The following is a 144179-nucleotide window of genomic DNA, read 5'->3' on the forward strand; positions in this document are numbered from 1 at the left end:
TACCCCTTACTCTACTTACCGCCCCCCTACTTAACACTCTCCCTGGCTTGGGGAGGGTTGTCCAGAATTGGGTCCCCCATTACATGCTGTGCATTATTGTAAGAGAGAATTTTCAAACATTTTTTTGTCCTGGTCCAAACGGAAGCTGGCAGTGGGCATGCCCCCAATCTACTGTTCATCCCCCCTGCTACCCACGGCACTATCCACCTTTTCATCTGCCTTTCCGCCTCCACCCAACTCAATCCATCCTCTCTCCCTACTCCTGACATATACACAGGACCCACGGGGGGGTCGTCGACCATCTTCACCCACCTCAGAGCTCTGGTCACCATCGCCGACATGCATGTCATCTGCACCCCATGATAATAATAATAATAATAATGATGATAATAATAATAATGCTGTCATGGAAACTGTCTGCATGTCAAATGCCAGTCTGAACTATTCATACACACACACACACAAACAACAGACCCTCAGACCCTGTTCCCATTTCAGTACAGAAATGACAGAACTGCACCTGCATGCTAAGACACTACATCTCTCACACTTCCACACACCCAGACACATGGCTTCACCCAGACAACTGTATACACGCTGTATACGTATGTGCAGTATGTGTGACTCCAGGGCTCCAATCTCCAATAAAGTGCGAGGCGGAGAGGCCCTTCCGTACAATCTATTTTTGATCATTAAGTATGAGAAAGTTGATGTTGATCATAACGGCATGATGAGCATATGCACTGGGACTTAGCCCAGCACAGCACAGCACAGCCCAGGCCCAATTCAATCACTGGTCCAAATACTGTAGGATCCAGGGGGTCCTGGACATATGGTCCACATATGAATCAGGGGCCGCACCACAGACTCCAGGGGCCCCACACTGCTCCACAAAGACTCCAGGGGGCCACACTACGTTCTTTACTCTACATAGGCCGCCTGCAGGGGGGTCTCATCGAAGTCCTCAGCCAACCGGACCTGGCACTAAACTGTTGTAGTGTTGATTCATTGTCTACTACTCAATGTTGAAGACTGAATTGAAGATGTTTACATACACATACGTACTCTCACATTCACACACATGTACGCACGCACACAGACATATACACACACAAACACATTTGTGTGCTCTTGGTCAAAGACGATGCCTGACCGATGTCTTGTTTTTCCTCTCCCTGCTCTTTCATGCCCTGTAGCAGAGCTGTCTCCTGGCCTGCAGGCTGAACGCTTTTTATACTTAACCCGAATTGTTTCTAAAATATAAATATGTACTATTATTATTATTATTACCTTATTGCTATTAGAGTTATAATTATCATGATTATTATTATTATTATGATTATTATTATTGTCTTTCTTAATATTGGTAGACATTTTATCTTTGTGCTTTCTCAAGGAACAAATGAGTGAAGCTCCTGTAGGCTGTAGTTAGCTAGATTAGAATGGAACCCTTGCTAGTCCAACATCACACATCACCACAGGACTTACAATACCATGGCGTAATGTATCTTGCCCTACATGTCTATCATCTTTGGTAGGTAGTTAGACTGAGTAGAACCTTTGGCAGTCTAACCACTGACATGTACAAGGAAGCTGACAGGGGTAGGGCAAAGTGGTCAATTTTCCCAGGTTTAGGTAGAGAGGGGGGCCAGTATTTATTGAGCGGGGGCCCTTTCAGAAGACTATATACATAGACATGGATACACAACATGTCCAATGAGTCTAACAGTGATACCACAGGATTAGGGGTCAGAGTTCAAATGTATTTCAAAGGCCCGAGGTAGAGAGGGGGACTGCTGTTGCAATGCATGCAGTGTTTAAACCACGAAGCTCCTCTCTGCACCTCTCCTCTCAACTCTGACACACACACACACATTTTCTTTCAGCATCTTTTTTTTGCCTTTTTCAAACTTTGTCAATTTTGATGAAATATTGACAATTGGTATGTTTTTTGTATAAACAATTCTTGTTTAATAATTCTTTTCTTCCATTTTTTGTTTACTTTGGAGACGTAAAGCATTCTATTGAAGCTCGGTGGCATGGTGGCACTGGGCACTGATCGGCAGAGGGCACGGCACAGCCTTTTTGCTCCGCGGTCTAGATGAATGGCTTCTGTTATTCTGCCTTACAAATTAAAGATACTATATACAGCTTCCCTCTGTCTGATGCCTCACTGTCTTTGCCCTGCATGTGTGATGTGTGTGTGTGTGTGTGTGTGTGTGTGTGTGTGTGTGTGTGTGTGTGTGTGTGTGTGTGTGTGTGTGTGTATGTGTGTGTGTGTGTGTGTGTGTGTGTGTGTGTGTGTGTGTGTGTGTGTGTGTGTGTGTGTGTGTGCGCGCGCGTGAAAGTGTGTGAGGTGTGACGGTATCTTACTTTCAGGGCTCTAAATTAACACCAGCTAACTGGCCAAATGCTGGTGAAATTTCAGTTTGGCTGGTAGAAAAGACCAACTTACTAGCCACTTTGACCCATTGGTTATTGTGTGTTTGGCTAGTAAGATCAACATCTATTAGCCATTTTGGCTATAAATTGTGCTCATTTTTATGTATATCATACTTGGTTCATGTGTGTCTGATTACATACTTGTTTGTGTGTGTGTGTGTGTGTGCGTGCGTGCATACGTGCGTGCGTGTATGTCTGTGTGTCTGTGTGTGCGTGTGTGCAAATGTGTTACTGTATGTGTCAGAGGGATTTCACAGCCTGGAAAGTTCAAATATTTTCAAGACCAAACAGATGCTAGTGCATGATTGATTCACTTGACTTCTCTTCCAGATAATCTCTCTCCAAAGAAGCACCCAAGAGACTGACAGGTCTGACTAACCAACTGATTCTCTCCCTCACAATGTACAGTAGTAAATGCAAATAAGTTCCCCGTCATTTTGTGATTGTCAGTGATAAAAAAATAAAACTAAAAACTGGTGGTTAAATGACTGTGCTGGGCTCCTGCACATACTGTTTATTGTCAATGGCTAAGAGACGTGTGATGATTGGAGATTGTGGTCTTGTCAAACAATTAAAAATGAATCCATGCAAAGCAGGTTCAACCAGAAATAATCAGGGAATATGAGTTGATAATTCAATCAAGCCACAGCAGGTCATAATAACAGCATCAGAGCGAGGTCACTGTGCAAACTTGCTAGGTAAAGCAAACAATTCATAGCTTCCCCAAACTTCCCACCAGACTGATCTGACCATTCTGAAATACATGATTCAACAGCATATTTTTCGTGTAACACCAACATCTTATTTGTGACCTAAAATGAACATTCAACATATTTCACACCAACATCAAACATTACATCTTCCACCCAACACCAACATCGGACATTGGTTTTGTCCTACTCAGCAGTCATATCAGAGGGGATTATGTTCTGAGGTTTCATTGCAGAACCGACACGCTGGCTTGTTCTAAGGGAAAGGGTCTAGGGGAGGGAAAAGGCTAAATTAAGATGACTAAGTGAAGATGACTACCTCTTGCATCAGAATCCAAAGGTTTCGGCTGAAAAGCTCCTTCCTTTGACATGTTGTGTGTGTGTGTGTGTGTGTGTGTGTGTGTGTGTGTGTGTGTGTGTGTGTGTGTGTGTGTGTGTGTGTGTGTGTGTGTGTGTGTGTGTGTGTGTGTGTGTGTGTGTGTGTGCAAAAGACTGGAGCCAGACCTGGAAGTTCAGAGGAAGTGAAAGCCTTTGCTTGCTCTCCCCGACGTAATAATACTCCATGACGATGAAAAGGAGGATCTGATACGCCATGACACAACACTCTACGCATATAGTTCACAGGGTGGGAATATTCTGCATATAGAATAGTAGAGGTGAGATAGAGTAGAGATTTCTTGACTCTGAAGAATGTTAAGTTTTCCAGCACCATATAGTACATCAGATGCTTACAGTATGGGAAGTAACTGCCGTAATTACATTTACTCAAGTAGCCTATTGTAAATTACTCATTTACACTGGAACCTGGCCTGAGTAGTGAGCAAAACATATTGGACTGAGAGACAAAATAGCATGCAAAATAATAAAAACAATGTGAAAGATTATGCAGGATTGCACACAGCATTTCCACTATTATACTTGTCTCACCTATCTTGGATCAATGTGTTGTGGTAATGGCTTGTGCCAAGCAAGAGATTATGGAGGTTATGGAGGACAATATTCAAGAAAAATCAGTTCTTGAGAGGAAAGCTAAATAAAAGTTAAGTAGGCCTAACTACTGTAAGCTATTACTGAAACTACATTTCAAGTGAAGGTACTTTTACTTTTACTTGAGTAGGATTTAGGCAAAGTAACAATACTTTTACTTGAGTACATTTTTTCTGTACTCTTTCCACCTCTGAGGTCATATCAGACATATATGTAGATGTTCATTTGGTAATGATAAATGAACACATCAAAAACACACTGTGCAAGTTCATGTCATGCTAATGACAGAGTGGTCTTGTTGCTCATTCCTCTTACATGATTAAGTCTATAGGCTACGTGCCTTTGAGCACATTTTGAGGAGGCAAGCGGTGCTAATATTGAATTTATTCAAATAGTATCCAAAGCTACTGTACTCCTGGCCCTGACCCTAACTTTTCACACCATTGGTCCGACAGCCCATTAGTCCAATACTGTAAGTCAGATAATAAGCCATAGAGGAGCATAAAAAGAAACCCATTGGTCCCATCCCATAAGTCGAAGGCACGAATAGAACAGACACGATTTGAACGATTCCAGCGACGGAAGTAACTAACTTCATATTGAGTCGCTGCCAACAAGAGACAAAAGTGATTTTTATTTTATTTATTTGACCTTTATTTCACCAGGAAGGTCCCATTGAGGTAGAAACCTCTTCTTCCAGGGAGTCCTGGCCAAGACGGCATTAAGACAGTGGAGGCACATGTATATTATGACATAAAAAAAACAGATTTTTTTTTTTTTTTTTTTAAAGCACACGTGAGGATAAAAGACATATCAGACATAGGGGCAAACAAAATAGACACTGGACAAGACTAACAAGTAAGAACATCAAGCACTAAACAGTAAGAACTAACAAACTAATAAAATCTGACATAAAAACACACACACACACAAAACCTCTGTAAAACTGAGTTTAAAAGCAGTGACACTCCTCTATTAAAATTGTTTTTAAAAGATTTTTAAAACTCTCTACAGAGGGCACAGATGCCAAGTTTAATGTGTTTTGGAGGTTATTCCAAACATGGGGGGCATATGAACTAAAAGAAGTCTTACCTAATTCAGTACGCACTGTAGGAATATTTAAAATAATTTTATTTCCTGACCTAGTGCCATAGGAACTGGTTTGGCGTGACACCAGACAATTGATATATGATGGGAGTTTACCCACCAATGCCTTCACAATAAAAATGAGGAAATGGCTTTTCCTCCTAAGTGATAGTGAAGTCCATGTTACCATTTCATACAATGCGCAGTGATGTGTTTTCATGTTTGCGTTTGTAATAAAACGTAGTGCCGCATGGTAAACTACATCTAGCTTCTTTAGAAGAGAGGTGGACGCATGCATGTATAATATGTCACCATAATCTAAGATGGGTAAAAAATGTACGCTGGACCAATCTTAGTCCTAGCAGCAAAAGGAAAACATTTTTTCAAACGAAAGAGGAAACCCAGTTTTGGTCTAAGCTTTTTAAGAAGATGGTCAATATGTGATTCAAAGTTCAACTTTTCATCAGCCAATCCCTAAGTACTTGTATGTTTTAACCCTTTCTAGCAAGGGTACCATCAGTAGTGGACACGTCAACATTAGATAATGATGAGCGGGTACGCGTGAAAACCATGTACTTTGTTTTCTTTGCATTTAGGACCAAACGCAGACTTAGCAAAGACGTCTGCAAAACACTAAAAGCAGTTTGAAGAGTCTCAACTGCAGTATTTACAGAAGGGGGCAGATGTATACAGAACAGTGTCGTCAGCATACAGATGCACCTTTGCTGAATCAAGACCAACACAGAGGTCATTTATATTAAATAGTAAACAAAATAGGCCCCAAAATTGACCCTTGAGGCACACCCATTTTGACCCCTACCAGAGCAGAATTACTATTGTCAACAGCTACACATTGGGTTCTCCCAGATAAAATAATTCAAAAACCACTTCCGTGTCATGTCACTAAAACCAATATGTTGTAGTCGTTGCAGCAGAAGGTCATGATTTACACAGTCAAATGCCTTAGAAAGATCAACAAAAAGAGCTGCACAGGACCTCTTGTTATCTAGGGCAGAGATTATGTCATTGGAACTAAAGTAGTGGCGGTGATAGTGCTGTGATATTGTCTGAATCCTGATTGTGTAGATGATAAATTTCATTTGCAGTCAAATAATGTTTTAACCTGTTCATTCACTAAAGACTCAAATATTTTTAGCAGTTACTGATAATCTAGAAATGGGCCGATAATTGTCAGGCAATGAGGGGTCACCTCCTTTTAGTAGCGGGAGAACCATTGCTGATTTCCATGACCTTGGAATTTCACCACTTGTGAGGCTAAGATTAAATATTGAGGCTATAGGACTGGCAATCACACTTGCTACTGCCTTCAAAAAAAGGGGCTCAATTTTGTCTGCACCAGTGGATTTTCTTACATCTAATTTTGACAGTGCTTGATACACTTGGAAGGGTGTAATAGCTGCGAAATTAAAACAGGATGAGATTTCTTTTTGAGGCAGAGTAAGGTTACCTGCCACCGGAAGGTGAGATGTAACTTTCTCTGCCGCCATATTAAAATGTTCATTAAATGCATTTATAATATTATCCTTCCCTTTAACCTCACCTTGAGATGTATTTAATACTTCAGGCAGTGTAGGTATTTCAACAGCTCCCTCTGTGGACTTAATCAACTTCCAGAATTTACAGTGATGCAGGCGACTAGAATGAGTGTGCAATGTCATAAGAGGAATATCAGTCATTTAACTCTTCTGAGATATGATTTTTCTGCCCTTTTCAAACTTGTGTAGTATGTTTAGTAAAAAATGCCCCACTCCTGGATGAAATTCTTGCAGTTTTAAAGGCCAACTTTTGATAACTCACTCCTTTTGAAAATCGGACGGTCACCCCAAGTTAAATTCACTTGCAAGGCTCGCCTGGCTGTGTTTCCCGGTGTTTCCCAATTGATATAAATAATGTAGAGAAACGAGTGATCACGAAAGCCTTTCTGTGTTGTGTCACGTCGAAAGAAGGCGTTGCCCACAAAGGTTTATGGCGACCCATTTTTCTAAAAATATTTTGAGTAATTTTTTTCTGCTTGTTTTCAAAACAAGCAACGTCTGGTGGCCCGAAACCTAGCTTAGCTTAGCTACCAGCTGGTTGCTACTCTCAGATACACACACAGCACAAAGCCTCATACATAAAGCATACCCACTCTGGTTGCTCCGTGTCTGCAGCTCGCCTAAGGGTCGCTGTAGAAAGAGCACAGCCCTGAATGGAGCCTGCACGCCTCCATTGGCGCCCCTATAGTGCAGTACCACCCGGGGAAGTGGCAACTCTGTTTCCCATTACAATCTCTCCGAGAACAGGAGGACTGAGCCAATCAGAGACGCATTTCCATGAGAGCAGGAGGAGTGAGACAATCAGATACGCATTTCCACAAGAAACCCGGAACACGCTCTCGTTTCTCCACAAGCCATCTTGCTAGCTTGCAAAAACAGCTTGAAACAAAGCAACCAGAACGTTCTTTAAAACAGGACCAACGCGTAACAGATTCAATAGCAATGGGGAACACAGCAATATTAATGAAATGACGTTGAGAGGCCATCTTTAATACTGGGTTAGCATGGCAGACAGAGAGACGTTTCGCCCTAAGTCTTCTTCGGCGTATTTTCAAACTTGTGTTCATATCACACAACAACTGTTGTAATCTAACAACCACTTGCAGCATTGTTATTGACAAAGGCCTCTAGATTCACACCATTATTCTAACCACCACCATGTACATCATGCTTTTGCTAGCATTTATTTGTTCGTTTTGTTACCATCACAAAGGAGGTGTGTCTATGTTGGCATATATTTGTTTGTTAGTTAGTTTGGTTGTTACACAATGTTAGATCTTTCTGGATAAAATGTGTTCGCCCTCGAGTGCCAGGTTCCCTATGGTCTGGATTGTGTTCACAAGATGACTATTTTCATCTCAGAAAGCCCCTTCATCCAACTCTGACATTTAAACACAACAATAGTGCGCCCGTACACTTCCTTAAACCTCAGCTCAGCCAAAGGCCGAAACACAGAGAGTCGAAAAGAGAAGTGAAAACGAGACATCAGGTGTGACGAGTGAGCAGTGCTGTCCCTGCACATGGGCTGCACATGCCGAGGGATGTTTGTGGGCGGAATTTCAGATGTGTGGGACGCGGTCTCGGGGGTGCCCCTAAAGGTCCTCAAATTATATATAAGGCCCGTAGGTAGTCAGCACAGACAAGCCACCTTTGACACTTACTGACCATCAAACACCGGCTCCTCCATCTGCTCTATCAACGCAGCCTACCTCTAACTCTCTACTCTCTAACTCTACACCTAACACTCCAGAAACATCGCCATGGCTCGCGTCCTGCTGATGACATCACTTGCCATGCTGCTGTGCGCCGTTATGGTCACTGAAGGTAAGATGGGCATCCGATCTAAAGAAAGGTGGGATTCAAGGAAAATTCAAGGTCAAGAGGTTAAGACTGGGATTTTAGGGCAATTCCATGGGCAAAGCAAGCTCTAAAAAGAAAACAGGGGCAACTAGAAGGACTAGAAGGTGTGAGAGGGAACAGCGGACCTGTAGACTAGATTGTTGGAGATCGGGGCAGTACCTGTCAACATGTGCTCTCTGCTTTATCCTATAGGTCTGCGGATGGCTAGTGGGCCAAAAATGTGCTGCTTCAAGTTTGAGAATCGTCCGCTGCCTGCCAAGCGTGTGATTGGTTACAGTCTCACGAGCCCCCTATGCTCCAACCCCGCTGTGGTGTGAGTATACCCATACCTCCTTTTTCCACTGTTTTGATTCTAAGGATTGATGTGAAACTGAGGCGACCAAGGAAGCAAGTGAATGAAATACACAACCTCATTTGAAACAATATTGTCTGCCCTGTCACTGCTGCCTGACTGGTAAACAATGTTAAGAGGCTGGCTGCTTACAGCGCCACTCAGCCAACCCTGTATATTAATCGAATCTTCTTGACGCTGTCCTGTTTGTGTTCCTGTGCCTCTCACATTAGCCTCGAGACAGCGAGACGCCAAGTGTGTGCACAGCCATCCGAGGGCTGGGTGCAGCAGATTATGAAGAGTGTGGACAGCAAGAAACCAGGGCAGCAGACCCCTTTGTAAGACGAGGACCAGGAACAAGGATGTGAGGCCCAAATTATGGAGACAAAATGAATGTACCATTTCACCTTTTTGGCAAAGGAACTAAGCTTTGATTTTTGTTATAACTACACAATAATCATCTTTGAATGATAGCTGTTTAATTCAGGGCCATAAAAACACCCTTGGTTGTTGTTAACAAGCTCATTTATCAATGTCAATGTGTTTTGACTGTATTTGTTTGTATCCTTCACAAGTATAACCCTAAGAAAGTGAGGATCATGAAAATGTGTTCATCAGTTTTCAAAATGTTACTGCAAAAGAACATTATCAGTGGTTTTATAAAGTGAAACGTATTTTCAGTTTGAATGCTTATGTTATTTTCATATAGATGCTAAAAAGCAGCGCATCCTCTCATAGAAGAATAAAAGCTACTCATAGTGTTATTGTTCTGGCAAGTTTGAGCCTACTAAGAAGAGTCAGCTCGACTTTAGACCTGGAAAGACTCCAATGATGTTAAAAAATATCGAATGTAATAAATGTATCTTTTCATTGTCATATTTAACTTTTTTACCGTGTTTTGTCAATTGTAATACAATGAACAAAAAAATTAAATATAGTTTCTAAAAACATACTTGATGGTACTGTATCTAAAAGGCTAAATATTCCTTAAACGTTTTGCACGATTTCATACCTTCCATTTGGGTCTCTACTTCTTCTACAAACAATCCACAGTCATTTTCTACGAGTCAACAGCAAGATTTGGCCATTTCTTGATTTCTTGTGCTCCGATAAGCTATTTGTCTGGATCTTCTAGTATGTTGTCAGAAATGGTCTGGCCTACTGTTAAAATAAATGAGAGTTCATTTCATTTCCAATGTGTTCCAATATGACATCCAAATAAGGGAGAAAGGTATTTTTGTAGGCCTATATTTATCCATGTAAAACTTAAGCATGATGACAAAATGTAAGTTACTTTTCATAGAAAGAATGCTATTTCTGTTTAGGCTGTGTTCAAATAGCAAATTTGATATTAAATATGACTCTGCTTTCATTTTAAATGTAAATGCCGTTTACCCATGGGACATGATGTTCTTATGTCGTTCCCATGCATGAGGAGTTTAGAGCTGTGTAATCCAAGGCTATTTTGTATATGGTCTGATAGGGCGCTTCTCTGCCTATACAATTTGGTTCCCCTTGATGTCTTTTAAAAGACTGGTTCCGCCCATACTGCCTGTGCCGCTGTGTTTAATTTCAGGGACAAGTCAGTCTGGTCAAAGTGCACAGTGCACACATTATAGGATGCTGGCTAGTAGAGTTGACGGTCATCAGCCCAGCTTTTCCTACAGATTCCTTCACTGTGTTCCTACAGAAGACTTTGTTCTTCTAATCCAGGGGTGGGGAACCTTTTTCATTCGAGGGCCCGCTTCAAATTCCTCCAAGGACCGTAAAAATCCTCCAAGAGTCGTACTGTGAACACAAACCAGGATTTCCCTTTGCACTTTAGGCCTGTATTGAAGGCAGCCACCTTTAAAGCAGGACCCATCTCCTCTACAGTAGGTCCCCTGAATATAATTTAATTGTATAGCAAATGTAATTTCTAAGATTCCTTTACAAAATATATTATCTTTCATGTGAAGCTGCATTACATTAAAATTATATCAGGGGGCCGGATAAAACGGCCTCCAGGCCCGCGAGACAGTAGGTTGAAGGTTCCCCGTCCCTGTTCTGACCCCATGTTGCTCCCCAGTGGCTGTGTGATGAACTGCAGTAATGGAGGTCAAAATGGAGCCTAGAGTCATGTTATCTCTTCAATCTCTTCAGGAGGATTGAGGATGGCATGGTCTTTCCAGAGGATGGAGGATGGCATTGTCTTTCAGGAGGATGACACTGTCTTTGACGAAGTAGAGAGGTAGAACAGCCAGTAGAACAGGGGCACCCAGAAGAAGCAGCTTTTAGCTGCTAACTGCAACTGGAACACCTACACACACACACAACAGACAAGCACACACATATGTGCAAAAACCAAAGTGAACATTAACACACACACAAAGTTTTTTTTTGTCCATGCAGACAAGAAATATACACAACAGAACACAACACAAACTGGCATTTTCAAATAACGAAAATATAAGCACCCCTAAAAGGAATCAAATTTTTACCTTCAATAAAAGGTCAACAAACTATGTATGACCATGTACTGGAACATCCACTCATGGTCAGCCAGGTCAGAGATAAGGGTGAAAACCCAATACGGCATACTCTTCTTTTTTCACCTTGGTGCCTCTCTCAGGGTTGATGGAGAAGAAACATATTTATGAAACAGAATAATCTCATATGTATCAAATCTCAAATAATATCAAATGTGTTACGTTTTCATATATTATGATAAGAAAACAAGTTTTACCTTTGGAGTCTCCAGTGTGTAGTGAAGTTCCACAGGGTAAATAATATTAAAGCAGTAACTAGATTGCATTCTCGCAGAAAATGCTGGAAGCGGGCTTGCCTTTTGGGGCAGAGCTGAGTGGTTTTATTTTTGATATCTATACCTAAATTTAAAACAAACTACTATTGTGAAAACAAAGCTAAAAAAATGTGGGAAAAATCCATCCACCCAGTCAGAAGTTATGGGCCAAACAATTCAGCCATCTTGAATTCAGCCATCTTGAAAGTGTTGGAGCTCTGCGTTTTGGGGATATACTAAATAACATACATGCTATTTTAAGTTGGCTAAGAAACACGGTGTATGATATAATTAGAAAATCAACATGGGTCAGAGTGGGATTCGAACTCACAACCTCCATATCTCTAATCCAGCACCTTTGCCACTGAGCCAAGCAGTTGGCTGTCATAAGCATTCCAGCAAGACAATATCACATTTTATACCACGGCAGTCTGGAATCTCCCATTGTGACGCGCTAAATTGGTTGTTGATTAACTGTCTATACAGTAGATGCACACCTGAAGTAGTCCCACTATTAGGTCACTTTTCTGACCGCATAACTCCAGTGTATCAATGCGCCAAGGCACGCACGTTCATAAATTACACACAAAAAGGTTGTGAGCATTACGCCCTGAATTGGCACATGTCGCATCGCACGTCTGGAAACACCAGCAATGTATAGTGGTATATATAATGAATCTGGAGCAAATCTTAGTAGGCCTAATCAAATTTCAAACATGTTTATTTCTCCCAACTGACCAGCACTCTGTCAACTTTGTGACAGAGAGAGAGAGAGAGAGAGAGAGAGAGAGAGAGAGAGAGAGAGATTCCCTGCGCACAGGGACGCCCGTTTCACGTGGGCGTTTACCCAGGAGATGTTTCATGTGGTTGTAGCGTTTATCAGTTGAGAGAGTAGCGTAACTTGTGAAAAGTATGGGATATTTTTGGATAGGCCTAACTATGGGAACGCAGTGGAAAATAAATCAAGGGGAGTTTCCTATGGGAGGAGAGCAGATTGACGAAATGCCTGTTTTGATAAAGTTAATGGCGAGGCATTTAGAATGTCGCCAAGATACGCAGGGTATTTTTTTAAATCTAGTGAGATCTGTAAATTTGTAGGAATCATGTCAACTGTAGCATAGGCCTAATCTTGTGGGCAAGTCAGACGCGCCCATATATCGGATGGGTAGAACATTGAGGCGACTGACTTGACAACCAAATGCGTTAGAATTAACGACTTGCTCTTGACTTGACAACCGAATGCGATAGAACTATCGACGGTGTCTTGGCCATAGCAACCTTCAATTTAGAATTAGTAACGGCAGTTCGCCAGAAAGTTATGAGAAGAACCTTCTTGTGGCGGAAGGAAGTAGTTATACAGAAAACCTTTGTTTTAGCCATTAAAGCATCAAAATAATTCCTCAAATAAATTTCAGACAGTGTGGCAACCGTGGTATAAGCGGGATAATAGACTTCACGGTGTGTGTATAACGGGAAAAATAATGCACACCGAGGTGTAACGGCCACTCCGCTTTGCGTCGTGGCCGCATGACCACCTAGATGTGCATTATTTTTCCTGTTATACGCACACTGTGTCGTCAATTATCCCTTACGTATTGAACAGCTGTACAATAGAATTCTAGAATTGTTAAGAATAGAATCTTGAGAGAATGTGACAGTTGAGATGGAACCCTTTATTGGCAGCACCTGTTCTGATTCTCTGTATGGCAGTTAATATTGTACTCTAAGGCAGAGGGCAGAATCACAACAGTTTCTAATTTTTAGCTCGCTGTTGTTAAAATAGTAAAAAGAATAGGCACATGTCCTTCTCACAGATTGGAGTCATATCGCTGATCTTTCTAACAATGCTTGAATGAAGTTTATAGGTGTGGTGACTTTTTTATTAACCCACATTGCTAATTAAGATTATTAGCTGGGCCAATAAAATAGTCCATAACCCAATTTAATTAATAAGACTTAATCTGGGCTATAATGCCTGTTGCACAAGGATAACCATCTTCTGCTATCTGACTCGTATAAGTTTACCATTTACCAATTAATACCAAGTATTTATATTATTGTTATCACTATTACATACTTAGTTATTATTTAGTTAATTGGACCCAATCAGCCATAAGCATACATTACCCATCTTTGTGCAGGAGAACAGTGAAGGAAGCAGAAGCCAGGAAATCACAGGAGAAGACGAATGCCATTGCCATCAAGAAAGTTACATTTATTGATACATTGCAAATGAGAAGAGCAATTCAGTTAACCCTTAGAATACCATAATGTAGCATAGTGCCTTTAGCATCAGGGCTTTAGCGCCCATCCGCCAAGCGCTTCCCCAGTCGTCCCCAGCTCTTCTCCCGAGCTCACATTTGAGAACAGTATTTAAACCCCACAAGTGTATTACATCTTACAAACATGGTCAGAACATCAGTGGTTCAGTACAAGAATACATTCACAAATATGGTCAGTTCAGCCTCTAACTGACTGAGTCAAATATGGAACTGGTCACTCCATGGGTCTACCCAACTCACTAACTCCAGCAAGTGGCTGTGTGACTCGACACCTCTGTAGCTCAGTTTACGACAGCAGCTGTCTTTGGTGGACCCACAGAATGTCTCTAAAAGTGTATTGCTGGCAGAGAAGCACATTTGAGAGCAAAACCTCTGAAATGAAGATATTCTTCATGTGAAGATATTGTGTTAATTTCCAATAAATAATTGTAAATATTAATGAAGAAATGTTGGCAAAACTACGACATAACGCCCCTTTTGAAATTCAAACCGAATTTTAAACCTTAAAATCATTTTTTCATTAATATTCTGCATGAAACCTTTTGAGCACTAAAATGTACAACAGTCAGTCAATAAAATATGAAACTTCCTTCAAAGTTGACACTCTTGTTAACCCAAACTTTTCCCAAAAGAAAATTATGAATTGCCCCTTTATTGAACATCCCACTGTTTTGCAAACCCATGTGAATATTTTCTCATTTTGAGTGTGTGGCCCGACAGCCTTTAATGAATTTATTCCTGTAAAATCAGAATCAGTATGTACCTCACTAAATGTTGAATGCAACTGTATGCAATTCACTTCAAAACCTGAAATCAGACACTTTCTGAAAATAATAAAATAATCAGCAACTGAAATCAATAAAACAATTAGAAATTAAATCAATGACACAATTAGAAAAGATGAAATCAATGAAATAATCAAATCAGTATGAAATAATGAAATTAATGGAAAAGATGAACTCAGTGAAACAATTAGGTGTGCAGTATACCCCTAACCTGCCTTACTTGTAGAAGTGGTCACTAACTAATGTCCATAATGTCCATGACGCCATCTTGTTGTTGCCATACCAGTCTCTCTCTCTCTCTCTCTTGCCCATCGCTCTGTGTCTCTCCGGAAACCTGTTGAAACAGCAAAATCACTCAGTCCTCGCTACCCTCATGGGCAGCTGTCGTTGCTCCTGTAGATCCATTCTTAGCATGTGTCCATAGCAACCCCTCCAGGTGAGGACCATCCGAGCCTTGGAAACACTCGGGCAAGCCCCTTGCGGAGAAGGTATCGCGAGACACCCCCTACAACTCCAGTACCGTTCAACTCAGTCTTTCAGCAATCTTTCGACGATCTCTGGTACATTTCTTTGGCACCAGTCCGTGGATGCTGGCATCAGCTCCTTGCCTGCATGGCACTGTGGCAATTCCTCAGCGACTCTTTGCACTCCTCCAGCCTTTCTGTAGCTGGCAAGATCCAGTCCTGGCATTCGTGCCCACACCTGCCATCAGGTCCAACTGACCTCAGCTCCTTGAACTCTGTCCATCGAAACTCCTGGAACGTCTCCTGACGCCCCTTTGTCACTTGAAACAACTCAGTCCACTTTCAATCAGAAAGAAACACCGTCAATTAATCCACAAAACAGTCGTTGATCCTCCGGAAACAGCAACAGATCATCTCAGCAGAGACAACCCTTTGATGACCTCAGTCCAACTGTCCATGTTGAACTTTTCCCTCACTTGAGAGACAGCTCAGTCCTTGAGAGAGATTCCCAGAGAGGCAGAGAGATCATCCACTGGCAACCTTCCATGATGATTTTCTCCTCTTCGACCACTCCTCATTATTTCCACCTGTAACTACAAATAAATGTTAGCACACACCCAAATTATTTCACCACTTTCAACAATCAGTGTATACACTTCTCCTAATCCTATATGATGTTGTATGCATGTATGGTGCATTCTAGTGAACTTGTTCATGACCTAAAACACTTCTTTTGGCAAAATAATTTAAATTTCTACACTGTACCCCCCTTCCACAGAGAATAGAATTATTTTCTGTGGAACAGGTCAACTTCTCATATCTGAGAGGTACTTTGTGCCTAATGCAATCTCACGAATGCTTCGCACGCTTACAGTATTAAAACTCCATCGTTAACGTTAACCAAAATAAATAAATAAGTTCCCCAAAATAAAATAAAACCCCAAAAGAAATCATAATAAACTTTTAAGTGAAACCAAGAATGAATTTAAAATATCTGCAAATAAAATCCCAAAAGTGTAGGCCTACTTGTATGTGATCAGCAATGTCAGATATGACTACATGTCAACTAACTTCAGTCTTTATGCTTTACATTTAACTTTGACTTAAGTATATGTGCAAATGTATCAAACTTCATGTCATCAGTCCTAAGTGATAAAATAAACCAATTACCCTTGTGGGCAAAATAACTCAAACCCCCAAAATAAATAAATAAACTGTGAAAAATGAAATTAAATAAAACAAAATGAGAAATAAAAATGAAACTAAAAATGAAAATGAGAATGAAAATGAGTCACTGCACTAAGAAGCATTACTTTAAACTCCTACAGTCTCAAAGTGGTTTCTACTCACGCAACCTTATCTCACTCTCTCTGTCTGACCAGTCACTCCATGCCCCTGCAAGCAGTGTCCTTTTACGACAGGTCGTAAAGCGCCATCTTTAGCTACTGAGAGGGAGAGACACACACTGGTTATAACATGTGTTATTACAAATGCTAAAAAGACTCCACTTAGTAATGCTAAGAGAATAATTACAGCTATCAATAGCAGTGACTCAAAAATAAATCCAAACATCTAAGATGATGTCCCCAACTGAAATTAAACTTTTTAAAGAAATAAAACAAACAAAAATCCCATAAAAGTAAACCAAAAACGTTAAATGTGTTCAGTCTATGTGTTACTGTATTTCTCCATGTTTCTAGTTTTTCAAGTTACCATTTTTCTTAAGATTTTCTAATTTTAAGTTACTTAACAAACAACAGACATTTACACTCACCACAATGGAAGACTCCACACCACCTTGTCTCTTCCATTGCCTTCTTTCAACAAGCACTCACTAGTCTTTCTCTAATAGGCCCACTCACTCACTCAAACTTACCAACACCAGGTGACAAGACAAGACACTCACTTCTCACCCTCAGTCATCATGGCCCAGCACCCTGTAACAAGATTCTAGACTCCTGCCACAAGATGAGAGAAAGATCACAAACACTGAAATGGTCAATCAATAGATGTTTACTTTTCTGAACAACTCTTCATCGACAGAGACAACTCGACTAAGAGTTGACCTGTTTCAGCTTCCTGACCCCATTGAATGATTCTAAACCTCATCCAATGCGATTGCGGCTTCACTCGCCCAAAAATCCATGTCCCTAAGACATCCGACTAAACGATGTGCCGCCAACACCGCTCTCCCGCTTACCAATTTCATTTCTGCGAAACCGTGGCCACGTTTCGTCTTAATACTTCCCCAGTGGCTTCCCACTTCTACGAGTTATATCATTCCACAGTAAAAAATAGAGTCTTTGTTGTTTCATAATATATGTATTATATTACCATAACTCAAAATAAACCTATACAATACCACAAAGTTGCCTACCAAAATACACTCTGTACTGGGGTAGTCAGCGCACGATGTACACAGAATAGCCCAGGACCAAGTGAACTTGCTTTGAGAATTATAACAGCTCATTAGAGTCTTATCTTATACTGTGGAATGGAACCCCTAGCAATCGCCTTCACCGCTTTCACACAGCCAAATTGGTAGGATACCGGCGCGTTCATATCCATCTTTTGTTGTATAGGCTAGCATTACTTCACTTTTTCCACTTTTTTCTATACCCCCAGTTTAGGACACGACAAAAAGAAGTTCAGAGAGGCAAAGACCCAGGACTGGTGGTCATTCCAGATCCAGTATGATGAATGTCTGCACATTTCAAGGGACCTGTCTGTGCAACTGAAAAGGAAAGCTTAGGCTCAACTTAAAATCTATTCTTGTAGTCAACATAACACCACTTCATCAATATTAATTAAACATAGTAATACCATTGTTGACCACAGGAACAGAACACTAAACAGTTGACAGAAGAAATACCCAATCAATCTGCAGATTCAATCATTCAAGATAACACTTAACCCATATGTATGTATGTATGTACTTGTGTATGATACATGTAGCTCAGCTTTCATTTCTTAACTATGACTTGGTACACTTAACCATAGTGGAAATTCAAGTTAAACTTCTCCATAATTAATTTTACCCCGTAAGTTAAAACTCACAAGGAGGAACAAAATTCAACATTACATTTTACACCATTGGCGAAGTGCACATAGTCTCCTCCTTTAAACTTCTGAGCTTTCCATTTTGTATATGTGTGTATTCTATGTATGTACATATGCGTTCTGTGTCATGACTATAGTGTTTGCAACTGCTTGTTACTGTAGTAACCAACTCCAATGTTTGAAAATTAATTTCCATAAACTGATTCTATAATTAATAATGTATTGTATAATAACACTAAACATCCATTCACTCACACATTCAGAAACTCATTCACTAATATTCTATGTCTGTCTAACAACTCTGCCCTTAAAGTGTTAATATGACCCCCTCTCTGCAGAAGAGGCAGCCATCTTTAAATAGCTAGCACACAGCCATTCTGCCTGCAGAATAGACTATAGACGAGCTGGCAACAGCTGTCGTAAAAGGTCGTAAACCTCCCCAGTACACAAATAGACTAGAATATTCTTAACACACACTACCCAACTAAAATTTAGTCAAATAGAGATAAAATTCATACTTACAACTTGCAATGACCCAATGGCACCTTCTCCGTGGCATTCCTTCTGTTCCTTGTTCTTTTGCACAAAGATTCCTTAAGTTGATTTATCTAGAAATAAATCTATTAATTTCCTAATTACCCCATTAAATGTGCACGTGACTATAGCCCATTACATTTCCACGCAGAAATGAATATATGTGTAAAGAGAAGTTGTAATTTGGCAGATTTTCAGTAAATAAGAATTTACACTAAAGTGACTCTAACTGAGCTTTTCACATGTGGGTGTCAAATGCTAGGCCGCAGCTTATAAATAGCTCACCAGCCTTGCCATGCGGCCAATACAGAAGACCTCAAAGAGAGCCAGAATCCACAAATTTAGATCTTAACCTTAACCACAACACTAAACAACAGTAAACAAGTAGTATTTTAACAGTTCTTTTAACCTACACTGCAACTTATAATAAACACCATAAAACTTCATTAGACTTGTGCATGCGTTTCTTCACTGCCCATGCCACAACTTCTTAATTCCTCAACAAATACATCAAATACACAGATATAACTTATCAAAACCATTAATCAAACTATACTTATCTTCCTCATGTTATGTGTCGTGTCAGAAGGCAAATTGCATCTTTAAATGCATTTTCTAGCAGCAGCTGACATGTGCTGTCTGTCCTACTTGCTTCAGCCGCCATCTTGAAATGACCACAAATGGCCCTAGTCACATGGTCAACTGATGTCACTGATCCAGTGGCACCCCACGGGACAGGAAACACCACAGGCCTTGAAAATCTCTGCAATACTGATAAAATCAATTAACCACTTGATAACTCACAAAAATCAGTCAAATCACAATTTAAACTGTATGGTAAACATATGAACTCCACTCACCAATCCAGGAAAGCACTTTACTGAAAACAAACAGATAGATTGCTAGGAACTTTTGAGATAGACCATTAAACAATTTCTGAACAAAATTATTATCCAAAATTATTCAAATTATCTAATAAACTCTCCTGGCAGGCTCGCCAAATATGTGGTGACTTTTTTATTAACCCACATTGCTAATTAAGATTATTAGCTGGGCCAATAAAATAGTCCATAACCCAATTTAATTAATAAGACTTAATCTGGGCTATAATGCCTGTTCACAATGGATAACCATCTTACCCGCTATCTGACTCGTGTAAGTTTACCATTTACCAATTAATACCCAAGTATTTATATTATTGTTATCACTATTACATACTTAGTTATTATTTAGTTAATTGGACCCAATCAGCCATAAGCATACATTACCCATCTTTGTGCAGGAGAACAGTGAAGGAAGCAGAAGCCAGGAAATCACAGGAGAAGACGAATGCCATTGCCATCAAGAAAGTTACATTTATTGATACATTGCAAATGAGAAGAGCAATTCAGTTAACCCTTAGAATACCATAATGTAGCATAGTGCCTTTAGCATCAGGGCTTTAGCGCCCATCCGCCAAGCGCTTCCCCAGTCGTCCCCAGCTCTTCTCCCGAGCTCACATTTGAGAACAGTATTTAAACCCCACAAGTGTATTACATCATGTATCAAACATGGTCAGAACATCAGTGGTTCAGTACAAGAATACATTCACAAATATGGTCAGTTCAGCCTCTAACTGACTAAGTCAAATATGGAACTGGTCACTCCATGGGTCTACCCAACTCACTAACTCCAGCAAGTGGCTGTGTGACTCGACACCTCTGTAGCTCAGTTTACGACAGCAGCTGTCTTTGGTGGACCCACAGAATGTCTCTAAAAGTGTATTGCTGGCAGAGAAGCACATTTGAGAGCAAAACCTCTGAAATGAAGATATTCTTCATGTGAAGATATTGTGTTAATTTCCAATAAATAATTGTAAATATTAATGAAGAAATGTTGGCAAAACTACGACATAGGTTAAACGGTTCAGTCACAAATTGACCTTTTGTGGCAGATGCCCTGACCTCTTCAGAGAGACACTTCTAAAATGAATAGGACACAGCCATTGGGGTTTTTACACACCTGCCATTTAAAAAGTAATGGGAGTTGGGTCATGATCTTTTCAACGTTTGGAGTCATCTTCCAGAGCTCGCTAACAACACGTCAACTAAACTTCTAGGTGAAAGTGTTGATGTTTTATGAACGAAAAAAGTCGCTACACTCTGATCCCTTGTGGCGGAACCCTCATTCACAAGCATTCTACCATTGTTTTGTATGGGGACCAAAACTTGCACAAAATCGACGAAAACAAAAAACGACAAGAGACATGGACACGCTATAGCAGAACATGATCTCATTTTTACAGACCAATACAAGATAAGCAATAACTAAACGCGACTTAGAGATTACTATAAGCGTGGCAAGCCCGCTTAATAACGGCCAAACATTAGCACTGAGGTGAAGGAGGATATGTGGTCATTGACGATGACTTGGTCAATGCTGAGCATGAAGTTTTCAGCAACAAAGCAGGATGACCCTAGTCATAGGCATGGAAAAAACATTTTTTTATTACAGCACGAGTATAGTGAAGTGAGGTATAGTTGCTATGCTCAGGCTCCAAACCGGGCCTGCGGATTACCATTCTGGGGCACCGACGGGGCTAGGCTTGTTGGCATGACAGTAAGAGCACACCCAGAACTTCTAGTTATGGCTTATGGTCAAACCATCACACTGCCTTCACCTTTTGGAAGCAGACTGTAGTGAAGGGGAGAAGAGTTGCCCTCCCGGGACCGGAACCCAGACCTTCTGGGGTAGTAAACTGTGGCTCTAACCGCTACTAATCCAGAAGGTCCGGGTTCGAGTCCCAGCTGGGCAACTCTACTCTGTACTGTATGAAGTGGTGCCCTTCCAGAAGGTGAAAGCAGTATGATGCTGTGACCATCACAAGGTCACATCCTGAATAACATTAACGGTGGGTGTACTGTTGTGGAAGTGATGGAAGTGTGACTTCAAAGCAGCCTGAACACACATGTTTACAAGTTGTATCAACACATTTGAAAACAATTCGTGGCTCATTTCGGTGCAATCTGCAATGCTTTCACAGACCTAACATTTCCTCCACAGATGTCTCAAGAATACATACCGAAATACTCTTCGAGCCATGTGAAATAAAACATTGTGAGAGCCTCAAACTGAAATATTATGCTATTTACAGCTAACACTGACTAACCATCTTCAGTCTATGATGAGCTATGGTAAACAAACAATCAGATTTTAGCTACCTTTTCTCACTAGATAGGTATCATAGCTACAGCTTCAAACAGCAACCAATACAATACCACAGCCTACTTGCAATAAACAACCAACCACGCATATTATAGAAATACTAGTGGTGTCAACAATGATCGATTCGGCGATGCAATACAATGCGGGGCATGGACAATCCAATTCAATGCGGCAAGTTCCAGAATCGATCCGGCATTTTTTTTTAAAGATGGCCTCTCAACGTCATTTGATTAATATTGCTGTGTTCCCCATTGTTATTGAATGTGTTACGCGTTGGTCCTGTTTTAAAAAACGCTCTGGTTGCTTTGTTTCAAGCCGTTTTTGCAAGCCAGCAAGGTGGCTTGTGGAGAAACGAGAGAGTGTTCCGTGTTTCTCGTGGAAATGCGTCTCTGATTGGCTCACTCTTCCTGCTCTCGTGGAAATGCGTCTCTGATTGTCTCAGTCCTCCTGTTCTTGGAGAGAATGTAATGGGAAACAGAGTCGCCACTTCCCCGGGTGGTACTGCACTATAGGGGCGCCAACGGAGGCGAGCAACCAGAGTGGGCTTGCTTTATGGATGAGGCTTTGTGCTGTGTGTGTACCTGAGAGTAGCAACCAGCTGATAGCTAAGCTAAGCTAGATTTCGGGCCACCAGACGTTGCTTGTATTGAAAACAAGCAGAAAAAAATTACTCTACATGTTTTTCGAAAAATGGGTCGACATAAACCTTTGTGGGAGACGCCTTCTTTCGACGTGACGAAACACAGAAAGGCTTTCGTGATTCGCTCGTTTCTCTGCATTATTTATGTCAATTGGGAAACACCGGGAAACACAGCCAGGCGAGGTGACGCACCGCTATGAGAGCCTTGCAAGTGAGTTTAACTTGGGGTGACCGTCCGATCTTCAAAAGGAGTGAGTAAAACTGTGTTTTATCGGAAGTTGGCCTTTAAGTTTCAATTACTTCCGTGGATATTTCGGGAGCAAATGAATGTTAAATTAAATAATCGTACTTCAAAGCATTGCAATACTGATACAGACTGATCCAGACTGATACAGAAAACAGCCAATAAATTGTTGCTCAGTATCTGACTAATTGTATTGCCTCATCATGACTGATTAAACATTTGCTTTGCTTTCAGTAGAAATGTAATGCATTGCAATGCATTGTAGAATTCAGTGACGTGCGGTCAAGTTTATGGCTGGTGAGGCACTGACTTTTCCAATATCACATTTTCAAATATATAATACTACAGCTACAGTATTAGTAAATATTTGCCAAATAGGCCTACCGATAAGTTTCATATGTCATAGCTTTCTTAACATAAGGTAGGCCTACACATAGGCGGCGCTACAGCAAGACTGTTGGGGAAGCTTAAAAAAGGGGGGGGGCGTCATCGGAGAAACTGTTGTGGTAGGAGGGTCCGGGGGCACTGAATCAGTCGCCACGCGAGGCCCTAACCGCGGCTTTTGATATATTATCATGACATTAGATGATGTTGAAACAAAATGATGAACAAATAAAACGGAACATTTCCATGCGCAACTACGGGTCTTCATGCTCGTGCCGTGCGCCAATGGAACTCTCAAACGCGACAGGCACACACACACACACACACACACACACACACACACACACACTGAAGGCAGGAGAGGAAGACAGCTAGTTGCCAGACCATGGACTATTATCTCCCAAAAATGTCTCGAGCAATCAAATCATACACCCGAATGTCCACACCTTTGTTTCTATTGACATTTTCATGCGCTATGTCACTCTACCTCCTTCAGACCGGTATCAAAACTCAATGGTACGCAAAACTAATGACGAGGCAAAATGCGCACACACGGGGGGAGACAGGAGAGAAAAGAAGCCAGCTGATTGACCATAGGTATATTACCATGGCCAAAAATATCATATGGGGCTTTCATATCCAACAGACATATCAGATGTCAGTTTTGCAGCCCAAATAATACAAATATGCTGTACTTTTGAATTTCTAGTTGAAGTAGCTTGTAATGTAGTTCGCTACATTTTACAGATGGAGCTAGCTTAATATTTCTATCGGATGTAGCTTGTCTAGTGGAGCTAAATGTTAGCTTACTAGGTTCTACAAGTAGCTTGCGCAGCCAGACACTGTTCTCGCTGCCTCGCACTGTACACTGTTCACTCCAGTCACACGCAGATGCCCAACAAACACAAGCGAATCTACACACATCACATTACATAGGGTAACTAAACCACCCGGGCAGCCCACCATGAATTCAGGAAAGGTGTGCATTTTTGAAAGTGGTGTTAGCTTGGTGACAGGATAGCACAGGTGCTTTGCTTTGAAGTGACGGCTAGTTAGACGGAAGACAAGTAGACAACATCGATAACAACATTGACAACAACATTGCCACCAAATAGTAAACTTAGTGCTTCGGCGAGCACATCAGGGGGAAAAACGGATTTCCTACCTTATTCTGTCCTGTTAATTCCTGTTACTTGAAGCTCTTAGTTTCGTTATGAAATCCACTTCCATGGTAGCAGTCAAAGTGAACAAGCTAGCCAACACTAATGACACGACTGGACTGACTGTATTATGAACTTCAGATTCGCTATGACGTAACTGCCAGCAAGACTCTCAATGCCAGAACGAGGGTGAGGCCAAGGTGCTGCTCGCCGCACCACTGTATCTTTCAGTGGGCGTTATGCCAAAGCGTTCAGAGTAAAGAAATGATAATCACACATAGAAAATAGTAAAAAAAAAAAACTATCAGGAAAATGAGGGCACACCATACATATTTCTATTAAGTGTATAAAAATGTTTAATACAATATTACCAGGTTGCATACACAGAACGAGCAAAATGGCGCATGCGCACAAGCTTGTTAACGAGGGATTGCGCAATCTGGGGTGAGGCAAACTCGGAGTTGCCCCAAATTCAGCGTATTCGGAGCAATTTGACATGAAATGGGCAAATATTACGATTTTGGCCACGAAAATGATTGAAAATGTTTAAATACTGCACAAATGGTAGTTAGGGTGCAGATATGGTGCGAAAACAATAGCTGTTATAGTTACTATTATTCACATTTACTGCATCTCATTCTCATGTAGGGTTGGTGAGGCACTGCCTCCCCTGCCGTATTGGAGCGCACGTGCCTGGTAGAATTGAATCGGATCGGATCAAATCGCATAGAATCGAATCGAATCGCTACCTCCCGAATCATGAACGAATCAGATCGTGAGGGCACTGCCAGTCCACACCACTAAGAAGTAAGAAATACCCATAGAGGTAGAAAATAACACTAGAGAGGACACAGCAATTTGCGACAGCACTGGGAAATGGCAGCTGGAGCTTCCCAACTTCCGTAGGTAGTGTAGGTAACTTCAGGCAATGCAAGTCAATGGAGAACACGCCCACCCCTGTCAAGAAATTAACTAAAACTGTGTAAATATGAAGTAACACATTAATCAAAGACCAGATTTGAAATGGCAGGCTAAATATCTACTTAAATCATATGAGTCGATAAAATACATTTAAAGGGACAGTTTGGTCAATTTCAACATGTAGTTGTATTGCTCACGCTACCCTTGACTTGTCAGTACCTGGTGATGCCACATTTTTCGGCTCAGCCCTTTCCGAGATATAAGCAATTCTAATGGGGGCAGCGTTTGTTTACATTTTTAAAAAATGAAACATAGGCCAACTCCAAATATTTTCCCAAAAGGTACTGCTGTTTGCTAGTTGTCTGCTGATGTTTTATAACCTTTTGGATGTTTTTGGGAATAAATAAAAATGTTTTTTGAAATGTAAACAAAGAGCTGCCCCCATTACAATGACCACGTTCTCGGAAACGGCTGAAGAAGAAGAAAAAAAAATCTTAGGCACTGGCAAGTCCAGGGTAGTGTGAGCATTACAACTGCATGTTGAAATTGACCAAACTGTCCCTTTAATAATGTAATAAATTTGAGAGCTGCCACAAGAGGGCGCTAAAATGACAGTATGCTAATTAAGCTGCCACCACCTTTAATTATACCCCGGTATGGTCCGGTATGGAACAACCATGCACAAAAGGATTCAAGGAATAACAACTCTTTATTATTAATGCAAGTTCATTAAAATAACTGAGCCCCATAGGCCATCTCCCCTACACAGAGTTTCCCCGCCCCACACAACAAGAAGTCTGAGTAAGCCACACAGGTCAAGTGATGCACTAGGCTACAATACACACAGCATGCTTAGACCCATAACCCAATCCCCACAATAAATAGCTAGATAAATACCATGCAATAAATAGAGGCTATAAGTAAGCTACATTACAACAAAATAATCACGGCAATTCATCACAGCAACTCAGTGGAAAATTCATCACAATTCATCACAGCAAGTCAGGCCTTCAGTAATTCATCACAGCACTATATAGCAATTCATCACGGCAAGTAATTATGAGTCCATTAAAAGCATCAACACGGCACCCTTCAGAATCATCATCAAAACATCTACCACTAATAAGACAGTACACGCGTGAGAAGACAGACTTTCGTTGGTGACCGGGTTACACTTAACAGAGCGATGGCACCCACGCGCTCACACACGCACCAGCAAACACGCACACACAAAATGAAGGAATAAGTTTAAAAGCGGACTTCCCTGTCCGTGGGCAGCGAGACCCCGTTGTCCCGCTGCGGAGCGAGACCTCACTTCATTCAGTCAGTCAGTTGGATCATAAGCGAGCAGTTCATCAAGGTGGCTGTTTAGCCGGGTTTGGAGTGGCCTGGAAGTGAGGCAACCCGCTGGGTCCGTCTACACTATCGTGGTCCTGGCTAGCTAAGCATTTCCCCCCACTATCTTACTCCGGGTCACTAAGTGGTCCCCGGTGTCTTCAGCGCCGGCGGTCCTAAACAACCGCGAACGCCACCAAACGTTCCCCACAATTGGACCCAGCAGCCCCAACTGCTTCTGTCTCTCGGCCTCTCGCGAATGAGCCCCAACACAGCCACGGCTTTCTTGGCACGCCAAGTAATCAGTGTCATTGTCAACAGGTGAGCGGGGCAGTGCGATAATTGGGGAAGCGAGCGCAGCCATGTCCATTACTCGCACCCATTAGTTCACATCACACTACCCCCCCTCCAGAAAAATGGACTCGTCCCCGAGTCCTCACAAAGAAACAACATAGTCTTGGCACCATGCAGGGCGCCTTCTTGCACGCTCCGGCCGGCCCAGGTCACCAGCCGCCGGACTACCTGGAAGTAGTGACCCCCCTGGCGATGTCCCCAGCTCCGGCTGGGGATGCTCTTCGTTTGGAGAACCAGGTTCTCCATCCGTGGAAGGCCAACTGACCTCCCCCCCAGCTGAAGCAACTGGGACGCAGGACCCCCCAGCAGCCAATGCTGCTGACAGGCCGGACTCCTCCCCAGCAACCTCAGGTGTCTCCTGGGCACCAGACTCGGGTGGCAGGATGAAGTCCTCCACAGCAGATGCCTCAGGCGACAGCAGACCCTCTGCAGCAGATGAACCGGATGTCCCACCCGCAGCTGCCCCGTCGGCGGCCACACCATCAGAGACCACAGGAGCAGAAGTCGATCTGGTCCCCCTGGCTGGGTTTCCTGTGGATGCCTCCGACCTCTGGGACCCTCCGACTGCAGATGGGATAACCCTGGGCACAGCTCTGGCAGCCATAGGAGCCCCCGTGCTCCCCACAGCAGGACCCCTCGACCGCCGGAACACCCGACTGGCACCACCCGGTGGCCTCTCACCCCTCCGCCCAAGCTGCAGAGATGACCCTGTTGCCGGCTGGTCATGGACTTGGGCCCCCAGCTGTGGCATTGGTTCTGTAACGGTAGGAGACACACAGGGTTTTAGCAGATTAAAATGCACAACATTACTGGAGACTCCCCCTTCTGGTTGTATTCGATAAAGCACGTCTGATACTCGCTCAATAACTCGGAAAGGTCCCTTGAATCTTTTCTGTAGTTTTGGACTCACCCCCTTCTTTCTGGCTTTATTTCTTACCCACACAAATTCCCCCACTGAGTAAGACTGGTGTTGTGCTTTAAAATCAAAATAAAACTTTTGGTTTTCTGAAGCTCTAGCCTGGTGTTTCTTTACTGCCTCCAACACTGTAGACAAGCTTTCAGTTAACCTTTCCACATAGCCTTTAGCCGAGGGGAACTTTTCATTTACATCAATGTTTAACATTACATCGATTGGTAAAACCATCTCCCTACCAAACAAGACTTTATGGGGGGTAAAACCTGTAGTGGCATTCACGCTACTTCTGTAGGCCATCATCACAAATGGAAGAAGACTATCCCAGTTCTGTTGATTTTCATCCACATAAAAGACTAACATAGACAAAAGTGTACGGTTGAATCTTTCTATCATGCCGTCCGATTGTGGGTGGTATGGTGTGGTTCTGGTCTTACTTATATCCAGCAAATGACACAGTTGCTGGAATAGATTGGACTCGAAACTGCGACCTTGGTCAGAGTGCAAGCTCCTTGGAGTGCCATAGCGAGAGACCCACTCGTTCATTAACACTCTGGCCAACGTCTCTGCTTCCTGGTTGGGGATAGGATAAGCTTCTGTCCATTTTGAGAAATAGTCCCCCACCACCATGATGTACACATTAGAACGCTCCGTTTTAGGCAAGGGACCCAGAATATCTATTGCTATCCTCTCAAAGGGAGCCGAAGTGGCAGAGGTCACCATGGGTGCCCTGGGGGTTGCACCTGACTGCTTCTGAGACCCACATTCTCCACAATCCTGGCACCACTTCTTTACCCTTTGAAACCACCCTGGCCAGTAGAATCTGTCCCTTATTTTCCCTTGTATTTTTTGAACTCCCAAATGAGCACCCGTAGTTTTATCGTGTAACTGCTGTAATACTACTGGTACCAAGGACGCGGGTAACACAAGTTGGGTTCTGGCAGGTAATTTTGGCTTTGCAGGCAACACCCGTACCAACCTCCGTCCCTGTACCTTTAATTGGTCCCAAACCAACCCAAACTTCTTCAGGTCCGGGTAAGTATTCAATGCCACGCGTCTGTCCCCGTTCTGTGCTTTTAGCTTCATCAGCAATTTCAACTCTGGGTCAGCGTGCTGGGCCTCGGTCAAGGCATCATCGTCCAGGGGGTCTGATGTTGGTTCCCCCCGTTCAGGAGGCAATTCCCCCCCTTTTTGATCCACTGCACATATCTGAGATGTACTCCCGGGCAGGTCTCCCTTGTACCCAGGTAATCGAGACAACGCATCAACATTTGTGTGAAGTTTCCCAGGTCTGTGAACAATCTTATATTGGAATGCTGCCAACTGCTCTAGCCACCTGGCCAGTTGTCCCTCTATCCCATGAAAGTTATGGAGCCACCTGAGGGAGTTGTGGTCCGTCCTGAGTAAGAATTCTTTACCGAGCAAGAAATGTTTAAAGTACTTTGTGAAGGCCACTACACCTAAAAGTTCTTTTTTCGTTGTAGCATATTTACGCTCCTGTTTGGTCAGGGCTCGGCTTGCATAGGCTACCACTCGCTCTAAGCCATCTACCTCCTGCGAAAGCACCGCTCCAATACCAGTGTCACTCGCATCTGTATCCAAGATGAAACTTTTCTGGGGATCAGGGTATGCTAGCACGGGCGCAGAGATTAGACAGGTTTTTAACTTGACAAAGGCTTCTTGACACGCCTCATCCCACTGAAACCGCCGGCCTTTTTCCGTCAACTTGTGCAATGGCCTAGCTATCTCTGCAAAACCCTTAACAAAACGTCTGTAATATGACGCTAGTCCGAGGAAGCTACGCACCTCTGTCTGGTTTTTAGGGGTGGGCCAGCCTCGTACGGCTTCCACTTTCTCAGGGTCTGCCATCACCCCTTCCGCTGAAATGACATGCCCTAAATAGTGAACTTTAGTGGAAAAAAAGTTACATTTTGCCGGTTTCACTTTAAGGTGCGCCATCTTGAGTTTTGACAAGACCTGGTCTAAACGCTGAAGGTGTTCTGCAAAGTCCCGCCCAAAGACGATGATGTCATCCAGGTACACTAAACATGTAGTCCATTGCAAGTCAGCTAAAACTAAGTCCATTAGTCGCTGAAAAGTACTAGGACTATTGGTTAGCCCAAATGGTAACACGTTGAACTCAAAAAGCCCCTGTCGGGTGGTAAAAGCCGTTTTAGGACGGTCTTGAGGGTCCACCTCAACCTGCCAGTACCCACTGGCAAGGTCGAGAGTAGAAAACCATTGGGCACTATGCAGACTATCTAGGGCGTCATCAATGCGTGGGAGGGGGTAGGCATCTTTTTTCGTTACCTCATTTAGTTTCCTGTAGTCGACGCAAAAGCGCAAACCACCATCCTTTTTCCTCACCGGTACTACAGGTGCTGCCCAGGGACTGCAGGAGGGTTGGATGATGCCTTTTCCTTGCATTTGCTTGATGTGCTCCGACACCTCTTGTTGCAAGTGAAGAGGTACTCTGCGAGGGGCCATTTTGATGGGCCTTGCTTGCCCGGTGTCAATCTGGTGGTGGGTCAGATGTGTCCTACCCAGGTCTGAATCATCACGGCTGAAAACAGAGACATTGTTATTAAACAGCTCACGGACAGCTTGCAATTGGGTTTTTGTTAGCCCCTTGTTGTCTAGCCCAAATTGGGTCATCAAGGAGTCCGAAGTCCACTGTGCAACCCCTGTCATACACTCTGTTTCAGACTCTTCACCGGTAAGCACATCCACATTCACATCCAGAGTACCCACAGTCGTTCCCTTTCTCAACAAGAGCTCCCCCTCTGTTACATTGAGAACCCTAAGGGGTAGGACACCCTTCTTCACTCTACAGAGAGCCCGTGCTATCAAAATATCTTCTGCCACACCAGTAGCAGGCTCAAGTAACCCCTCTACAGGTTCCTCAAAAACCCCCTCTACACTTCCTGGTAGTATGATTTCACAACAGGGAGGAACAATAACATCTTCCTGCACCACAACCCGTCGCACTTGGTTGTTGAGATTACTATACAGTAGAGGCAGTCGTTTTCCCATAATCTCACAACAGCGTTCCCCCAGATTTATCACTGCCCCAAATTTAAGGAGAAAGTCAGTCCCAAGTAAAACATCATGCAATGGAATGTCTGCAACTAGAAAGTCAATTACTAAGGCGAGTGAATTGATCTGACATGCTGCTGCCCATTTCCCCATGATGCTCATCGGCCCCCCATTTGCTGCCGACACAGTCCCAGTGTAAGGTTCCAGTGTAGATTTACCACCAGTGGCCCTCTGCCAAAACTCCTTGGCTACTACAGAAACCTGGGCCCCGGTGTCCACTAATAGACTACAGTCTACCCCACCCACTTTAGCAGGTAAAAACACCCCCACACCCTGGCTGCCCCGTGACGCACTAATTTGTAGGCCCGCTGAGTAACTTGGGGGAGTGAGTCGTTGGCCTTCACCACTCACTCCTTCGAGTTTCCCGACAGATATGGGCAGTCCTTTCTCCAGTGTCGATTACATCCACATTCCCAGCATACGTCAGAGCGCTCTTTAGGAGCGCGACTAGGTGCTTGAGGTCCCACCCGTGGAGTTCTGACTACAGGGGTAGGCCTATTACCATCTTGAGAAGCTGAGAGTTTGTCGACTGTTACTTTAAGAGACTTAACCTCTTGCCGTAGGCTTTCTACTGTTTGAAGTAACACAGTCATTTGGGGATCAGGGGAGCTACTTGACACTCCGCATATTTTAGCCTTGTTCGCTGTCTGGCCCTGTTCCATGTCTCTTATCAGTTCCAATTCAGAGGCTAAATTTATGGCTGCTTCTAGGGTAGCTGGTTTTGCACTACGGAGTTGTATACGCAATTCCCCCACCCCAACATGTGCCACAAAATGTTCTCTCGCCAGTAAGTCTTGTGTAGCACCCCCTGCAGATGGGTACGCTTTGGAAATCAGACGTCTCAGGGCATTGCCAAACTCACGTGCCGACTCTGTGGCCAACCTCCTCCTCGAAGAGAAACTAGCTCGATTCCAATCCTCACTCTCACAAGGGTCAAAACATTTATTCAAGGCTGTGCGTAAATTTGTGTAACTACTTCTTTCTTCTTCAGTCAATCCACAATAAACATCTCTGGCCCGCCCAGATAACAACAAAGACATGAATTTCAATTTAAGATCATCATTCCAGTTATTAACATCTGCGGCCAATGCAAACTGCTGGGACCAGTCTGACCAATCCCGACCTTGACCTGTAAACGTTTCGGGCATGAACACCGGACGGCCCATCGTGTTACCATGTGAGCCCCCCGCAGTTGCATTACTAGAATCCACACGTGCAGGTCGTTCCATTTTGCAAGATTAAATCCCACCGCTGCCACCAATGTAATAAATTTGTGAGCTGCCACAAGAGGGCGCTAAAATGACAGTATGCTAATTAAGCTGCCACCACCTTTAATTATACCCCGGTATGGTCCGGTATGGAACAACCATGCACAAAAGGATTCAAGGAATAACAACTCTTTATTATTAATGCAAGTTCATTAAAATAACTGAGCCCCATAGGCCATCTCCCCTACACAGGGTTTCCCCGCCCCACACAACAAGAAGTCTGAGTAAGCCATACAGGTCAAGTGATGCACTAGGCTACAATACACACAGCATGCTTAGACCCATAACCCAATCCCCACAATAAATAGCTAGATAAATACCATGCAATAAATAGAGGCTATAAATAAGCTACATTACAACAAAATAATCACGGCAATTCATCACAGCAACTCAGTGGAAAATTCATCACAGCAATTCATCACAGCAAGTCAGGCCTTCAGTAATTCATCACAGCACTATATAGCAATTCATCACGGCAAGTAATTATGAGTCCATTAAAAGCATCAACACGGCACCCTTCAGAATCATCATCAAAACATCTACCACTAATAAGACAGTACACGCGTGAGAAGACAGACTTTCGTTGGTGACCGGGTTACACTTAACAGAGCGATGGCACCCACGCGCTCACACACGCACCAGCAAACACGCACACACAAAATGAAGGAATAAGTTTAAAAGCGGACTTCCCTGTCCGTGGGCAGCGAGACCCCGTTGTCCCGCTGCGGAGCGAGACCTCACTTCATTCAGTCAGTCAGTTGGATCATAAGCGAGCAGTTCATCAAGGTGGCTGTTTAGCCGGGTTTGGAGTGGCCTGGAAGTGAGGCAACCCGCTGGGTCCGTCTACACTATCGTGGTCCTGGCTAGCTAAGCATTTCCCCCCACTATCTTACTCCGGGTCACTAAGTGGTCCCCGGTGTCTTCAGCGCCGGCGGTCCTAAACAACCGCGAACGCCACCAAACGTTCCCCACAATTGGACCCAGCAGCCCCAACTGCTTCTGTCTCTCGGCCTCTCGCGAATGAGCCCCAACACAGCCATGGCTTTCTTGGCACGCCAAGTAATCAGTGTCATTGTCAACAGGTGAGCGGGGCAGTGCGATAATTGGGGAAGCGAGCGCAGCCATGTCCATTACTCGCACCCATTAGTTCACATCACAATAATCAAATAATATCTTTTATGAACATAGTTAGCAACACACTTCAACTATTATTGTGCTTGTATAGTGTGTTGATGGACATTTTCACATGATTAAGCCATTTTTGACAGAGGTGAGCCTCGTTCTCCGTTAATTTCCATTTCTCTGATCTACCTACAGATAATGGCCGCTACAGATTGCCGTAAAAAGGGGTGAGGGGGCCTCTGTAGTGTTATTTTCTACCTCTATGGAAATACCACACTGCATTAGGTTATACTTCACAGTGCATTAGCATTTCTCCAGCTGTAGCAATAGACGACCTTACTGGGGGAAAACATTTTCTGCCTGTAGGTTTGAGCGGTCAGTGAAACAAGTCCTCTCAAGTTTATTTATTTAAGAAAGGGACAGCATATATTGCCAGCATTTAAACAAAAATGCTAAATATACAAGATTGTAGCCAAGAGGCTAATTTCCGTCTTTTGTCCCTTGGCAGGTTTGATGTTCTCTAAAAAAGACAAAGTTAAAACAAAACTAAAAATACACAGTTATTGTACACAGTTGTAAAAAAAGAGTAAAAAATACACACACATTATAAAATATATAATATAAAATACAATTACAAAATACAATACCCAAATAACTTAAACAGCTGCCAGTACTTGGTCCAGGAAGACAGATGCAGAGGCACTCAAGGTTGCAATTTTTTACTTTTTTATTTGGCTACAATGCCTACGCGTTTCGGCCCTTATGGCCTTCTTCAGGACGTATCGGATATCGGATATATGGATACGCCCTGAAGAAGGCCATAAGGGCCGAAACGCGTAGGTATTGTTGCCAAATAAAAAAGTTAAAAAAAATTGCAGCCTTGAGTGCCTCAGCATCTGTCTTCCTGGACCAAGTTTGAGAGCCCCTACACTGATGAGCACCAAGGAAAAAAGGTGAAGACCCAGAAGCACTCCAATTACCTGATTGTGTTAGCTGCCAGTACTAACTACGTAAGATTATGTTGACAGCATTGATAATCCAGAAGCCATAATTTTAACTGTTTACTAAAAGAGTTTACTGTTGGCAGTTCTCTAATTTTACTGGGAATTGTGTTCCAGGTGTGACAAGCTCTGTAAGAGAAAACAGCCTGACTAAAAGCGCTCTTTCTAAATGGGACAGAGCAATCACCCCTGGAACTGGCTTTGGTAGCCCTGTTTATGCTTTTTATGATACATGTCTGTAGAGGAGGAGGGGCCAGGCCATGGAAGATTTTGTAGATTAAAACTGAGTCATTATATTTAACATAGTTACCCCTGTCCAATATATAAACAATACATATGTCCAGACTATAAGTAAGCATTTGAATTAATAGTAATTGAAAATACTTTGGTTTCCAAAAAGCAAAACCTTACCTTAGTCTTGTGTGGAGTGGAGTCTTTTGTGAAGGAGCTAAGCTCCTCCAAGAACGTTGCAGATTGTGGGAAAAAAATGGGACCATGCAACTAGCTGCTTGCAACAGCAACAACAGCTGCTTGCAAGAACATCAACTAGCTGAGAACTAAATCGCTAAGTCGATAAGGGACTGTCCAGACTCGACAGTCGAGTGTTGTCAGGGTTAGAGTTAAGATCCAAACATCTGAATGTAGCTTGTTAATCGTTCAAACCTCTGTTCTATCAAAAAATAATGCATGTTGTTCACCAAATGCTTTTGACAATATTTACTCCATTTCACTTCAATATTTTATTTTCAGTGAACAGTCCAGTTTTTTCTACATACGACACCTGTCAAAAATAAAGTCATGTAGTGTTTTTTGACTTCATAGTAACTTGCCGTATTTAGTACAGAGATAAACCATTTTACATTTTAAGGCCACTGACTGTTGCAATTTGACAGTTTTTTGCCGTAATTTCGACGGGCATTTTTTTCAGTGTGAAGGTACTTGATTGGCTGGGGGATGGGGGGATGGGAGGGGTTGTTGAGCGGGAAGGTGCAATGGTGTGGAAATGCTGAGGCAGGGACAGTGGACTGGATGGGGGAAGGGCAGTGGATTAGGACATGCAATGTTTCTGAGCCTTTGTCTTATCTATCCTTGTATTTTCTTATTTCCCATTATTGATGTTGTCATTTTATGTATTTTTGTACTGCTGCAACCCCCCTGCCTCCGAGACAAATTTCTCCCTGGTGGAGACTAATAAACTAACCTAACCTAACACTGTGCTAAGTCCAACTTGACCGTGAAGGATCTGGGTTGTTCCGCTCTCCCCACCCGACATGTCATCATGCATTGCGTATAGATGACATGCTGATTTAAAAACACTATCGTGTGTGTCCAATACACATTTCCAAGTTAAGGCATGCTCCACAACACCCTGTGACAGGTTAGGGTTAGGTTTAGGGATGGTCTTGGTTTAGGCACAATTTAGCTAGAAATTTGCCTAATGTCGCTGTTCTTGGCAAAAGTAAAGCAGCAGAAACATTGCTTTACTGACAGGTTAGGTTTAGAGATTGGTTTTGGTTAGGGCACAGCAAACCATGTTTGCGTTTAGTTACAGAAATGCGCTGTGGCAAAACAAAATCACGGGAAAACAGAGAGTGCAAGAGTGGAGTGTTGCCGGTTGTGGAAATACTCGTAGGATCTTTTGGCTTTAGAGTCGTTTACTCTTACTTGTTCAAGGCTTATTGGAGTCTTTTGTTGGTTTTGCTCCAATGTGAGGACGGTGATGCGAATCTGTCGTCACAGCATTAGTTGAGCCGGACTGGCCCCCGTTGCAGTAATAGGCGTGGCCAGGTAGTTCATCAGGGCAAGATATGGGTCTCAATGTTTCAGCAGTCTTTTAGCAGTCTGGACTGCTCTCTCGGCTGTCCCGTTGGCCTGGGGATAGTGAGGGCTCAAGGTTGTGTGTGTGAACCCATACTGTTTCGAAAGGTCCGTGAATTCTGCTGATGTGAACTGCAGACCATTGTCGCTGACTAGTTCAAGTGGGACACCCAACCGGCTGAGGATGGCTTTGAAGCGTGTGATGACCTGCTGGCTTGATGTAGAAGGTAAGTGTGACATTTTGATATACATACCTGGAATAGTAGTCCACAACTACTAGATACTGCTTCCTGCGGGATGAATGCGACTGCAGTCAGATCTTGCAACCTCTGTAGTTGCTTATCCCCTTCAACGCTCGCCTGCAGACTGCCTCCGAGGTCACGCGCCCATGAACTGGTTGGTCAACAACTCACTCACGTGTGTATGTAACAGACCGCATTCGGCGGCAGGTCGAAGGCAAGGAAAGGCGACAAAGGTGGGCTCCAACTCGCATTTATTCTGGTGAAACATTAAGTGCAGACAACATCATGCAGCTGCTGTTGTACATTCATATCTCCTGCGAAGTAAACTCTTTCTGGCGATTTGTGATCGTATAGTGAATTGTCAGCACGAGACATGGAGCCATTTTCTTTTACATACATATTATCATGGACAACATTCTACGATAACATTCCCTCATTAAACGGGACATTCCATTACAGTATTCCATTGGTGAGTAAATAAACAGAACGAGAACGACATCGAGTAGCAAAACAAAGCCTACCTGGTGAAACATTAAGTGTAGACAACATCATGCAGCTGCTGTTGTACATTCATATCTGTACACAAAAGGATAGAGATACAGTTAGCTTACTGCCCAAGGATAAGAAAGAATGCGTGGTTCAGACTAGCAGCGAACTGACTAGCAGGTTCATAGCGTGGTCAGAAATTATCACTTCAAAATACCATTTCAATATTAATGCAAAATCATTTGCGATCTCATAATCATGTAGCAGTACTACTCTCAACAACATTTTTAATTGCAAACCTTAGTATGCACACATGTATAATATTGCATTTATGGATAAACACACGGAGCATTATACCACTGAACGTACCTCCAGCGAAGTAAACTCTTTTTGGATGGAGGAAGCATAGTTTGTGTGCAAAGACCTGACCTACTGCAGCTGCAAGAATACACCACCAGGTGGCTGCAACTCGTATGATAAGGAGAACCAAATATTTATAGTGAAATTCATCAACTACATTTCTAACTCTGTTGTACATGAGTCTTGTCTCATGGTGTGTTCCAATACTCGTACTGTCCACCCTTTCCGCACTGTGTTTGGGTACGCAGGGTGTTCCATTTCTAATCGCGACCATAAAGTGTACTGTAAATTACCCGGATAACGCCCCCAAAACGGCCATTTTTCGAAGTGTGGAGTTACTGTACACTTTTCGCACTCAACGGCCGCCATGTTTGTGACGTAGTTGAGTGTCAGATCTGTCAAACGGTTGAATCTCCGTGATAACAGCATAGTTTTGATTCCAAAGACAATCGCCATGTGTATTAGAGGCAGGGGTAACTTTAAAAAGTGTCAGCATAACGAACAGTGCCTTCCTTGATGAATTGCATACTGGCGGTTGGTAAACTCGGATGACACGCGACCAACCGTCATTTCCGTTAAGTGTATCAGACAGAACGGGAATCGGAATGTACTCGCCTCGTGAATCGCGGAGGGTGGAAAGGGTACTTCACTGCACTCAAACAAGGTACACAGTACAGAGGGTGAATAATGGAACACACCATCCCACCCCTAGTTTGCGCAGGTCCCTACTTCAGCTCCTCCTTACTGCCTGTCCCCCCACTCCTCACACGTGGTGCGTTAGTAGACCAAACTGGTGCGAGCTCATCGTCTCGTTCATATTTGTGGCCGACCTTAAATGCGCTGTATTTAATAACACCCACATCGTGACAACAAGTTCTCGCTCATGTGCTTCGTCAACGTTGGTCGACAGCAACAGAAGTCGTATGGGGCTATTGCTGTGCATGCCAACTAATCAGTCCTTTACCTGACCCCAACGCTTCCAGGTGATATAAAGTTCACTCAAGGTCACGTGACATACACGGTTCAAAATATTGACAGCGAACAAAAAGTAGAAAAATGTACTGAGACACATAACCCAATAATCATACATACACAAAGGAAAAAAACAAAAGAAAAGAATCAGAAAAAAATTGATATCAGTGAACGTTTTCCAAAAATGGTCTCTTCTCTCATACAGGCGTATCAGGGCCAGCTACATGCACGTCTGTCTTAGGTCCAGAATTGGTCATGGACCAACAGACACAATGTAGACATCATCTCAACGTCTATAGGACGTGCAATGTTAAGTGGGTAGGCTTGTTGATAGGCTATTAGGCCTACAGTGAGAAACTTCTGGTGATTCACACTAGGTTAGTGAAAATTAGGCCGTTGATAAACAAAATAAATTATTTAAAATATATATTTTATCATTATTTTTTTGTTGTGAAGATTGCGTCTTTGGGCCAGTTCAAATGGTGAGGTGCAGAGAGGTGGAGGGCTGGTCAAAGGGGCATGGCGGGCCGGGCCTTAGTTTGGGGATCCCTGATCTAATGCAATCAATCGAAATGATTACAATCAGGTCATACACAGCACTCCGGCCCATTTGCCTTTGTTTCCCCGTGAAGGTGAGTTGCAATGGCAAGTGGAACCAACGAAACTGTTCCACCTCTATGAAAAATATTTTTAAAAAGACAACATCGAGCGACCTGAACACTGTAGTTTGCCCACTAGTTTGGACCGCTGCTGGGTTTCTGCACTGCCATTGACCTACATTCGGAATAGTGGGGTCGTATTAGGCTCAGTCATTTCAAATTGGTGTTAAAGTTTGGTTTTCACTTCCAAGTTGAAGTTTAGGGTCTATAGAAAAATTTGAGTTCGTAAGTGTCAAACACACAGATAACAAAATGGCCTGCGGGGGGCGCTCTAAAATATATAAACTGCTATAACTTTTGATTACTTAAACCAAATTTAACATATGAGGCATGCATGAATTCAGCATGAAGAGGAGAAACCGGTGAGCTAAGTATTTGGTTACCAGATTAAAGACACACTATGTAATAAACACACTTTTAGCCAATGGACAGCTAAATCCGGGCTTTTTTAAGATAAAGGGTGGAAATGCCCTCAAAGTTGCAATGAAACATAATTTATTGTTACAAGTTATCGTAAATAAAGCCTGGGTTATCACTTAACTTGATTTGTTCAGAATATCCCTGAAGCACACAGATACTTAGGATACCTATACACAAATATGGCTGCATAAAGCGTGATATTTAGCACCCAACTTGCAACTTCGAGTTTATGAATTTAGGATCATGAGTACCAGCTTTTTTTTCAATCAAACCATCATTTTATTCACAATTTAAAAACTTTATATCTGGAAGAAAGTAAATCAATAATGATAATAATAATAATAATAATAATAATAATAATAATAATGATGATGATGAAGATGATAAATACTATGGTGAACATCATTTTTCCTGCATTCAAAAAGCAAACAGAGGACCATAGGGCTAACATTTATTCCAATACTTCACTGTACAATAAGTATGACAGGGAACAGATGCAAGTCAGTGGTCAGTCTTAGAAATTGCATGCACTTGCACAGACGTGTGCACTTCAACCCTGCCTTCATGCACTTGCACCAAGATCTGGCAAGTCTACACACATACTAGTACACATACTAGTACAGCTGCACTTCACCTCTAGTTGGAATACATCTTTGTCAACTGCATCTTTGGTAGTGTAGTCCAAATCTGGGAACTGTTCATTTGTTACCAGATTGGCAGGCATTTCTGGCAAATGCAGATAATAAGAACGGTTTTCATTCCTGTCAACTACGCTGGTAACAAATGGACAGTCCCCAGATGACAGAGATGTCCTCATAACAGCTGATTGTGTCTACCATGTATGAAATAGTCCTATAGTATTATTTAGTATGCTTGCCAAAGGCCTCTGCTTACCCCCAGCAAGCATACTAATGGTTCTCCAACAGTTTATTTAGTATGCTTGCGGGAAAGCATACTAATTGTTCATCGACAGTTTATTATTATTCTACATTTTTTCATTCACCTCGGCCTATGGGAATTGCCATTCATTAGTACGGCGGCTTTGAATCGTTGCAGCGTTCGAGATCGAGACACGGTTCGAGTGCCAAAACGAACGGCTCGAAAGGGGCTCAGGGTGGTGTATTTTTCACTGGCCTACCCCCTTTCATTTGTTCACCAGACTTGTTTTTCCTCAGTTTTCTCTCTGTTTTCCCCCTCATCGAAATAAATGGTAGAATGGTCAAGATGATGATGTCACAAACTGTGGCAGTTAGAGTGAGAAGTGACCTGTCCTGGGGTATTTAACTAGGTATCAACAAGGTAAAGGCATTGTCATAGAGGTATTGGCTCTGAATACAAACTGTGTGAAGATCATAAGCCAACTCTTAAAAATGTTTCAGAGAGAGCAGTTTTAAAATCCCTATGATGTGACCTCATTCACTTAGAAAAAAAATGTGTGAACAGCTCGGCGCATAGACCTGAATATGTACATTTTTTTACTGAACCATTTGGTCTAGAAAAGTGATCTCAGTTTTGACATGAAGAGCAGGATTGTGCCATTTGTGTGTCAATATCATCTACAAACCCCAACTCCGATGAAGTTGGGACGTTTGGTAAACAGTGAATAAAATCTAAATGCTATCATTTTCAAAACATTCAATCTATTCATTAGATGGAGAATAGTAAAAAGACAACATATTAAGTGTTAAAACCGAGAAAAAATATTGTTTTGGGGGACATATGTACTCATTTCTAATTTGATAAATCCAACACGTCTCAAAAGAGTTGGGACGGGGATAAGTGAAATTTAGTAAACATCCAAATAAGATAAAACAACAAAGAAGAACATTTCAAAATGAATTGTACTGACGGACAATATACCTGTCCAGGTATAAGATCATCACAGAGAGGTTGAGTCACTCAGAATTAAAGATGCAAAGGGAATAATTACCATAGTTATTACATACATTTTTGAATTCCCTTTGATTTACCACGATTGAGTGTATATAAGACATATATTTTGTTAATAAAATCATTGTATAGGTTCATGACATCATGAAATATATATTGGCTGTAGTCTCACTCTAATTCCTGGAGTGCTAGAGCTATTGAAAATTGACCATATTAAGAATGCTTAATGCGTGCAAATGATAGGCCTACAAGGGTGTAACATTCTCCTAAGCACCTGAGCTTACTTGAAATAGACCCAGAAGACATGGGAAACTGTCCTTTGCTTACAGAAGTCAGCAGAAGTTGTAGAAGTCCATTCTTTTTGACAATAATAGAGCATGGCACATCCTGTGCTACAGTGAAAATGGACCATCCAACTTGTGTTAGTGCTAGCTTCAAAAGTCAGCCTCCATGAGGCCATACGGGTGCAGTAGTGCATTGGTTAAGATGTTCTCACTCATCTGTAGAGTTAAATACAGTGCTGAATGGTATATATGGGTTTTAAACAGCATGAAAAGCCACTCATGCATTATATTTTGAAGGGAGATCTTCGATTACTGCCACATAGTAAGGTCAAATTGCATTCTCTACTATGTTTTAACAGTTTGGCTCCATCTTAAGGACCAGCAGGTGATAAAATGGTGGGTTTTTGGTCAAGACCTGTCACACTGTAAGCACTACAGAAAGGAAAACATTGCAAAACATGACAAGGAATACACCCACCATTTAAGCTGGTGAAATCATGTCCAAGATAGGAATTAACATTGTTTTTATATAAAATAATCTCATCGGTTAATGTATTTAACTGTTAAGTGTTGTCTTTTGTTTTGTTTTTAGTCTTCCTCGACATTTGCTGCCATTTATTGTCCCCGTCCCAACTCTTTTGAGACGTGTTGGATTTATCAAATTAGAAATGAGTACATATGTCCCCCAAAACAATTTTTTTTCTCGGTTTTAACACTTAATATGTTGTCTTTTCACTATTCTCCATCTAATGAATAGATTGAATGTTTTGAAAATGATAGCATTTTGATTTTATTCACTGTTTACCAAACGTCCCAACTTCATCGGAGTTGGGGTTTGTAACAACTTGCACAACTGTGGGAGATATGACAGCGTAAAAATAAGGCTGCACTATTACCAGAGAGGAAAGAAGAAGAGAGGGGAAAGTTCTATTGGCCTGTATTGTTACCTCACCGACGCCGTCCGCCATTTTGATTTTGGTAGTCAAGGACGCGTCGCCAACGGTTCATTCATTCAGCATCAGTCAAAAACATGGCTAACACCGATCACAATTACGCAAAGGACCCAAATGCCCCAAATACACCAAAATATATAGGCACACAATGTGCTGCTGTAGGGTGTTACAAGTCCACAGGAAGGAACAAGGAGGTGGCATTTCATTCATTTCCCAAAGAAAAAAAAAGGTATAGTTTCGTTTTGATAGCCTAAGCCTGATGTGCAGATGTCAGATGGGCACAATGATATTTGAGCAACATGATGAGAACATTGTGTGTCAAAAGACATAACTTTGTGTGCTTAACTTCTAATGCGAGCACAACATTTAATTTTCTAGGCCTACCGAGTACCTTTTTTCACTTCTGATTTAGAAATGCATACTGTCGATGATCTGCAAGGAAGGCTGTTTTCAATGTCCAGCACCTCCCACCACAGTTTTAGCATAGCATACGTCACCTAGAAACTATTATTTTGCTCGTATATAATACGCCAACGACGTGCCACATCAAGTGCTATATTAACTAATTGTCTTACCTTAAAAGGATGTGTTGGGTAGGCAGATGATGCCACCGTTATGTCGCCGTAAAACAAAGTTGGATAGCCTGCTAGCGCAACAACCCACTGCATGATGAATCGAGGCGCTGAAATGATCTGACAACTGTGCAGTGGGCTTTGTTTATTCGTGTTATGATGATGCCCACATATGCATCTAACATTTTCCTTTCAAAATTTAACTCAATTAACTTTAAAATCGCCAGACTAAACATATCCACGGCAAAGTATCCAGTCCTTGTCCTATTGAAGTGGAGAAACTCACATAGACTTTCCTCTGACGGAAACTCAATTTCAACAAAAAAGCCAGACCCCTATAATTTGTGTTGTATCTCCCCCTAGTGGCAAAATAGAAAACATGAACCAGCGCAAATGTTAACCAAGGATATCTGTGATATTAAAACACACTACTGTTATTTTCTGCAGGTGTGCAGAATGGATTAATAACATCAGGCGGGAGGACCTATGTGGTTTACAGACCGATGAAATGAAGCATAGGAAAGTATGCAGTGACCATTTCGCCATTTCACAATTTGTGAACCCATTGGACAGGTAGAGACATTGCCATTTCATATTCTGAAAATGACACTTGATACTCTATAAGTTTTCAACATACTGTAAACCCAGATGTTTAGCCTGATTACTTGTGGTAATGTTGCAAATTCAAAACACACATATTCACAAAAAATAATTTAAAATGTTGGGTTGCTTTACAAAAAAAATACAACTAATTACATATTTAGAGAGCCACACATTGAGTGCTCCTCCTCTACCATTGCTGGCTTGAATCAAGCATAAGGCTTTTGCTCCTCACAAGCAGAGAGCGTCGTCAGGATCCGCAACAGGTTACACACACTGTATGACATGGAGAATCATGGCTTGTATTTATGTTCCTTCCAGGATGCTGCAGTCATTCACCGTCTAGCCATGCCCCCTGTTCACCAAAGGCCATTCCAGTCCACTAACAAGAGGCCATCCCCCTCAACCTTTAAGAACTTTGCCATGCACTCAACAATTTGAGTCTTTCCCAGTCTTCATCGCAGTCTGTTCATCTGAGTGGCAAAGCCTTTGTTCATTGTACAAAAAAGTCAATATATGTTCATTTGTGCAACACTAAAGTTTTGATTACACCTTCAACATTTTTTACTCAGACAATTCATAACTGGGCTTACAGTGTGTTTGTAGAAATATAAACATTACAATACTTTGCATTCTGCAGGAAATCTGGCCTACTGCCAATGGCCGTACCCTGGCTAGTAGACTGTCCCAACCCCCCTAAATCTCAAGACACAGTTCGTCCACCACCCCGAAAACGGGTCGCACTTGAAATTGAGACAACAGACTCAGAGATCCTGGATAGTAAGTGATTTAATGGCAAATGGTGGTAACAGATACATTCTGAGTGTTGAACACTGCATAGGTAGTAGTCTGTGCATAAGTCTGTTGTTACAGTTGTCACATTTCTTTTTAGGCACTGATGTACTGGCCAGTGTCAGCAATGACAACACAGTGGAAAAACTGAAAAGAAAAATTGGCTGCTACAAATCAAAGCTGTCAAGGCTAAAGAAAAAGACACCATCTATCAGCAAACAAACATTAAAGAGGGAAATTTCCAAAGTATTGCCAAAACAAGCCGCACAATTTGTCAACGAGCAAATTGATAATGCCAAAAAAAAACCAAGGGCCATTCGGTGGAGCAACTTCATGAAAAGTTGGGCGTTACAGGTTAAGGGTACAGGGCCAAAAGCCTACCGAACCATGAGGAGAATTTTCAAGCTCCCTACAGCCAGGACCCTTTCAAATATCTTGCAGAGAGTAGACATCGGGCCGGGATGGCATGAACCTGTGCTGTATGCACTTAAACATCAAGTGCAGCATATGGAAGAGCGAGATAGGCACGTTGCCATCACATTTGATGAAATTACATTGAAATGTAGCCTAAATTATAACATCTCGAAAGATGAAGTAGAAGGGTATGACGAAGGGGGAAGACCAGCCAACCATGCAGGGGTTTTCATGATCCGTAGTCTAACTGGGAAATGGAAACAACCCATAGGGTACTTCTTGTCATCTGGGACCATGAAGCATGGGGTCTTAAAAACCAAAATCATGGAGGCGGTGGAAAAGGTGCTTGACACTGGCTTCACTCCCATGGTGCTGGTAATGGACCAAGGCAGCAACAACCTGGCAGCCTGTAGAAACCTGGGTATAACAGAAGAAAAACCGTACTTCTTTGTCAAAAGCCAGAAGATTCATTTTTTATTCGACCCCCCCCATTTAATGAAAAACATCAGAAACAATTTGCGAAAATATGGATTTTACATAGGGGACAAATTGGCAGAATGGGGAGACATCACTGAAATGTTTAAAATTGATTCACAAAGACAACACCGAATGGCACCCAAGTTAACCCAACGGCATCTGTCCCTCACTGCCTTTTCAACAATGAGTGTGCCTCTCGCCACTCAGGTAAGCCACAAGTGAAAACTGTCATGCAGGCGTATAACATTCAATTTACAATCTTTATCTATGGTCCTGAAAATGGGATTTTTTTTATTTTTTTATTACAGGTTCTTAGTCATTCTGTTGCGGCTGCACTGCTCACCATGGCAGACATGGGGAAGCTAAGAGAGGGGGCAAAAACGACGGCAGATTTTGTAGCCCACTTTAACCAGATGTTTGACTGCTTTAACAGTAGCACATTGTCCAGCAGCACACCACAAAAGGATGCCTTCAGAGAGACACATATTGATTTTATCAATGAGAGTATTAACTGGCTGGCATCTGTCAGATGTGCCAGTGGCAACAGCTTGAATTGCCTAAATGGTTGGACAAACAAAGAAATCAAGAAAATTAATGAAATTGACATCGGAATTTTGATCCCCCCCCCCCCCCCCCCCCCCCCCCCCCCACACACACACACACACACACCTTTTTTACATGATTGGTATTGATTCCAGCCCCTGATCACAGTCAGGAACAATAATGTGGCCCCCAGATTTAAAAAAAAGTTTGGGGGACCCCTGGCCTACAGTAGCTTCAGGTTGCAATGAACGACGGGCTGTGCATACTGCTGAAGACACCCAGGTGGAGCAGTGCATGTTATCTTGCTCCGACAACTAATTTTTTAATTATTTTTTTTTTTACAAGGAATGTGTAATCTATATAAACAATGCTAATTAAATAAACATAGCCATCATCAAGTTTATCTCTTCAGCATGCTTTTGACTCTTGATCATTTCACCTCAGTAGAGCTGATTTCAAATGAATGTATGAGTCCCCCTCTCAGCTGGAGATGATGTGCTGCGGGTTGTTCAGCCAGGGTGCCAGGGTAGTGCGTGAGGTGCATGTTCTGCTGTCCCAGGAATCTTGTACAGGTGGCTCTTCACACTAAATCTGCCATATGTGGTGAGGAGTGACACAAAAAAGAAAAAATATGCATTATTGTGTTAAGCTTACATGCAATGTTGACTGAGTTGCTAAAAAACTGCCAAACTTAAGGTATTCTCTGAGTTGCAGAAAAAGTAATGCATTGCTGTAATTAATGCGTTGCTGGTTATGGTTTATCATTTCCTGCCACTGACTTGAATTAAGTATTAGTAATGTATCATTGTTTCCTGCTCGTGCGTGAAAATGCCTTAATCAATGTATAGTAGACATTCAAAACATTTGACTCCCAAGTCAGGTAAAAAACACGTTTCGCCTCACATGCGTTGGCTCCCAAAAAGTTAACTGACATCGGTCATGAAAACACCTAGAAGTACTCTAGGGGCCTACAACAGTCAAATGATATCATGCACATTTCCTGTTCACGTCAGGGTGAACATTAGGAGTGAAAATGGAAGTTTGGAATAAAAACCGGAACAACACAGCAGCAGAACTAACGTTGGTTTAGTGTACTTAGGCACGTATCCTTTTTCTGAAGAACTAGCACTTCTAGAAATTACACATGCCCATCGGACAAAATGTTCGCTGGCTGATGAAAATTTATGAAACTGGCCGGGAGACTAAGGCTAAAATTCCAAACAACGACTGGGAGGAGATGTGTTAACTTCCATTTTATACTTACGAATAAAATAGTTATACTCAACATAGGCCTAATAATTTAACATCATAGACACTTAGCTGTCCATGGAGATATGCTAACGTTAACGGCCGACACACATCACCCACTGTCCAGAAAGATCCATGAATACAACCATAATATTAAATCCATTTGATGACGAATATAAAGATAATGACGAACTTACTGCTAAGTGGATAGTTACTTGTCATATTTATGCAATACAAAAACATTAAGCCACTTGCCTTTTCAGGAAGAGTCAGCGTTGCGTCTAGAAGTTCCCAAAAAGGAACTTTTTTGTAGAGTTGCCGTTTCCAGTCATCACGGGTTTTTTTTTTAATAAAACGTAGAAATCAACTATTAATCCCGTATCAAATGAATACAATGCGAAATAAGTGAATTTGATGAAAATGTGGTCGACAGAGAAAACAACACACGGTTTCATTCCTCACTCATGTATGAGTCTGAACATTGTGTTATTTACATGGAACGTCCATATCTAACAAAATCAAAATGGCGGCGCGGTGACGCCATAGAGGCAGCTGTTTCCGCTCTCTTCTTCTTTCCTCTCTGCTGTTACTCAGCTATTGACTGCCAAACTGTCACCTTTAGAATCTGCATTCATACACACACACACATGCAGCCTTGTAGAACTTTAGACCTCTGCTGTCACCTGGGCAACCGTGGTCTAATATGCTGCTGTGGCCACTCTACAGTAAGTGGCAGTGGCCTACTGGGTAGGGTGTTGGTCTGTCAGAGGGTTGCAGGTTCGAATCCCACCCTTACCTCTCCCTACCCACCCATTGCTGAAAGGCACCTGAAGCATCTCCATACACACACACACACACACACACACACACACACACACACACACACACACACCTCTCTCTCTCTCTCTCTCTCTCTCTCTCTCTCTCTCTCTCTCTCTCTCTCTCTCTCTCGCACAGACAGAGAAACACACACACACACAAACACACACAGACACACACACACTCAGACCTCTATCTCTTTCCCTCGCGTTTCTGTGTGTGTATACAGCAGCTGTGTGTGTGTGTGTGTGTGTGTGCATAAGGCGCAAGCATACTAATAGCATTGTCTCTCCGGAAATGCAGTCTTATTATTATTATTTATTATTATTATTATTATTATTATTATTATTATTATTATTATTGATTTATTTGCTTCCATATATAACGTTTTTTGTGATTTTATGTGTGAATAGAATATGGCTTGATTGAAAAAGTTGATACTCATAATCCTACATTCATAAATTCAAAGTTGCAAGTTGGGTCCTAAATATCACGTAGGCTTTATGCAGCCATATTTGCGTATAGGTATTCTAGGTATCTTTGTGCTTCAGGGATATTCTGAACAAATGAAGTTGAATGATCCCAGGCTTTATTTACAATAACTTGCAACAATAAATTATGTTTCATTGAAACTTGGAGGGCATTTCCACCTTTTATCTTAAAAAAACCCTGAATTTTGCTGTCCATGGGCTAAAAGTGTGTTTATGACATAGTCTATCTTTAATCTGGTAACCAAATACTTAGCTCACCAGCTCATCCTCTTCATGCTGAATCCATGCATACCTCATATGTTAAATTTGGTTAAACTAATAAAAAGTTATAGCAGTTTATATATTTTAGAGCGCCCCCCGCAGGCCATTTTGTTATCTGTGTGTTTGACACTCGAACCCAAATTGTTCTATAGACCCTAATAGTCCTGGACCAGCCCTGTAGACCCGTTCGCAATTTTGAGTTGAGGGCGTTTCTCACTGGATTTGAGTTAGTGGGTTCCTAGACATTAAAAATCACGGAGGTGCTCGTCCACCATAGTGCCAGATATTTCAAAATATGGCCGCCAAATATGGCCGCAATTGCCTATGACAAATATCTGTCTTTTTTACTTTTAAACTGTTTATACACATGTCATACATCAATTCTGACCATTTTTTGGAGAGGAATTCAATTCTGACAATTACATGAGGATGATGTGTGATTTTGACCTTAAAAGGTCATTGCCAAGGTCAAATTTGCTATTCTGAAGAACGTTAATAGACTTCCATTGTAAAAATGAGAGACAAATGATCAATTATGGCATGAGGAGTTATTTGCTGATATTACTATGATTATTTGTATCAGTATAGTCCTTAAAAGGTCAAGGTCAATGTCTTTTTCCTATTCTGAAGAACTCAGTCATGTGCTTGCCCATTAGGTCATTGTTAAGAATAAGGAACTGCCACTATAAATGTAAATCTAACATTTCTAACATTTAATATTTCTTAACACTTTAGGGACCATCATAACATAAACATTTAATGAATAAATGTGATGATAAAGACCTAGGCTTAAATTAAGCCCAAAACACAATGAATTTACTAAGGTGGAACAATGTATCATTCTAGTGATTAAGTTATTTGACCTCGAAAAATCATGTTATCATTATGATCATCATATCTTGTGATAATGGTTTCAGGCATTTTAATGGCAGGAGTATGCCAGGTGTGTGCTCCTGCCATCCATGTTGCTTAGGCTCATGCCTTATTTTGGGGTCCTTGGTTCTTGTAAGTATGTTGCAGACTCTATGAACTAGAAATGCCCCTCTCTGAATGTGCCCTCTTATAGCACTACTGATGGGAGGAAGAGCATTGATTCCAGCACCACTGCTGTACATTTCTACTCTGTGATCATGAAATATTACAGCTGTTGTGGTTGATCTGGCCCCAGCCGAGACACGCACCAAGTACTTCTCAGCCAATGTTGCATCTTGCTCGGTCAATATTTTGGCCTCTCCAAAGTTAACCAAGTAATAGACTGGATCAGAAACCATGGCTGCATGTTTAGTCCCAACCTCATGCAACCTCCCTACTCATGCAATGATCTTCTTACAGGATATGTTCTTTGATCACATCAGTGACGCTCCAAGATGAGAGACTAATTGATGGAGGGGAAGCATTCTCCTCATCTAACCAGTGCCATACTGCTGGTAAATCTCCTGCATACCAAGTTCTTGGAAATATGGGCTGTAGTGGAGAAGCAATGCAAATGTGTCTGTATCATTTGAGTCTATAACAACTTTTCTGCTCTGCTTCACACGAACAGCACACTCAACATGCACCAGCAACCTGGTCTAAGCCTCGTCAACGCAGTTCAAGAGCTCTGGAATCTCTTCACCATCAGCTGACTTTGCTGGTAGCACCTCATCATCAACAACAACAGGGCTGACAATGACAGTAGTATTGCCTCTGGTTTGATAATAAATCATGTCTGGAACTAACAATTGGAGATTTCACTTGTTCTCCACAGAGGCCCAGAACTTATCAAGTTGGTGAGGAATGGGTGTTTGTCCGTTCATGCCAATGATGTCAACGGCTGTTGTTGAGTTGGTACGCCCCATGTGTTCACCTTCCTTCAATGACATCTCAATGTAGGAGTCAAGATGGATGAGCTCTGGATGTCAGCAGAGGGTTATTGCTGAGTTGATGATGGCATTGATGACAGCGCCTAAATTCTTTCAGAGGCATCTGACGGATCTTTGACATGAAGTCTACCCGAACATGAGGGCAATATGTAGACTCAGAGCTTCATTGGGTGAGATTAAGGTGAGGCTCAATTTCACTGACAAGCTTTGACTTGTTAACAACCAACGGAAGGTCACCATCTAACAGGGGTGATGCTGAAAGGACATCATGAGATCTGCTGAATACTCATGCCCCATTCCTCAGCAATGTCCATTCTCCTATGTGCCTCAGCTATGTCTTTAGATGAGACCAACTTCTGCTTCTTTACGATGATTGCTGGTGTCATCTATGGTTGATCTTTGTACTGCAGAAGATTCCTTTTTGAAACAGTTCCACTTATCTTATGTTCGTGAGAACTAACCTATCCTGCCTGTATAAGCTGAAGACAAGTTTGCAAGCAAGCTTTGGAGACGGTTGCGCAGGCGAGGTGCGACAACCTGGTTGCTCAGCAGATTGTGCAGTGGAGCGGGCGCATTAACGGTCACTGAGTATGGATTCTGAGGATCCACCACAAAGTCTAGCAACAATCACACATTTCAGTTGAATGTAAGGCGTGGAGTGGTGCTCAATGCATGTTGGAGGTGGCATTCTGTCTGCTTCAAAGTGGTGTTGTTGGTGAGAAAGTTGAGGACATCCGTGATCATTCTAATCTGATGGAAAGAGCTCAAACTTTGCTGCAACATTAACATTGCGTGTGGCTCCTACTACATAGTGTCCTCCATGACCCTTGCATACTCTCTGAAAGCTGCTCAACCTTTATGTCACCTCCCACAGCACAGTACTAGCCATGGCGATCCTGCACAACCCACTGACCTATACAGAAAAGCAACGGTACAGCTCAGAATGTGTTAACACTAGAACCTTGATTTATTCAAGATACCATGATCCATAACATAGGTCACTGATTCTTGAAAGTTTGGCAAAAACATGTCCCAGCAGTAAAATGCTAATTCTGTTGAAAATCAACTAAATTTTCACGAACAAAATGAATCCAGGTAATGGCCAAGGGGTCTGTTAAGGGCTCTGCATACTTCACGTGCGCATTTTGTCGCGTGTGGCGCGAGAACCATTAATGACGTCATCACTTGCGACAGACTATTCATACTTTCGCTCGCATTGTCGGAAGTGCCCTCTGCTGTTCATGAGAGAAACGGCAGTATCTTTCGCAACTCGCAGCGTGAGTTCTACGGATGTATAAAATAGAAAGCCAAACACGGCTGCTGTAGGGCTACTGAACGTCTGACTTGTGACTTACCACATTGAAACATATATTTTTTGTTGTAGCCTACATTGCCAGATCATTCCAAGACCATGTGAGAGCATTGTTCTGGCGGCAGAATTTTTAAATATATCGCCGAACACAACGTGCTTCTGAACAAAGTAAACAATTGTTTCACTGAACAACATTTAAGAGAGAAGATAAAATAACTCTCTAGGACATTTTATTATCCTCAAAATGATGCATGATCCATTCTATAGTAGCCTACAGTAGATGTAGCCTCTCTTCGCAACTCCTGCTTTGTCTGCCTACCTGTATGGTCGCTGGTGGCGCACGACAAGTTACAAAATATCTGGGGTGCACGACGTCGTGCCACGGCAGCTCACGACACGGCGTGTGACGTCATTTTGGGTCACGTGACGGCGCGAGTGAGGTCGCGAGTGAGGTCGCGAGTGAAGTATGAAGGAGGGTAGCGCCAGTCACGACAAGTATGAATCCCCCTTTACACAGATACACAGTTGTTTGAAATATTCAAGTGTAATTTTATTACTTTTCATGGCTATAAACCTGTCCACACCCTGTAAAAACGCCTGTCCCAAGGACTGGTATCATCATTTCAATTGACTTAAAATACAAAAATACCTAACAGAATTGAACAATATCACCATGATGTGGAAGACCATATTAAAGTGGTTCTACAGATGTGCACATAGTGCATGTAAAACAATATTTACTATTATTTTCTGATTGCTCAAAATGTGTCCAGCATATTAGTCACCACCGTCAGATTTTTTCTAAAAGACGATAAAATCAGGTATGCACATGGTCATTTTCATTACTGAGGGCCCCTTTTCAAACCTTTAGGTCTACTCTGCCCTACAAAGCAAAAAGGCAGTAACTGCATTGCTGTTTAAAAGAGTTACTATGAGTTTAATGCCATATATATCAAAGTCTAAAGTTAAATATAATGATTGATCTTCAAAAAAGGTGGTAATATAAAGTAACAAAACTGTCACATGTCAATAATCTCCCAAAAAACACTTATACTGGATTGCAGTATCATGTTTAAGTCAACTGACTCAGTTTTGAGCTCTGCGCAGTTACTGCCTTTTTGCTTTGAAGGGCAGTACTGCATTCTTCACCATCACTGAAGCTCCTGTAAGTTTACTATTTTGTCCTCAATTTGTTAATTTGTTTGGACACTGGTACTGTCCCAACCATAAACTGTCAACACCGTCAGATGTTTTAATAGTATTATATTACATTAATGTTAATTAACATATACTTTCTCAGAAAAGGCATGAAGCACCCAAGAAACAGAGCGAAAATGAAATGGCTAATGTGAACAAACAATGCATAACATGTAAAAGAGTGTTTTTTGTCTCACACCGTCAGATGTCACCACCGTCAGATTTTGTTCCGCTCATCATCTTGTTCCATATTTTACTAAATTGTGCTGGTTAATGAATCATTACTAGGCATGTTAGTAATAATCAGGGGTGGAAAAGTAACTTATTACTTTTACTCAATATTGTACTTGAGTAGCTTTTATGAATACTTTGTACTTTTTAAGTAAATTTTTAAATTAATACTTTTACTTGTACTTGAGTACATTTTGACCCAAGTACTTTACTCAATTACACTGGAACCTGGCCTGAGTACTGAGTAAAAAAATTGACTGAGAGACAAAATGCCATGCACAATAATGCCACAATCCGCCAGAAATTAAAGATTGTGCAGGAAGGGCACACCGCATTTCCACTATTTTACTATCTTGTATCAATGTATTGGATGATGGCTGGTGCCAAGCAAGAGATAGAGGTTATGGAGGACGATATTCAAGAAAAATAAACATGACATTCTCAAGAGGAAAGCTAATTAAAAGTAACTAAGTACTTTTTACTCAAATTACATTTTAAGTGAAGTACTTTTTACTTTTACTTGAGTAGATTTTTAGATAGGTACTTTTACTTGTACTTGAGTAGAATTTAGGCAAAGTAAAGATACTTTTACTTGAGTACACATTTTCTGTACTCTTTCCACCTCTGGTAATAATTGTGATCCAAAATGATACTCTAGCCACCACTGAGGTGCATTTGGAGGTTTTTTTTGTCAGAAAACCTGACGGTGGTGACATCTGATGGAGTTCACCAAAAAACACATGTTTTACACGTTTTTGACATGTTTTAGGAATATGCATACAATAAGTATCTACAGTTATATTGAATTGTTAAAGTAATTCACTTTAATACAGTAAACATATGTTTTTACTTCTAATTCTGTCTGCCGCTGTTAACAAAACAAGAAAGAGCCCATTTTATGAAAAATGTTAAACATGGGGAGCTTGGGCAATACATTCACTGCACAGCCAAGACCTACATCTATGATAATACACCTCTATATTTTGGATTTGAACAACTTAAAAGCTGTTTTTACCACATTTTCAACAACCAGTGGCTTACTTCCTAGATAATCTAACTAATGAAGTAAAAACACATGCTCATACTGTGCACACACAAAAATAAAGTGTTTATGCAAGATGCCATTGACTTGAGAGGGCTATTTATTTTGCTAAATGCAGGTACTAATTAGGCCACTTTCACCACTCTCAGATTACTGTCACCACCGTCAGTTCTTAACTCACCACCGTAAGAAGGAGTTTTGGACATTTTAAATGAATGTGCTTACAACAATTTCCTTAGGAGTTGTTGAATTATCAAAGTAATAGCCAATTTAAGCCTACAGGAATATTTGTGAAATTACAAAAAATGTTTGTTCTATTTAGGCGTTAAGTAAGCATCGTATGACGGTACATATTTTAAAATTAGAATACATGAAACAGTATTAAAATAGAACAAAAGTGAATTTTCAACATTTAAAGGCATATGTGTGAACCAAAAAATACACACAATCACGTAAAAACTCCCGATACATTAGCAACCAAATCAATACAATTTTAATTACTTTTAATTGTGTCTGACGGTGTTGACAAAAAACAAGGTGTGATCAGAGAAAAGCCTGATTTCTGAAAAAAATACAAAATGGGGAGATTGGCCTTGTGCATTTCTGAAAAGCCAAGACCTTAGTCAACAAGGATATACCATATAATTTTGTAATTCACTTTGTTTTTTTCTGTCAACATTACAACCTGTTTTAGCGACTTTCTCAAGAATCAGTGAGGTAATTAATGCAGTTACATACTGCAAAATTTGGCATAGGACGTTATGGTAGCCACATATTGATTTATTTTCCTTCTCTTTCAGAGATAACAGCATTTTTAATGATGGCCACCAAATCCAGCCAAACTTCAAAGAATTGGCAGAGCTCTGACTTGTCTTGATTCAAGCTCTCCACTTGCTCAATCAAGGCCTCAAACTCAAATTCTGGGCAACTGAAGCCAGTGAAGTGTGCAATGCCTGTACCTGTGCAAGCACTGGATTGTCTGCTTTGTCCTTGTGAGGCCGGAATACCTCCCACTGGAGAGACATGCATCAATGCATCATCCAGGCCAGAACCTTTAGGCAATTTTCCCTGATATCTGAGAATAACACGCATCCAATGGAAAGGGCCAATACAGTGGAAGAGATCCTTGAAGTGCTCCGTCTCGTGCAGGTTTCATCACACCAAATTGCCATTGATGCCTTGTTCATCTGTCTGCGAACACTGGAAGCTGGATAGGCAGTGTCTGACAGTCGCACACTCAGAAATGGGTCTTGGTATTATTGGAAGGAAGCCAGCACGCATCATTGGCACAACAGCAGATGAGACAAGTGTGTGTACAGCAGCCTGCATCAAAAGGTCTCCTCCTGACACACCAGAGCGAATCAGGCTGATCAAGCATTCACACTTTCCTGATAAACCTTTTGCAGTTGCAACATGCAGTAATGTTGCTTGCTTGTTTTCAGGATGTAGCAGCATGTCTGGTGGTAGGGCAGGTCGAACCACTGGCTTTGCATGATCAGGTAGGCTACCTCTTGGCATGGTAAATTCCTCTGCAGTATATCATCAGCTTGGCTTAATTCTGTGCCCGACACTGGAGACTCTTGAAGGTGTCTGTTCACCGAAGCATCTTGAAACGGTAATAAGGTTGCAGAGTGTGAACCCTTGGTACCAGAAAGTGATGATTTGTCAGCATAATCAGAGTTGGATACCTGGCAATGTATAATCCTCCCTTGTAAAAGTGCTAGGTATGGTTTTCTGTCGGTTTTTCGAGCATTCCACAACATAGCTAGCAGGAAGACTGGTCAGATCTTGATTGTCTGGTAGCTTGAACATGAACCAATCCTGTGAAAAGTTGCGAGAAGGTTCTGGATTTGAAGGCTTTTGCTGTGGGAAGCATCATATGCAATGGTGTTCGCCTTATTCCGCTTTGAATGTTATGCACAAGCATTTGAAAGAGGCAGTGAAGTACTATTGTGATGTCTGACACACTTCTCCTCTTCTAGTGGGGGCTCCTCTCTGTGTTGACTGTTGCAGTGCATATAATGTCCTGTCCTCTGACTGTGTGGAAATGTTAGATTTACATTTATAGCGGCTGTTCCTTATTCTGAATAATGACCTAATAGGCAAGCACATGGCCGAGTTCTTCAGAATAGGGAAAAGACCTGGAACATGACCTTGACCTTGACATTGACCTTGACCTTTTAAGAACTACACTGACACAAAATAATCATAGCGATATCAGTGAATAACTCCTCATACCATAATTGAGAATTTGTTTCTCATTTTTACAATGAAAGTCTATTGACATTCTTCAGAATAGCAAATTTGACCTTGGCAACGACCTTATAAGGTCACAATCACACATTCTCCTCATGCAATTGTCAGAAATGATTTCCTCTTCAAAAATTGATCAGAATTGATGTATGGCATGTGTATAAACAGTTTAAAAGTAAAAAACACACGTTTTTGTCATAGGCGATGGCGGCCATATTTGGCGGCCATATTGTGAAAAATCTGGCACTATGGTGGACGAGCACCTCCGTGATTTTTAATGTCTAGGAACCCACTAACTCAAATCCAGTGAGAAACGCCCTCAACTCAAAATTGCGAACGGGTCTACAGGGCTGGTCCTGGACTATAAACTTGAACTTGGAAGTGAAAACCAAACTTTAACACCAATTTGAAATGACTGAGAAAAATTGCACATGCCTACGACCCCACTAGAAGTGTAGTTGATAAACAGCTGGAATTGTGTTGCATCTTCAAAGGTGGCCTTGGAACTTCTCAAAGTCCATTCGCAGGACATGAAGTTGGGAAGCAAGACCTTTACTTGACCCCACTTTTCTGTTGTAACACAATAGTTAAAAGCTAATTCAGATGCAGAGGCCTAGCAACGACAGACGTACACAACGGAAAATTACCACTTGTGTAGCAAATACGCATCGAGTTCGACAGTGACGTCACCTCCAGTCATAAGGCTTGGAACATTCTTCCAGGGCAGTGTGGCTTGTATTGCGCGTTTCAGCCTCCTTGCAAGGTTCTTGTGAAAATATTACACAAACCCGCTTGCATTTATATATTTTTCTCATTTTGTTCTTCTTTTGTCACCACAAAAACCTCAAAACTGAAGTTGTTTCGGTAAAGGTAAGATGTGTTCCAGCTAACAGTTTTTAATCAAGGCTCTCCAAAATGGCTGCTGACCGTGGTATTTTTCTGATGGCTATCGTGCTAAGATGCTAACATTAGCCGAGGCAATTGGTTTTGTATTAGCGCAGGTTTAGCTTGTTAGCAAGGTAGCTGCTGCCTAAAATGGCGTCGTGTATGCAGACCATGAGCATTTCTTCCCCATACCGGCATTTCATGTCACAGTAAATACCTGAAGTTACTGTATCGCCCATTATTTACCCACGCGGAATACTGCAAAATATTCAACTAACGAAAGTTGAGATTTTAAAATATACTGTCGGTATCTGGTGCAAACATGAAATGTTGGCTGGCTAAATGTGGCTACCTTGCTAACTTCCTTTCGGCTAAATCAAGCAGCTGGTGTTTGCGCGCATCAGTTGCACACAGCATCGACAGAAACGCAAATAACTGGTGTTCTGCTGGTCTATCTCACGAACCTGACAATTCTTTTGTCATGTAGGTTATGTGTATAACCTCAAAATGCTGTCCTTACTTGGGAAACAACCCATTGCCACTGGGTTAGATGATTGATATTGGCTAATTACAATAACAGTCAACAATGAGTGCATGTTTGCGTAGTTTTCTCGGCCCGACAAAGAAGACCCCTCTCTGATATTTATATTGCCTTAAGTTTAGCAGTTTGCTTCTTTTGCGTTAGTTTGCAGTGTTAAAGAAAAAGCACCTAACAAAACCTTTGTTGAATAGCCGAGGAAATTCATTAGCCTCCCTGTCCCAGCGACATTTATCACCCAAATGACTTTTTGCATCTAAAAGGATTTATTGTCTCCGACAGACATCCCTGATGTTAAAAAAAACTGCATTGATGCGTGAATATAAATCGAAAGTGTGTTCTGACAAAGAAGGGATGATGGACTGTCGTCGAATAACTAACATGGCGTTAGCCTTCTAGTGCAAAAAAAAAATAAATAAACCGTCATTAAATATGTCTTTACAGGGCAAATGGTTTTCCTCGTAGACCTGACTCAATAGTTAATTCATCGTCGAATGCAGTTTCATTTCATGTTGCTTTAGTCGATGCATTTAAAATGTGTATTTTATGACCGTTATAAGTTGATGGGAAGGAATACTTTACAGAGCAAGCAGCCTTCAACTCAAGTCTTTGTTGTCATCTGGGCTTGGCTAATCGTGCTAGCTAGACATGCTACCCAGATCAACTTTTATGTACCAGCAAAGATTATAGATTTCTTTTTTTATCTAACTTTGCAATGGTGATCTCATATTGAACATGTCATTGATTATTTTGTTCATCAGCTGGGCGTTATGTTTGACAGTGTAGTGTTAACTTGCGTTATTGCTTTTCTCCTAGACCGGTTTTCCCCACCCCACCCTTTGAAAATTATTCTTTTGAAGATTCTTCGTTGTCAAGCCGCCAAAGTGGAGAGTGTGATTGCAGAAGGGGGTGCTTCTCGTTTCAGGTATGCATTCCTTTTGTACAGTCCTACTTATATTTTCACTTTGCCTACCCATTTTTTTGAATCATTGTATGTACAGTCTCAGCAAAGATGATTGTCACGTTCTCCTGTGTGTGGATGTATGAAAAAGAGAATGTGTTTTTCATATGTGATGAATAATAGAAAAGTGGAAAGTGTTGCTTGTAATGTGACTTTTGAGAGCATCATCCTCAAGTGCAGGTCATGTCTCTTGGTTCAGTAGCAGCAATGAATGTCCACAGGCTGCTCTATGCTGTTTGCTCATGAAGGCCGGCGCCTGTGCAGGCCTCGTTTCCTCTGTATCCTCTTAAATGTGGCATCTCCCTATTATGCGTCCATCTATTTAGCTGCCATAAAGAGGAACCAATGTGCATCGGTGTTGCCAAGTGTCGATCGTCGTGAGCAAGTGGACAAACTTGTTGAATCCTAATTCATGCAAACAGGGTAAAACTTAAATCAGGTTAATTTTCCGAGACATGACTTGCACGATGTTTTTTTGTAAAATAGAGGATGGGTGCCTCAAGGGATCGGATGGTGGTCTGTCTGACCATGACATTCTCTGTTATTATCTGTGTATAGTGTGTTTGTATCGGATGTTGTTCTTCAGTGACGTGAACAGTTTGTCATGTTGATTATCTTGTGGTGTTCTTGGCAGTGCTTCTTCGGGTGGAGGAGGAGGTAGGGGTGCACCTCAGCACTATCCCAAGACTGTCGGCAACAGGTACAGTACATTGTCCAAATGATCACGAAATACTGCACACACACACACACACATACTGCACAACAAAAGAAAATGTGCTGCCAACCCAAGAGTTTTCATTTAAAAAGCAGGAAGGTGTTGTGTGCACACACACGCACACACACACACTGATCTCCTTAAACTATGTCCCGATTTGTAATGCATGCCACCTTCTTGTCTTTTAATGAAAGCTTATTGTCTTGCCTCCCTCATGAGTTGGAGTGGTTCCTGTTCACGCTCAGCTGTGCATGTTTTACCCAGATGTTCATTTCCTGCGTTTGTTGTATTCATCCTAGCGAGTACCTGGGGAAATCCCCAGGGCCTAGCGTTCAGAGATGGGTTCCTTCAAGAAGCACTAGACGAGATGCCAACACCTCCGGCGAAAAAGAAAGACATGATGCTATATTCAGGAAAGTAAGAGGGTAAGTGTCCTTTTTGTTTTAGTATTTTTTTTTTTAAACCTCCACCAAGGAGGTTATGTTTTCGGTCACGTTATTGCCTCTGCCAAGGAGGTTATGTTTTTGGTCTCGTTGGTTTGTCTTTCTGTCTGTTTGTTTGTCTGTTTTGTGCAGTTGTTGGAAAAGATCAAATGATTAAGGAACATAAAGGAACAAATGATATATCTTTGGTGGTGATACGGATCACGAACGGGAACCAGGATTTTTTAAATTATTATTATTCACCATTGCTAACCTATAAAATCTAGACACATCTAGTGACCGCAAATTAAATTGCGGGATGGGACGAGTTTTGACATTCCTGTTGCTAACTCCACAAAAAGAAGGCAGAAAGACTCAAAATTAAAATGAGGTGTAATACTCAAATGTTCTATCTAACAGCTTCCTAGGCAGAGGTCTGCACTCTCTGAGTGCATTTCTGTTTGTTTGTTTTTACCAAAATCCATAAAAGGACCCTCCTCGAAACAGTATTTCCCAAGCCTGGTGTCTGCGTGTGATGTTTTTCCTCCACTTCTGCTCCTCTTCCTCTGCCACTTGGAGTTTCTGTATCATGGCGCCCGTTGCCTGTGCTCCCTGGTTGGGCAGTCAGCTGATGTTTTCCAGCTCCTCCAAATGCCAAGGCTGTGCCAATAAACAGTTGCCTTTTGTTCTCCCCACTGAGCAAGTGAGCGCTGGGTTCTGTTCCTGACATGACCCTGTTCTTTTCTCTTGCAGCATACTTAATAAGCTGACCCCTGAGAAGTTTGACAAGCTATGCCTTGAGCTCCTTAATGTGGGCGTAGATTCTAAACTCGTCCTCAAAGGAATCATCTTGCTGGTGAGTTTTTCTTGTGTCGTGGTGGAAATTGTGATAATTGCACCTAGTCTGCTTCAGTTGAGGGTGGAGACTGGAGAAAGGGGGCTTGTCACTCAGGTTGCAATTATAGTTGTGTGTGTTTTGTTTTAACTTTGGTTGTAACCTAAAATGTTAAATGCTTCCATCAATTTATTCATGTTATTTGCCTGGTGTGCGAATAACAGTCTTTGTATAGAAAAATACAGTAATTCTAATGCTAGTGCTGTTAGTTAGCAGACGTGAATCCCAAAGTAAATGTTGTTCACAATGGAATCCAAACAGATTGTAGACAAAGCCCTAGAAGAGCCCAAGTACAGCTCGCTCTATGCTCAGCTATGTCTGCGCTTGGCAGAGGATGCACCAAACTTTGATGGCCCAGCACCAGAGATCCAACCCTCCCAAAAGCAGAGCACAGTAAGTAACGTCCTGAGTTTCTGAACAGTACCGTATTTTCATGGACTAAAAGGAGCACTGAAAATCACTATTTTCTCAAATGGACAGTGTTCCTTAAACTACTGCCCCTTGTATTGGAGTAATACAGTACATGTACGGTATATTCAGTTGAAAATAACTATCTTATTGTCTTAAATGTCTAGTTTACATGATTTTGAATATTTGATTATTTTTATTGCAGACCTTCAGAAGACTTCTGATATCCAAGCTTCAAGATGAATTTGAAAACCGCACCAAAAATGTTGAAAGTGAGTAGTGAGCTATAATGATATCAGTTGGAATACTTTAGTTTCTATTTCTTTGTGTACTTCTTTGTTTTACTGACTTTGGTTGTTTAATTTCTCGTTAGTCTACGACAAACAGGACAACCCTCTCACCTCTGAAGAGGAGGAGCAGAGAAACATTGCCAAGATCAAGATGCTCGGCAACATTAAATTCATCGGAGAACTTGGCAAACTTGACCTCATCCATGAATCTATCCTTCATAAGTGCATCAAAACAGTACGTACACCCCACACCTAACTAGAAATAATATCTATGGCTGCTTGAATGGATTTGGCATTTTTGTGGTGTTTGATGCAAGACTTGTGTACATGTTAAGAGTATATGTGTAGTTTTTAATGTATTTTCATTATTGCTCACCAAACTTGCTACAGTGTCTGTTAGTTCCACTTCTGTGCCTGTAGAGCTGCTATTTTAACTAGTAATGCATATAAATGTTGCTGCATCTCATGCCGTTGCATATGTTGTGATTGTTGTGCTGTCCCCAGCTTCTGGAAAAGAAGAAGAGGGTCCAGCTCAAGGATATGGGGGAGGATCTGGAGTGCCTCTGTCAGATAATGAGAACGGTGGGGCCGAGACTCGATCATGAGAAAGCAAGGGTGCGTATCTGCAAGGGAAAGCCCAATTTCACAGCATTGGTTTAAGCCCCATTCATGATGCCGCATGCTCTGCAAGTCTGCTCAGCACACATGTATGTTTGAGTTTGAGTAGATGCAAAGCCATAACCAAGGTTACAGATTGTAGTGAAATTAAGGTTCTGGTAAAACTCCACAACGTGCAGAAATCCTTAGACTAAAAATGTTAACATGAATACACACATTAAATAAATCAGCAGTAAAGAAAATATCCATAGATGTCACATAGCGTGTTGTGCGCAGCACGGTTAAGATTGCGCTTATGAATTGTGTAACATTTCGGTCAAGAACGTTCCCATACTTTCACAGTATTTCCATGCATGTGATAAACCTCCTTGTATTTCTGTGTTTATTTTCCTCTGCCAACTTCATCACTGCCTGTCACTCTGAGTCACCCGCAACGTCACTAACTAAAAGAAATGCCACTATGACTTATGCCTGTCTCGCTTCTCTCCCTTTTACCTGGCAGTCTTTAATGGATCAGTACTTTGGCCGTATGCAATCCTTAATGAACAACAAGGACTTGCCAGCAAGGATTCGTTTTCTGCTGCAAGATACAGTGGAGCTGCGAGAAAACAACTGGGTTCCTCGCAAAGCTTTTATTGACAACGGACCAAAGACGATTAACCAGATTCGTCAAGAAGCAGTGAAGGTGAATTGTCGCTTGCTTATTTATTGTTTACACTGCTGCAAAGGCTGTATGTCTTAATCAGTTATTATTGTGAGAAAAGGCAAGTTGACCCTTTTAAAGTAATTTCAAAGTGCAGATAAAACCAGGTCAAGCTGTCCTGAATTACTGTTCTCGTAGTATCTCCTAGTATCCATTCACTAAATCCCGATGGTTGTGTAGTCCGACTCAAGAGAAGTTTAAAAAAAAGTAGATGACTAGGCCTACTCCTCAAGTCAGTCCCTCCAGGAATTTGCGATTTGCAACTTTTTCGCAACTCCAATGAATTCCCGCAAATTCTGTGCGACAGCGCAACTTTCACCAATCACCGCGATTTCCCGCAACTTTGAACCAATCCATGTCCGTTGCGCTGACTTCACTGACGTCGACAAACTTCCTTTCAAAAACTGTAATCTATTATCTATTGCTGTAATCTAAAAAAAAATCGAGCCAGTCTCAAAATCCACATTGACATTCATAAAATGCAGACTCCACATAAAAACAAATCTGTGTTGGCCTCCCTTGCTGTGTTAAGTGACGAATGAAAACTTCTGCAGGGTTTCATTAAATTGATGCCACGCATCTCTCATCTCGCATTGGGCATTTATCAATAAATTGTTGACACTAAATCTGCAATTGGTGATGGTTTTGTAAACATGGAACGTCATCTGAAACTATTCGGGAACAATTTGCATCTGATTTGGCCAGCTTTTGCAAGGTAATCTACGTTTGCCAATGCAGGGCTGATAGTATTCAGGCTCCATGCCTGATTTCAGGCTTGACAGAGTTTGCAAAAACAAAAACATCGCTAATGATAAGCCATTAGGTTATTCTTATTTCAGAAAGTGTTACAGGTTCAGGGTTTTCTTCTACTATCAGGTTTGAATAATAGTCATACACAGGCTATTAAATGTTTTAATAATGTGTCAAAATAGGCCTACGTTACGTCACTCTGCAGTATCTTGTCGTCGTCGTTAGAGCAGGGGGAAAAGTTCAGGCTCAGGATTTTTTTTCACTATCACCCCTGCCAATGTCAGTGTCAACAATGGCAGGTTATTTCAATATGTCTCACGCTAATAATAATGAGCTAACAAGCGAGGTAAACATGATACTCTCAGCTGAGGCGATTTTATCTGGCTCACTAACCTACATGAACTATAATCCGCAACTATTCGGGGGTCATTTCATATGAACAAGGTTCCTACGGGTCATGGAATTTCTGGAATATCATGGAATTTCATAAGAGTTTTTCCAGTCATGGAAAGTCATGGAATTTTACCATTTTGCATGCACAGTCATGGAATATCATGGAATTTTTTTTAACAGTTATGTAGAAGCAAAAACATTTTCGTTTGGTGTACCTATAACATTGTTTCTTACTGGTTATACTAGAACGCTTTGCCAAAGACGGTTTGATTTCAGCTGTAACGTGCAACATTCTAGAATGCAATGAGCCCACCTGAGTCTGGCGGTGGCTCTTCATCGGCTCTAGGGGTGAAGATAATCTTCAGTTTTCACACTTTTAAAACTGACGTCATTCCTTTTTACGGATTTGACTTTTAACGTCATGAAAATTCAGTTTTTTGGGTCTGGAAAGTCATGGACAGGGATTAAAGTTTTCCGTCGCTACGACGGAATTCCGTCAACTAGATTTTCGTTTGGACGGATTTCCGTCCGTATAATTTATGTCAATTAATTTACAATTTTTACTTTCCAACTGAACTCAAATCGAGAGCACTCCTGGTCATGAGAAGGGGACGAGAGGTGTGTTTGGTGTAGGCCTACGGATGTATGTGATACAACATTCACTCATCAGTAGCCTAGTTTTTGGTCATCCCCTGTTCTTCCGTGTTCCAAAAAAAGTACACGAGAGGTCAACAATTCTGTGGCAGCGCAACGCGAGAGATTAAAAAAAAGAAATAGCCAAAATTGTTGCTGATGGCAGAAAAGAAAATAATTGTAATACGATGTATAAAGTGCAGTGACGTTTCCATATCATTGCACCTGCCGTGGCAGATATTTAGAAAAAAAATGAATAGTTTACTTCGACTGCGTATGATGTCCTTTTCATGAAGGGTTTGCCTTTTAAGCATTGTGACTCTTACTAGCATTATTCATAGCCCCAATGGGACGACTATGGCAGCTAACTAGGATAGCCTACCATGCGTTTCATCCTCAAAGTTTAGCGCGTTTGACTGGCTGCGTGTAGAGCTAGTTGTCTTTTTGACAACGGATAATTCACAGTCTCATCTGTACTCATAGCAGATTAACTTTGTTGTTGCCGATATGTATATTCAAGAAATAAGTTAAAATGGGTTGCATTTGGGTCAAGGATAGGCTATCCCTGGCAGAGCCAATATTTTATGCCACGTCTTGTTCTGGGAAGCAGTGTTCTGATGGGTGGACTCATGGTCGATAAATGCCGTTTCGACGTTTGTTTCACTTTCAAGGCTGGTTACTGTGTGACGCCATTTCTGCTAACTGGAATAGTGTGCAGCAGCAACAGTTGTGTGTGCGCTTGTTTTTGAGTGGCTCAACGTCTGTGCCCATCTTCTCGTACTATGCGTTTCGTGAGTTCAGTTAGCCTATTTGCGCACTGCGCACTCAGGACTGATGGGTGGGTGATTTGCCTTGATTCGAGTGGAAAGCTGTGCGACAAGCTTGGGAAAGTGTGTTACTTTTGTAAACGATAGACGTATGTCTGTGACTGTCGTGTCTGCTGCGTCCTGTCAGCTTGTAGAACACGTGCGCATAGGAAGAATCGGGGACGTTTTTTAAATCAATGGTAAGCGTGTGCTTGGCACCGCACATCGAGAAGCAAAAAAGTAGCCAGTAGTTTTCAAAACGGTAGAACACAGAGGTAGACATACCGCACCCTGTTTGTAAACGTCAACAAGTTATTTGTAACAGGATGAATACTGAAAAAGGCCGAAGGGTGAAAAACATACAAATAATTAAAGCTAGTTTTCTCCCTCTGATTGCTATGATCAGGGCTTTTTAAATGTCAGAAATACAACTGCAAGCAATGCGCACCAGTGCTTTCACCAGAACAGTGTTTGCCCATTCTAATGTGAAAGACAAAATATAGCCTACTACTACAACAAAAAAAACCCATAATGGGATCACAATTCCAAGTCAATAATTCTGTGAGATCAGCTACCATTTTGAAGCAGCATTCATTGTGAATCCATTCTGCATGATGTTGTGAACAATTCATAAACAATGGGTAGAAATAAGAGGAAATAACCAAAACATGCCCCAAATTTCAGTTCAATCTTTGCAGTCTGATATAGTATCCATTATCCCTCCATTCTCGGCCAGTTCTAGTCAATCTGGTGAGCGGCCTAGGCCTGCCCGCCCTCTTTCCTTTTTTTTGTATTTAGAAATTGGCATCTGTAAACATAGCATTGTAGGCCTACATCTGATTGAGCACATCTGATCAAGTACCTACAGGTACACTCATACTGAGTCTATATAGGTCTACTGAGTGTATAATGAATATTCATTGTTCATGTGAAGTGTAAAGATTTATGTTGGTTGAAGTTCTGATTTTGTGGCACTTTTTGGTATTACTGGCGCCCTCAAGACATAGGCCTATTCTGCTCTAGGCGACTGCCCCGTCTGCCTATGCCGCTGGCTCTGGCACCATTCCTTGCATGTATGTTTCGTCATGAGGGCAGAGCCTGGCTACATTGGTTTTCGTAGGGTTACGGAGTGATACTCGATCGGGTGCCTAACCGGTAAAAAAGTTCAGTCAGATTACTTTTTTTTGCTTTAATCCCTGCATGGAAAATCATGGAATTTTGTATCTGAATTAGAGTGGGAACCCTGTATGAAGTTGCTTCGGATTTGGATAACAAACTTTTCCAAAGTAAAAGCCACCCCTGTAGCCGTGCGAATCGGGATAATGTCAACAATGTCAATTGCTAACTAATGCAGCCCAACTAGCGAGCAACACAATGTTGGTCGTGTGGAGTTTATCATTATTCCCCTTGCTGTGACGAGAATGGAAGGATGGGAAGTGAATGAGAAGTATTTCACGGCACGTGCGTGGTCGCCACCTCCATCACACAGACTCCCTCCTCCAGTGAACATGCTGCTGGACGTTCAGAGGTGTAGCCAGGCCTACGCTCCCACCTCGTACTGTAGGCCTAGATGTTTTCAAAGAATGAGCATTCTACACGGATCCATTGACTTTCACTAGCTTAGCAACATATTCCCTCTTTTAACTTGTCTTAAAGCAAGACAACAGTTTACATGAAAAATAAGACACTTTACCACCTTTATAAACCCTGGCCAACCATTTTAACTGTATTAAGCCCCAAAATAGTGCCATACCCCTTTAAGTCAGCAAACGCACATCTTTTTTTTTTCCCGATTTTCGAATATTCTAATAGTGGCCATCGAATTTCTTATGAGGTTACTACCTAGGCTACCAAGCCTACCTCAAAAATACCAAAATGGCCACTGAAAATAATATTAAAACACCAGAGGACTGGAATGTGGCAGTGTCCTTTACTTTCAAGCGTGGGGAAACATAGGCTATTAAAAATCGCAACAAAAACACCTTTCACTTCATGCCGCAACAAAATCGCAACAACACAGTAAGAAGCTCCGCAACTTTTAGCGCGATTTTCTGGAAATCCTCGTGCACCATCTGGCAATTCAGATCGCGAATTTTTGAGAAAATGCCCGCGATTTCCTGGTGGGACTGTCAAGTCCTTTCCCCACCCATTTAAATATAACACAAGTACAGCGCAAGTTAAACTAGACCTTGAAGTGTTACAAAATAAGCTGGTGGCTGAGACTGTCTGTCTCCCTTCTCTGTTTTAGGATTTGGGTGTATTCATTCCGCCCATGACCCAGGGAATGCGAATGGACTTCTTTCTGGATGGCCCCTTCATGCCACCCAGGATGAAACTGGACAGAGAAACTCTTGGGGGATTGGCTGACATGTTTGGACAAATGCCAGGTGGGTATTGTTGGTTTATCTGATGAAGAACGTTCAATTTGTCCCGTAAACATGTGTTTATATAGCACAATATCACAGCTGTACAGATGTGATCGCCGTCCATTCGACTCATTGTTTGCTCTGCTGAAGAAAACTGATATCCATCATAAAATCAAAAGTAACAACTTCAGGCTTGGACCTTAAACTTGGAGGCTCTGCATGACTGGGTCAAGACGCATTAGTATTTTTAGAAAAATGTTGGTGTATGTAGCACCAATTCATTCTCTATATTGGATAGTCTTTTTTTATATTAAAGTGATACTGTCCCATTTTTGGAAATAAGCTTATTTTACACCTCTCTTGGAGTTAAATAATAGGGTTTTACCGTTCTCCTATACTTTCAACCGTTCTCTGGGTATGGCAGTGCATTCTATGAGACCAGTTAGCCGCCAGCTGGTCTCATATGACTCAATGTTAAATGCTAGATTGGAGGTAAAATTTGCATTGCCATACCCATAGAACGGTGGAAAATACAGAAGAACGGTAAAACCGTTTTATTTAACTCAAGGGGAGGTGTAAAATAAGCTTATTTCAAAAAATGAGACGGTATCACTTAAATTTCCCCTCTTCCTAGTTATGTTTTAAGGCTGTGGCATAGGGATTGATTAGTTAATTTATTGAAGTTAATGTCCTTCCTCTGGCATGTTCAGGCATTGGCACTGTTCCTGGAGTCATTCAGAACCGCTTCTCGCCCACTTTGTGTGTGTGTGTGTGTGTGTGTGTGTGTGTGTGTGTGTGTGTGTGTGTGTGTGTGTAGGCAGTGGCATAGGCACTGGTCCGGGAGTCATTCAGGACCGCTTCTCGCCCACCCTGGGCCGCCATCGCTCCAACCCGCTCTTCAACGGACACAGCGGCGGACACATGACTCCTCCCCCCCAGTCTCAGTTTGACTTGGGCGTCAAACCCTTCATGAAATCCAACCAGGTAATGCTGAACACAAATATGACAAACTACGTATGAATGCACTCTGCAACTCTGACCAAAAGTTACTTTGAGTCAGTTTGCCATTGATGGACTACGTTCTTTTCCTACACCTGGCCTCAGTGAGGTGGACGTGCATACATTTACTTTCGAAAAGGTGTCAAGTGAAAGCAGATGTCATGGCACACTCCGAACTTCAGGCAATATTTTATTCGACAAAAATAAAATGGTGTATGAAGTTGAGCAATGACAATGATTTGAGAAGTGAAGGTGTTGGCATTTGTGCGTTTGCTACAACTGAGGAAAAGGTGTAAAATGACCATAGCCCTCCTTAACATTTTTCCCCCTCTGACATGACTTTTATAGGGACAGAATCAACATTTCCAGACCCAGAGCCACCCATCGCAACAGCAGCAGGCCCAGTCCAAGGACATGCCTCCCAGGTTCAGCAAGAAAGGACAGCTCAACGCAGACGAGGTACAGCAAACGTCTCAGTCCCAATCACAAATCCTTAGCCTACATTACTACTGCCTTTTCTTCTCAGCAAGTGTGCCCAATGATTATAAAAAGACGCGTTATTCTGAGGGAGCCCCCTGCTGTCTGTTCTCTGGCTGTTTCTCTTCCTTGCACTGCTCCCCCACTTTGCCTCCATCTGTTTGGTCTGTCCCTCTCTTGTCTGTCTCTGTCTATGGCAGGCAGCAGGTCCACTGATTGCGATTATGAGATATGAGGGCACGGCTGTGATGTGAAGGGGTAACAAGCTTGTTACAACAATCATCGGGCAGGCGAATGTTACATCATTCTTTCTTGAACTGAAATGACACCTCATTCAGCCATCCATATATACAAACACTGATGAGGTGTTCCGAATGATTAACCTTTTCATTCATGTCATCAAGTCCAGTTTTCATTGCTTTTGATGCCAGATGGATGATTTCAAACCAGGCCATCAACTTGTCCCATGTTGTGTGTGTGTGTGTGTGTGTGTCTGTTGTTGTGTTGGGACTGACACGTGCTTCTCCTCCCTTCCCTTTGCCCCGGTCAACCCCACCCCCTGCAGATCAGCCTGAGACCTGCACACTCATTCCCTGTCAACAAAAACCAAGTGCCAAAGCTGCAGCCGCAGATTCCCACCATGATTCCTCCAAGCGCACAGCCGCCCCGCATCCAGACACCTCCTCTCGGACAGGTGTGTACCACCAATGGCCTGGATCTTAATTTCACCAAAATGGAGAGTCTTTGATTAATGACAAGGGTCAGTGACAGAAGTTGTCCTTGTTGGTACTGCAGCTACTTGCTGATCACAGGCAAGTGAAGAAATGAATGGGTTTCAATGCAGCTGCCTAAAATAACTTGGCCAATTTTTTGTTCTTTTTTCCCTTGTTGTCATTAGCAGAAGGCTATGCAGTACAGGTCGAAATCTTCTGCCTTTGTGGAAAAACTAAACGCCCAAAGAGCTTGACTTGAACTTGAATACCTCCTCTTATAATACCAACCATATTTCTTTACAGGAAAGTGGTATTTGAGGTTGATGACTGGAAATTGGAGTAAAATACATTTCAGCATTTAGCCCCATTAACTCCCATTCAGGTTTCCCAGTCATCACTTAGTCGCAATTGCCATCTAGGTGGAACCAAAGATAGTAAATATGGTATGCCAAGATAAATGAAACCACACCAATGCAATGGGGTGTGTAAGTACACCATTATTTTGCGCACCACCCAAGGCTGCACGATCCGGACGTGGAGCATTGTCGTCCTTCGTTTCGCTACCTGTAAGGACCCTGAAAGACTATCTATGATTAATTCCATCTTTATTGTGAATTGTAGACTATTTGTCAAGACGCTGACAAAACGCACTTCATGTCTGATCAATAGGCCTCTGCTATCTTTGACAGATGGCCACGTCAGTGTCTCGTTAATCTTTAGGCTAACTTACAAAATGACAATTTTCCTTATGCCTACCACCGGCACCATTATATCATATCACGAGTATTTCCCACATTTATAACATTATGTGGTGTATAAAACCACAAAAAATGCCATGTAGCCTCGGCTACCTGAATAAAACAAATCTTACAGACTGTTTTTTAGCGAAACAACCCTAACAGCTTTTAGCGAAACGAAGGGCGACATTGCTCCACGAATCCGGATCGTGCAGCCTTGGGTGGTGCGCATGTGCAGATAGGATAGTGCAGCAAAATAATGGTGTACTTACAGGGTGTAGGAGTGTGCTCAAGTCCAGTCTCCTAAGGAGGGCGTCGTTTTTTTCTCTGTTTGGTGACTGTTAGCACAAGATGTGTACCACTGCCATCTACAGGGCTAAAAGAACTCCATTCATTCTCAACCTCCGCTGGTCTCCTAAAGGGACGTTCACCTGATGTCACCTGGATCCACGAAAAATGCAGGCTTGAATCGCCTCTACCATATCCATTGTCTCTGGTGGAACTGCACGCTTTTGATGGTACAATAGGAGCCATCTTCTCATGCACCTTCTCTGGCTAAATTTGCCCACTGCCCCCTTTAATTTCACTCAGGATTTCTCAGGATAAAGTATCTCTGTCTCTGTCTCTCTCGCTCTTTCTCTACTCCATTTCAGCTTGTGTTTCTCTTCTCAACACACTACATTATAAACAAACAAATATTTGATTTTAAAATTTAATGAACAAACTATGAGGAGAAAATGCAATAAATAATAATAAATAAACATGGATGTGTACCAGTGCATGTCACTGGCTTTTAGTGGGTTTTTTTGTTCAGGGGAGGGCAGAGTTTTGGAGGTGTTGGTCTGAAACGCATGCATCTCCATTACTGTTTGCTCGCCCATTAACAAAAAAAACAGCTTGGGGCTTTGATTAGATTACTGTGACCTAGTCAAACGGATACTCCCCAGCAAATCTTCATTACCCGGCCTGAAATAGCTGTAATGGAAATGGTTAGTCTGGTCAATTACGGCCCCATGTTTGTTGAGAGACGGAACAAGATATCAATCTGTGTGTTGATGTGGATTCTTTTGTTGTTGTTGACAGCCTCAGCTTGGTCTGAAAACCAACCCCCCTGTCATCCAAGAGAAACCTCAGAAGACCAACAAGAAACCTGCTCCTGCAAAGGAGGAACTTCTTAAAATGACAGTAAGCAGATCCTTCATTAGATAACACATGGCAGTATCATTTTCTGTAAGGGGGAAGGTAGCATATGTTTGCACGCATGCTTTTATTCGAGAACCCTGTTTTATGTGTGAGGTTTTTTTATGTATGATTGTCACACACTTAACACACCTTGTATTTGATAAAAAATAACGACCTGGTACGTGGACATTTTACAATATTATCCGTGTATCCAAGGTCACATAATGCACTGAAATGAAAAGGGAGACCAATATTTTAATTTCCCTGAAGATGAATATCAGCCAGTGAAACTACTTAAGTGTGGCGGGGATAATATACTGCCGCTGCTTTTGGTGTGTTGGGACCCTGGCAGCTGAGTTGGGGAGATATGAAACAATCTGACCATCTGACTAAATGTGCGCAGGAGACCATAGTGACGGAGTACCTGAACAAGAAGGGCATGGAGGAGGCAGTAAGCGGCGTCCGGGAGATGAAGGCCCCCAAGCACTTCCTGCCAGAGATGCTGAGCAAGATCATCATGTGCTCCCTGGAGCGCTCAGACGACGACAAGGAGCAGGCCAGCGCCCTCATCAACACCCTTCGCTCAGAGGGTCTCGTCACTGGGGAGAATTTCATGCAGGTGGGCACTGCAGCCTCCCCATAATCTAGAGTTTGTCAATGGGGGCTCTACAGGCCAGCCCCCCAGAGAGGGATGTGCATGCGTGTGTGTGCAGTGGCCACTCCATAACACCCCCTTTTTTTAACCATTCGGACAGGGACATCTGTGTGTAGTAACAGAGGGTTTATGGGTATTATGAGAGACAAAAGTCCCGATTCTTTCCGGCTGGTACTGTCCACTAAGTGGCGCCAACCAAGGAGCGCGGAGGAGCGCAGAGGCTGTTAAAATGAATGGGGTCCTATGGAGCTCAACCACAGATGCTGCCGTTGCTTGGGAGAGAATTGGTATCATGTTTTCATTTTAATATTCCCAAAGGCAGAACAAATTATCCTTTCAAACAGCACTTAATATTGAATTTTTAAACTCGCTTGATCTTTGTAAAATGCATCCTAATTGTCATTATTACTTCACGAGTGGCTTCAAACACTGCATTTGGATCGGTCGACCGGCTGCATTGCTGTGATCACGACTGCTGTAAAGCAATTTCGTTAGCAAGATGCTAGCGGAGGCTGACTCATAAATGCCAAACCTGTAAGAAATCAGAAGGATATAACTCCCAGGTTAGTGTACATTTGATTTAAATTCACATCGGTTTCTCAGAACCCACAGTAATATTGTCAGGTTTCAGCCGACAGCGAGCACAGTTGTGTGTGAATAGCGCCAGCATTATGGGCTGCGCTTGCTCGACAGCGCTCCTAGGTGAACTGCAGGCACAGGTTGGATGGCAGGTTTGGACACTATGTAAACCCACTGTGGTAGTAACTTTCAAGACCGACTAGCATCTATGTGTATTAAACAGCATAAATGAAAGTTAAATTGTTAATGAGTTAAACTCATTTCTCTGCCCCTTGTCCTCTCTCACTCTCCCGCCTCGTTGTAGGCTCTCCTGAATGTACTGGACCAGTGTGCTAAGATCGAGGTGGACATCCCGCTGGTGAAGTCGTACTTGGCGCAGTTTGCGGCGCGAGCGATGATGACTGAGCTGGTGAGTGTGGAAGAGCTGGCCCACCCGCTGGAGAACGGCACCCACTTCCCCTTCTTCCTGCTCTGCCTGCAGCAGGCCTCCAAGCTCAAGGACCGCGACTGGCTCATAGACCTCTTCCAGCAGAGCAAGGTCAACATGCAGAAGATGCTCCCTGGTATGTATGTGCTCCTGGCTGTTCAGGTTTTTTTTTATTATTATTATTTTATTTTAAAAAAATGTAAAATTATTATTGTTTGATTTTGGGGAGGCTGATCCTTCTGACACAGTAGAACTTTAAGTCAGTAGAGTGGAACAATGTTTGTGCTCGTGTTTTTATTATTAATAATTAATTTATTTACCCAATGTAATAAATTCCGAAATGTGACATGAAAACAAGTCAGTGCCTTTGGACCTGCCTTTTCCCATTGAGGTTTACATTTTTTTGTCTTTGCCCCTTCTCTCCCACTCCCTCTCCCTCCCTTCCCCTCCCCTCCCCTCCCTCGTGGTCCGTAGAGATTGACCAGAATAAGGACCGCATGCTGGAGATCCTGGAGGGCAAGGGCCTGAGCTTCCTCTTCCCCCTGCTCAAGCTGGAGAAGGAGCTGCTCAAGCAGATCAAGGCTGACCCGTCCCCACAGGCCATCTACAAGTGGATCAAGGACAATATCTCCCCCAAACTGCACACCGACAAGGGCTTCATCAACATCCTCATGACCAGGTGAGTGGCAATGCAACCGCGTTTCACCGCCCGGGTGTCTTGACTGTACACAGAGCATTTCGCAATGGTACTTGGATAGAAGGACCAAGTGCAATACACTACATTTTTTTGTGGGCATATAACATATCTGAAAAGAAAATAAAGGTCCGCAACACTGTTAAATGCTCCCAAATATTGAATGGCACAATTATATTAATTGTGGGAGTATTAAATATTTGGGAGCATTTAACAGTGTTGCGGACCTTTTATTTTCTTTTCAGTTATCTTGCGTTTGGTCCAGCACCTGTGCCACTGATGTGCGCGCATTCTTTGACTTTCTGCATATAACATATCTCACCTCTGTGAAAAAGTGACTTAATAATGTGGAAATGTTCATCAACACACTATACAAGGACAATAGTTGAAGTGTGTTGCTAAATATCTATATAATTAATAAAATTTGATTTTTAAATGTATTTTATCGACTTGTATGATTTCAGTACATAATATTATTTGGCCTGACATTTCAATTCTCGTCTTTTGATTAATGTGTTACTTCATATTCACACAGTTTTAGTCCATTTTTGACAGAGGTGGGCGTGTTCTCCATTGATTTGCCTTGAATGAAGGTGCCTACACAACCTACTCAAGATGGGAGGGAGGGTGCATGCTGTTTCTCAGTGCTGACGCGAATTGCCGTGTCCACTCAAGTACTATGTTCTACCTCTATGTACACATCTCTCCCCTTATGCTTTATAGTACAGGGCTGGGCATATATACAGTGTAATATACATCCACCTAATATAATCTAATATACATCTCTGCATTATTTTCCTGCAATACATCTCTGCGGAGCTGGGCATGGCTGATTCTGTACTTAACTGTAATATATTCCATACTGTACTAAGATGTCTCCATCTCTCTCCTGATTGGTCAGTTTCCTGCAGTACATCTGTGCGGAGTTGGGTGTGTTGGAGTGTGAGGATCAGGAGCAGCTGGCGTCCCCGTCTAAGGAGCAAATGGAGCAGGAGAAGCAGCTGCTACTGGCCTTCAAGCCCGTCATGCAGAAGTTCCTGCACGAGCACACACACCTGCAGGTCAGCGCCCTCTATGCCCTGCAGGTGCACTGCAACGCCTACTCCTTCCCCAAAGGTAGGTTGGGACTTGTTGTGATAGGCCACCGCTCATCATGTTTAGAAGGTGCAGGATTCAGTAGAAATTTCTGTATAAAAAGGAGGCAATCCGCACACTTCAGGTCTTTTTTTGTGCACAAAAAAAGACCTGGGGCCTCATTTATCATTTGTTCGTAGAATGCCTTCTAAATTGTGTCCTACAAGTGAAATGTAGAATGTTCGCAAGTATAGAAAAATCGGGATTTATCAATCGTGTGTTGGCTGCTCCTACACACACCCCTGCATGATAAATCCCACACCTTCCAAATCACTGTGCAAGCGCGCATTCGGGATAATTTCCATCCCGAAACGCCTCCAAGTAACCATATATAGCATTAAAATATATTCAAATGCCTTGTTAATTCGAAGGCGCCACCCTGCTTGATGAACACACATGGACACACGCGCTACTCGAAGCGCTAGCGGGAAGTGCGGAGATAGAAACGTTTCTGCGGCAGAAATGGAGGTGCTTTCGACAGGGGGAGGACAGTGTTTCAAAATAGACGAATGGACAGTACTGGCCTGGGCATTTTTGGCATAGATAGGCCTGAACACGCACGCACAGGCCACTTTCATACTATATCTTATATCTCGTGAACCAATCCCCAGGAGAACAACCACAACAACAACAGTGTCGGCCCCTGGGGACTGCCAGCCCACCGGGAAAATGCCCTGTATGCCAGATTACCAGTCCAGCCCTGCACATGGAAATAAACACTGTCAAATAGCACACTACTCCATTGCCATTCAAAGCAAACTGTGGCTTGCACGGTCAATATTTGCAATTTCATGTTTCTTCCACTCGCACGCATGGTCTGAGGTGTGCGTAGATTTTGGCACATTTCTATGTTCAAGTACATGTTCATTAATCCCACACTTTGCTCAGGAATGATCGCACTCATGCTTTACACACAGATATGTGCCTAAGAACGCTTTATAAATGAGGCCCCTGAAGTGTGCGGATTGCCTTTTTTTTATATACATTTTGGGACTTACCATAATTCATGACAGTGCACTGCAGTACATTATCATTGCGATGCCTACTCCTTCCCCAAAGGTAGGTTGGGACCTCTGTAATTCCATAATACCTGACCTGAGCATTACATTGGACTACAGATGATAAATGCTTTGTTACAGTCAAACACTGCTAACCAGGAGAAATGGAATGTAGTGGTCATAGGAGGAGTACAAATATCTGTTGATCCAATGCTATGATGCTTGCTGTTTGGCTGTTATTCAACCTACATGCTATGTATCTGTCCCTAACAAACGAAACAAAATAAAAACCATAGTGCGATGGATACAACCTTATACCTTGAGTAGTAACTTGCAGTTTGTACTAAGATTGTTGTCCTCAGTCAGAGACATTTTATTTGTACTGAGAGACCTGTATCCTCAGTCGGAGACATTTAAATGATACACATCTTTAATGTGTATTCATTCTTTGTCCGCTTACATAACTACAAAAAATACACAGACACCTTAATTTCCTTCAGAATTAATAAGTGCTCTACTCTCCATTTCTTCTCTCTTCCAGGCATGCTGCTGCGCTACTTTGTGAACTTTTACGACATGGAGATCATCGAAGAAGAAGCCTTCCTAGCATGGAAAGAAGACATCACCCAGGAATTCCCAGGAAAAGGAAAAGCATTGTTCCAGGTAACAAATGAAAAATGAATAAATAAAACTTCACCCTTCACCCCCAATTATTGTATGTTTAAATCAACAGTCAGTGAGGTTGTTAAAATTTGCACTATTAATTAGGGCTGGGCAACGTTAACGCGTTAACGGTGCGTTAACTATTGAGGTCAGTATCGCCCGACAATTTTGTTTACGCGTAACGCATTGGATTTTTAAAAAATTATTATTATTATTTTAGCCTTTTATGACCGCCGCGTTGTTCGTTTACTTTTATTTTGAAAGCGTCAGCGCTCTTAAAGCCCTGCCCTTCGCACGCAGCAGTTGGAGACCACCAGTGACAGCTGACAGAGAAAAAGACATTAGGGTCTAGTAGGCAAAACTTCTGAATGGACATTTTTGGTACAAATTTCTACAGCCCTCATTGCGTAGCTCTCTAACACAGGGATTAAAGTTCTCCGGCCCCCGGACGGATTTCCGGCTTGCAGCGATTGACCGTGGGCTAAATTTTTTTTTAAAAATACGACGGTAAATAAATAAATAAAAAGACAACCGAAATCCCTCCTGTCAGCCAATGGTAGCAAAGGAGCGCACTAAAACTAACATTGTTAACCAATCAGAAGAAGAAGGGGGCGGGTCTTAGGAAAGCGTGCTACTTCAGTATCTCTCTCGAGTCGGACCACCACAGCCGGTCTAGCAGCCGCCGACTCGCCGCTCTCATGCCCGGTCACAGAGCAGTGTCAACAACTCGCTCTACATGGCAAGGCACCTTGCACCGTTTACTGCTCTATGAGCAGAAATATGTGTAAAGATAACTAAACTGCATGCTATGGATTGGTGATGCCATTGTCGTCAAAAACATAAATGAAACTGGACATTGTGTGTTTGGACATAGCCTTCAGAATGTCGATAAGCATACAGTGTTGATGGAGCTTCGCTCAGTGCTAATAATTAGCTGTCAACAACACACAAGGATCTGTTTTTTCCACAGACGTTCGATCCCTCTGTGTTTTCATAATTTCTGAACCCAACTTAGAACTTAACACAGAGCTGTCACAGCATCTCCCGGAGTGTGGAGCGGGCGAGCGGACCGTTTCTGTGTCTCATCCCCTAATGTCAACCACTGCCCATGCATTATGCTACCGGTAGTTCCATTCAAAATAATGGCTGGATATCTATTACCGTGATTCATGAATCAATCACCAGATTACTTTCTGGGGTTGTTGGAAGAGGTTGTAGGAAGATGTGCTTCAATCTACAACTACTTGTGAGAACACCAACAGTAAGAGAATAATTTGTTATTCGTTAGAATTTAACAAAAAAGCTTAGTTTCACTTCAGCATGTTGCAGATGCCACACTCATGCTGAGTTTTGTTAGCGCGCTAACTACCAAACTTTTATGCTAATATTTTAGCTAAGAGGAGTCGGGTTACTTATAAACACCACCTACATATTAACTGATATTATCTCCGATGGAAAAAACAATGCAAAAGTATTGACATTGGCGCTGTGTTCAACTTAAAAGTGACTCAAATAGCGCCTAGCAAGATGGCAGTCTGCATGCAGACAGCAGCAAGTTTCATCCCACTAGCTGCAGTATCATACAGGTTTGGTTGTTGGGTGTTTAATTCCTGTCATTGGCACGTTTTTAGTCTACATTCACATCTCAAGGTGCCGTTTTCATGATGATTGTGAGATCGTTAAATATGTCACATAATGGCTTGTTGATGGCTTTTAACAATCTGTTAATGGGCTTTAGTTTTCAGTGGAATTCTAGTCATTGATTGAAGGCTAACAATAACACAGCTCTGTGGTGATGGACAGAACAACTTGAGCTTGATGATGAAGCAAGGCAGTCTTTTTTCTGAGAATAACCCAACAGGAGAGTAACCATATTTACAAGGCAGGCACCACAAATTCTGACCTAGAGCTAGCTCTATCCAAGGCTCTATTCAGACTGACTGTAGGCCTACAGCCGAGAAACCTAGAACCCATCTATCTACAGACACAGACAACATCTAGTCCATAGTAGCCACCAAAATGACATTAATGAATTAAGTTGATTTGCATTTGTAATTCGTTAAAACTAAAGGTATTTTGCATTACTTTTCAGCCATGTCCAGGCATTTGCATTTTCTTTTCTTTTAAGGCAGCGGCAGGATTAAACACTTAGGCCTAAGTAAGCAAAGCTTATGCTTTTACCTCTGTTATGTATCTAACATGCCATGGTATTTCAATCTTTGTGGGTCATATTCTTCTACACATACTTTTCTCATGCTTTTGTGATGAAATAGCCCATGTAACTACAATATTATGCATAATAAGTATGTAATTATGTAATAATGATTAGCGCTATTGACACCCTTTTGGTCTCCTTGGTAGGCCCTATTCGAGTTGCAAAAGTCATTCAAGTCATTCATCATTTTGACCCTGACATGGCACCCACATCAGAATAAGATAAATAAGATAAACCTAAGTGTAAATACTAAGCTTAAAAAGCAATGAAATTCTCGTTTCACCGTGTAAGGCAGGGGTGCCCAACCAGTCGATCGCGAGCTACCAGTCGATCTCGAGGGGAGTGGCAGTCGATCGCGAGACATGTAATGTGACGGGGAAAATATTGTCTTTCAAATGTAGGCTATGTAGCACGCTGCTGGTACTGTATTGGTTAGATAATTAGTCCCACGGTAACACAGAATGAGGGGAAAGCATTAGGAAGTGACCGTCAAGGTATTGCAGTTGATTCATGTGTGCACACATGTAACATGGGATCAGTAACAGAACATGTGCGCAACGATGCGTTATGACGCGGCGATGTGCGAGAATCTTCGTCCAAATCGCTAGTCGCATGCATCATCGCTAACTGCGTTTACATCGCGTGCGGCGTGTAAGGGAAATGTTAGTTGCTGACATGTATGGAATTCACTTCAATTTGTGCTGTTTCTTGCTCCAGTTGTCGACAAAACGATTGGACAAACTCACAATAGAAAGCCTTTGCTGTGCTACTGTCCCAGAGAGCTGGAAAAAAAAACCTTCATAGAAGAAGTCATTCTTAACAGGGGTGTTAACCAATCCAATGAGATCTCTCTCTCTCTCTCTCTCTCTCTCTCTCTCTCTCTCTCTCTCTCTCATAGTAAAGTGAACTTAACTAGCCTACTATTTACCCATAACAAATGGTGAATTTCTGAGCCCTTTTTAAGTTGTACCACTTAAAAAGGCATGATGCTTCATCATATTTTAGAAATAGGGCCTTTGTGCCTACATATGCATTTTATATACCAAATGTTTATCATTTTGAAGTTGTTTCAGTTGTTTATGACTTGTGTATGACTGAAATTATCTCTGCATACTATCAGTGCTGCAATTGCTTTGTAATAGGCTATTCAACACACTTTAAAAATACACTGAAAAGATACGGCCATAGAAGCCTACTAAAAACATTTTGTTCATAATAATGGTGATTAATAAATGGTGATCTTAAATTTTCACACCGACATCCTTAAATTTGACTTGGTAGATCACGGCAGACCATCAACTTCAAAAGTAGATCTCGGTTAAAAAAAGGTTGGGCACCCCTGGTGTATCGTATAGGGTCGCGTGGACACACCGAAAAGTTCAGGCTCAGGATTTTTTTTAACTTTAATCCCTGCTAACAGCATGTGCGCCTTGGCAACTCGCAAGGTTATGAAAAAAATGTATCAGCTGTCAATAACGACACGCGGACTGACAGTGTGCATAGCTGAAAACTAAAGCCTTGATCAAGAAGCAGACCGAGATATTAATTCCTCAGGAAACGTTTTGGTTTCTACCTTCATCTGGCGTTGCGCATGCATGGTAGCAGTGATGTACTCGAATGCGTTCAATGTACAAAAGTTCATGAACGAGTTCATATTTTGAGCGAACGTGAACTGAACGTACTCTATTTACAATATGATGAATGAACTATGAACGCGTTCATTCTGGAGCCCATGAACGACACGTTCAAGTCAAGTCAAGTCAAGTTTATTGTCAATTTCTTTACATGCACTGGTCATACAAAGAATTTGAAATTGCGTTTCTTGCTCTCCCATGCAGACATAGACTAATCTAGGTAAGGACATAGACAGTATAGACATAGACAGTACTCATACATGGACATAAGACAGTATGGACGTAGACATTGCTCATACAGACATTTAAAGTGCAAGACTGGACAACAGAAGACTTGTAGAGAACAAACATTAAGAGGAGGTATTTTGTTGTGCTTTTTCTAAAAGTCCTTTATAGCGTTCTGACATAGTAATAGTAGCATTTGAAGAAAATAAATAATTAAAAAAAAGGTTTATTAAATATACCAGCAGCAGTATGTGTGTGTGTGTGTGTGTGTGTGTGTGTGTGTGTGTGTGTGTGTGTGTGTGTTTGTATGTGTTTTGTGTGCGTGTGTGTGTGTGTGTTTAGTGCAGGTAGAAAGTGCGGTGTGCGTCTGTGTGTGTGTCTGTGTACCTGTGTGTGTGTGTGTGTGTGTGTGTGTGTGTGAGTATGAGTTGTGTGTCAGTGTGTGTATGTTTGGGTTTAGTGCAGAAAGTGCGGTGTGCTTGTGTGTGTGTGTGTGTGTGTGTGTGTGTGTGTGTGTGTGTGTGTGTGTGTGTGCATGTTTATGTTTTGAGTTAGTGCAGGTTGAAAGTTCAGTCACAGATGTAGTAGTGCAGGTGGAATGTTCAGTCGCAGATATGGTGGTGGGGATGAGGGGGGGGGGGAGCGTTGTCAGTGGCCTGGCTGGCTAGAGGCTGACAGTGAAGGGAGAGTGGGTTGAGTGTTCAGTATCTTGATTGCTTGATGCATCGTGCTGCTTGCAAGCCTGGTGGTACGGGAACGGAGGCGCCTGTACCTCTTTCCAGAGGGCAGGAGGCTGAACAGTTTGTGTGCAGGGTGGCTTGTGTCTTTGATGATCATCAGTGCTTTCCGGGTGAGGCGTGCGGTGTAAATGTCCTGCAGGGAGGGGAGTGGTACTCCAATGATCTTCTTCGCTGTGTTCACAACACGCTGGAGTGTCTTCCTGTTTTTCTCCGTGCAGCTTCCTCCCCACACTGTGATGCAGCTGGACACGACGCTCTCTATGGTTCCTCTGTAGAATGTTGTCATGATGGAGGGTGTAGCACTTGCCTTCTTTAGTTTGCGCAAGAAGTAGAGACGCTGATGGGCCTTCTTCGCCAGTGATGTAGTGTTGGTGGTCCAAGAGAGGTCGTCGCTGATGTGCACTCCAAGGAACTTGGTGCTGCTCACTCTCTCCACAGCATCACCGTCGATGGTCAGTGGTGGCAGTTGTTTTTGGACCCTCTGAAAGTTGACGACAATCTCCTTGGTCTTGTTGACATTCAGCAGGAGGTTGTTGTCTTTGCACCATCTGGCCAGCAGGTCAGGTTCATTAGTTCTTCATTCAGTAGTTACCAGATTTTATTAATATTCCTGCAGAAACCGCGACTAAACAGTGTCAGAGAGTCTAATATTATGTCTTATCCATTCTCTCTGACAGCGTCAGACACCATTCTCTCCGGCTGTCTTTTGTCTCGTGCAAAGAGGCGGGACCAAGCAAACAGCAGGAATAGCTCTTCTTAAAATCAGAGCGGCCAGCAACCAGCCAGCAGTGTGGGTGAACTGAAATGAACTAGTTCATTTATTTTGTGAACTATGAATGAACTAGTTCATATTGAAAAAAATATGAACTATGAACGAACTAGTTCATGCTGTGAACTTGAACTTCAACTAGTTCACGTACAAAATGAACTTTCCCAACACTGCATGGTAGGCTAGCAGAAGAGGCACAGATGAAAAATCAGCGGTAAAAGAATGCATCTTTAGCCAAAGTCTAATTGCGTTTAACTTCAGCGCCTCACAAAGTTACATTCAGCATTCATATCGGCACCAACATAGTATGATTTCGCCGTGCCAAAAAGTTCACCCGACATCAGCAACCTCAAGTTGTCAGTGTTTATGTTATTGTTTTGTGATGCCAACGTTATTGCCAACGTTAGTTTCTAGTCGCTGAAACACCAAAATAATAGCGACAGATGAGGACTGAGAGTGGACGGTAGAGTTCTAGGCTACTCCACGCTCTTGACAGAGAGGGAAGCCTATAGTTTAATAATTGTATGCAATGATGGTGATAATCTAATCTTAAAAAGCCTAGTAGGCCTAATTGTATGCACAAAAAATCCCTCTACTCTACAATAATTTGTTTCATTAGTTATGGGCATGCTTTATAACTCAGTGTGATATGTAGGCCTAGATTGGCAAATAGGCCCATTTCTATTTTGAAAGATAGATATAGGCCTATTACACAGGTTACAGTAGCCTACATATGCAAATTATGATTATGATTGGTCTACTTCATCTTAGAAAATGTCAATGTAGATAGTCTGTTTAAAAAATAAACAGCAAAGATTCCATCTATTTCTGTGGTCGTCTGTGATGTATGATAATTACGGTGTAATCAGTGATTTGGTAATCTGACATTTTCAAATATTTTGGCGCTTTTGAAGCGGCTTTTGAATTCATATTTGGGTTCCGCGCGCTATGCAATTAATCGCGATTAATCACAGAAAGTGAGTTAATGCCCACCCCTAAAGTTTGCCCACCCCTACTATTAATCAATTAATCGGCTTACAGCTGGGATAACTCACTACTTCCAGAGACAACAGAACTTCTGATCTGATAGATGGACTGAACTCCAAATCTAATGTGAAGGCAATGAGTGTTTCAGTTGATGTGAAGCGGTTTGGCTTGTCTATCCTGCAGGTGAACCAGTGGCTGACGTGGCTGGAGACAGCTGAGGAAGAGGAGTCTGAAGACGAGGGCGACTGAAGACAACCAGCCAAAGCCTCATAAGTGTAGAAGAAAACCTCTGGATTTTGACCTTAACCCATAATCCACCGCACAACAACCACTTGACCTGCCCCTCTGCTGCTCAACTCGTACTGTACACTATAAAAGCATTATGATGAAGACATGGGTGTGTTACACCAGTGAGGCCATTTCTGGGGGGTTTTTTGTTTGTTTGTTTTTTGTGTTTTGTTTTGTTTTTGTTTTTGTTTTTTTGCTTTTTACCATTAGGTAATGCTGCATGAAATGAACATCATTAGGGTTTTGTGTTGTTTGTGTGTGTGAGTAAGTAAGTATGGGCAATGGGGCAGACTGCGCCACAGCTCAACAGGTGTGTTCCTCATGGCTGTCCTGGGCTTGTTGAACAGCTTCTTTTCACGGAGTGTGTGTATCACCTCCCTACCAATCCCCACCGCGACCTGCTTGTGCCTCAGATAAACAACCCTCTAGAAGACCATCAGAGGTCTGATTGCAATTGGAGAGGGAGAGAGAGAGCAATTACAGACTCGTGCCTCGTGCCTCAAAAAAACAATAGTTGTAGATCACAAACTCGTAAAGATATTTTTGTCTGTTTTGTCTATTGCAGATCTGTTTCCTGTTTGCTCCTCGTTGCCCATGTTGGTGATCTTCAATGAGGAACACAGGCTTGTTGAGTGTGTGGCTCTTTCTTCCCTGTCTGTTGTACAGCTAGAAGCTGTCTCTTCCATAGCATTCAAACAGTGGTTTGCAGTATCTACACAGCCTGACGGTTACAAAACAATATATTGATTATGCTAATCCTAATTATTGCAGTTGCTCTGTTTTTTTTGTCTTTTCTTTTCCTTGTGAAGTGTTTTGGTTTCTACCTCTTGAAGGCTTCCCCTCCCCCTTTTCTGGCTCTATATAAGGAGTGTGCTGATGGTGTCCTCTGTATTTGCTCCGGTGCATGCACCACCATCCACCAGGGCAGGGGAGGGAAGGCCGAGGTCTGCCGCCTGCCTCCATGTCTTGGGACGTGAGCTGGCGAGGATGTCCTTGATTTGGGCGAGAAGTGAAAAACGCCTTTTAAAAGCTAACATCAGTATGACTGCACCCATCCCCACCCTTTTTCTTGGCTCACCTGCTCCCCTCCGCAATCACTCAATATTGTGAGAGGTCATGAATTCTGCTTTCTGTTTTTTCTTTTCTTTTTTTTTCCTTTTTTTTTTTCTTCCCTTTTTAATAATGAAAGTAAGAGCAGATTTACCTTATCTTGCAAAAGCCTTGGGCTGCTGCTCTGTTGTAAACGGGGTGTTTTTAACTGCCTTTTTTAATTTGGTGAATAAACCTTGAAGTAATGATACATGTAATAATAATGAATTGGTTCGGAACTCTACCTCCATGCACATCTGGAGTGATTTCTTTTTTTAAGGCTTTTACCCTTGTCAAGATGACATGAAAATTGACAAGTGATCAGTGGGGCAACCTCGATCAGGAGGGCCTCTGATGTGAGCACAGCTTTGCTTCTGTAAAACTCTAAATGGCCTAGATCATGTAACTAAGGATGTTAAAAAAAATGCTCTATTGTGCACCACTGTTGCTTAACTCATTAAAGGTTAAAAACACTTGATCACCAAGAGAACTGGTTTGATTTGTCTGTCAAAAGAGCCAACCTTTCCTAGAAAATGTATTTTATTAAGTTAATGCCCAGAATGTGCATGATTCTGGACTGGACAGACATGACTTTTGATATTTGCTGAGCTCTTTTCTCATTCCTCATCGGTGGGTATCCAGAAGTATTCCACAGTTTTCCTGCTTCTTCTGGCTATTCCCGGCTCCGGACTATCGGCCCCCATAGGAGACAGGTCGCTGAAGTAGGAAGGGCCCGAATCCTTCCCTGACCGTGGGGCTGACACTCTAAACATGGTCCTGAGGGCCAAAAGGACGTTCCAGCATTACCAAACAGTCATCACGACAGTCAAATCCTAACTACTTGCTAATTTGTAGTATTAGCATTGGTTGTATCAAGTGGTGCCAGGCGTCTTTACTGAAGAAAAAAATCTTGGACTATGTTAAATTCACAAGTTAATGAGGTGACGTGGATCACCTGTTAGAACAATAATTAACTAAATCCTGGAGCATATTATGAATAATAGTCCACAAAGCTGCACTACCCCAGATATCTGATGGTTGCAATATTTCAAACCAAACCAAACTGAATTTAGAAAGTAATTGAACAAGCCAGCAATACGCTGTATGATGGAACCAAAATCGCAGCACCTTGAGGATGAGCCTGTTTCTGTGTCATCACTGGCTGGTTCTGGTGTGGAAATGTACACAGGATCTCCTTCCTAGAGATAAAATACAAAAACACTTAATGATTGTAACACAATTGCACATATTCTTACATGATGTAAAATCAGCTGTGCATATCTGAACCCCACGGCACATTACAGCAGCACACTACACTACCGTGAAGTTCTTTGGGCTGCCATCCGAGTTCTTCAGGATTTTTACTCTCTGGTCGCTCTCAGTCATGCACAGGAAGTAGCTCTTGATGTTCGCCTGACACTGGGAATAAAAATTAATGTTGAAGTTAGAAGAAGTTGACTCAATGTACTCTATGTACTATTTACATGAATTAAGTTATTTGCTGGACCTTCAGGGGGACAGCTTTGTCTCTGGGAATGGGACAAAGCAATCTGAAAGCACCTGGTGGTTTCACTTGTACAACAAAGTATTAGTTTAAGGGTGTGCATATTTATACAACCATGTTAATTTAAGGGTTTTTTTCCTTTTTTTCTATTCGAAGCTTTGAGTTTTGAGCATTTTAAAGGTAAATAGTTAAGATTAAAGGGACAGTTCAGTCAATTTCCACATGCAGTTGTAATGCTCACACTACCCTGGACTTGTCAGTCCCTGAGATTTTTTTTTTCTTCTTCTTCAGCCGTTTCCGAGATCCTGGTCATTGTAATGGGGGCAGCTCTTTGTTTACATTTAAAAAAAAAACATTTTTATTTATTCCCAAAAACATCCAAAAGGTTATAAAACATCAGCAGACAACTAGCAAACAGCAGTACCTTTTGTGAAAATATTTGGACTTGGCCTATGTTTCATTTTTTGAAAAAAGGAAACAAACGCTGCCCCCATTAGAATAGCTCATATCTCGGAAAGGGCTGAGCCGAAAAATGTGGCATCACCGGGTACTGACAAGTCAAGGGTAGCGTGACCAATACAACAGCATATTGAAATTGACTGAACTGGTCCTTTAAAGGTGGGGAAAATTGTGACATTTTTTGTCTTTCTGTCATTTTTAGATTGGAAAAATCTGGCATTTGAACAGGGGTTTGTAGACTTTTTTATAGGCGCTGTATCATCTAATCCCTCATTGGTCCATGGACTGTAAACCAATACATTGTATGCTTTGCATGAAAGCTTCACTCAAGTGCAGTGTGTTTTATGTATGCCGGCCCATTGCCTCGTTTCTGCGCTGGGCCTTGTGGTCCTCCTGGGTTCGGAGAGAGCCTGGTGTTGTGTTTCCAGATTGGGCAGTTACCTGCCTAATTTGGCTACTTGGGATGGCCGGTTGCAGGTGAAAACGGGAAAAATTGGCCATTTGGTGTTTCCAGTAGTTTTGTGCCCATTGAAATCAATGCAATTTGTTGAAATTGGGTGGAATTTTGCGCATTTTGGCGTTTTTTTAGAAGCTCTTGATCAGACACATCTGGCAAAACTGGGTGTGACAGCTAGGTAATATACAGTTGAGGACGATATTATTAGCCTCCCCCCTGAAATTAGACATTTCTCTTGATTTCTCAGTGAGAATGACCATTAGAACCGTTTCTGTTTTTCTGGAAACAAATACACTGATGGAGATAATGTCCAATGAGTTGAATTCGCATTTTTCTAGCGTTAGAATGAGTTTAAACAAAAAAGGGCAAAATGACATGGACAACATTTTTAGCCCCCTGATCATTAATAGTCAATATGACGCCATTTATGAACCAAAGCTGTCAACAGGCACTTTGATCAGTTGTTACCTAGGTTGGCACATGCCCCACTACGGATTTTGGCCCATGTCTTCACTGCAAAGTGTTCTAGCTCGTCCAAATTGCATGGGTGCTGAGCATAGACATTTGCCACAGACTCTCAGTGGGATTGAGGACTGGACTTTGAGCGGGTCATTCCAGTATCATGGTTTTAGTGTCCTTGAAGAAACTCTGAACTCATTTAAATGTTTACTTTGGGTTACAATGTTGTTGGAGGACCCAGCAATCCAGATCCTGACCCAGACTCCCTGTGTCTGAGGCTGAATAGCAGTCTAAAAACTTGATGCCCCCACCACTATGTGTAACTGTGGAAACTGCTTAGTCTCATTACACAAAAGAAGCATTGGACACCTGCCTAGATAATTGTTATTGACCTGGCCTCACCTGGAGTTTTTATTTCAATAAAGACAGCTGTTAGGGCTTGTCATCATATTGGGCTTTGGGGCCATCATCACAGAAGAACCCTTTTACTAAAGGTGGTGCATATCAGAGTGTTATTGAGCTTTGCCTATGAACATTTGAAAGTCAAAAATGAGTTTTGAAAGTCTCTGCTTTCATCTGATGAGATACAATTGCACCTGCTTTGATGCATGAATTCTGCTTCTGTCAGGTGAAGAAAGGGATAGTCCTCCTTAAAACTTGATAACATGGTTTCCACAATTAAACATGGTGGTGGAAGCATCATTCTTTGGCAGCCTCAGCCACAGTAAACCTTGTTTGGGTGTACGGCACCATACAAACAGATTATGATAGAATGTGGAAGGTGACCATACAAAAATATGCTCATAGAGGAAGCTAAGATCTTCACTGTATCTTTCAATAAGATAATAATCCAAAACTTTCATCCAAAATTGTTCAAATGTTCTTCAAGGTTACTAAACCCATGATCATGTGGTGGTTCAGATCTCAATCCTTTAGATAGTCTTTGAGGAGTGCTGAAAATGAATGTCCATCCTCAACACCCATGCAATTTGGACCAGGTTAACTATTTCCAATGAAAAAAATGGACCAAAATCCCTGGTAGATGCCAACATAGTTAACAACTAATCAAAGTGCCTGATGTCCGTTTTGGTTCATAAATGGCACTCTATTGACTATTAACGATGAGGGGGCTGATAATTTTGTCCTTGCCATTTTTAACCTTTTTTGTTTAAACTCATTGTGGAGATGGACAAATCCAAATTCAGCTCATTGGACATTATCTCCATCAGTGTATTTGTTTCCAGAATAACAGAAACGGTTCATAATGGCCCTTCTCACTGAGAAATCAAGAGAGATGTCTAATTTCAGGAGGGGGGCTAATAATATCGTCCTCAACTGTATACCATGTGCTATTGTAGTACTTATTGTACTTACATACTTTTACTACTACTTTTATACTTTCTGACACCTCTGGTCTTTTTTTTGCATTATGCCGACCAGACTCACAGCTTTGTTCCTGCACTGGGCCTTGAGGTCCTCCTGGGCCCGGAGGATGCTGTCCAGAGCCTGGTGCTTCTCCCTCCAACTCAGGCTCTCGCTGGTGCGCTCGTCTCTCTCCCTCTCCGCCAGCCGCCTGCCCTGCTCAGCCTCCTGCTGCGCCCTGCTGAGCCTCTGGCTCTCCTCCTCTGCGGCCAGCGCCCTGCGTCTGGAGCCCACCTCCCTATGGCCAGAGAAACAGCGTTGTCATGACGATAGAGACACAGGCCAGGGAAGAGATTGTTATGTTTCCTCCACTGTCTGTCTATATACTGTGCAGTGGTGAAAATAATGACACTATTGGATAAGGTATTTGATCCTGTGCTGAACTTTTGGCTCTCCCAAGGTAAGAGCCATGTTAAGCACCACCTTGGGTTAACTCATATACAGCTCCAGACCACTTTATTAGAATATTATGAAAAAGTTGATTTATTTCCATAATTCCATCAATAATGTTAAACTGTCATGGATAGATTCATAGTCCAGTTTTTTTTAACTATTCCAATCATTCAATTGATTATTTTTGCATATTTTGGGCTTCCAGCTCAAAAAACCCATGAATTGGGGAATTCACATCATTAGAATATTGTGATAAAATCACAATTTTCTTCAGCAAAATTCAGGTCACATCAAATCAGTTTAAATTTGGTACTATCTACATATCATGCAACGTTCAATACTTGGTTGGTACTCTCTCTTAATAACTGCCATGATGTATTTAACATTGAAGTCAATGGCAGAAACAGTGCATTGGATATCTGGGCTTCCATAACTCCAATGCACTGTTTCTGCCATTGACTTCAATGTTAAATGCATCATGCCAGTTATTAAGATAGAGAGAGTCCTAACCCAGTATTGGACATTGCATGTTATGTAGAAAGTGCCAAATTTCAACTGATTTGATGTGACCTGAATTTTGCTGAAGAAAATTGTGATTTTATTACAATATTCTAATGTTGCGAATTCACCAATTCATGGGTTTTTTGAGCTGGAAGGCCAAAATATGTAAAAACAAACAATTGAATGATTGGAATAGTTAAAAAACTGGGCCATGAATCTATAATCCATGACAATTTAACATTATTGATGGAATTATGGAAATAAACAACTTTTTCACACTATTCTAATAAAGTGGCCTGGAGCTGTACATACACCCCCCAGTGTAGAAAGAGTATATTACATACAATGTATTTAATGATACGCTCACTGTAATGGGCAGGGCAGGCCTACTGGGACCATTGTTTGTGCCCATGGTCGGTGAATCCCTTAATCTAGCCCTCACCATGCAGATACGGCCACAGGACAAAGGACAGGTTGTTAAAGGCAATGCATTGTTTCAAAAGACGTCTGAAATCCACCTCCATACAGAGAGGACAGCAGCACAGACTGTGGACAAGCCTGCTAGGAGAAATGTTTTGAAAAGGCTTTTAGATGACTTTATGCTGGGCGAAGCCAAAGCTGTCAGCAACCCTCCATAATGAGTGCATTACAATATGCGACCTTGCCTCCTCCACTTGTGCTTGTCTCCTCGTACCAGGAAGTAATATGTCATGATGACATCACTGACAACAGCATTATATTTCAATATCTTGCAAAAGCTCAATTGTAGAGTCTTTTTCTCATTTGCAATTGGGATGGTGAATGAAAAACAGTCCCTCAAAAGTTGTTGTGGCTAGGCTGACAGCTGGGAAACTTTATCGTTTTCTCCACGGAGGAGGGGCCAGGAGGCGGGACGAGGAGACAAGCACAAGTGGAGGAGGCAAGGTCGCATATTGTAATGCAGTCATGGTATCATGATACAGATAAGGAGACTCAGGGAACACAGGGGAGCAAAGAGGTCCTTGTCCCAGGCCTTGTTATTGGGGCCCGGAATTGGGTCCTCTTTACATTGTATGTATTGGGTGGGGGGACTTTCAGATTACTTTCTCCTGGACCTGGCAAAGCTGCAGCGGCCCTGAACAAACTCACTGAAGAAAAGGGCATTCAGAGGGTCTACATTGTTGCACCAATGGCTATTTTGGTTTATTGGGTGTGATATGACCTACATTTGTTTGGCCTTTCTTTTTTCATGTGAAGGCTATGTAGTTCAGGAATTTGTTCTTAGCTTCATGAAACTAGGTCAAGTCTCTCTAAATATGTTATATGATGATTCACAGTGGTCTGCTCTAATGAAAAAGCCTACTATCAGAAAAATCTGGGGAAAAATAGCTGACACAAAACCTTAAAATAAACTTTTACAACTTTTTCAGCAGGTATTTCTATTAGTCGGTGTGACCTAGTAGAGGGCAGCATTTGTCTAACAAGACTAAAACTTGTGTTTACAAAGTCTTAAGATTCTTATTTCCGTTGCAGGATCTTTATAATACATTTGTGAGTGCAGGTAGCAGTGGCATGATACCGGTATTTACAACATCATCAGGCCCTCTTCTCAAAGCATACAGTCGGTAGGCCTGCACACGTGCGTGCACGCACGCACACACACACACACACACACACACACACACACACACACACACACACACACACACACACACACACACACACACACAACCACTGACAGCTTTGCCTGGGCATGGGACACAAGGTCATCTGCCATCCCTCAATGCATAAGCTACTATGTAAACCAATTGTGGGAACCCCCTCTCCTTGGGCATGGTACAATTGACCCCTTTGTCACCTTCCCTGAACACACACACACACACACACACACACACACACACACACACACACACACACACACCCACTTGTCTCTGATCTTGGCGTTGTCGTCTGTCATCTCCTTGAGGCGGTGTCGCAGGGTGTCCCTCTCCTCCTCCAGGCTCCTGTTCTCCCCCAGGAGGGCCTGCTTCTCAGACGACACCCTGTCCAGCTTCAGCTTCGTCTCAAAGTAGCTCTTCTCCGCTTTGGCCAGTGACAGCTGAACCTCATTGTGCTACAAGGATGAGACATGAAGGGGGGGGGGTTATTAGTGCATTTACTCTGATAGGATAGTGAAGATCAGAGCCATGTAATTCAGAGTTCTGACAACCGGGGTACAGGAAGTCGATTGGCATCATGATGATTCATATAGAATCAAATATTTCTAGGGAACGGCTTTCTTTTTGCTAGAGACTAACATAGAACCACTACATAACAAGCAACGGTGATGTAAAAATGAATTAAAATGAACTACATTTACCCTTACTGCACTTTCTGTGTTCGGCTCTAACTTCCTGGAACTATTTTGGAACTATTTCAATGGTGATCTGTGTGTCAAAGGCTCCATGCATGAGCTGCCATCTTTGCGTAAAAATGGAACACGGAGAGGTCAATGTGATGGCTATGGTGAAGATGCGACAGGGGAGTGGTGGGCAGGTAAACAGGGGTCAATTGTCCCAGGCCCAGGAAGAGATGGGGGCCCAGAATTAGGTCTTCATTACATTGAATGCATTGAGTGGAGGAGGGCCTTTCTGAGGGCTTTGTCCCAGGCCTTGTCAAGCTGTCAGCAGCCCAGGTGGTGGGAGAGAAAGAGATGGAGTAGGGTTGGGAAATGACCCAGGCCGAATTCGAACCCTGGTCGGGTCCCATATACCTGTATATGGAATTGGTGCTCAACGCCGTGAACAACTGCACCCCGCATGAAGGATACGTTTTTAACTAGAAATGCACTCAGAGAGTGCAGACCTCCGCCAAGGAAGCGGTTTGATAGAACATTTGACTATGTAACACTCATTTTATTTTCTTAGTCTTTCTGCCTACTTTTTGTGGAGCTAGAAACTGGAACGTCAAAATTCGTCCTGTCCCACAATTCAATTTGCGGTTACTTAATTTCTAGGCTAGCAGTGCTGAATAATGATTATTCATTTTTTATATAATTAATCTTTTAAATCCTGGTTCCGGATCGTGATCTGGATCACCACCAAAATTTAATCACTTGTTCCTTTTGTCATTTCCAGCAAGTTTCATCCTGCTGACAAACAAACAGACAGACAGCAGTTATCCTGCTGACACACAAACAGACAAACAGACAGACAAACCAACGTGACCGAAAACATAACCTCCTTGGCAGAGTTAATTAACCAAATCACGAGAGGCATAACAATGTCTTTGAACTGTAATATAATCGTTTCACACCCCCCTCTCAACTTGTAAAGAGGATGGTCAGATTAAGCTGTAAGATTTACACCCCTCCACAATCCTTCGTTTTGCAGTGGGTATGAAGCTATTGGGTATGTATGAGTTAGCCAGGCATGTTTGTGAACTACAGAAAGTTCCACACAGTTCTGGTTTTCTCTGTCTGTCTGTCTGTCTGTCTGTCTGTCTGTCTGTCTGTCTGTCTGTCTGTAAGTCCGGCTGTCTCTCTCTGTCTCTCTGTCTTTCTCGTTCTCTCTCTCTCGCACGCGCACACACACACACACACACACACACACACACACACACACACACACACACACACACACAAAGGCTCAACATTCAAATTGAGCACACACAGATTACTACGTTTGTGTCTTGCCTCCTTCTTCAGCTGCTGTAGCTCCTCGGTCAGCTTTGTGCTGTTGTCCAGGGCGATGTCCATCTCCTTGTGACTGTCCATGGCGCGCACCTCGGCCAGGGCCCGCACCCTCTCCGCCTCCCCCCTCTTCAGCTCAGCGTCCTCAGCCGCCCTTGAGCACATGCTGGCCCTTTGCTGGCTGAAGTGGAGCTTCTGTTTTAGCTTCATGGCAAAATGAGAGAATGCACAGTTAAAAAGAACAGTGTTAAGTCAACACTTAAAGAGTACTCTGTGACCAGAAAGAACACCCAGCCGGCAACAGCGTAAGAAACTTTGTTTTTTTTTACATTTAGTAATTTCTGTTTAAAAAATAAAATGGAAGGCCCACACATATTCGCTCCTGCCGTGAGAATGATTATTCAGTGGAACACACTGGTTCACTAGTTATTCGCTCACTATCACTACTATCACCTATCACTATCACTATCACTAGTTATCACCTATCACTATCACTACACCGCATTCCACATTATTACGCAAATTACATTTTTCACCAAATAATGAACACAAATGACAGTCGTCATAATTTTCAAGTCATCAGCCATTAGAGTACAATTAAAAAGTTTTTGAATGAACCTTCCAATGATAGCGGTATTTTTTAAAATAATAAAAAACTTAAAATGCTCTGTTCCGCATTATTACGCAAAATAGTTTTGTAGTGTTGTAATCCAAATTTCTTTCTTTTTTTCCCATTTACATCAATGGGTAGATGACGTGACGTGTAAATTTTGCTGTCGCAGGCTCTTAAAATTAAGTAAAGTCATGCTTTCAAAATTGTCAATGCTTTAAATGATTAAAGATCGCCTCTCAACGTAATTTAATTAATATTGCCGTGTTCCCAATTGTTATTGAATGTGTTACGCGTTGGTCCTGTTTTAAAAAACGTTCTGGTTGCTTTGTTTCAAGACGTTTTTGCAAGCTGGCAAGGTGGCTTGTGGAGAAACGAGAGAGTGTTCCGTGTTTCTCGTGGAAATGCGTCTCTGATTGGCTCACTCCTCCTGCTCTCAAAGAAACGCGTCTCTGATTGGCTCAGTCCTCCAGCCTTGGGAGAGAATGTAATGGGAAACAGAGTCGCCACTTCCCCGGATGGTACTGCACTATAGGGGCGCCAACGGAGGCGTGCAGGCTCCATTCAGGGCTGTGCTCTTTCGACAGCGACCCCTAGGCGAGCTGTAGGCACGGAGCAACCGGAGTGAGCAGGCTTTATGTATGAGGCTTTGTGCTGTGTGTGTACCTGAGAGTAGCAACCAGCTGATAGCTAAGCTAAGCTATGTTTCGGACCACCAGACGTTGCTTGTTTTGAAAACAAGCAGAAAAAAATTACTCGACATGTTTTTAGATAAATGGGTCGATATAAACCTTTGTGGGCAACGCCTTCTTTCGACGTGACGAAACACAGAAAGGCTTTCGTGATTCGCTCGTTTCTCTGCATTATTGATGTAAATTGGGAAACACCGGGAAACACAGCCAGGAGAGTTGACGCACCGCTATGAGAGCCTAGCAAGTGAGTTTAACTTGGGGTGACCGTCCGATCTTCGAAATTAGTGAGTAAAACTGAGTTTTATCGGAAGTTGGCCTTTAAACTAATGTCGTTGTTGTGAGAAAGTAATGTGTAATAAATCCAGAGCTTAAATAAGTATACTTAATTTTGAGTCAAATGTCACATTTGTCCTATGGTGTGACTGAGGCAAGCCTGGTTCTCCATATTAAAACATTTTTAAATAAATAATCAAAGCTCAGTCATTTGTCTAAACAACGCTGGCATGTTTTTCAAGGTGTTTATTTTAGCAAGTGGCAATGCTTAATTTTTTTCCTGTTTTTCTGAGACCGTATGGACTTATGAAACTTTGTCGCAGAAAACAATGTCCTGTGGTGTGACATCATATTTTTGGTTAATTCTGTGGATAATTATCTATTGTTGAAGCTCCAGCGGTACATAAATTGTGATTTTAGACCCTTAAGAAGCCAATGGCAAGGGTGGATTTTAGATTTTTCTCTCAGAGTTCTTCAGTCAATCAATTATGTTTTGCTACCACAAGATGTATTAGTTTTGTAGTCCTTTGGTGTGACAGCCATAAAATACATTTTGACAATAGTGTATATTTTTCATATTTTTTTCTTATGTAGATGTATGAAAATGCATCTTACTAAAGGTGAAATTGTATTTCAGTTGGCAACAACATGGCTTTAAATTAACTCAAAAGCTCAAAAGTCCTATGGTGTGATGGTAAAAGTCCTATGGTGTGATGGTAAAAGTCCTATGGCGTGACACTTTGGTGTATCACACCAAAGGACAAACAGGTCACATCAATGGACTAGATATTTGAGAAATAGCTTTTAAAACAACTGGTAGTACATATTTTTTTTGTTTTGTTGTTTGACTAGATAAATATTGTGTATTCGAATTACTTATTCCTTTATTGGCCTTTGGAATTTATACTTTGATGCATTGTTGATGAATATTTGCTGTTGATTTTAGATACTGTCAAATGATATAAAATTACATTAATGGTGCTTTGAAACCATAAAATATAACGGTAACAGTGAAGGAAAGATCAGTGAGAGAGTATATAGAGGAGTATAGATGAATAAAGTATGCTGTGGAGAGCTCAGTATACAGCATAAATGTGCTGTCCAGCTTGAGATACCAAACAGGCACTGGCCACTACACACTACAGGTTCAATGGTGTGACAGTCATAGCATACCTACAAAAGTGTGATGGTCATGCCAAGGTCAGACTTCAGTATGAGTCTTATGAGCTCTGCAGGTTACATTTAATGACCGCATGGCTGTCATTAAGAGTTACGATAGGCTGATAATCGACGATTCAAAGACTTATAAGTGTAAAGTGTAGGTCCATATTGACTACAACATTATATTATGATCAAAAGACAAAATAATCATGTTGATATATTTGTTTCTGGCTCAGTTTTGCATTTCTGTCCTTTAGCGTGACATGAATGTCCTACGGTGTGACATGTTTTAAACGCTCAAATATTTGTTTGAGCTAAACAATATGTTTGATAAACACTGAATATTGCATTAGGGAAGAACAAATTATTGTCCCTGAAAAGTTAGTATAAATTCGGACAATTTTGAACATTTAAAAGAAAGATATCCCTGTTTTTCCTCAAAGGTTTCTAATAATCTCACATCTAATGGGAAAAAAATACTTAAATGGTAATTTCTCATGAAATTAAGACTTTAAAAAATTGCAATAAATATGAAGAGTGTAACAATGTTCATAAAACTCCATCAAGCCATTTCTACATTACTTAATATATTTATTTATTAACGTCACACCAAAGGACATATTTTCAGCAAATTGCTTTATCAACGTAAATAAATAATCAATGAATAGACCAACATTGTGACCACTTGTATTTTTTGAAAGATTAATTGCTGCACTACGTAGACATATACTTTTTTCCCTCATAAACAATGTTTTGTGAAAAAAATGTTTTTTGCTGCCTATCCGTCATCTACCCCAAAACAGTTGGAATTTGGTACCTTCTAAATTACATTTCAGTGTTCAATACTTGATGATAAGCTCTTTGTCTTAGTAACTGGAATGCTGCGTTTAACATTGAAGCCAATGGCAGGGCATTGCATGGGAGTTATGGAAGCCCAGATATCCTTGATGCTTTGCTGTTTTTGTTTGTTTGGTCTGGTGACCCACACTTCACTCTTCAATATACCTGTAGATTTCCATGCCATGTTTAGGTGCTTTGGAGGTGATGACATTCTAACTCACCAGACATAAAACCCCATTGAAAATGAATGGGATGTTATGTCTGGTTTATTCAGGATTATGTTCTTTGATTTTCCCAGTGCCTTTAACACTATTCAGCCACTTCTGTTAAGAGACAAACTACTGCAAATGGGAGTGGGGACAGGGCTTGTTACCTGCATTACTGACTATTTCACAAAAATGCCCCAGTCTTCAGACTGGGTAACTTAACATCAGAGACTGTGATCAGTAGCACTGGAGCTCCACAAGGAACGGTGCTCTCCCCGGTTTTGTTCACCTTGTACACCACTGACTTAAGCTACAATTCTGTGACCTGCCACATGCATACATTCTCAGATGACACTGCCATTGTTGGATGTATTAAAGATGGGCAGGAGGGGGAGTACAGGGGACTGGTGGAGAACTTTGTTAGATGGTGTAGGACCAATCAGTTGCAGCTGAACACCACCAAAACAAAGGAAATGGTGGTTGATTTCCGGTGAACAACCCCACCCCTTGTGCCTGTCTCTATTGAAGGGGAGACAGGGGTAGTAAACTGGACTGGTCAGACTGGTCAGTTAATTCACATGCAAGAAATGATAGATCAGGCTTTACTTTCTGAGGAAGCTAAGATCATTTAATGTCTGCAACAGACTCATCCAGATGTTTTACCAGTCTGTCATGGCTAGTGTGCTTTCATATGCTGTGGCATGCTGGTGCGGGAGCATTAGGTGGAGAGATGTTGGACGTCTGGACAAGCTAGTGAGGAAAACAGGATCTGTTGTTGGTACAGAACTGGAGGCCCTCTACCACAGCTGAAAAGAGGACATTGGACAGACTGGACTCTGTAATGGACAATGACCATCACCCCTTGCACTCAGTCTTTGCCAACCAGCGTAGTCTGTTCAGCCACAGATTCCTCGCCATTCCCTGCAAGACTGACAGGCTGTGTAAGTCCTTTGTCCCCAGGGCCATCCAGCTATTTAACTCTACAACTCAGAAGAACACACTGAAGGAGATTTGTTATATCACTATAGCGATAGTGTTATATCACTATCGCTATTACCTATTACTATCGGTAATCAAACCAGCAACCCATGTTAGCCCATGACTTCATGAATCCACATAGCAGACATACTGTAGACATTCAAGATACATGCATATAGATCCATTGCACACACAGGATGTTTAGCAGTGGTAATTCGACCCTAGAGTGGAATTCGACACACATGTTAGTCCAACACTAAATGTACTGTGCAAGTGGTAATTGGGCGCAAAACGGCCAGGGCCATGGGGCTGTTCGTTTTTTGTTACATTTAACTACATTTAAAGGAAGTCAGATACTGGACTGTGGGAACATGGATATTGAGTGTTGTTCTAGCACACAAACGGTACTGTGTGTGTGTGTGTGTGTGTGTGTGTGTGTGTGTGTGTGTGTGTGTGTGTGTGTGTGTGTGTGTGTGTGTGTGTGTGTGTGTGTGTGTGTGTGTGTGTGTGTGTGTGTGTGTGTACAGTACAATCCTGACCCCTTACCTCCTTGACTTGTGCCTGCAGGTCGTGGTTGAGGTTGCGTAGGTTCCTCATGGTCAACTCGTTCTCCGTCCTCATCATGATCCTCTCCATGTGGATCTCATTGGACAGGTATTTATTCTCCTTTTTTAAGTCTTCACACTCCTGCAGAGTAGGAAACATAACAGGAGATGAAAGTTTATGTTTTTTGGGGGGAGCGCTGTGGCGCAGCTCACTAAGCCCCCCACATTTGGGCTTAATTGCCCACAGGGACCCTGGTTCGAGTCTGGCCGGGGTCATTTCCCAGCCCTGCCCCATCTCTCTCTCCCAATTGTTTCCTGTCTACTCTCACACTGTCCTGTAATAATAAAGGCCAAAAAGCCCCCAAAAATAAATAAGTCATTGTCATTGTGAACAGCAGAGCAGGGCTCTAAATTAACACCTGCCAACCAGCCAAATGGTGAATAATCAGTTATTTAACTACAAACTAGTTATTTTGGCTGGTGATTTAAAAAAGTTAATTTAGAGCCCTGATTGTGAGTACACAGTGCTTTCCCCCACCCTCCTGAGTAAGCCTGACTGTGCATGGTCACATCCCCCCTGCACAGCTTTGAAGCATAAGTATACTGGGCTGTCCTATTGCATAGGTGAGGCATAAATGCAGTTTATTTGTGCGTACTGTGCTGCTGTGTTGTGCCGCCAGAGTGTGTTTATGGGCCTTGTGGATCTCATTGGGTTGTCATTCTCCTTCTGTAGTTCCAGAATACTCAAATAGTCATTGAAAAATTAACCACCATGTTACTACACTGCTATGATACAACACAGGGCCTTTAGTGATGCACTACGACTTGTTACCATTCTGGTAACAGCACATTTCTAACAATGCGTCTTATCGGGTTAAGTGTTCACACTGCAGCACGGGAAACATAACATGGGTCATCAGCATGCGAAGGCTACTTTGACAAGTCTCATGTTCCATGCTCCATCACGGAAACATCATACCGTGCGTGCGTGCGTGCGTGCGTGCGTGCGTGCGTGCGTGTGTTTGTGTGAGAGAAAGAGAGAGAGAGAGAGAGAGAGAGAGTTAGAGTTAGAGAGAGAGAGAGAGAGAGAGAGAGAGAGAGAGAGAGAGAGAGAGAGAGAGGGAGAGTGTGTGTGTGTGTGTGAGAGAGAGAGAGAGAGAGAGAGAGAGAGAGAGAGAGATTGTGTGTGTGTGTGTGTGTGTGTGTGTGTGTGTGTGTGTGTGTGTGTGTGTGTGTGTGTGTGTGTGTGTGCGTGTGCGTGTGCGCGTGTGCGCGTGCGTGCGTGCGCGCGCACGTGTTTGGGTCTCCCTGTCTGTGTGCCTGTCTGTCTGATTTTAACAGGAACATGTGTTAATAACATGAATAGCATAACAGGAAGGTGTCAATTGTCATCTCTGTAATATCATTAATTTTCTTGCCAAAATGGCTCCTGCATGTAGTGCAGTAGGTAGTTCCCCAGCAGTCCCTGGAGGAACTGGTCGTATGTACGCACTGCACTGCACCAAGGTGTATGTTTGCTTGTACTGGAATATACAGTATACTGTTTCTAAGGATATATGACCTATTTTGTCACCCTATATCAGGGGTGGGCAATTATTTTGACCCGAGGGCCGCATTGGGTTTAAAATCTTGACCGAAGGGCCAGATCTCGCAGGCAACCTGCCTGTGTCAATAAAAAGACAGTGTACGCTGACGTTACTTGGCAGCAATGATATTCCTGCACATTGTAATTAAATGTATTTAGATGAAGCCTATGTCTTTGGTTAATCTTGAATTCTCAAGACTCTTGTTTTAGGTCCCATTTTAGGAATTTTAGGAGTCACCTTTTCAATTTGGATTTAAAAGTTGTAGGCCTAATTCTTGTAAAGGCTCTGGGTGCCACATGAAATGGCTCAGGGGGCTGCATGTGGCCTGAGTTTGCCCACGTCTGCCCTATATGCTTACTTTGGAGGGCAATGAAAATACCCATGTGAAAAGTTTATGAAGAACTTTTGGAGACAAAAAGCAGTAGTAGTCCAGTTGAGTAAGTTCCAACTTCAGAATACTGTAATTTCCTTATACTGTTTTTTTTTCCCTTAAAATTATTACCTCAGTCGGTAAAGCAACCATCGGTGTGTACAGCAGTGGTCAAAACTTGACTGGAACTTGAAGTAAAGTACAACACAGTTACAGTTGTCACTCCAGTGAAAAGAAAAGCCCTGCCACAAAATGTATCCAAATTGGAATCAGCTGATCATGAGACAAGTAATCCATAAAATCTCCTATGGTGTAAGGGAATGGTTTGTCATGGTTTTTACTTCAGCTTCTACTTTTGACAACTCTGGTTTACAGTATTCACAGTTTTTTTTTTTTTTTTTTTAATCCTCCTCACCCCACCAGTTTCCCATCTTCATCTCCACTGATCTTCCTCCTCCTGACCGTTTCCAACACCATCTCCAAATTACATTCGTCTTCCTCAACAGTTCCACCTCTTCCTCCCCACCCCCACCTTCTTCGTCCTCATCTCCAACTCCACTCCATTTCAACTACACTCCATTTCAACTACACTCCATTTCAACTTTCCTCCTCTTCCTCCTCCGGACCAGTGTGAGAAACAACGTAAACTCTGCCCCAAAACACCTGGTTTGTGTTTACTGAACGGTGATTACTCCTAAGGTGCTGTTTCCACGTAGCAGGATATTTTTGAAAACGCATTGGTTTTGGCCCTCCGTTTCCACATACAGGTTTTAAAATACCCATATAAAAAATCCGGCTTTCAAAATATCCCATTTACTAGGTGGAACGCACCTGTTACAATAAAGTATTTATTTTTATCCCCATGTTGCGTTTCCACCTAAACAGGAGAAAAAGATATCCACATTTTAAAATATCCAGCTGTGTGGAAACAGCACCCAAGTGTCACACAAAGATAAACCCAGGGTGCGTCCCAATATGCAACCTTGCGTCCTCCACTTGTGCTCGTGGCCTCGCCCCGCCTCCTGGCCCCTCCTCCATGGAGGAAACAATTACGTTTTCCAGCTGTCAGCCTAGCCAAAACATTTTTGGGGGGACTATTCGTCATTCACCATTCAGTTTGCAAATGAGAAAATGACTTAACAATTGAGCTTTTGGGAGATATTGAATAATGCTGTTGTCAGTGATGTCATCATGACATATTACTTCCTGGTGCGAGGCCACAAGCACAAGTGAAGGACGCAAGGTCGCATATTGGAACGCACACCCTGTGTGTTGCCTTGAGAGTTCCCAAAAAGCCATTCTGGTTTAATCCTAAGCTACCCATTTTCTTTTCAAAATCTTTTTTTTCTTTTCGAATTGTGTATGTTACTGTATGAGCCCACGTTCCCTGTTGTATATAGTTTTTTTATGTTTTACGACTCACATTCTGACATTGGTCTGCTCAATAAAAATATTAATCACAAAAAAGATACAATATAAACCCCAGCCAAGCATGCTCCAACTCTTCACCCCCACCCACTCACCTTCCTCTTCCTCACCAGTTCCCCCTGCAGGTGGTTGATCTGCAGGATGGTTCCCCCGGCGCTGACAGGTCGCACGGCACGGATGGGCCTGCGTGGCACCAGCCCGGGCTTGAGGTCCGTGATCTCCTCCATCACACCATCTCTGCCGCTGCTGCTGCTGAAACGCAGGCCACTGCCACCGCTATTCATGTTGCTGAAAGACTTGCTCAGTCCGCTGTCCAGTGCCGGGGCTTTTCCCAGAGACAGTGCCTGCAGGTCCCCATGCGAGGTGGCCCTTAGGGACATGGCTGTGTTTGGGGGTGGGGGGAGGCGGTTGGTTGGTTGGTTGGTTTAGCACTTGGTTGGCTGGCTGGCTGGTTGGCTGGCCCTGGTGGTGTTTTCAATCCCGCTAAGGCTCCTCTGAAGGTGTGCCAAAGTTCCAGTCTGGATCCGTGTGCATTCTGTCGAGCTGAGGCAAACTACTATCTCTCTCTCTCTCTCTCTCTCTCTCTCTCTCTCCCACTCCCTCTCCCTCTCTCTCTCTCTCTCTCTCTCTCTCTCTCTCTCTCTCTCTCTCTCTCTCTCTCTCTCTCTCTCTCTCTCTCTCTCTCTCTCCCCCCCCCCGCTCTCTCTAGTGTGTGGCATGTGAATTATTCATGTGATAATGCGATAGCTTCACAGGGGTGGAGAGAGAGAAACCCTACGCCGGAAGGTGTGTGGCCGTCGGCCCCTCACTAGTCCCCTCCAGTCAGCCACCATGACTAATTACACCACCACAACAACTAGAGATGCACCGGATCCTGATTTTTAGGATCCTACCGGATACCGGATCCACTGCTTAAGATCCTGCCGGATCCGGAACCGGATACCGGATCCTACGCAAGGGTTGAAACACATAGCCAACTCGCACATGTGGGCCCTTTTTATTAAGTTGGCGCAGACTATTTATAAGACTCATTGGCTTACTGCCACGCTGCCTTCAATGGCTGCTTCCAAAGGGCTTTCACTCCATGCAGCGATTGGGGTTGTGAAAGACTGACTGAAAAGCCTAGGCTACGTAAAAAGTAGAGATGCCCCAGATCCTGATTTTTAGGTAACTGCCGGATACCGGATCCACTGCTTAAGATCCTGTCGGATCCGGATAGTCTGAAAAACCCTATTATCCTGCCGGATCCGGAACCGGATCTTGGATCCTGTACATCCCTAACAACAACCACCGTGACCCACCTCTCGTCTCACCACCATTGCTTTACAGTTTTTGCCTACTGCTTGCACACAATTTGCAAAATTTCGCTCATAGAGTCAAAACTCTACACACAAGCCAATTACTCTCAACCCTTGAAGATAAACCCTTCACATATATGTCAGCATGAAACTCTGCTATCAAAACCTTAACATTGCCATAAAAACTCGACAATCTTTTGTCAAAGCCTCATTTTCATGTCAAAAGACACACATTAGCACTAAATGAGAAAACAAATAGATCAATGTGAAAACAGTTGTCTACTTTATACAAAACACAGCGGTCTTTCTTTTTGTGACAGTCTATTCAGACCCACAGAATGTACATATTCACAAGACCCCAAAATTCAATACTGTACATTACATAACTGCGCCTTACAGTACAGGACATTAAACTGAAACAAAATATAAACAGTAGGCCTACATCACTCTCAACACAACAATGTGTAGGTGAGCTTATGGACCATTTGTTTGTGTATTGGGTATATTCACAAATGTTCAAACATCTAAATATGATATGAGACACAATATGCAGCTGACATCTACATGACGTCATCAAAATTATATCATGTTCAGTCAGGTTGCTCAAGTGCTTGCATGGTTGTGTTCTGAAAATGACACTATTACATGTATTTCTACAAACTATCATGTTCATACCTAACATGTGATTATGAAGACAAAAGGCTACTCCTGGCATCAGGCTAGGTTTTATAGAACTTGAGTCAGTCAATGCCATACTCCATATTTTACTCTTACAGTAAGTACCGTTGTGCTATTTGTTGTTTTGTTTGAGTGTAGGAAGGTGTGAATTTAGCAAAGAAGCAATCAAAGTAAAACTTTGTACCTGGCAGAATAGTGGTTAATTTTGAAAGCATGTGTTTTATTGTTGGTGCCTAAATCTTGTCATACATCCAGTGTGTTTTGTTTTTTAACAGATGTGTTTTCCCAATGATATGATGAGTGTTCATTTTTTAATGGAGTGTCTTATGAAGGAAGAAGTGTGCAGTGACATGAGCAAGTGTGCATAAAGCAAAATGTGTGTTATTGAATTGCTACTACAGTGTTAAGCAGAACTTTTGTTTAAGGTACGGACACACTGTGTTTAAGTTATGTTACCAACAGCTTAACAATATGCTATTTTGGTCCAAGCATCAGCCTATAGTGTTCAAGCAGTAGGCAAATACTGTACTCCTGGATGTCACTATAGGGCCTGTGGCATACACTATGCAATGGGAGTGAGCTGTAGGCTTATTGAAGAATTCACCATGGGGCACCTAAGTCACGCCCTCTACTTCCTGGTTCATGGGGCAGAGGGAGTCAAAAAATAATTACTGGGCTTGAAATGAGTGGTTTTTCAACAACAATCCAAACCTTGGACCTCCACTTATGCACCACCACGACTCGCCTCGTTCACTTCCATTTAATTTTTTGCAGCTGTCTTCCCCATGAACCAGGAAGTAGAGGGCGTAAATTAGGTGCCCCATATGAGTGGTCATCTGGTAACTATGGCCTTTAGCCCCACGGCATTATACATTAGCTGTTACCAGAAAATGACTTTTTAGTGCTTGTGGATTTGTCCCCAAACAATCCCCATAATGCACTGCAATGCTCAAGTTCCACAGGCCACACCCAGTTATTTGGGACTCTATGCATCATCCCTCACTCAGCTTGCAGGCAGTGTTGCCAGATTGGGCTGTTTACCGCCCAATTGGGCTGCTTAGGATGGCCTTGTGCGGGTAAAAATGGCATTTAGCAGAAAAACCTGCCCAATTTTAGCCATAGAAATCAGCAGAATTGGGCGGGATTTTGAGCTTCTTGGCGGGTATTGAGCATTTTTTGGGCTGGAAGACATCAGCCTCATCTGGCAACCCTGCTTGCAGGTGCATCACAGTGGGACAGACATCACTGGAAAGGAGAAGCTGGAGCACACGAAGCTAAAGCTAAATTCTGGGATGTTCAAGTAGCCCCAGTCAGTGGCCCACATCTGCAGAGGGCCCTACCTCCTCACTGCAGTAGGAGAAACCCAACCCAAGCACTCAAGCAGCCGTTTGGATACATTATTTAGACACAGTGACTCAAGTAGGACACGCACTCAGGGAAGGGCAGGATGTGTGTGTGTGTGTGTGTGTGTGTGTGTGTGTGTGTGTGTGTGTGTGTGTGTGTGTGTGTGTGTGTGTGTGTGTGTGTGTGTGTGTGTGTGTGTGTGTGTGTCCGTCCGTCCGTCCGTCCGTCCGTCCGTCCGTTCGTGTGGGTGTGTTTGTGTGTGTGTGTGCGGGGGTCCGGGGGTTTGGGGGTGGTTCTAAGAGTTGTTGTCCCCCAGGTTTTGTGTTCAGCATACACAGACGTCTGCCTATCACAACAATCTCTTGTGTTGAGTCTGAGGGTTGCTGTCGAGTGTTGCCATGCATGGTCATTGCATGGTGATCTGGCCATAAAACAGTTTAAATGCACATATATGATTTCATGATTTATACAGTTTCATAATTTATCTTAGCTGGTGGTTAAAGGACAATATTACTTACATAGCCTCCTGACAGCCAGATTTGTTTGCCTTTTCGCTCAGTTCTGTGATTTCCTGTGATGGTGATGCATGCCATTTTAGGGGTTTGCACGAAATGGAAGCATATAGAGGTCTTGCTGTTATGTCAGGACAGGATGTGTTGTTTATGTTCTCTGTGCTCACTCACATTGGTCCTGAGACTGCTTGTCTTGTTATTCTAATAACTTTGCCACTAGGGGGCAACCTAATCAAAATAACATCAGAGCCGTTAATATAATTCTTTATTAACGGCTCTGAATAACATCCGTTCAGGAAAAAGCTCCATGAAAACTCAAGGTGAAAGGTGCGGCTGACTGGAGGGTAATTCATTGAGAATATCACTTGAAACCATTCCAAATCCCCACATCACCAAAAATATTACAAAGGAACCTCTTCATCAGTCTGACAGCAGTTGGTGATAATGATAATGTTGCAAGTTTACAAGTTTATTTATTTAAGAAAGGGACAGCATATATTGCCAGCATTTAAACACAAATCCTAAATATACAAGATTGTCGCCAATTTCCGTCTTTTGTCCCTTGACAGGTTTGATGTTCCTTAAAAAAAAAATTTAAAACAAAACTAAAAACACACAGTAATTGCACATAGTGCAACACACAGAGTCAAAAATACACACACATTTTGAAATATATAGGCCTAATACAAAATACAATTACAAAATACAATACCCAAATAAGTTAAACAGCTGCCAGTACTAACGATGTAAGATTATGTTGACAGCATTGATAATCCAGTAGCCATAATTTTAACTGTTTAGTACAAGAGTTTAATGTTGGCAGTTTAATTTTACTGGGAATTGTGTCCCAGGTGTGACAAGCTCTGTAAAAGAAAACAGCCTGACTAAAAGCGCTATTTCTAAATGGGACAGAGCAATCGCCCCTGGAACTGGCTCTGGTAGCCCTGTTTATGCTTTTTATGATAAATGTCTGTAGAGGAGGAGGGGCCAGGCCATGGAAGATTTTGTAGATTAAAACTGAGTCATTATATTTAACATAGTTATCCCTGTCCAATAATCTATGTTTTTTTTTTAAATATGACAATGATGATATGTTCTAGGCTTTCTGTCTAGAATTTTCAGTGCTTGTTTGTATAATGTTGTAATGGCTTTTAGTGTTGTGACATTAGCTGATGCCCAGCTGGTTAAGCAGTAAGACATGTGTGACATGATCATTGCGTTAAAATACAATGTTGCTGACTCAAGGGTTAAATTGTTCCTAATGTGCCTAAAATTAGATAAATTATATTTTATTTTGCTTATAGTTTTGCATGTTGCAATAGATATTAAGGACATATTGGCTACTGTATGTCATGCGTTCATGAGGCTTATAGGGTGAAAGTCTGTGTGATAGAGTGGCCCTGGCTCTGTGAATGTATGTATGTGGCCTTTTTGTGTTTATGAGGCCCATCCTGTCTGACACAATGCTATGGAACAGGAGTCACGGCCATGGAGATTAGATATGAACCCCCTCTGTCTCTTAACAACGTCAGGGAAAGTAGCCATTAGGCTTGGAATGAAGAGAACCATTTCCTCCTGAGCACGGAACTTCAAAGTAAGGTGTAGGAAGACACCACACCACAGCACACCACAGCAATAAAGCTAGAGTTTGGAATATTTCAATTTCCAGGAAGGACAAGGTGGAATGAAAAACATGTTTTCATGCGTCTACATTGTGGGCCATACAAAACACCCAAAAATCATCAGCCCTTGAGGACTGTCGGCCCACCAAGAACTGCCCCGCTTGCCAGATTAGCAGTTCGGCCCTGCCTCGTGATTTGGCCATGAGTTGGACCATGGTGCTTCACATTCCATGAAGGTTGTTTATTATATGCCCATGGAACAGCATCAGGAAACATGGGGTCACAAGGTCTTCCCAAGGTGAGAGTTGGAGTTGAAAACCTCCAGAAGAAAACAAAAAAAATGGAGAATAGTTCTGGGATGAGATGATGAAGGGAGGAAGGCCATGAGAGAGAGAGAGAGGGGAAGTTAAGGCCACCGTGCCACAGGGTGATTTCCACCAATAGTTTATTTCGCGCTGCCCAACTCTGCTGTCAAAAAAACTGTTTTTTTTACCTCGTTCAACTGACTCAGCTGAAATAATTCCCTCGCCCCCCTCCCTCCTCCCTACTCAGAGTACAGTGAGATTCAGAAACACTACACTTCCTGGGCAAGGAAAGGGTGTTAGTGGTAGAGTAACTACCACCGCAGCGAAATGTATCTAGTCGATGTAATTTCCTGTGAAAGAAAAGAACAGTGGGGTTTTTTTTTTCAAAATGACAGTGGATATTCATTACACAACGCATTCACACTTACATGGATGATATAGCATTTTTCTGCACAATGCTATAAGAATTGAATACAGCATGTGAACATACCCTACATTTATATCTTATTGAATTATTATTTGAATTACTATTTGAGTTCCTGTTGGGGAAAAATGACTTGAAGAGCACCTATGCTGGGAACAGAGCTTGTAAACAACATCCCCTGCTAATAAATCTCTCAGAAAAACCAATCCAGTGGGTGAGCAAATAAATTCACACACTAAAGAGCCCCATTGCGAACATTACAAACCTAATCTTAGCCACGAGGAGTTTCTGCTGTTTGTCAAAAGGCCTTAGCACAGCCCTATCCTCCACTTCCTGTTTCCTGTATGGGGGTTTGGTCATTGGTCGAAGAGGGATTCATCTCTGTCCTATCCCTCTCTATCTGCAAAAGGCCGTCTGTCAGGCCATCTCTCTCCCTGACACACCTGCCTCTCATGGTGATACTGAGCGTGGGGCAACATGTTCAGGCACTGGTCTGCTTCATGCCTCCTGTGGATCTGTGGAGTCACCTGTGCTCTTGATCTCTACATCCCTCAAGGTCGAGGTGGGACATTCTCTCACATCAATTTTCACAGCAGTTTGAGGACATGCATTTCAGTCATGACAATGTGTAATATTCCTGTTCGAGAAACATCTGCAGTTGTATGCTCTAAACACACATTTTCATCGCAACGTGTTTTCTTTTCTCAGTGGCTACCACCAAGACTGTATCAGGCATCTTCCAGGTCCGCTTGAACGACAAATACAGCATAAATGCCTCTATGGGCAGTGGAATATGCAGCGCCCTGCAGGTAGATATCGCCACCAAAGCTCAGGTGCAGACTGCCCTAAACAACGGCCTGGAGCTGTGCAGGTAAGGAGGCAAATCATGGAGAACTTTCCAGAACGTTCCTGATTTGAAGAGTGGAGTGTTATGGAGTGGAGTGTTTGAGATGTGTGTGTGATTTGGACTTTCTGTCTTAAAGTTTCTGGTTTTGCTGAGTAGTTTTAAAAGGACGAGGGGAGAGAGCATTGCGGTAGAGAGACTCTATTGGCTGTGTGTATACCTCCGAAAGAAATAGCAAGTAACATTTGCTGAATTTGCTGAATTTTAAACAAAACTTTTCAAGTTGTGTCTTAGTGTCTACATGTTCAACATTGCAGCACAGGCATTTCAGAGAATAGGGAAAATACCACAGATACCCTGTATTCACCATTTGTCTTGTCTTTGTTTTGTCACAGAACAAAAACTGGACATTCACTTAATACTTACATGTAGTCATTTTAATTTATCTCAATAATTAAAGTGCTATGTGCAGTATTTTTTGATTTTCCACCACAACATTGCCTCAATGTATGTTCAGTTAGACAATTCAAAATTTGGTGGTCCTCCACTTAATGGAGTGAACGCTGATTTCACACTATTGAACACAAATTGCATGGACATACAGAATTTGTGTATTACTGTGTGGAATAGTTGGATTAAAAGTGGTTTCAAATAAGCTAGTCGAAAGTGTTGCATGCATAAAAACATCTGAGTTTGTCATTTATCATCCCCTGTCAAGTAAAAGTAGTAGTCATTTTTAGCACCATTGTCTCTGTTGACTGGGTTTACCGGTTTCCCCTTTTATGATAAGGCTTGATTGATTGTGCAAAAGTAGGAAATGTGTTGTAGGCTAGTGGATGTGCTTAGAAAAAAAAGTAGGCTACACCAAATACCGATGTCATTATGACACAAATAGAGGTGATCAAGTAGATATTTATTGGCCTGTGGTGTAACTTTGGGTTTAACAGGGGGACTCAGAATCAGGGAAAAATGACACAGTGAGTAATTTATGTATTAATCACAATAATATTATAGGGAGTTACGTGGATCTGATTGTCATAATCACAATAAATTTCACTTAATCGGAAGGCTCATTTTGTTTGGTTGATTGTCACTACTTAGTCTGATCTCACCATACCCTTGTAATATGGAGGAAAGTCTGAATTGACTAGGCTAGGTGTAATATTTTAGGTAATATGGTAATTGTGACCTGTGTGTTTTGCGTTTGGATCACCTGATTTCTTGCAGTCCATCCGGTTGTTTATCATTTCTGGTCACCGTTTGGCACAAATACTATAGGCGTTCTTCTTACCCCTGCAGTACGGGCTAATAGACTGAGGACATGTTGCCACACCTTCTCTTTTTCTCTTTACCTTCAGATGCAAAAAGGCCAATAAAGGTTGTTTTTAATCAGGAAACTGAAAGGCTTTGGAGTAAGTTGTAATATCTTGGAGAGGACATACGTAAGCCAAATAGATCATGTCCTTACTTAGGCTATAACATTTCTGTATGGTAGGCTATGGCCACCTCACCCCATTCAACAAGAACAGGCTGTGCAGAGTGGTGAAAATGGCAGGAAAGATCACAAGACAACCCAAAAAAACAATGGACATTTTACATAGGACTGCAGTTGACAGAAAAGCTATGAACATTTTAGTTGATGTTGATGATGATGATGATGATGATGATGATGATGATGATGATGATGATGATGATGATGATCCCCCTTCACTCTGAGTTTGAACTATTTCTGTCAGGGAGGCGCTACAGATCACACACTGCAAGGAGATACAAACACTCATTTATACCAAACGCAATTTCCATGGTCAACAAGAAATAGAAAAGCTAGAATGTGAAGAGGGCCCTAGAGATAATCAAGGTTCTGGAACTGGTACCTGACTTTTATATGATGTGTAGGCTGGGAAACAATGGAGAAGGGTCCAGCTGCAGTAAAACAGTTCCACCCCTAATGCAAGCACGCCCATGGGCGTTCCCGGCATTTGCCGTATTGGCCAATCGTGAAGGGATACTGCATGATGTCATTTTCAAGGCCATTTCCGGATGAAGGCTCCATGTTTTCAAAGATATCCCGTGCAAATTGTTATCTTCCAGAGAAAAGTTTCACTGAACATTCCACTGACATAATATTCTCAACAATTTATGTAAGAAAGTGAGATAAATCACACGTTTTCTAATCCCAATATGTATTTTGCTTTGTCTTCCCGTACCTCGGACATTGTAGCCTACTGTTTAGAACTCGTGTCGCTATGCACAGATTTGTCATAACGTATCAGGTCGCCAAAATGCTTTGATTTCAACACAACTTTGACACATTGATAGTAAATACTGTATATATTGCCTAAATATATACTGTCAATGCGTTGGCATTACCTCACCTAGCTGTGTGTATCAAGGTCACTGTTAACACTGGGTAGGCTATATGATTAGCCAAACCACAGATTTATCCTTTCCAGGATATTAACACACCCCGACAAATAATAATTAAAAAACCCTTTTAGGCGAGGTTGTTCACTTGGTAAGACATGATATAGGCTACTTAGAAAAGTTGTACGATGTACATCAGCAACACATTCCCGACTTTTTGAAGTAGGCCTAATGAGTGTCACCTCACCACAGTTATGTGGCCAGCTTGAAAAGAGCAGATATTAATGAAAAAATATGAAATAGCAATAGGCTATTTGTTTGTTTTATTGGAGAAAACGATTTCTTCATTACCATAGGCCTACCATACTCCATGTCTGTCTATGATTTAGGAGTGACCACACCATTGAAGCTTACCTCTTTATCCAGGAGAGGTTCCAGATTGGCCTGTCTTAATTCAAATGCCATCAGAAAACAGAGAAAAATTTTCCTACCATCATAACCAGTGTTTGTGCATACATAATCAGGGCCGCTGACAGCTTTGGCTTTGCCCAGGACAAAGTCATCTGAAAGGGCCCCCCACTCAATACATAGACTACATACAATGTAATGAGGACCCATTCCTGGACCCCTCGTGTCACTGGGCTCAGGTCAACGGACCCCTTTGTCCCCCCTGTCAGCTTCCCTGCATGTAGGCCACATACATTGCTGAAAGAAGTGAACGAGACAGGAATGAAATGTGAATTTATTTCTGTTTACTTTTACACTATGAAGTGTGAACGGTCAACAAGAGGGTTAACACAAAGTTTGAAAATTGTGTTTGACCAGTCTCCAATGTGCATTTAACTAATAACTAAAAATAAGGCATTGGCATTAAATATAGACTGATACATACTATAAATACAGACACCCAAACAGTGTGCAATAAGAAGATTAACATACTGATGGACAATAAATACACAAACACAGTGGACACACACACACGGCAGGAGGAGTTCATACAGGTGGTGTGAAGATGCTGTATACAAGGTGCAATGAGTAAAGTGTAAGTGGCATGGTGAAAGAAGTGTTCATGGAATATTCTCCCGTGTCCTTGGTTATTCATGTGGTTTTCTTCAGTGCGTTGAGGAGTCTGATGGCTTGTGGAAAGAAGTCGTTTCCCAGTGTGCTTTTTGCAGCACCGCATGCTGGGCTAGCGCTTCCCTGATGGTAGTAGGGAGAACAGGTAGGGGTGATCTTATGAGCTTTTCTGCTGTCCTCACCACTCTCTGTACTGCCTTCTAGTCTTCAGCTTGACGGCTGCCATGCCAGACAGAGAGGCTGCTGGTCAGGATGCTCTCAATGACACCCCTGTAGAAGGTGGCGAGTGCCGTTGTGGGGAGTTCGGCTCTTCTCTCATCCTTCGAAGGAAGTGGAGTAGTGTCTGTGCCTTTTTGAGATGGTGGAGCCCTGTGGTGCAGTTGGCAGAGGAGGAGCGGCACAGTGGTTGTCATCAGCCCTCCCTCTGAAAACTGGCTCTGTGCCTGTCAAAAAAAGGCATGTTAATGTTATGAATGACAATTAAGACAAAAACAACCAACCCCTATCTACCTACAGAAGAACATGACATGAGCACGTGCATATGCTTGTGCACATGCCCCCCCACACACTGCTACTGTCTTAAAGTTTGGTGCACGTGCATGCATGCATGCCTATTCTCCCCCCTTTGCCTCAGGTCAAGTGTGCATTTTAGAGGTTGTCCTCACCTGCACATGTGTGAAGAGCAGGAAGATTGGAGGTTGAGGATGAAGAGGCAGGGCAGGAGGTTCTCCTTGTGAGCGGCCCTGGTCCTGATGCTGATTGCCCATCACCACGCTGTGGCTCATCAAACCCATTACCGGCATATCAATGCTGAACAGGAACGACTGCTTCCATCTGCACGCATGCACACACACAAACACACAAACACACACACACACACACACACGAGAGGGATACATAGAATACACTACATAAAAATCACACCCATCATTTTAATGCAGAACACCAGGCTGAAGAGATACACAGCTTCTGGCCTGTGCAGGGATCACTACAGTGCCAGTGTTTTGTATTATCCTCTATCCACATTTGTTTTCAATAAATAAACACAGCACAGAAAGGAATTACTGTATGAAATACTTATTGGTCTAGTGCAGAACAAAACAGATTCAGTGTTTTACTCACCACTGTGTGCAAGTTTCTGTGTTCAGCTCAGGTGGAAGCCTCCATCACAACATGTTGATACTGACATTAACCATCCTTCAGAAAACTGCCTCTGCCTGTCAGAAATAGCAAAATAATGTTAACACAACAAGGTAGTATCTTAAAAATATCCTTAACCAAAGACAGACAGACACACACTGCCACTGTCTTGGTTCTAGGACACACACACGCCCTTTAAAGCGGAATTCACCTCTGGGCAATGTGTGCTGTTATCACATGTAATTTATCCTCATTTTGCATTTTACATGAGAAAAATAAAGTAATTTGCATTATTTAGTTTAATTTAATACAATTATGTGCTGCACCGCGATTGCCAAAGCTATTTTAACGTACTCAGTTAACCAGAATGCACTGCGGGAAACTAAGTAATCGTTGCCAGGTTAACGCGTCACCGAATTCGAAGGAATCTTGCGTTCTGGCTGCTCAGTGCTCGCTGCCAGCAGTCGTGGCTGGTTTTAGGACAAATGTAGGCTGATATCCGAGACAGATTGATGTTGTTAATGTAGACTGTTGAAAAACATAACATTCATGCATTTTCCTCACTGGGTCTCATTGCGCAAACTACTAACAGCGAATAAAAAGCGAATGGAAAAACAAACTGTTGATAAGTGCAGCTCGTGTCGCAACTGTCGCTGTCCTCAGATTAGTGCTGAAACGGAAAATGAGAAGGCTAGCCTAACCTTACATTTAGCCTATTTTTGAAAAAATAAATAAATGTAATATTCATTCAAGAAGTAGCCTGTCTATCTCTGCTCATGTTCTATCTGACTATCTGTTTAATCCCATCAAATCCAAAGGCGAGGCGGACTTGTCTCCGTTCAACCAACTTTATCAAAGAGCGCACGCTTTCTCGCCCTCTCTCTCTCTCTCGTGCTGGTGTTTGACCAAAAGCCGTTTCATCCGGACCTCTGCTGTTGGTCCCTAACAAATAGGCCTACAAGCCAGAGGGAATTGATCATTTATAGGCCTAAATAAAACAAATGTGCAGGCTGCCTTTTAAAAATTTTCTTCATCCCATTCATTGACTCTAATGCAAGTGCAACATAAAGGAAAATCGCCCCTCGGTAAATTGCACCGTGCGCACGCATTTCTGGGCATTCAGCTGTTCAGGTTATGCTTTCTGTTTTTAGAAGATGAGAAATGACTTGCGTGAAACATAGCTTACAAACCCACATAGGCCTAAATAGCGCATCGGGACACCCCACTGTCTCCATCTCGTCAGTTTGAGGGAGGTGTTGGGTTAGACCTGCATTTTGAAGATGTAGGCTATCGTCGCTTACTTTGGTCAAGTGTTTAATTTGATTTGTCCGTTCGCGTCTCAACTGTCCCTCGAGAGGAAGTCTGTGTTTATAATTTATGCAAAATAGGCGGCCCTGACTGCCTGGGGAGTGAGCTGAAATCTACAATGACTTGACAGTAGATTTCAGTAGCCTGCCTGAGTGTGCCTTGTTCTTGCTCGTGTTGTTTAATGCAATCAAGTCCAAGTGCAGTAATGATAGCCAGCGCATGCATTTATGGCTTGTTTGCAACCTGCGTAAGAGGAGCATGAACATCGCCAGCAGTGCAAGGAGGACGCCACGTTTGAGGATAGAAATGGTCGCAGCCTCCTTCAGCAATCCATAACTTTGAATAATCTTAAAATAAAGCCCGATTCAATTTAAGACAACTTAACTGTCGAGCTCCTATTGTTTAGCCCATTAGGACCCATTAGGAGTGTCCGTGGCCGCTGCACCGTGATCCGGACCGGACCTCAAATAATTCAGCAAGCTTTTCAAAAAATATATTAATAGCATATTAAAATTAATAACAAAGCAAAATAAAAAACAAAAAAAAACGTGTAGGCAATGTCTACCATGTGTTATTACAACTTGCAGGCCTAATAGGCTACACCTGGCAGGCGTTGACATCGTGGACTGGTGCGCTCCGATAGCCTATCTAGGTGATTTGTAATGACAATGAGCGCATATTAACAATGCGGACAAAACTTTTTTTTAAAGCAGTTGGATTGAATGCACCAAGGCTTTTACCACTGTGCAGTAACCTATAGGCCTACTTGAAGTAGGCTTATTGTCTGGACAATGTAAATATCTCCATCCTCGAAATGTGTTATCTGCCTGCCTGCTGTTCTGTTCCATGCCGCCTGTCATGCCGAGGTGATTTGATGACGCGTCCAATCACCCAGCAACGTTCTAATGGCATTGTAGTCGTTATTTTTTCTTCCGGTGATTTGATGACGCTTGAAATCACCATTACTAAAACAATAAATAGCTTTTATATTTAATATAAAGATATTATATCCAGTGGCTACATAATAACCTGTTATAATGTGGTCTAATACAGAGATAGGACACAATATTGTTTGAAAGGTGAATTCCGCTTTAAGGGTCACATCACATGTAATGGCCGGGTTCTCACTCACTCACTCACTCCTTTTCTCCTACTTTTGCCTCAGACAATGCAGTGAGTTTTTAAAAATTGGCCTTACCTGCACATGTGTGAAGGACAGGAAGGGAGGTTGAGGATGGAGCTGCCAGTCAGGAGGTCCAGAACTGTCCTGGTCCATCACCATCATGTGGATCATCAACCCCAACCCCAACTTCTTATATCTGCGTGAACACATTCACGAACACACACACACACACACAATAGGCGAGATACAGGTTATATGGCACATTAGGAGGCATGGGCATTGTTGCACTCTAGATGTTTAGAAATAAGTAGGTGCGTGGACCCAAAAAGTAGAGTTCAATGTGGGAGTACACTAAATAAGACACTGAGGTCAAGTCACTGCTCTGGCAGCAACCTGAAACATCTGCTCTACTCTGCTCTGAGAAAAATAAAACAAAAAATCTGCTTGTGCTTGACCTTAGTGTCTTATTTAGTGTGTGAACCTGCTCCCACATTGAACTATATGGCACATTTAAAATCAGACCCAAAGACAAGTCAAGTCAATGCAACGGACATGAACCGACCATTACATTAAAATAACAGACTAAACAGTCTTTGGATGATTGAAGAGGCAGGAGAGATGACGAGGGGCCTCGATCCAGTAGCATTTATTTACTTCCCAATCTGCTCGTTAGCACCTGTTAACTTCATAACGATCGCGGACATTAATGGCGCTAATGTACATACTTTGAGCGAAAATTATAACGAAAATCTTCCCATCAAAGATCAATAAAGTAGCAGAGAAATTAAAGTACAGAAACATCATTAAATAGTTTGTGACACGGAGGAAAAAAACACAGCTTACCCCTTGCCAATCTTCCTGAAGTAAGGAAGAGTTCCGGGTGCCACACCAATTAACGCCCCATCAGAAACAATAGGTAACGATAAACCCATCCCAAGTGGTATCTACATTAGCCCATATATTTTGAGAAGTTCACTAAGAGAAAATATAAAGGTTTATTTTTAGCACTACTACATCAAGTCGGTTTTATTTACAATTTCTTTACATGCACTGGTCAAGAATTGAAATTACGTTTAACACCATGAACAAATATGACACCTCCGACTTTCTGTTCGCACTCCGACTAAGTCAACTCGTAAAGTAACCGTTATGTATATTCATGCATTTTATTCGAAATCTTACCGACAGTTGAGTGATCGCTGCAGCGAAATCCATCCAGCGAAATCCATCCAGTCGTTTTAATAAATCCCGCGCGGCGCTTACAAGTGTTGTCATTCGGCAGCATACTGACTTCAGAAACTTGAACAGCCAAAGGGGCGTTACTGTGAGGGCGGTCTAGTAAGGAGGAATGGGCGTAGCGGTATTAGCTGGACAAGACGCAGCTGGACCATATTGAAAGTGGCTGGAGGGAGGGGATGGATGCAATGATCTGTGTTTTGGTTGTGAGCAATGGAATGTATGTCTATTTGCGTTTTTATACAGTGAGACCAAATGCAATTTTCATGCTGGCATAACAATAAAGTCTATTCTATTCTATTCTATTCTATTCTATTCTATTCTATTCTATATTTTCATTACCATCTTCACTTAATTTCATTTTTTCATTCATCTTATTTCTACATGTACATGACAGCGTAGAGTATAGACATACAGTAGAAAAATACAATCCCAAATTGAAAACAGAATAATGTTATAACATTTTGTTGTTTTTTGTTGTTTTCTTTGGAAAAAAAAACGGTGTGACCAAAAACTATAATAACTTAGTTACGAAGTGTTGTATCTTTATAAAAGAAAAACGTTTGTTAGTGATAAAAGGTAACTGACTCCTCTCTCTCAGGTTTGGATGGGTGGAGGAGAAGATTGCAGTTGTCCCACGTATTATAGCCAACCCAAACTGTGGAAAGAACAATGTTGGACTTGTCCTTTGGCGAGCAACTGAAGATAAGCTTTTTGATGTGTTTTGTTTCAACAACACAGGTATCTGCATAACACTATATGTAGTAGTACTATGGTAGTAAAGTCTTTCCAGTCTATTACATCATTTCAGTGTAATTTTTATTATGTTATTCCAATGGTATATTTACAACTTTGTCGGTTATAATGTTTTAAAAAAACGTGTTTAAAACCTATATATGTACATGAGCAGGGCTGGCCTGGGACCACAAACAAGCCTGGGCATTTTTGGCTTAGACCAGCCCCTCACCCCCAACCCCATACAACAATTGTGATGTGCTCTGTCCACTGTATGTTAAAGATGCACCGATGGGGTGCCACATCTAAATAGTGGGTCAGTCTCTGAGGAAAAACTGAAAACAAAAAATCAGCTTCGGCTCCTTATGGCATTTTCCACTGGGAAAATGCCCTGTATGCCAGCTTACCAGTCCATAAGTCACAACAGATGTACTACTATAATGATTGCGCGTACGTATTTATTCATGTTTATCTGTGACTTTCCTCTAGGCACTGGTACCACGCCAAGGGTCACCACTACACTTAGCACTCCGACAACAGCGAGACAGGAAAGACGGCCTTCACCTCGACACAGCTCACCTCCGCACCCCACAACACCCCTATTGCTCCTCACCCCCACTCTACCGAGGAGACCGCCCCTCACCACCTCTACCAAACCACACTCCTTCCTCTTTCCCTCCACTCATACACCATTGGCAAGGAAAGCCCTTAGTAGCACTAGTACTACAACCACCACCACCACCACTACTGCCACGACTACTACTACCACCACCACAATCAGTCACTTGTCCTCTTCCTCTCGTCCGCCATCGGTTTCTTCCCCTGTCCATCCCTCCTTTCCATCTCTCCATCCTCCAGTGCAGTCAGGTGTTCTGGCCTCAGCTCCGTCTAATCAGCTGGTCAGCTCCAACACAGCAGGTGAGAATCAGTGACAACTAGTCAATCAGGTGTTGTGTTTAGGGATGGGTTACAGAGATTTGGAACTAGAATGGATTAAGGATTACGGTGCCCCTGAGTAAAATTGCTTTGGCCACCAATTAAAAAAAAGGGGGGGGGGTGTACAAGTCTCCTCCAACGTCTTAGCACCTTTTATGTTTAGTTTCCTGATCTAGGTGCATTTGGGATGGGAGGGTTCAGGGTTCAGGGTTCAGGGTTCAGGGTGGGTTTGTACTGGCCCCTTGGGACTTGTGGCATCTTGGCCTGGTTAGTCTGTCTAATGCTCATACTTCTGAAACTCGCTTGTCGGTAGACCCGAGTTCGTTCTCCCGACATCCGTTGTAAATGTGTTTTATTGCAACAGTTGGGGACAATACAAATGTTTGAAAAAACTAATGTTAAATGAACTCGGAGTACACCAAACTACCCTGAGTTTGTGTTTTGGAACCCTGATCTGAGTTCCTGTACCCCTACAAGTTTCTAAAACATGAGCCATTATAATCCACTACTGGCTGTATTTGACTCAGTGGTGTGTAAAGATAACAGTTTCCTATTTTCTTCTGTTTCAGAAGCGCCTGTTATTGCAGTCCTTATAATCGTGGCCATTGCTGTTACCACATTAGCCATGCTGGCTATGTATTACAAAAAGTAAGTTATTGATCAAATTATTGGTTTATTATTTACTTAATGAGTTTAAATCAAATATCTTATTCATCCTCCTGTTACAGTAAGTGATTCTGAGATATCAACGTGTTGCAGAGTCATATGATTTTTTGAATAGGCCGACATGCGTAACATGTGCAACTTGACCTGTTCAACCCCTTTGCACAGAGCCTATATTGTAACCTTAGGCCTACTGCCACCAAAATAGTTATGGCCAAGTCTTAATGAAGTCTTAATCAGTCTTAATCAGTAATCAGGCTCTCTGTAATGTAATAGCAATGTCTTTATGATGTAGTTGAGTGTTTTCAGTTCAAGTTGAAGTTATATGAAATTGCATAGTAGGCGAGTACATAGGTCAGTACAGAGGGAGTGTTAGAAAATCACTCTCACTGCTTAGTCATGAAATGACCCTTCCTACTCTGATGTATTAGCCATTCTGTGTTCTGTGCCATGATAGCCCCTAATCATCAGTTTCTTAGTGTTCATTGTGCTGTATCCAAGCAAAACACATTGGTGTGTTGTGTGTGCTGTGCTGCAGGAAAGGAGGGAGCCTCCCGTTCCGCAGGCAATCCCAGCAGAAAGGAGCCGTGGAGACGGAGATGTTCAAACATTTCCGTGAGCGCGACCTCAAGCGCCGGCCCTCGGCAGGAGATGGAGAGCGAAGCAGGAAGTGCTCGAGTGATATCACACTTCTTATGGAGCAGGAGGCCAAGGCAGAAGTGGCCTAGGTAGACAAGCCATGGCAGAATAGAGTTGAAAAGTACTTTTACAGATGTAATTACAACACTCATAGTATGCTATTGCAAAGTTGGAACCATGTTATATCATATCCCTCATTGTAATTATATTTGTAAGAGTACTTCTACTTCTAAGTTATTACAACTCTGGAAGGTGGTGTAGGTAGGGGAGCCAAGACAGAGACCGTGTAGGTTGGGTAGGACTGTTGGCTACTGCATCCCCCTGCCCTCAGTACCAAAATTCCATAAAGGTCTGATGTGAAAGATTTCTCAAGATTTTAAAGTTGCTGAGAATGGCTGAGAAGATACACTATGATAACCATAGCTGCTCTAAGTTTTGCAATTCAGAACAGTAGGCCTACATATCCCTGAAGTATCATCAAGATGTTGCATGGATATGGAGGTTGTACAATAAGAATCTGTGAAGTTGATGGTCGTGGTAAATATTAATGAAAACGTTTGGGCAACTCCAGTTTTTGATAATGAAGTTTGGATATTCTCAACTGGTTTCCAGTTCCTGGTTTCTTAGCGCCCCCTAGTGTCTTCCTGAAGACTTTCTTTGTGAGCCTGGATCTGAAGACCAGTCTTTGTGACTGTGGTTTTCAATTCAACCCACATAAAGCTATGGAGAATCTTCAGTCCCATAGCCACAAATGAGTCATTTGGGCATTGATTAGTTACCATTGAGATCAGTTACCTTGACAATCAATGCATAGCGGCCCTTGAAAAAATGCATGATTGTAGCCAAGGCTAGCACTGCAACCAGTCTGACAAACTGGTAAAGTATTAACCGCTCTTGTAGAGATGCATTAAAAATAACTTCAACAATAAAGTTCAGGATGTACCCCATGTGTATATTCCATTATTGAGTATTTAGGTTCACGTTGTCCTTAACCCTTTGAGGAGTACCATCACAAATATGTGAAGAATTTTGCCCAAATTTTGAGTTCTCATTATGATGTCATAAGGACTTTGCAAGATTTTTAACACTGACTCCTATGGGAGCTGTAGAGTGTTCAAGTAAAATTCTAGAAGAACCTGGGGAAAGTCCTTACTCCTCAAAGAACTCCATTGGCATTGGAATAGAAGGGCCATTGTATCATTGATTTCTGTAAATACTTGTATTTTCCCTTTAGCCCCTTTATTCATATAATCATTTGAACATCATTGTTTTTTGGGTTTTTGTAGAGAGAATATCAGTGTGAATATTGCCTGTGATAACTATCTGTGTTCATACGAGTGCCAGGAATAGAAGAATAACCAATTTATTGTGGAGCTACAGTGTAATTAGGTCATTATCAGTTTTCAGCTCACCAATCAGGGATAGCCTGTGTTTTGTGCTCTAAATTCCACAATGTCTCATTTCCCCCTCTCTTTCAACCTTGATTAAAGTGATGATTAAGATGAGGTTTTAGTAGTCATTTTTATTCTTTATAGCATTTTAATTTGTGACATGCCTTACTGTAAATCTTTTTTGCTGCTGTTGCGGTGGTGATTTGCCCAGAACTAACAATATTATTATATTAATATTGATTCATGAACAACTGAGGAAAAGATGGATTCTGTTGGGTTGCATTTCTTTTATTTACCATGTGATGGCGGCATGCATCTGTCTCACCCATAACTGACTCTGGTCTCACCCTCACACAACTGCATGACCCATCTGACCGGTACTTACCTGTAATTGCTCTCATGTGTCACGGGGTCCAACTGGTGAAGGTGAAGGCTGGGAGGCGGGCAGAGTAATTAACTATGAGTATTGATGAATATACTGATAATATTTCCAGATTCGCCTATATTAAATAATAATAATAATAATAATAATAATGCATTTGATTTAAAAGCGCCTTTCAAAAAACTCAAGGACACTGTACAGAGAGAGGCAAAATAAAACAAGACAGATAAACAGATTGTAAACAAAAAATAAATATATAGAAAATAAATAAAAATAAAATAAAACAAAATATAGTTAAAGAATCATAAAGAATAGGCTAACTGAAACAGATGAGTTTTAAGTCTGGATTTGAACAGGGGTAAAGACTCAATATTACAGATGTCAGGGGGAAGCACATTCCAAAGCAGAGGAGCAGAGCAACTGAAAGCTCTGTTCCCCATGGTGCTGAGACGGGCAGAAGGGACAGAGAGGAGAATGGAGGAAGAGGAATGGAGGGGGCGGGAGGGAATAGTAATGTGAATAAGATTAGATAAATAAGGAGGGGCAAGATTGTGGATAGCCTTGAAGGTGTGGAGAAGTATTTTAAAGTGAATTCTAAATTTGATAGGGAGCCAGTGGAGATGTTGGAGTGCAGGGGTAATATGGTGACAGGAAGGGGTTTTAGTTATGATGCGGGCAGCTGAGTTCCGAACCAGTTGGAGCTTGTGGAGAGATTTTTGAGGGAGACCAAAGAGGAGAGAATTACAGTAATCAATGCGAGAGGTGACAAGACTGTGTACAAGAATGGAGGTAGAATAGGAGGTGAGAGAGGGGCGGAGACGGTTAATGTTGCGTAGGTGGAAATACGCAGACTGTGTGATGTTGTTAATGTGGGAGAGGAAGGATAGAGAGCCATCAAGGATGACACCCAAACTCTTAACTTGAGGGGAGGGGGAGACAGGAGAGCTATCAATTGAGAAGGAGAAACTATTTGCTTTGGATAAGGTGGATTTGGTGCCTATAAGTAGGACTTCAGTTTTGTTAGAATTCAGTTTCAAAAAAATTGAGGTGAACCAGGATTTGATTTCAGAAAGACAGGTGGTGAGGGAGGAGGGAGGGAGAGTGTCAGAGGGTTTGCCAGATAAATAGAGCTGGGTGTCATCAGCATAGCAATGGAAATTAATTTTGAATTTGCGGAAGATATTACCAAGGGGAGGTAGGTGATGAAGAGGAGGGGCCCAGAACAGAACCTTGAGGCACACCAGAGGTGACAGTGGAGGGCTTGGATTTAAAAGACTTCATTTGAATAAATTGAGAACGGCCAGAGAGATAAGAATGGAACCTGTCAAGGGGTGTGTTACTTATGCCAATTGAGGAGAGTCTGCGGAGAAGGATGGAATGAGAGAGGGTGTCAAAGGCTGCACTGAGGTCAAGGAGAATTACAATAGAGAGTAGGCCAGAGTCAGCAGCCATGAGCAGGTCATTAGTGATTTTAACTAGGGCTGTTTCTGTGCTATGTCGGGGGCAAAAACCAGACTGGAAGTGCTCATAGAGGGAGTTAAGAGTTAGATGGGAATGGAGTTGAGAAGCTACAATTTTTTCTAGAATTTTGGAGATGAACTGAAGGTTGGAGATTGGGCGGAGGTTGTTGTAGTCAGAGGGATCAGAGCCAGGTTTTTTTAGTATAGGGGTGACAGCAGCACCTTTGAACAGAGAGGGTACAGTACCAGTGGAGAGTGAGGAGTGGATGATGGCAGAAATGAAGGGGAGGAGAGAGGGGAGGCAGGATTTGACAAGGGTTGTGGGGAGGGGATCAAGCTGACAGGTGGAGGGCGTGGATTTGGAGATGAGGTCAGATATTTCAGAGGAGTAATAGACATATATTTCTTAATGAGGGAACAAAATTCATAAATGAGGGTACTTAACAGACATACACTGAAGGAGTACAAATACTATATGAGCTTTAGAGCTCATGGTAGCCTTGTCTGGTTTTAGTTGGTAAAACAACACAGAATAGTAATAGACAGAGAGAGTATGAAAGTTTCAACTGTTTCAAGGTTTTATTTTTATTTTTTCCCACTAGATGTCACCCTTTCTCTAGTTATCATAGCCCATACCGGTCCGGGCACTTCTACAATATCTGTGGTTTTTATGAACAGTGTGCTCCAGCGATTTTATTAGGTTTTTTGGAAAGGCTGTATTTCTCAGCGTTTGACAGCCAAATAAAGCCACGCAGATGTGTCTACACTAAACCCAGGTAGTGAATCAGCAATTTTCTGCTGGAAAAGCACTCTGGCTCTTTCGGGTGTGATGCTACCAAGAACAGAATAGTCATTGTTTCCGAGGATTTACTCCGAGAACATCATTGATCACAACACTTGTCTGCAGAGCAGCGCGGGGCCTGCAGATAAGGCTTAAAACTCTGAACTATTCCACACAGGGAATGGACATTAATCTCCTGCTGGGATCAGTTCTGCAGAGGAAGGACCAGACCCCAGACAGACCAGACTCTACAACACTCTCTCTCTCTCTCTCTCTCTCTCTCTCTCTCTCTCTCTCTCTCTCTCTCTCTCTCTCTCTCTTCCTTTACCTTCTCTCTCTATCACTCACTCCTCTTTTGCCTTCTCTCTCTCTCTCTCTCTCTCTCTCTCTACCTCTCCCTCCCTCTCTCACTCTCGCTTTCTCTCTCTCTCTCTCTCTCTCTCTCTCTCTCTCTCTCTCTCCCTCTCTCTCTCTCTCCTCTCTCTCTCCTGTCTCACCAGGTTCTCCCCATGGTTATGTAAGAGGTGTTGTTGATCAAGCCACTTAGTATTGACGAAGTCGGAGCAGAGTAGAGGTGGAGCTTCCCACACACACGCACACGCACACGCATGCACACACACACACACACACACACACACACACACACACACACACACACACACACACACACACACACACACACACACACACACCATTACCCCCATAAATTACTCACTGTTTTACAGCACTGCCTATCGGGGGCCCAGGACAAAATCTGTTGAAAGGGCCCCTCACCAAATACATACAATGTCATGTGGACCTAATTCTGGGCCCCCTCTCTCTCTCTGGGCCCGGGACAAATGATCCGTTTATTCCACCCCCACCCCACCCCTGTCGTCTGCCCTACTAGCAAAAGTATGTTTACCCATTCAATAATAAAACACTGCCCTGAAAGTTTGAGCATAGGCAGATAAAGTAGGGTGTGATGTAGGCCTACTATACTGTTTACACTTCTCACACCACATGAGGTCATATTATGTTGCTGTTGACAATGTAACAGTGGCCTTTCCCTGTCATGTTACTACAGTTTTTTCTGATTGCTAAAGCTCAATTTTCGCAACTTTGGCTGCTTTTGCAAAACTCTACACACAACTACAAGAACTTCATACCTATCTAGCAAAGCATTGTAGATGTGTTGCAAAATCAAACTAAGGTTGAAAAACGCTATATACTTTTAGAAAATGTGCATTTTTGTGTCAAATCATTCACACAAGCTATCTTATAATAAACACACACGCACTGCAACTACACACATTCAGTATAAATGATATACACATTTAGCTTGTGTTGTTCTTTGCACAATGCAAATCAATTGTAGATCACACTTTTGTCATGAATACTTGTGATATAAAAACACAGGGGATGAGACTTCAATCATGGATGTTTATTTACGTTCCCCAGAGCAAACTAAAAATATGTTTTTGACATGTAATTCAAATATACAAGAAAACACAATGTAAGTCTAACAAAGGAAATTACTGAACATCCATATGCCTTGCTGGATCCGACAATAACATTTCCTTGACATCACATGCTATGTCTTCAAGTGCAAGACAGCGGAGAAAGTATCACCTTGTATCCAGTCCTCACATGCCGTCTGGTCAATATCAGTATGGACTCCTACAGTATATTCAAAACTAATTGTTGATTACCTGCACATATCAACATAGTTGTTTTATATGTTCTGAACCTTGTAGACCTGCTTCATGTGAATTTTGTTTCTTTCAACTAGCCGTGATATTGCAGAGATGCTCACATTATTTATATTTGCAAAGTTTCTGCCATGTTCTATTAGGCCTAGGGAATTTCCTGCAGCCTTATTGTTAGCCATCACCATATTCAGAATGTGGGTCTCCTGCTCAGGTGTGAACACACAGTTGTTCTCTGCCACCTGCTCTCAGAATTCTAGTAATTCTGTAAAGTAGCAATCCCATCACTTGTACATTACTGTATTTCACACATTACAGTCAGTAGGCCCTATATACTAGGCCTATATTGTCTTTCCTATACACTGTCTCTGTACATATTTGCTACACTGCGCTGTTGAGTATGAAATGACTCTACATACCGGTTCTCAGCGTGAAATATTCTGCTTATGCTCTCTACAGTGTAGCAGCTCAGATTGGGTTGAACCTTTTCACCAGCTTTCCTGTAGCTCATGCCATGGTTGATGACATGTTCAATAAATATGCCATCTGTGATACGTGTATATGCCTTTGTCTCCTTTCTCCCTTTCCTCACCCTCCTCTGATCCTCAATCTTCTGGTGTTTCTTTCTCCTTACATTATTTTCTACACAGAAAGCTTACCTGTGACTTGTTTATACAGTATGCCGGTTGCAAAGTGAAGAGATTATGTAAAGGTGTTTCCCCCTGTCACATGTTCTGTAATAATTAGTATTGTAGTGTACAAAATATCCACGAGTGTGTATATTTTTTCTAGGAGTGTGTTCATATTTTGCAAATTGTGTGCAAAGCAGTGAGTTGTGTTTACAGTTCTGCAAAGTGTGTTTTATAACATTACAAACTGAGTGCTAATCAGTTTTTGTGCTATCAGTTTGGCTGATTTGGTTATAGGTTTGTGCATCTGTGTGAGGAGTTCAGCAAAAGCAGCCAAAGGTTACAAAAAATGTGCTTTAGCGAACAGAAAAAACTGTAAACAACCATGTGCAGCACGCTCACTGACAAAGTGTTGACATGATTAAAGTTGAAAGACTGTGAACACACTCAGACACACACATGCTCTCACTTAAACACGCGCACACACAACATACTCCTCTATTTTGTGCCTGCCTGTCAAGCTCAACAACAGTTTGACCCTTGTGTGTGTACCCTTGTGTGTGTGTCTGTCTACGTGTGTGTGAGTGTGCATGGCTATATGTGTGTGTGTGTGTGTGTGTGTGTGTGTGTGTGTGTGTGTGTGTGTGTGTGTGTGTGTGTGTGTGTGTGTGTGTGTGTGTGTGTGATGTCAGTAGTGTGCGTGTGTAGTGTCAGCAAGCTGTGTGTGTGTGTGTGTGTGTGTGTGTGTGTGTGTGTGTGTGTGTGTGTGTGTGTGTGTGTGTGTGTGCGTGTGTGTGTGTGTGTGTTGTCAGTAGTGTGTAGTGTCAGCAAGCTGTGTGTGTGTGTGTGTGTGTGTGTGTGTGTGTGTGTGTGTGTGTGTGTGTGTGTGCGTGTGTGTGTGTGCGTGTGTGATGTCAGCAAAGTGTGTATGTGTGTGTGTGTGCGTGCGTGTGTGTGTGTGTGTGTGTGTGTGTGTGTGTGTGTGTGTGTGTGTGTGTGTGTGTGTGTGTGTGTGTGTGTGTGTGTGTGTGTGTGTGTGTGTGTGTTGCAGCAGAATATGGGCCTTCATTCCATCAGTGTGGCTGTGATCAGGTGATTGCCCTGGTCACCTGGATCTTGTAAGCCCCACACAGAGCATTCAGCAGTGTCTATTCAACTCTTAGGACCCAGTACCACAAATACAACTGTGTTACTTCAACACTTTGTAGCAACACTGAAGATGAGTGTTAAATGGGACACGTTTTTCTATAAGGTGTATTTGGTCATACTCTCTTGGGTGTTTTAATTCACACTGCAAAACTTACTGTGCAGGGTTTCACTAAAATATAGACTATACTGTGTAAGAAAGCCGGAGCAGTGGCCCCTTCAAGGTTCTTGAATGAGAAGGGTCATCACCCGTGACTTATGTCATGATGCACATTAAGGAACACATTCAAAAGCATTTAAGAGAACTGAAACCAGGAGTACAAGTCATTGTTTTTTGTTTTTCATTCGACAACTTTACTGCAATAATTTAGAACAGCAATTGTGTAAAGCATTAACGAAATGTGCAACAGTTTGCTCTGTTTTTAATCCTTTAAAAAAATCCAGAGATTTTATCTACCACATAAACATTAGACATATTTTCTTGTAGCGTATTCACAGACTATGTACACAGACATGCCACTGCCCTGGGCAAATGGACACAGCAGGATGATCTAAACAGGAGCTTTAAAAGCAGCACTGGGTCTGCAAAAATAAATGGCAATTTTCTGAATGTCTTTGCCTATCCTGCTGCGGGAAAAAAAACAAAAACAAAACAAACTCCACATTTGTGAAAAAAACACAACACTTTTGACAACTGTCAGAACATAAAAACTTCTGATTACAGTCTTTTAAAAAAAATGGCATCGCTCTTCGCCTACTGACAAGTTCCGTCCAGTGCTATTACACCTGTATGCATGTTTGTGCACATTGTGGGATATGATACAGGGATTTAACAATTTAGGACATTTGTATCAACATCAAAAAATGCTGAACCAAGAAATACATTCCATATTTTTTCTGTCTTTGGATGGTGAAAATGCAAGCAAAAGCTTCTCATCAGCACCTGTTAAGACAGATACAGTGATGGTGTCGCATAACAACAACAGCATCCTGTAGCGAGCTGCTCTGGGGTGCATTTCTGGAAAGCGTAGTTGTTAGCAGTTAGAAACTTCGGTAGTTGCCAATGGAAAATTGCATTGCAACCAACAAAGTAGCTAACATAGTTAGCAATTACGCTTTCCAGAAATGCACCCCAGTATCATGATCCCCATACATACACAGAAATACACACAGCCTTGGGTGGCTGCCCTCGCTGGCATCCAGTGAGTCCGTTCAAGTCCACTTGCCATGAAACTAATAGTACATATCAAGATAAAACAACCAATCACAGGAAACCGAGGAGAAGAGAAGAGTGAGGAGCAGACAGAAGGAGAAGGCATGAACAAGTGCACTTTACCTCTCAGAGCAGATGACTAGTATATACAAACGTTCATATCTATGCAAAAAAAAAAACACATAATACATTCAATATCAAAGTTCCGTAAGGTGCTAATATACCTTGTATATTTTTGCTGGAGGTGCAAGTCATGTGGCTGTCTCATATGGTTGTCCTCAGCGGACACAGTAGTCTAAACACTTGCAGTGTGCAGGGGGGTTGGAGTGGGACGAGGTCAAACAACATGTTTAGGTCGCAAATACTCTTTAGATAGGAGGCTGTAGGCTGTGCCCTATGTTGTGTTTTAATGTGTTGCATGTCAGGCAAACACTGTACCAGCATGGGAGACTGGTTTTTTTTTTGGGGGGGGGGGTAGCTAACATTATTCAAAAACACAAAACATTATTTGACAGTAGACCAAAAATCTGAGATTGGGGAGGGGGAGGGGGGAGCCGTAAAAGTAAAATGGGGGGGGAGGGGGTGGGTGTCAAGGGGTCTCCAATAAAGAAACGTCCAGTTACAAATGTCCTAGTCTTAAACCCTGTGCTCAGTTCGACAGTTAACCCTCCTTTGTAAAATAATAATAATATTATCCCATTCAAGAACTCCCGGTGAGGTATATAAGTAACTGCATTCAAGCACTGAGGAAAGCCTGAATGGTGTGGTATATTACAAATGCGGCAGAGTTACATGTGCAAGAGGCATCACTGACAAATACTGTGGCAATTTGTTGATGGTAAACACCTTAGTTGAGGTCAGTATGATACATCCAAGTGTCCCATAGTTAATTCCAAATTAAATTTGAAAAAAAAAAATATATATAGCTGCAGTCGGGTTAAGAGTAAGTTCTAAATCATGTAGGCCTATTGCACTATATAAAGTGTCTGATGTAGATAAAAAAAGCTTTTTCCCCAAAAGTCAACAGTTTTGATAAACAATCACATCTGGATGTACTAGATAGCATTATGCACATTGCTGACGTCAATCAAAGTCGATTATCATTCAAATATATCATGGATAAAGTGCAAAAGGCACAGATTGTTACAACGTCCCCCAACCTCCCCAAAGAAAATAACCAATTCAGATGTGAACCAATATTGAAGCTACTTTGAATAAAAAAATATGAAAATAATAATAAACAAAGCTTTCAAAACAAATTCTCAGAAACACTACACATTGAATGTTGAATGGAGTTAAATTAAGCTATCAAGATAAATAGGGACTTTGTACAAGCAAAAGACAGTGAAAACTGATTATGTACCGTCGTTTTCGTTTCGGATGGTGTCACTCCCGTCATTGTTATCGTCGTTCTCATGACTCTGATCCCCTTCGGCGGGGGATCCCAATTCCGCCTCGGTTGACACGTCCTCGCATGGACTGGGACAGTCTTTGATCTGTGAGGTCATGCTGAATCCGCTGACCTTATCTGCCGTCAGCCCGGGGAAGGCGGCTGCTGCTGCCGCCGCCTGAGCCGGGAGCCCCGGGTACAGCCACGGGAAAGGGCTGGTCAGAGCCGCCGCGGCTGCAGGATACACATACTTCTCCAGGTTACTTTTATCAAACAAAGGCATGTAGGACGCAGCCGCTGAGGGGTTTATGAAATAGAAAGGCATGCAAAACGGAGCTTGCTGTCCAACACCTGTGATTCCCATCAACGAGTTCATGAAAGCCAGATCAGGGCGGCCGGCAGGGTCTACACTCCCCACGCCACTGCCAGTCCAGTTCATCTTTGGTTTTTTGGCAGAGCGATCATCCCCGAACTCCTGCTTGATCTTGACCCCCTTTGCGCCCTGCGCCTTTTCGCCCTCGCATCCTTTCTCCTGCTTCCCGTCGCCCCTCTCCGCCTCCCCGCCGTATCCACTGTCAGTGTCAGTGTCGTTTTCGTTCAGTTCTGTGGTCTGAGTCCTCTGGATGACCGGGACACAGTTCGCTTGGCCGTCTCCTCCTTTGGGGCCGTTGTCGTGGTCCTGAAGTGGATGCTGCAGTAGCAGCTGCTGTGCGCTACTGGGCTGGAACTGCGTGGAAACTTTGTGCAAGTGGCCGACGAGCTGCGCGCATCTCTGCTCGCGTGTAGTCCAGTTCTCGAACTTGCTCAGGTACTGCAGCACTTCTTTGGCGCACGCCTGGAACCCGGAGTGGAACGCTTCCAGATCCGCGTGGAAGGAGGATTTCATCGACCGGTCCCCTGTCATGCAACAATGAGCAAGGGAGGGGATGAGTTTACTGGCTTTTATTTCTCAGAGACTGATTTTTGTTTTCACGGGAGTTACAAACAGAAACATGTCATAAACTTCTTAGCATTTGCTCAGACTGTTACCTAACAGTATGGTTATTTGTTTTTCCGAGGCGCAACTATGTGGGATCACGGTTATGTAATTTAGCCTACCGTTCTGCAAAGCGATTATCTTCTGGTGCTGCTGCTCGGTCACAGCAGTCAAGGCGTTCAAGTGCTTCAAAGTTAACTCAAGAACAACTGCTTTCTCCAAATGCCCAAGAGTCTAAAAAGGAACAGAATGGTACATTTAGACACGAGTGTTGTCATGCGTATACGCCATCGCATCTACCAAAGAGATTGAACACTTAGGCTAGAGAAAACAAACTTACCGTCAATTTCAAATGTTCAGGTAACAAATCTTTGAGCTGTGCAATACATTCATTAATCCTGTCTCGTCTTTTCTTCTCTATCAGCCGATGAGGCAATTTATAGGCATCCTGTATGCAAAGAAAAAGAGTAATAAAATGTATCAGAAATAATTAACAACACAAAATCTGAAGAAAAACAAGGCGACGGTCACTGTTACAATGTTTCTGTTGACTTACCTTTCCGTCCTCGCGCTTCATCCCTCTTTTAGATTTACATACATAGAGAGAAGAATAGTCCACCCTGAAAGAAAACAGAACAAGTCCAGGTGTTAACGAGAGGTCCCGCTCATTTTGACCGGTAGGCAATGGCGTGGAAAGTATTAAATAGGCATGTTTGATAAAGAATTACCCCAGGAAATCCGCTCTGTCAATGTACTGTCGGTCCTGGAGGCGTGATATTCTTTCATCCATAATTTATCTTTTTCAAAAAATCCTGCTTTTCAAACTTCTTTGGCTTGCGAGAGTTTTTAAATCCAACTCCAGTGAATGAAGAGACAGTGCACGGCGTGCGTTTGTCCACTGGCGCTGCACTTCAGAATGATGCCTGATTTCCTAGACTGCCACTTTGCCACAGCACTTTGTGCTAGACCAAGAGCGCACGCGCGCCTCCTGAAGGGAACGGCTCCGAACTCACGTGTAAACTGCACCAGCTCAAAGTCCAGTAATTAAGCGCACTGAGAAGTCGCGCGTCTTGTGGCATCGGGTAACATCTCTTTCGGCTTTTAATTGGGCCAGGTTTTATTAGACTATCTCCTCTGTTCCCTTATGTGCCCCGTGTACTCGTGAATGATAAATCTGTTCGCATCGTAAGTGTAGCCTAAATATCAAACTACGCCACTATGAAGTTCATGTTTGTTTGCGCCCAGGGCTGTTTATATAATGACATGGGATACGGCACGTTTGTTGAGCTAACGATATGTCCAACACAGACCAGAGCAAAGATACGAAACTGTTTGCACGTTTGCGTTCAGGGGAAGGCGCAGTGTGCTGCCGTAGCAGACTGTCTGGTTGTCCTGACGCGGGAACTCGGCTTCCATGGCACCTTGGTGAGGTGTGTTTTCGTGGATAACGGCTTAACTCTGCGTGCAGCAACACGTGTCCCCTCAGTGGTCGAGTGATGCTGCTGGTGACTAATTTTGCACAGGAACTTGAGTCTCAGCCACACACACACACACACTCACCGCGCTATTCTACGGCGTGTATTCATCCACATAAGCATATCTGATGTCCTCTTAAATGGGTGCCAGGAAAGTAGCCATTTAAACAGCACTGTGTATTTATAGGGAAGTAGGGTTACCGTGAACTTATTTTTTAACAATTAGGAAAATTACTGAAGATAAATAAAAAATAAATAAATAAAACACATTTTTACAATTAAATACAGAAATAGACCTAAAGTTTTGATAAAGGCTAAGCTCAAATTGCACATGTTACCTGTGTGTGTCGTAAGTTATTAAGTATTATCCCATTTGATGTTGCATTATGTTTGTAGGCTACTGTAGCTTGTTGTATTGTATTATAGGCCTACTGGAGTTAAGGACGGAGTGTTGTTTTTTAATATAGTTTTAAATTTGTCGGACATTTCAAAAGTAAAACTAGAAGTAAATTCATGATGTAAATAGTAAGTAGGCCTACAGTAAGTAGTAGTAGTAACCTACATATTATATTGTTGTTACACCCGTTACTCCGTTATCAACAGTTAGCCTACATCAAAGCCCCGTGTCTGCGTCCCTGGTCACCTGTGATGGAGTGGCAGCGTATTTTTGTTTGTTTGTTGTTGTTTTTTTACCAACACTTTTACTTTGGACACATCTGTATGTTCACTTTCCCCTCTTGATGTCAAATCCAACAAAATCCATGTTGAAATGCACAATCTGTCAACAGATTGTCCATATGGGGTAAGCACCACAGGACCCAGGGGCACCAACCATTTTTTTAAGTATTTCATTTATTGTTCACTTAAAATAACTAAAAATACAGCCATTAAGATTGGCCCCAGCCAGCGACCACAGTACATGTTGACAATGCACGCCTCCCCCGGTGAAACTCAGCCTTCCTACGCCGATGGCACCCGCACAACCCCAAACCATGTCCGCCCCAGCACCATCCAAGCATGGGGCACTTGTCGGCACCAGCCATTTTTAACCATTGGGGGCACCACATGACACAAGCTTTAACAATATTTTTCATAAAGGGGGTCACCTGTGAGGTTTAGTGCCTGGGGGCATCACATTGGCTAAATGCGGTCCTGCCCATGTGTTGAGGGTAGTATCAGGGCTGGACTGGCCATCTGGCATAGCGGGTATTTCCCGGTGGACCCCGCACCATCGTGGGCCCCTGTTTTCAGACATGTTTAAAAAATTAATTAATTAATTTTAAAAAAACTTTTTTTACATAGTATGCACCGGTAAGTCAGTTCTGCACCGCTAATTATGAGGAGCCCCTTTATCCCAAAAGTGCCCATGCTCTATTTCTCCTGGGTGGGTGGGTCTGTTCTGGTCACCATATGGTTGTCTTAATAGCTCAGTCAGTTCTGTTCTGCCCATGGCCATTTATATTTGTGAAATTGGGACAATGATGATGTCGCATTGTAAAATTAGAAAGACCTTTTGAGCCAATTAAATGGGTGACAGGAACATCATGATCAGAGGCCTAATGTACAGTATGCAAAATGGTGCGATATTTCCAATAAGGCATCGCAAGTGTTTTTGTGTAAATGTTAATATATGCAAAAACACTGTGGGCCACTTTTCATCATTTGAGTTGGGCCAGTAAGGAGGCCAACTTTGAGGTGGCATATTGAAACAAACTCACAGTGTTTGAATAGCAGACTTATAGGTTTACTCTGGATTTGTACATACTGTATTTCACACACCTACTGCATAAACACCTATAGAATTAAGAGTAGGCCTACAATATCATGGATATCGCAGAAAACAAAAAAGTGTTCATTTTGCCTCTCCATAACAGTCTGTCTCTCCATAAGACTTAACCACATAGAATTACTCACATACAAACATTTTTAGACTGATACATTATACAGGTGTGCTCTATGTAGTTCCCAGCTAATGTAGTGAATTCTGGTAAATTAGGCCACTTTATTGCATATAAGTTAACCCCTTAAGACACGGCATTATAAATTAGCTGTTACCAGAATGGCAATGACCAAGTCGTAATGTATTTCTAAAGGCCCCATGCACTGTCATAGTAATGTAGTACTATAGCAGTTAACTTTCAATGTCTATTACAGTGTGCCACCGGAGGTACGGCGTGCATTAAGGGGTTAATGAGAAAAAGTGGCCCAATTTACCTGAATTCACCATACTATTGTAAGACTGCTGTGGAGCTGTGGAGAAAGTGCAGGCATCTACCAAAGAATTGTGATGGAGTTCAAGTAGCCTATATAGTAAGCTACATTAGAGAGTAGAGTGTTTTTATTGTCACTATATAAATACAGTACAGTGCAGTACAGTATTGCACTTTTTTTTCTTTTTTTTTAACTTTTGCCCTAAAGCCCTCACATGCTAGCGGGTCACATTACCCCCTTCATCCCAATCATGTGACACATGGGTAGACTGGGCTGGGCTGGGCTGGGCTGCTAGGCTGGTTTTGTTTTGAGTAGGGCCTGCAGTGCATGACAGCTCTGCCCCAAGGACTCGCCTGTTGCCCCCAAAATGCCTGGCTGGCTGCACAGTTTTTTTCAGTCATTCAACAACACATACAGAGTAGAACCAAATAGAAGGGTGTTAAACTGACTCTCTCCGAGTGTTAAACTGACACAGCGAAATTCACTGGCTGGCTGACTGGCTGTGACGTTACGTGTTTTTTGTGCCTGGGCTCGCCTCCCCTAATTGCTGTTTTTCCCTCCTAATCAGCCATCCGCCTCTGACTCCTCAGAGAGGCGTGCAGGAGGGAGGGAGAGGTCGATGGAGGGAGAGGGCGATGGAGCTCCCTGTTAGTCCGCCAGCCAGCCAGCCAGCCAGCCAGCTAGTCGTGTGTTGGAACCCCCCTTTGTGATCTCCCCTCTCTCCAGTCTCCCTGACTCAATCCCTTCCTCTCCTCTCCGCCTCTCTATCCCCTATCACTCTTCCACTCTCTCCGCTCTCTATCCCTCTTTTCTGCACTCTCCTCTCCTCTCCTCTGCTCCGCTCTGCACTGCTCTGCTGTTGCTCTATATGTGGCGTGCGGGCAACTGTAGGAATCTGCTCCAAATGCTTTCCATATTAGTTCAGAGCCTCTCCGGTTCCAAATAGCCTAGCAGCCGCGGTACGGGCCTCTCCTCTCTCTGCTCTCCGTGAACGGGGAGGGGAAGGCTAAGGCTAAGGCTAAGGGAATGGCAATGGGAATGGGAAAGGGAGGGGGGATGGGACAGCTACCGTCAACCAGCGGGGAGAGGAGAGAGCTTGGTGCCAGTAGGGCAGAGGACAGAGCTGCGAGAGAGAAAGGAGCAGAGTACAGGAAGAGAGGAGGAGAGGAAGACACGCACGGAAGAGTGCGAGAGGGGCTAGGAGGAAGAGAAAGTAAACAAGAGTTACAGAAGAGCCATAAACACAGAGAAGAGAACAGAAGAAGAGAAGAGAAGAGAAGAGAAGAGAAGAGAAGAGAAGAGAAGAGAAGAGAAGAGAAGAGAAGAGAAGAGAAGAGACTTCCAGCCAGTGGAAAACAACAGATTATAGCTGCAGCCAGTCAGTGAAGGAAGTGAGGAAGGACGGAAGGCAGGAAGGAAGGCAGGAAGCAGTCACAAACCAACTAAACAAGCAAGCAAGTAAACAACCCAAGCAGTGAGCGTGTGCGGCCGACAAGTGCATTATGGGAGGCCAGAAAGAGAAGATGGTCCAGAGCCAGGGAGGAGGAGGAGGAGTAGGTGGTGAGGAGGTCCAGACGTGCTGTGGCTGCCGCTTCCCGCTGCTCGTGGCCCTGCTGCAGCTGCTGCTGGGGGTGGCCATCGCCGTCCTGGCCTTCATCATGGCCGCCACCAGCCCCTCGCTGCTGGTCCGGGAGACCCCACACTGGGCGGGCATCATCGTAAGCTGTGGAACGCCTTCTCTCGTCAATCTGTGTCTCGTCTACCTTTTTTCCTCTATACCTTCTTGTGATCCTGTGCTGTTCTCTATCACTTTTCCTCCTCTGGTCTCCTCTATCACTTCTCCTCCTCTGGTCTCCTCTCCTCTCCTTATTGGACTATTTCTCTATGAATCCACCTCTCCTCTCTTCCTCTTCTCTCTCTCTCTTCTTCTTCTTCTTCTTCTTCATCTTCTTCTTCTCTTGTACCTTTGCACTGTCATTCTCTCTGTCAAGTACTCTATTAGATATCGTCTTTGTCTTCCTCTATCTCTTCCTTTTTTAAGGCTACTCTTTCTCTGTCCGTCTCAGTCAAGTGTTCTAGTTTGCATGGCATGCGGAATCCACTCTATGGCTTGGCCAAAGCATGAGGTTAACCAAACTAACCAACCACAAAGCCAAGTCCAAGTCTGTCCCTGAACACTGTATGCACACACATACGCGCGCACGCACGCACGCACGCACGCACGCACGCACGTACGCACGCACGCACGCACACACACACACACACACACACACACACACACACACACACACACACACACACACACACACACACACACACACACACACAAACACACACACACACACACACACACACACACACACACACACACACACACACACACACACACGTCCCACAGACAGTTCAGAAAGGCAATCGCAGCACTCCCTACTAATGTGTCCATGTCTAGTAGCCTATGTGTTTGTTCAAACACACACACACACACACACACACACACACACACACACACACACACACACACACACACACACACACACACACACACACACACACACACACACACACACACCATGTTCACGTGAAACACACTCCCTGACCACTTTCACTGTATCGTGTCTAGTCCCTCTCCAATAAGGCAGTGGTACTGTAATCTAGTTGTTTTGGAAATGCTCCTCTGCTTGCTCACTGTCTGACACATTGGTACTAAATTCAACCGCATGCCACTGTCACAAGTCATCAGATCAAAGAAATCTTATCTGCTGTATCTGGAAGTGGGCAAATGGTGTGCCAACGTTGATAAGTTTCACAGAATTAAACTTTAACACCCCACATGACTCAGAGGATAATGACTCACTAAAAGCTGGTGTGTGTGTGTGTGTATCATTTCAACTTGGCATGGCTTATGGTTATTTTGAAAGAGGCTAAAGGGCATGCAGTGTTTAGTTAACATTAAATGCAGAGGTGTATAAAGTAGAAGGAAGTTCATGTTGTAAGTGCAACACTAGTACATGCTGTTACATAGTTGTTACACCACTATACCTAATGAGTAGCCTTGATGGATTCTACTTTATTTTACTTAATTTTCTACTTCCATTTTACGTCCATGTTTTACGTCCACGTTGTGCACCTCTGATAATATGGGAGCAGGAACATTCGGAGAGGCAGTGTGTCCATGGAGAGTACTATAACAAGCCAAAACGGTAGACACACAAGCAGTGCTTAGGCTGATGCTATGTAAAGAACGTCAGCTACTGTGACACAAGGTCCATCTTTTTGCGAACACTTACGCCTCAGATGTAAACATGTTGACTGTTAGCCAGCGGCTTGGCCTGACTAACTTATTTTCAGAGATTTGCCTCATTTATTTCTGTTCGTTGACTCTGATAATGTTATTTCCAGTGGGAACTGTTAATTGACTTTAAAAAAAGGTGCTGGCCTGACGTTTAATTCAATTCTCCGCCACAGCCTTGTTGATATTTTTTAAATGAGCTGCACCTGACCCATGTGTCGTGCGTTGATCAGGCAGAGAAACACATCCTCTTTTAAAACGTCCAGACAGGAAGCCACAGCAGTTCTCAAGTACAGTATAAATGCAAGTAGGCCTTATTTCAAAGCAGTGAGTTCAGAAGTTGTAGCGTACACACTGTAGGCACTGCACAACATATCTTAGCCAGTTGTAAGACTTTTGATTAACCCTGCAGTACTAGGATAAACTGATAAAATAACCAAAGATAATTTTGGATATTGAAGACATTTAAATATCTCCTTTGCTCCAAATTTGTCAAAAGTGAGGTTCTTCAGAAAGCACAATTTGTATGCAATTATTTGAATCAAACCATTTGAATGGCATACAGCTGCAGAAATGTCCTCATTATAGCCATAGAGAGTAAATGGCACTTTCTGTGTTATGTTGTGGACGGTTATAGCGACTAGCGCAAGCAGGCAGGGCAGGCAGACACACATTGCTCCTGACTGAGGTAGGCTACATGTCATCTCTGCTATTTTAGCCCCTTGCTCCATATAGACTCCTGACTCCTGTGGCGTGCTATGGGGTGGCGACAAGCTGTCTCTGGTGGTCCTAGTTTATTGTGCAGGAGAGGGTGGCTGGCAGGGTTGCCAGATGAGACTGATGATTTCCAGCCCAAAAAATGTTCAAACCCACCTGGAAGCACTAAATCCTGCCCAATTCTATAGATTTCCATGGCCAACAATCAGCAGAAAACCCGCCCAAGTGCCATTTTAATCCGCAGATGGCCATCCTAAGCAGCCCAATTGGGCGGGAAACCGTCCAATCTGGCAACACTAGTGGCAGGGAAATGGAAGGAGAAGGGGAGGTGGGAGGATAAGGGCATTGTTTTGCTCATGGTGACTGTTGTGTGTAAGGTGTTGTGGCTGCTCGTCGAGCTGAGCTACAGTATCCCCCTTCAGGATTGAGATATGTTAACAGAACTTTTTGTAGCTCATTATGATGATGATACAGCCCACACCTTGACAGAACAGTGGCACTGTATGAGGCAACATGGCATCATAAAAGTAAGTAAGATAGCATCCCGATTCAAACAGTCTATTGGGTTTGTGCATAACGCCTTTGCATGTTGACTCGACATGTTGCTCCACAACACCCTGAGACAGGTTAAGTTTTGGCATGGTTTTGGTCGTTGGTCAGCCCTTGCTTGTTTCGCTGTTCTTGGCAAAAGTAAAGCAGCAGAAGAATTGCTTTGCTGACAGTTTAGGGTTAGGTATGGTTTTAGTCTGGGCACAGCAGAACATTTTTCACGTTTAGCAACAGAAATTACCCCTCATCACGTGACAAAAGTGCTTTCCCGTGGCGTTGATGCAAAGGTGTCGCACCTCAATGCGGAATGCACTGTCATGAGATACATACACCTTTACTTGATGCCAGTCTGTCTATCATGAGGTACATACACCTTTACATGATGCCAGTCTGTCAGAGGCCACGTGCCGTTACGCTCCACTGTGAGGCCCAAGGAGCTGGAGCAGCAAAGCAAAGCTGATGTGATGATGATGATGAGGAGAAAGAGGATGGTGATGATGATGATGGTGCTCACCCCACAGTCACCCTTTCCCCCTCGGCCCTCCTCTCCCTCCCCTCCCCTCGCCTCCCCTCGCCTCCCCTCGCCTCCCCTCGCCTCATGATGCTGGCTGGCTGGCTGGCCATCAATGAGCCTGCAGCCACTCCGCTGCTTATAGAGTTAGAGCCTCACGAGACAGAGGAAAAACACTTAGGTCACCAAGAAAACCCTCTCCCCTCCTTCCTCTCCTCTCCTCTCCTCTCCTCTCCTCTCCTCCTCTCCCTCTTCTACCGCCCGCCTGCTTCCTAAGAACCTGGGGAAAACAATTAAATTAGATACTGCACGTTAGTCACAAGACAGCACTGGGACTGAGAGGGAGAGTGTTATCACGGGCGAGAGAGAGAGAGAGAGAGAGAGAGAGAGAGAGAGAGAGAGAGAGAGAGATAGAGATAGCGGAGGAAAAACTATTCAATTTACCACGGGCCGTGATTACATTATCAGATGACAACTCAATGGTTGCACAATGTTGATTACTGCGCTCATGAAAAACCCTGGAATGAGCGGGGAATTGAAGAAGGCTGCAGAGCCACAAATAAGATTAAGGTCGAATGCTCAGCAAAAAAACAAATGGTAGCTATGTGTTTATAAGTTGGTGCACAATGACAACTATTGTGAGAGCCAGGCCTGCGGCGCACATGCACACACGCTCATTAAAGCTTCATGGACAGCTGTGTATGAAAACTAGGCCAATTTCCTGGAATAATAATAATAATCATCATTTGTTTTGAAAGTGTATGAAGATATGGGGCTTTATCCACAGTTCTGCACAGAGAGCTGTATCTAATGACATCTCACTTGTCTTTCTTTTTGTCTCTATACTCCTTTGTTCTATCACTGTCTTTCTCCTTCCCTCTGTCTTCATTTGTCTGTTTCTCTACATCCCTTGCACACCCTGTCTGTCTGTCTGTCTGTCTGTCTGTCTGTCTGTCTGTCTGTCTGTCTGTCTGTCTGTCTGTCTGTCTCTCTCTCTCTCTCTCTCTCTCTCTCTCTCTCTCTCTCTCTCTCTCCCAGATGTGTGTGGTGTCTCTGCTGGGGTTTCTCCTCTATCTGATCACATACCTGCCTGATGAGAGGACGTCCATGCAGTTTGTTGCCAAGGTAAGAGTGAAGGGAAGGCTCATGGCTCTCTCTCTCTCTCTCTCTCTCTCTCTCTCTCTCTCTCTCTCTCTCTCTCTCTCTCTCTCTCTCTCTCTCTCTCTCTCTCTCTCTCTCTCTCTCTCTCTCTCTCTCTCTCTCTCTCTCTCTCTCTCTCTCTCTCTCACACACACACACACACACGCCCATGCACGCATGCACCTCCGCGATGAAGGATGTTGACATGACAAGCTAGCACTGAATTTCCCCTGAAATGCCACAAGTGCCACTGTGTCACAGCCACACCGCCACTGCCACTAAACCACAGTCTTTCATAACCACCATTACTCAGCTGGCCATTTACTCAGAACTGTTGCTCTGCCATATGCGTCACTAGCAACAGGCATGGGAGCCAGACGGGGTTTTTTTTGCCAATGTAATTTTCCAAGCTATGAATTGTTTTGCACTGCACTTACTGTACTGTTTTGTAGGCTGTATAGTACCTCCACTTAATGAGAGAGAGAGAGAGAGAGAGAGAGAGAGAGAGAGAGAGAGAGAGAGAGAGAGAGAGAGAGAGAGAGAGAGAGAGAGACAGAGACAGAGACAGAGATGGAGAGAGAGAGAGAGAGAGAGAGAGAGAGAAACAGGGGCTGGGGTAGAGAGAGAAAGAGAGGCAGGCAGGCATTTATGCAGACAAGAGTAGATGTTGACTGCCGGCCACATGCCGGCCTCCCAAGGCACAGCAATGATAAACACATTTAAGGCACAGGGGGGTGAGGAAGATGATGGAGAGGAGGAGGAGGATTGAGGGGCAGGAGGACACCTAATGCGTATCTTCCTCGCGGCCTGTCCTGTCCTGTCGCCACAGCATAGCTCCTCATTAGAGGCCAATGGTGCTGCCTGCAAGTCATGCCGTCAGCACCACGCCAGCACGGCCAGCACAGACAGTAACAGTGGAGGCAGCACAGTTCTGATTCAACACGCTGAGCACAGGACCAACTGGAGGAGTGTTGAATTAACCCCTGTTAACAGAATGGCAATGACCAAATCGTAATGTATTACTAAAGGCACGTGCACTGTCATAGTAGTATAGTACTAGTTAGCTTTCAATGTCTATTACAGCGTGCCACAGGAGGTACGGCATGCATTAAGGGGCTACCATCGCAGCGTTTGCCATCAGAACCACTCCAGCGTATAGGCAGCCTATAGGAAGCATAGAGATCAGCAGACATAGAACCCAGCCTACATGTAGGCTATGTAGGCTATACAGTACTAGGCAAGGACAGTGCAAAGTGCGGAGTACATTTTACATTGTTACTTCAGCATATAGAGTAGGATAAACTGGATGAGTGCTAAGTGTGACTCTAAGTGTAGACGTAACTAACAAACAGCCCCAGCATGCAACAGCAGCATTAGTGGAGACTATACAGCACAGAGCAGAGTGTGCACCGTAAGTGTTGTCCATTATACACTCAGCGAGTCAGATCTAGCACCTTTAAGGTGCGCTGTGTGATATTTTTACTAAGTAGTTTCATGTTGCCGATTCACAAATGTTACCTTTTTCACAAATGCTTACCACCATCAAATTATTTATCATAATCATTTATTATGACTGGAAAAATTGCACTTTTCATAAAAGGAAAAGGTGGATCTTCTTCCATGTCCGCCATTTTGAATTTCCAGAAATAGACATTTTTTTAGCAGCAAAACATACAGGGGGTGGACAAAATATCTGAGACACCTGTCATTTTAGTGTGGGAAGTGTCATGGCTCAAGTGGACCAGCCTGTTGGCCAATCTTCATTAATTGCACTTTGCACCGTTAAAGGGAAGTGTGAAGGTTCAATTAGCAGGGTAAGCACAGTTTTGCTCAAAATGTTCCAATGCACACAACATTATGGGTGATGTATCAGAGTTCAAAAATTAGATATTCTTGGTGCGTGTGTAGCTGTTGCATCTTTGACCAAGACAGCAAGTTTTTGTGATGTATCAAGAGCCACGGTATCCAAGGTAATGTCTGCACACCACCAAGAAGGATGAACCACATCCAACAGGATTAACTGTGTTGACACAAGAGGAAGCTGTCTGAAAGGGATGTTTGGGTGACCGGCCGTGTATATTGACCCCGTGGATCTCTCGATGGACCATTCTGGTGGAAACAGGAGAGTTGAGGTGCACATTTA

At 42.6% G+C, this 144179-nt stretch overlaps 8 protein-coding genes, 1 long non-coding RNA gene and 1 other non-coding gene across 10 annotated transcripts in view; 6 read left to right on the forward strand and 4 right to left on the reverse strand.

Annotated features, from left to right (window-relative positions):
- The window catches only part of smpd3 (sphingomyelin phosphodiesterase 3), a 63294-nt gene extending 61147 nt beyond the window's left edge, over positions 1 to 2147 (forward strand). Inside the window, exon 9 of the mRNA XM_063196398.1 lies at positions 1 to 2147. This exon is cut by the window's left edge and continues 1517 nt beyond it. The gene's annotated coding sequence lies outside the window, so the exon portion shown is untranslated.
- A 6294-nt stretch (positions 2148 to 8441) lies between these two features.
- Positions 8442 to 9868, forward strand: LOC134446618 (C-C motif chemokine 4-like). Its single transcript, XM_063195924.1, has 3 exons — positions 8442 to 8605; positions 8834 to 8954; positions 9206 to 9868. The coding sequence occupies exons 1-3, from the start codon at positions 8542 to 8544 to the stop codon at positions 9312 to 9314; spliced, it is 294 nt and encodes a 97-aa protein (XP_063051994.1). The 5' UTR covers positions 8442 to 8541; the 3' UTR covers positions 9315 to 9868.
- A 17335-nt stretch (positions 9869 to 27203) lies between these two features.
- LOC134447030 (uncharacterized) lies at positions 27204 to 33529 on the reverse strand. The gene is made up of 4 exons (XM_063196314.1): positions 33292 to 33529; positions 30345 to 30583; positions 29586 to 29648; positions 27204 to 29270 (listed from the first exon to the last, which is right to left on the reverse strand). The coding sequence occupies exons 1-4, from the start codon at positions 33527 to 33529 to the stop codon at positions 27204 to 27206; spliced, it is 2607 nt and encodes an 868-aa protein (XP_063052384.1).
- A 2994-nt stretch (positions 33530 to 36523) lies between these two features.
- On the forward strand, positions 36524 to 84712 carry eif4g2b (eukaryotic translation initiation factor 4, gamma 2b). The gene is made up of 21 exons (XM_063196315.1): positions 36524 to 36566; positions 58959 to 59067; positions 59738 to 59803; positions 60118 to 60243; positions 60994 to 61096; positions 61397 to 61528; positions 61749 to 61815; positions 61917 to 62068; positions 62338 to 62448; positions 62954 to 63136; positions 67985 to 68123; positions 68920 to 69086; positions 69450 to 69560; positions 70144 to 70272; positions 72112 to 72213; positions 72614 to 72829; positions 73749 to 74007; positions 74346 to 74550; positions 75467 to 75681; positions 77239 to 77360; positions 84114 to 84712. The coding sequence occupies exons 1-21, from the start codon at positions 36524 to 36526 to the stop codon at positions 84177 to 84179; spliced, it is 2823 nt and encodes a 940-aa protein (XP_063052385.1). The 3' UTR covers positions 84180 to 84712.
- Positions 69633 to 69819, forward strand: LOC134448175 (small nucleolar RNA SNORD97). Its single transcript, XR_010034670.1, has one exon. It is a non-coding gene; the product is annotated as a small nucleolar RNA SNORD97 (small nucleolar RNA).
- A 743-nt stretch (positions 84713 to 85455) lies between the features above and the next one.
- On the reverse strand, positions 85456 to 103220 carry LOC134447116 (paramyosin). The gene is made up of 8 exons (XM_063196399.1): positions 102936 to 103220; positions 99458 to 99598; positions 94155 to 94355; positions 92407 to 92594; positions 89633 to 89846; positions 86628 to 86726; positions 86436 to 86506; positions 85456 to 86084 (listed from the first exon to the last, which is right to left on the reverse strand). The coding sequence occupies exons 1-8, from the start codon at positions 103218 to 103220 to the stop codon at positions 85925 to 85927; spliced, it is 1359 nt and encodes a 452-aa protein (XP_063052469.1). The 3' UTR covers positions 85456 to 85924.
- A 6211-nt stretch (positions 103221 to 109431) lies between these two features.
- lyve1b (lymphatic vessel endothelial hyaluronic receptor 1b) lies at positions 109432 to 122577 on the forward strand. Its single transcript, XM_063196400.1, has 6 exons — positions 109432 to 109585; positions 109732 to 109894; positions 118717 to 118856; positions 119340 to 119768; positions 120356 to 120434; positions 120988 to 122577. Exons 1-6 carry the CDS (start codon positions 109501 to 109503, stop codon positions 121175 to 121177), a joined length of 1086 nt encoding a protein of 361 aa, XP_063052470.1. The 5' UTR covers positions 109432 to 109500; the 3' UTR covers positions 121178 to 122577.
- LOC134447118 (uncharacterized) lies at positions 113716 to 114626 on the reverse strand. The gene is made up of 3 exons (XR_010034566.1): positions 114431 to 114626; positions 113974 to 114142; positions 113716 to 113751 (listed from the first exon to the last, which is right to left on the reverse strand). It is a non-coding gene; the product is annotated as an uncharacterized LOC134447118 (long non-coding RNA).
- A 6088-nt stretch (positions 122578 to 128665) lies between the features above and the next one.
- Positions 128666 to 133746, reverse strand: bhlhe41 (basic helix-loop-helix family, member e41). The gene is made up of 5 exons (XM_063196401.1): positions 132873 to 133746; positions 132701 to 132764; positions 132485 to 132592; positions 132267 to 132378; positions 128666 to 132065 (listed from the first exon to the last, which is right to left on the reverse strand). The coding sequence occupies exons 1-5, from the start codon at positions 132932 to 132934 to the stop codon at positions 131134 to 131136; spliced, it is 1278 nt and encodes a 425-aa protein (XP_063052471.1). The 5' UTR covers positions 132935 to 133746; the 3' UTR covers positions 128666 to 131133.
- Positions 133747 to 136887: 3141 nt separating this feature from the next.
- sspn (sarcospan (Kras oncogene-associated gene)) overlaps positions 136888 to 144179 on the forward strand; it is a 20225-nt gene continuing 12933 nt past the window's right edge. The window contains exons 1-2 of the mRNA XM_063196402.1: positions 136888 to 137548; positions 141935 to 142021. Of these exons, the coding sequence (XP_063052472.1) occupies positions 137333 to 137548; positions 141935 to 142021 (303 nt within the window). The 5' untranslated portion in view covers positions 136888 to 137332. The remainder of the gene's footprint in view (positions 137549 to 141934; positions 142022 to 144179) is intronic.

The sequence above is a fragment of the Engraulis encrasicolus genome, chromosome 4 (assembly GCF_034702125.1).
Source record: "Engraulis encrasicolus isolate BLACKSEA-1 chromosome 4, IST_EnEncr_1.0, whole genome shotgun sequence".
Classification (NCBI taxonomy): Eukaryota; Metazoa; Chordata; class Actinopteri; order Clupeiformes; family Engraulidae; genus Engraulis; species Engraulis encrasicolus.

Excerpts from the sequence above, each read along its gene's own strand:
- LOC134446618 (XM_063195924.1), top strand. The coding sequence starts at position 8,542 with ATGGCTCGCGTCCTGCTGATGACATCACTTGCCATGCTGCTGTGCGCC. Across the intron at positions 8,606-8,833 it reads CGCCGTTATGGTCACTGAAG|GTCTGCGGATGGCTAGTGGG; the intron begins GTAAGATGGGCA and ends TTTATCCTATAG. Across the intron at positions 8,955-9,205 it reads TGCTCCAACCCCGCTGTGGT|CCTCGAGACAGCGAGACGCC; the intron begins GTGAGTATACCC and ends CTCTCACATTAG.
- LOC134447030 (XM_063196314.1), bottom strand. The coding sequence starts at position 33,529 with ATGGACATGGCTGCGCTCGCTTCCCCAATTATCGCACTGCCCCGCTCA. Across the intron at positions 30,584-33,291 it reads GGACCACTTAGTGACCCGGA|ACCTGGGTAGGACACATCTG; the intron begins GTAAGATAGTGG and ends GTGATGATTCAG. Across the intron at positions 29,271-29,585 it reads GAGCGGTGCTTTCGCAGGAG|GGAGACCTGCCCGGGAGTAC; the intron begins GTAGATGGCTTA and ends CCTGGGTACAAG.
- eif4g2b (XM_063196315.1), top strand. The coding sequence starts at position 36,524 with ATGGCTTTGAAGCGTGTGATGACCTGCTGGCTTGATGTAGAAG. Across the intron at positions 59,804-60,117 it reads CCCAAGACTGTCGGCAACAG|CGAGTACCTGGGGAAATCCC; the intron begins GTACAGTACATT and ends TATTCATCCTAG. Across the intron at positions 62,069-62,337 it reads TTCATAAGTGCATCAAAACA|CTTCTGGAAAAGAAGAAGAG; the intron begins GTACGTACACCC and ends TGCTGTCCCCAG.
- LOC134447116 (XM_063196399.1), bottom strand. The coding sequence starts at position 103,220 with ATGTCCCTAAGGGCCACCTCGCATGGGGACCTGCAGGCACTGTCTCTG. Across the intron at positions 86,507-86,627 it reads GCAGCCCAAAGAACTTCACG|GAAGGAGATCCTGTGTACAT; the intron begins GTAGTGTAGTGT and ends TTTTATCTCTAG. Across the intron at positions 86,085-86,435 it reads GAAACAGGCTCATCCTCAAG|GACCATGTTTAGAGTGTCAG; the intron begins GTGCTGCGATTT and ends TTTGGCCCTCAG.
- lyve1b (XM_063196400.1), top strand. The coding sequence starts at position 109,501 with ATGTTCAGGCACTGGTCTGCTTCATGCCTCCTGTGGATCTGTGGAGTC. Across the intron at positions 119,769-120,355 it reads GGTCAGCTCCAACACAGCAG|AAGCGCCTGTTATTGCAGTC; the intron begins GTGAGAATCAGT and ends CTTCTGTTTCAG. Across the intron at positions 120,435-120,987 it reads CTGGCTATGTATTACAAAAA|GAAAGGAGGGAGCCTCCCGT; the intron begins GTAAGTTATTGA and ends GCTGTGCTGCAG.
- bhlhe41 (XM_063196401.1), bottom strand. The coding sequence starts at position 132,934 with ATGGATGAAAGAATATCACGCCTCCAGGACCGACAGTACATTGACAGA. Across the intron at positions 132,593-132,700 it reads TGAAGCGCGAGGACGGAAAG|GATGCCTATAAATTGCCTCA; the intron begins GTAAGTCAACAG and ends CTTTGCATACAG. Across the intron at positions 132,379-132,484 it reads CTGAACATTTGAAATTGACG|ACTCTTGGGCATTTGGAGAA; the intron begins GTAAGTTTGTTT and ends GTTCCTTTTTAG.